At 44.7% G+C, this 144,179-nt stretch overlaps 3 protein-coding genes, 1 long non-coding RNA gene and 1 other non-coding gene across 5 annotated transcripts in view; 3 read left to right on the top strand and 2 right to left on the bottom strand.

Annotated features, from left to right (window-relative positions):
* The window catches only part of LOC125757673 (uncharacterized), a 5,482-nt gene extending 195 nt beyond the window's left edge, over positions 1-5,287 (top strand). The window contains exons 1-3 of the long non-coding RNA XR_007415424.1: positions 1-538; positions 2,866-2,963; positions 4,369-5,287. The exon at positions 1-538 is cut by the window's left edge and continues 195 nt beyond it. This is a non-coding gene — a long non-coding RNA (uncharacterized LOC125757673). The remainder of the gene's footprint in view (positions 539-2,865; positions 2,964-4,368) is intronic.
* Positions 5,288-34,090: 28,803 nt separating this feature from the next.
* On the top strand, positions 34,091-81,959 carry LOC119387461 (alpha-1-inhibitor 3-like). Its single transcript, XM_049413517.1, is given in 35 exon segments — positions 34,091-34,188; positions 35,366-35,529; positions 41,354-41,533; positions 42,522-42,577; positions 42,771-42,840; positions 43,644-43,757; positions 44,609-44,693; positions 50,991-50,997; positions 50,999-51,097; positions 51,709-51,939; positions 52,510-52,713; positions 53,673-53,888; positions 54,767-55,054; positions 55,700-55,849; positions 56,656-56,737; positions 57,215-57,306; positions 57,954-58,053; positions 58,295-58,339; positions 59,509-59,556; positions 62,394-62,426; positions 64,852-65,071; positions 66,001-66,229; positions 67,477-67,713; positions 68,955-69,006; positions 70,074-70,157; positions 70,704-70,880; positions 71,802-72,040; positions 73,384-73,615; positions 74,131-74,318; positions 76,939-77,151; positions 78,877-78,992; positions 79,173-79,260; positions 79,547-79,621; positions 80,443-80,545; positions 81,298-81,959. Coding segments are annotated over 35 exon segments (4,620 nt in total). The 5' UTR covers positions 34,091-34,129; the 3' UTR covers positions 81,342-81,959.
* Positions 81,960-83,064: 1,105 nt separating this feature from the next.
* On the bottom strand, positions 83,065-89,953 carry LOC119385127 (uncharacterized). Its single transcript, XM_037652659.2, has 5 exons — positions 89,681-89,953; positions 88,683-88,868; positions 86,467-86,603; positions 84,559-84,714; positions 83,065-83,242 (listed from the first exon to the last, which is right to left on the bottom strand). The coding sequence occupies exons 1-5, from the start codon at positions 89,924-89,926 to the stop codon at positions 83,140-83,142; spliced, it is 828 nt and encodes a 275-aa protein (XP_037508587.1). The 5' UTR covers positions 89,927-89,953; the 3' UTR covers positions 83,065-83,139.
* Positions 89,954-95,788: 5,835 nt separating this feature from the next.
* Positions 95,789-137,863, top strand: LOC119387460 (titin-like). The gene is made up of 22 exons (XM_049414178.1): positions 95,789-95,941; positions 98,576-98,806; positions 99,958-100,266; positions 103,544-103,710; positions 104,430-104,580; positions 111,371-111,525; positions 112,509-112,671; positions 114,502-114,789; positions 116,070-116,187; positions 117,377-117,549; positions 118,029-118,325; positions 118,872-119,002; positions 119,097-119,762; positions 120,041-121,171; positions 121,613-121,736; positions 123,043-123,169; positions 125,213-125,394; positions 127,039-127,107; positions 128,894-128,981; positions 133,198-133,280; positions 136,614-136,819; positions 137,462-137,863. Exons 2-21 carry the CDS (start codon positions 98,656-98,658, stop codon positions 136,763-136,765), a joined length of 4,725 nt encoding a protein of 1,574 aa, XP_049270135.1. The 5' UTR covers positions 95,789-95,941; positions 98,576-98,655; the 3' UTR covers positions 136,766-136,819; positions 137,462-137,863.
* A 3,451-nt stretch (positions 137,864-141,314) lies between these two features.
* On the bottom strand, positions 141,315-141,386 carry Trnap-ugg (transfer RNA proline (anticodon UGG)). Its single transcript has one exon. It is a non-coding gene; the product is annotated as a tRNA-Pro (tRNA).
* Positions 141,387-144,179: the final 2,793 nt, after the last annotated feature.

Genomic DNA, 144,179 nt, shown 5'->3' with positions numbered 1-144,179 from the left:
ACGCCGACGCCGCCGACACCGGAATTTCTGCGCAACGAGCTCCTTGACGCTCTCGCGTCAAAAAAAAAAGATATATAAACGCGACTTCCTTCAAGCGGCCGCTAAACGGGAGGGCTGTTACATGAGGCGCCGAGAGAGAAATACGATAGCGCAACTTTACGACGCATGTGCGAGCGAGGAAAGACAAATTAAAAAAAAACACACACACCGACGCGCACACCAGGAGAGGAGAAGCGCGCGTGCTACAGTCGAAGTCTCGCCGTCGCCCGTCGCTGCCTTCGCCATTTTCTTCCGTTGCCCGGTCATCGAAGTTTCCGAATCGCTCAGCTGTGTCGGCTGTGCGTGCCCGTGTCCTGTGTGTGCGCGACTGTGATCTCAACGCTGGACGTGAACGGCATTTAGCGACGGCAGTGCAACATCCCGTACTGTGAGCGTGTTCGCGTTGGTTTCATGATGGTCTGGAGACTCAAGCGAGCTTGCACCTTCGTGTATGCGTGTTCGGCCAGCACCTGGTTAGGCACAGTCGGAAATGCGAACGGTAAGTGGTGTTTCTGTGTTCTCAGTTTTGCGTCGCTCACGTGTGTAGTCCTGCACAGTGTGTCGCGTGGAAAGCACAATAAAAAGCAGAATGGAAAAGCATTACGCGCATATACGTGTGATGCCTGATGCGCGTTTAAAAGCTTTTGTGAAGGCACACGCTTCGCACGGCCTGTCTATCAAAGAGCGCGTACGCCTCAATGAAGACAATTTGTGCTATATAATTCTTTGCTTGCCATAAAGCCTGAGTGCGGCAGCGTGCTTTCAGAAAATATAAACAAGCGAGAGACCGCGGTTATCACTCCGTCATGTGTGCATTAAGGCTAGCTTTTGTTTTCATTTGGTGCAGTTGAAGTTGTCAGCCTCGGTTGTACGATGGTTGCGGTCAGGGGCGTAGCCAGAAATTTTTTTCGGAGGGGGTTCAACCATACTTTATGTATGTTCGTGCGTGCGTTTGTATGTGTGCGTGCCTATATACGCAAGCAAAACTGAAAAATTTCGGGGGGGGGGGGTTGAACCCCCCCAACCCCCCCTTGGCTACGCCCCTGGTTGCGGTGCTCGATTGCCGACCCGGAAGTCGCGGCTTCGATCTCGGCCGCGGCGGTAGCATTTCGGTGGAGGCGAAACGCTAAACGCCTGTGTACTCTGCGTTGTCAGTGCACGTTAAAGAAAAATAGATGGACGAAACTTCCGGAGCCCTTCGTTGCGCCCTTCACGTTTTTAGAAAAACGCCTATTTTCATAATTCACTTTCGGTAAAACACCCCCCTCCATCAGAATATCGCTCCCCCCCCCTTCCCCTGTGGCTACGGGCCTGGCTTACGCTATTCCAAAACTCCCTAATATTAGTAAGTGGGAATACTTTTCGATAACAATTTTGCATTGCGCACTTTGTTCGTCTTTAAGACAAAAAAAGAAACAGCATACCATAGGGTAATTACGTCATTAGGTTGGACTGGATCGAATAATTTATGCTGCAGAGATATGATTATGGCCATACTATGTGAAAGTTGTCTGCTAAGTGACAGCGTTTATGGTGAAGCACGCGCATTTTACGATATTGTCACTTAATTAGTGACAATTTCGTGACATTAGTGACATCTTGAACTCTCCTGGATTTCATGCGAATATTCTCATCGAGTTCAAGATGTGTGAGGTGTGCCAGGCTTATTCAGTCACATCAGTGCAAGTCAGCTCAATGCAATACTTATGGCAGAGGGACAATCATTTAAAAAATGTGACTCTCATAAGACTATTATGAAGCTTTGAAGCAAGGCTAAGCAGCCATTAAACATTATCACATTTTAAAAATCTAATGTTCAGCAAGGACAGAACACCTTTCGTCATTTCTTATGGTTTACTTCTGTAAGTCTTATGTAAGCTTCCTACCTTCATGCTTCTTGATGAATGTAAATATTGTGTTTAGTGCAGCACCAGAAGCAGTAGACAATGGCGCGCAGATCACCAGATGACTCTATCGCAAATTCTCAAAGGATGTGCTGTTGTGCACCTTCTCCGTGCTTTATCGTGCTTTGCTTGGAGCTCTTTCATTAGAATGATACACGGCAAACAACTTAATTTATCAGAAACTCAAATGCTGTGTTTTTGACGAAATTGTAAGTGTGGAGTGAACTTGAAACCGCAAGTACTTGCTTTCTAGTCTTGCACAGGCAGTGAAATTTGTGGTTGGCTGTTGTTGTAGGTTATGTTGGCTGTAGGTTGGCTGTAGGTTATGAATGTTTGTGCAGTTGGCAACACTACACTACTGAACTTGATGTGTATATATGTAAATGCTGCAAGACTTAAAATGAAGGAAGGAAAGAAAGAAATAGATGGGGAAGACAGGCAGGTTAGCCACTTCTTAAACTGGCTGGCCATGCTGTGCAAAGGAAGAGGGTACGAGGAATAAAGGATAATACAAAAGAAACTTTACAGAAAAAGAACAAAACAGGAGAGTATGGTGCCTCGTAAAGTCTGTCTCTAAGCTCACTTTTGCATAAGAAGCACAGCAGCACTTTCAATGCTAACATCAAACAGGAGCAGCAGTGAAACAGCTCTGGAATCTGTTTTCCCTGAGATAAAAAAAAAAAAAAAACGCTTTATCTACCTGCCAGTTTTGTATTATGTACTGAATTAGTTCTTGGTGTTCGAGTGCATTAGGATAATAAATTTAGAGTTAAAAGATTGTTAGATTGTTTCATGCATGGACGTCTAACTGAATTTATGCCGGTTATCTGAATTGGGTATTGGTGTGCTTTACAGCTGTTTAGTGCAGCATGAAATAGTGAGTCACTGCAAAAAATCTGTACATTTCTCTTTTTCTTTGCAGATGGTGCTCAAGATGGCATATGCAACGCTATGCAGCTGTGGACACCAGCAGCTTGATAAGAACTCTCGAAGCTCATCTGGATGCTTCACAGAACCTGGGTTGGTAGCAGCAATCTCGTTAGGACAGAGGGATCAAATAGAATCCATTTCTGAATTGTGCAATGCATCCCTGTGTTTAATGAAGCAAGTCATTGATACATTGGAAACATTGAGAGTATCACTATTTTGAGTCCAATTTCATGGTAGCTCTTATCTCAGTCATCCGATACAGTATACAGAATATGCACCTGCACTCTGTCACGCCTATAACACTATATTGAACTTATAGTGGAGTGCCTCGATAATAGACACCTGTGGCATGATAGTGACTGTACTGTGAGGGATTCATAGTGTTCCTGGCGAAATGGTCAGTACTTATGTAACGGCAGTGCTAAGAAAGACAAGGACAAGAAAGTGCACAGCACAAGCGCTTACTCACAACTGAAAGCTTTATTGCTTCAGCAGAAAATATATACCTAAAGTTGAACCTCGCCTATTACCCGCCAACTAGCTCGCATTCCCGTTTTGCTTCAAACGGTCAGTATTGTGATGCGTTACCTTAACAATGAAGTGGCATGTACATCGATATACATTGAAGCTCACCAGCGCATTGTTATTATGGTATTTAACTTTATTTTTGTATTCGGTAGTTGCAAAACCATTCACAAATTTGCGACACAAATGTTAGTCCTGTTGTGAGTCACAACAGGACTAACATAGGATGGGCTGCATGCGCCTTGTGATTTAAGTTATCACTGTTAGGAAAATTTTTACATTCATTTCCACTTGATAGTTATATTAATTGGTTGTCTAGTTTGTGTTGGCTAGGGGAGATTTAAGGTAATAGCAAGCAGTAAGCAGCATAGAAAATTTTCAGTGTGCACGCATTTCATAGTTGGCAGAAGCAGGATGGTGCAGTGCTTACAGGCAGGTGCTATGTGCACCGCTGGTTTAGTCCGAAGTGCTGTGAGAAAGACATCTAGATGCTGCTTTGGCATAAACAGAGTTTGATATTTAAATGTAAATTAAAAAATCGAGGCTGTCCACTGTGGCATGCCTCATAAGTACTATATATCTATATTTTGTCCCGTCTAGCGTAGGGAGAACTTGCACTAAGTTTTGAGGATAAATGAATTATTTTTGTACTAGGAGTTGCCTCCACAAAACAACAAGCAACACTGCACACTAGCTATTGTACCTTGTTCTCTTGCTAGGTGTATGAAAACATGGCAGAAAACATGGACAAGCAAATGAGCCTCGTCTTTATTATAATGCTGTGTCTTTCTAGATATTACAAGAATGAAAGTGTGCTGCACACTCATTGCACATCTCACAAGAAAATACTTGGCAGCTTCTTAATTTTGTATTTTTGTGTTTTTTCGGAAAAGTCGTAAGAGAAGTCAAGTGGGTATTTTGTATGGATGCAGGAAGCTTAATGGACTTCTTTGCTTGATATCTTTTTCAGGAAGACTGAACACTTTTGGCAAAGCAGCAACAGTTCTGGCCCATCTGTTTGTCTACAAGACGGTCTCTTCCGTGAACACTCCTGTGCCTTACAGTATACTATACTGATGACCTTGTACATCTCTCTGTATTTAGGATTGTCAGCACATGGACTGCTGCACTGTGTTATGCACGGTGCCGAGTCCAAACTTTCCAATAACAGTGTGCATTTGAAAATTTTACATGGTTTGAAAAGATGCTGAATGTTAACGCATTTAATTTACTGAGCATGGTTTTGACTGTTTTACAGCCATTATTTATTCCCTGTTCAATTTTTATTCAACCTCATGGCATGTCCAGTCCTTGGCTCTAATGTGCCAAGCCACCACCAGTATTGATGGGCAATTTTTAATTCAAAGCATGTTATTGCCCAACTCCGAGGTAACTTTCCTGTCACGGTATTCGGATTAATTTTCAATGTGGTACTTCTGCACGAGCCATAAATTGAGCTGTTGAAGGTGATGAAGAACCAATTTTCCGGTCGAATTGGATGGCACTAGCTGGCATGTAAATATTGTAAGCATTGGTCTACTACCTATGCATAATAATACGGGTGAATAGGGTTGCGAAATAATGCCATGTTCCCATGCTTAACCTTATAAATTTACATTATTTCTTAAAAATATGTGAATAAAGGCGACTGTGTTTACAAACCTTGGCAGGTGGATCTATGGTCAACACCACAGGTCTTTATACAAAAAATTGAACTGCACAATCATGTGTAACATGTTTTCATGCCTGAGGGCAAACTAATGCAATATACAAGAAAAATGGTACACCACCATGCCTAAGTGTTGCAAGCCTTTATTACTTATCGAGTTGCCTTCATGTGTAAGCAGACACCAAGTTCTCTGTGCATCAGGGGCATAGGCAGAAATTTTTTTCCGGGGGGGGGGGGGGGGGGGGGGGGGGTCGTCTCCTTGATTTGAAGTGGGAGCCGGGCAGGCAGATGTGTTCAGTTGTCATTTCGGGCTCTGTATGCCATAGCAAAAAAAAATTTCGAGGGGGGGGGGGGCGAGGGAGGCCCGGTGTGCCCCCCTGGCTACGCCACTGCAGTGCATGCCATTTCATTGGATTGTACTTGCATACTGGCATATCGAAGTGTATGTGTCTTGCTTTGTGATGAATTTTCGAACTATACTTTCATAATATTTTACTGCTGTGAATTAGTGCTCAGGTTGCATTGTGTATGTTGTTTCATCTGTTCACTAATGAGCATAGGATCTGTGGTAGATGAAAATGTATAATTTACATTGACATTGTGAATGTTATTGTTTTGATTCTAATAAAGTGCTACAACCAGCATTTATTGTATCATTTGAAGTTTTAAGAATTTGTAATGCATTCAAACAAAAAAGTCCTTGTACATGTAAAAGAAATTGTTCAGGCTCTGATATATAGGTCGTGGTTCTCAGCCATGGATGTTTTGGAGACCCCTTGTGGACTGGTGGAAGTGATGAGGGACCCCTTGCAGTGAGAAGTAAGGAGGGGGGGGGGGGTGAGGGCTTATAAATTAGCACAACATGCAGCGTGAAATAGGTGCCTTGCGTTTCTCCGTGGCAAAGAACGGTCAAACTAAAGTGCCACGCCAATTCAATCTCAACAGCTTGTCACTAAGTTGTGCGATCTGCCGCCACATTTCAGCTGTTTCTCACTACGCTTTCTCTTCAAATATGCAAGCCTGGAAAAGCACATGTGGTAGAAAATTGCAGTAAAAGCTTTACAGCCATTACATGGAAAGCATAAGTCAGCTCCGCCGCAATGCATAACCGTTATGCGGTGAAGCAAAACAAAAAATAGTGGGGGCCGCTGTCATTGGACATATTGTTTCTTCAAAAAAGGCGTATTTTCTTTTTGTTCGAAGATGCGTTTCGTGGACCCCCAGAAATGGCTTCGCTGACCCCCCCCCCCTCCCTTCTTGAGAACCACTGCATGCTACACATAATGCTTGCATTGCTAGATGGGTTTAACCGATGATTCTTGCAAAACATCGTGCAAATAAGCGACAGGCAGTAAACGGAAACAGATCAACTGTGATCGAACATTTATGGGTTGATCATTTATCAATGGTCGCATAATTTGTAGATTTGAAATCAACTACAGGTACACGAGGTAGTAGGAGTGCACATGGCACCCACTTTTTTCAGTTTTTATTTATCTGCTGCACTCATGTTCGTGCTATGTGTAATCATGAATCACGAAAAAGTCAAGTTGTGTCGTGCTGTGACAAAAATATCCTAATTAAAATGACACCTTATTTTCTGAACAGCTGTTTCACTGAGGCATACAATAATGCCTTTTTTTTTTTAATAGGTACTGCACAATCTCTTCAGGAGTAGTGCCAACTACACGCGGACGTTCGCAATACAGAGGCGCAACAGTATTATCTTTTATTTATTTTAAGGGAGACATGTCACTCGCGAATTAATGGACATCGTGCTTAACCTTGGTGGACGCCTTCGACATACATTTTAACGGCGGCGTGATACGGAAGAGTAAAGGTTACTTAGTAAAAGGTAGCCAGTCTCCGGGTATAAAAGCAATTAAATACTGACTATGACTAATTCAGAAGCACTGTATGTCGCGCTTCAGCGCGCGTAAGTGCTCATCACGCAAATATTCGTCTAACTGCTCAGAGGTGCCGCTGACCCTGCGTGCAGATCGCAACAGCACCTACACGCGCAATAAATGCACATGCTTGTATAGGTGCACGCTAAAATACCCTTGGAACTCTGACATCGACGTATGTAACAAAAATATGCGACATATGATGGTCTTCGAACAGCTGAGAACGCACTGCCGACACTTGCAGCTCGCGGCAAAAATAACCAAAACTGCTCCAACAGCACACGCTCGTAGAATACACATACGTGAGTTTCGTTATCTAAAGGTACTTTTCAGGCCGGTATGAGCAAATTTTTGGGCGAGCGAGACATCCACGATGTATGGTGAACACACAAAAAACACACGTTTATCATTTCTCTTGCGGCACGACAAACGACGAACAGAAGTCGGAGCTGAAGGTGCTAACGGTGGCCTTCGTGAGTTCATGGCGCCGCGCTAACTATTTACGAACCGAATCCACGCGCAAACACACGCCGGTGATGCAAAAAAAGAAGCAGCAAGCTCCGTCCTCGCGTTGCAAACCACTTTGTAAATATATAAGGCCGTGAAAAGTCAACCAAGCATTCGGTGGCTCTGTGGCGTAGTGATTAGAGTGTCTGCTTGCGGTGCTTGTGGTCATGAGTTCGATTCCTGTGTCGTGTGCGATTTGTATGTGTTGTCATATGTGCGTGTTTACATTGATGTCCATTTTCTAATTACCCCTAGAGATAATCATTACAGAAGTTATTCCGTGAAACGCTGTTAGAGTGCCAAAATTTTTCTTTTTCTCAGCCGCTTTGTGTGCCGTAGCTGCCGCCACGTCAAGTTGCGCCAGCTATGGAGGATAAAAACAACTAACCGACACATAATGTATGACCTTCGAGATTCCGGGATTGTCACTCGCTAAGCCTACATCGTTGATTATTTGAGTATGGCTCTCGAAAACGGTGCCGAATCGACACGAATACCTTGCTGTCGAAGCTTAAGGACGTGAACCTAAAGCAAATAAAAGCATCGGTTCGGCGATAACGACCGACAGAGCGTGCGACGGCCACTTGATAGATTCGAGGTGGGCGGCTATCGCTTTCGGCGGCGCGGCCATGTTTACCGGGCGTGCGTATGCGCAGTTCACACCCGGTATTCCGGTGCAGAGCATTTTGCGTATTGCGGTGTGCCGGACAGACTAAAATCCTCTAATGTATGCGTTTCGGTTGCGAGCGCTCTACGTGTTTTGGTTGCGTGAATGTGTGCGCGTATGAATGTGCCATTTTCTGTGCTCGATTAATTTTATTTCAAAGCTGTTTCAACGTGATAGCTTTACTCCCTCGGAGGAGTGCTTTCACTCTATCGCAGACGGAGTACTGTACTCCATGAGGAGGCGTTGAATCACTCCCTGTCTAGAGGGAGTTGTTTCACCCCAGAAAAGGGAGTGCCCAGCGGGACAAGCCAAAACTCTCATAAAGGGAGTGCCCCGACGCCCTTTGTTTTAAGAGTGTAGTCAATTCATCGTTACCTGCATTAAGACAATGCTTTATACGCTTCCTGGAAATACTACTAATCTTCTATTCATTTTGTCCGCCGGAGTTTTCTAAACGAATACTTCATTCTAAGTGCACGAACTGTTTACTTATAATCGAACCCGGGACCTCGATCTAAACAGAGCAACTCCCCAGCTACCGGGTTACCACGACGGGATTTTAGAATGTGTCTCTGGTCCACTTTGGAACGATGGTTAATCTCACTGCCTGCACTGATAGCGTAGTTCAAACTCAGCTTGAACAGGCTGACCACGCATCTGTTTGACTTCCTCTGAAAGCCCTTACGTATATGACGCGGTGCTTCGAACGACAGCGAGCACGTCTTTCTCGCGCGAGTTGGGAAAAGCCGACATTACGGACCATAGTATAAAAGCGAACCTTTAGAAGGCGCGTGCCATTCAGAGCACGCTCGCCATAAGGGTACCCCTGCCGGGGTTTGAATATATTATTCTATAACTGCTATGCAGCTCACATCGCGATCTTGTGCTTTCCGAGGCGTTAAGTGCGCAGTATATAGACGGCCTTGTAACGTGCGGTATGCATAATGCATGCGTGTATGTTATATATATACGTCGTAGCCTGGCAGTCGGGTTTCGAGTGTAAATCACAGCTCTATATGGGAGGTGTAATGTCCGTCGGAGACAACCACATTACTGGAACCTGACAGGGGTAATGCACGGTTGCCGGGATTTTCTTGCTTGTTCTGTTTTCTACAGATATATCTGAGCAGTGGCGAAAAACGAGGAATAAAGTGTAGGGCCAGAAGTTTTAGAAAAGGAATGACGGCTGGCCCCGATGACAGGCATACAAATGGTGCAGGAAAGTGCTACCGCATGTTGTAGCTACGCATTGTTATATGCAGTGCACCAAGCGCGTGCGCCTTGACCGGGGATATCTTGTCAGCATAGGCGTTGCGCGCTGTAAGTGTATAACCAGCGTTCTCGTGTAGTCATCGGGAATACGAATATCGTGCGTGCCAACACGTGCGTGCATGAGCACCACTCGCTCTTTCCTACACAAGTCGAAACATGCAAAACTTTATTTTGCTGCTGTATAGAGCTATAAAGGCACCTTCGTATATGGTTTCAAGACTTTATGTCTGTATTATTCAGGTGTCGTTTGCATACACACAAAAAAAAGCAAGAAAAGAAAGGTGGGAATATGTGCGTCATCATATCACTAACAAACCTGAATTTTTGAAGCAACGCGTAACTTATCTAAAGCGAAGTTTTCTTTCTGATAACGACGAAATTATTGCGTATAGGCTCCCAGAAACAGCATTTTTTGCATGGTAACTTTCCTCAGGTTGTTGTATGCTATCATTGTTGCGCACTGTTACCGGCAAAAAAAGGATTACTCAGAAGAATGAATTCCGTCTTCGCGTCGCCTGACCAAAACAATGAAACGCACGGCGTGACAGAAAAGAAAACGTGGCTTACTGGCCATTTTCTCACTGACAAAGGTCGCCCGAATGATCAACAGACAACCAAGAGAGACAAAAAGGGGAAAAGAAAAAAAACAAGAAAAGGAAATATTGCGAATTCGAAGCCTATTTTAATTAACAAGAGCGCGAAGGAGAAACACTATCGTCCTTGCGACGGAACTTGCGCAACTGGAATTTCCGCGTTAACCCACGTGAAAGCTCATCTGCATGTACTACGTCTGGCCTGTGCTTGCATGGTGGGACACATGCATGAACGCGGAAGCACGACGCCTGTTTGTGCTGTTCGATTACATAAAAGCAAACCTCACGTTTTTCTTTTTTCGTTTCTTTCTCCCTCTCTCTCTTTCGTGCTCTCATCTGGCTGCTCTAAATTGTCGTCTAAACCAACAAACGCTTTACCCTGAATTTGCCTCAGATATAGGTTCATATATCTGAATCTACTTCCATCCACAAAAAGAGGGCGAAGTTGGGAGGAAAATCAAGGATAACACTTTTCTCCAGACGACCGCATTTCTGTATATTTACCATGTGTCCCACGCAACCTGTGCAAAAAAATGTTAAAATATGTCAGTGCTACGCAGCTTGGGGCAAATCCGACTTTTTTGTAGTTAGTTTCATTGCGTAATTAGTTTGCATTAACAAATGAACTTAATAATATAGTTAGAGCAAGAATGTCAGTGAGAAATTTGTAGGCCACTCTGAGAAACTCCCGATCAAGCTGATAGAGAAAAGCTTTTGAGAGGCCTTGCGCGCCCTACCACGCCGGTGTGTATAGTGGGGAATCTGAGTATTGGAGTCCTTCAGGTGTAGTGCAATGGTATACATGGATGACCCATAATGATTTTTTCTGTTATTTCTTACATCTACTAAGTATCTGTTGTACATTATGTTACTTTACTCCCTTATTAATGCTTGACTTTTCATTTTCTTCTTCGAACGACTCTCTTTTCAATAGGCATCGCGAATTGTGCGCATAGTGGTTACATGTATGTATATTACAATATTATGTGGGGTTTAACGTCCCAAATCCACGATATGATTATGAGGGATGCCGTAGTGGAGGGCTCCGGAAATTTCGACCACCTGGGATTCTTTAATAACGTGCACCTAAGTCTAAGTACACGGGCCTTAAACATTTCGCCTCCATCGGAAATGCAGACGCCGCGGCCGGGATTCGATCCCGCGACCTTCGGGGATGTATATTCCAATCTACGTGTCTAATTACTTGTCTACCTTTATCAATTTACTTTTCGATCGTGTGCAGGTGATAACCAAACTTTACACGATTTCCAACTTTCGCTCCCGCAATCGCTTATGTGTTTACTGCGTAATTCTTCGTGCCCACCTACTAATGAGTCATTTTCGCGGCTTACATTAGCGCCATGAACAAAATTTTTCATACTTTCATTCTCATCTCGTTTGACGTCCTGTCTCGGCCTCGTGCACATCATTTTGAAGGAAGGTGCGCCTGTATGCACACCGTGTACCTTATCACACGGTAAACCCTTGCTAACTATAACTCAACTCTCCGCCGTTCCACGCTCAAATATTTGCGAATATGACAGTGAACCGTAAGAAGAAGATGGAACGCGTAGACATTCCTCTTAATGTTTCCAGGAGAAGTGCAGTTTCCGGAAAGAAATTTTCGGCGATGATTGCGAGACTCACAAAAGAAGGACCCACTCACGACTACGCCAAAGAGAAATTCTTCGTCTAGCGCGCGAGTAAATATTATTTCCGCGCTAGGAAGTAAAAGTGGCTGTTCCGTCTGCTTGGCCTCCCGTTGCCGGCAAGTGGCGCAAACACTTGTTCTGTTTGCTCAACATTCCTAACGTCGTCCTTTCTGCCTCTGCGTTCCTTTGTGTTTTCGCGTCCGCATTGATTGACTAGACTCTCGGTATTTTCGCTCCCGTAGTACTTGTTCTGGACGCGCTCTTTTGTCTTTGCATCGTGCTAGCACAACATTGGGCTTGAGCGTTCCAACGCTCTACTTCTCGGCATACTGGCGCCTGGTGTTGCGTGTACGCGCGAAGGAGCTGAAAGTCGTTATATCGCGCAGCTCTTATCTGCGAAAGGACAGTCCACATTAAAGAAGTAATCGTAGTTTAGGAATAACCGATCGTTGCGGTAAACTCGAGACTTGTGTTTTCCGATATTGCTTTTCGTTTACCTCGTCAGATAAAGATAACTCTTAAATTTGCTAGTAACGCCTTTTCGTTGCCATCAACCTCTACGTCAGACTACTAGTGAATAAGCGCCGCCATAATTCCCTGCGTTAAGCGTAATGAGAATAAACAAGAGACATAGCATGTTGGATTAAACGAATGATTTCGAATGAAAGCATGAAATGAAGTATAGATCTTTGTTACGCAATCGTATTCTCGGTAAAAATCATTTCTTTACGAAACTCTTAAACATTGTCGTACAGTGAACGCGCGAACTTTAGGGAAACAAAATTATTACTTGAGACAGAAAGCTACCGATCGGCTGTTCTTAATCTCTAATCATACATTTAACTCTGTCCTTTCTACAGGTCCTGAGCAAGTTCCCTGGAGCACGTGTAAGACTGGCTTGCGCAGAGTTACAGTAGCAGGAAGGTAAGACACGCTGGTTTCCTGCTCACTGCTTTCGTTCTAGTTCACCATGTAATTGGTACATGGAAATTGCCTACATCTAACTTGTGTGCCGCCGCGCTGGCTCAGTGGTTACGGTGCTGGGCTGCTGAACCGAACGATGCGGGTTCGATCTCGGCCGCGGCGGTCGCACTTGGACGGAGGCGAAATGCTTGAGGCCCGTGTACTGTGCCGTATCAGAGCATGTTAGAGAACCCCAGGTGGTCGAAGTTATCCGGGGCCTTCCGCTGCACTCCTAATTAGGTCCTACTTAAAGTGCTAGATGTAGCCAGGAAACCGGACATTTTTCCTCTGTTTTCTTGGACGTAGCCAGCAGTTAATCAGGACCTGGTCAAGAGTATACGACGTTAAACCATATAAACCAATCAACCAAATGTGATTTGTAAAAATAGTGCAACCGACAGACAATTAAGCCAAGGAAAGCATAAGCGGCATTGTTTTTTTTTAAATTATAGTGTACTTACGGCGTAAACTGAAATGAATTAAAGAGGACGAAAAAAGCCCCTTCAGTCGGTCGGGTCCGAAACCACAACCTCGGCCTGTCACAAACATGTTTTTCAAGTCTGTTGCATTTTGTAAAGAAATAATTTTAATACTCAGTTGGCATACTTTCAGAGCTGTCGCATACATTGCTTCGAATCGAACTACATGCCCACGCCCTCTCCCCATTCTCTTTTAGAATCTCAATTCTTTTCTATTGATATCTTTCTCACGATGCAGCTCCCGTTTTGTAGCGCACAAGTGTTCCTGAAGTTTCTGAGGCAATTTATCGCTACCATTTCAAACCTGCAAGCTTTGTCATCTGCCATTCGGATCTCACTGAATCTTCCCGAAAACGTTGCAACGTAAAAAGTGAAAACTTTCTCACTTTGTATTCTTCCTGAAACTCTCCGTTTCGCACGATGAAAAAAAAAAAAAAACACCGTGCCAGCGCGTGCAGGTGGCGGATTATAGTTTCTGTTCTTTCCATCTGAGCCAATTTGTGCAGGTATGCGGAGGCAAAGTTGGCTATAAATCACTGACAATCGGCAGCTGGTATCGGGAGTGAAAGCGCCTTTACCAATTAGCTCTTTTTCTTCGCCCCTTTTAATTTCGCGCTTCCCTTCCAGGAAATCTTTCTTTCTTCTTTTTAGTTCCCATCCGAATTCCAGCTTTCATTTTTCCCCCAATAAAATGTTATTGGCTTTCTCCCGTGCTCGCTCCGTCTCCTCTTCGCGCCTAATTCCCCGGGAGATTGTTCCTCATTTTTGAAGATTAACGATAAGTGGATTATGGGATTCTCCCTTTTTTTGGTATTACGATCCAGGGCCGGCCGTATTCACAAAAATATGCTATGCGAAATATTTTACTAAAAGAATGCTTGAAACCGGCCCTCATACTGGAGATATCATTATCGAAGTCATCGGACCAATCGCAAAAATCGCTTACGCTGGAAAAGCTTTGCTAATTAGACCCAGATCCGTCCCTCTCCAGCTCATGGCCTGGAATCTGCTCCTAATCATCACTATACTGAATCGTCATCACTATTATTATTATTATTATTATTATTATTATTATTATTATTATTATTATTATTATTATTATTATTATTATTATTATTATTTACTAACATCTTTAAAACTCGGAAGACAGTGCATATGGGATGAGGCGTGGATATACGCGAAATGTGAAAAGAAAGAAATGCAAGCCTAAAGGGTATCAAGTACTACTAGCACGCACTATTCACGTAATTCGAAGGCACAAACCATTTTGTCGCACAAACCAACAGACGTTAATAAAATGAGCATGATTAGAAATAACGCTGTTCTCCAACTACATTATCGAGAGCCTGGAAAGAGTTGTATTATTTGCCTGATATACGACAGGGTACTAACACTAAGAGCTTTTATTGTAGGGCATCGTGTAATGCAACTCGGAATATCATAAAGAAAGAAAAAAAGCGCCTATCAGCCAACCGGCCTTCTTCCGTGATACTTTGATCGGTGCTTACGTCGTAGTTTTTCCGGACAGCTGCAGGCTTTACTTTACAAAGGACACGAGCACAGACAGAGACTCGTCGGCTGCTTTGCAGGACGAGCGTCTGGAACTGTGTTCATCGACTTTTAGGGCGACACACGGCTGCATACACGTGATCCTCCTATGCCGCGCAGTTAATTAGGACACGCGCGCTCGTTGGTGAGATTACAGCTATGAATTAAACAACAACACTCGCCCGACGCACTTCCCTTCTGCGTCGGTCGTTAAGCTTTAATGCGCGAGAAAGCCCCGCATGGCACACCTCCTAGCTTCCTAAAATTACTGCAGCCGATGTGACAAAGCCTCGACGCTGCTTCATGCGGGAACTCATACATACTTCCTGGCGCATTGGATCGCGTTAGAACCGATATACACGCAGTTTGCTCGCCTCGTTTCTCGTTGGCGACGAGGGGCGAATATATGCATGCGCCAGGAACTATCCATTCCGCGCGCGCCTACGCGCCGCACAGAGCTCGCATGCTGGCGTTTGCAAACGAGACACTACAGCCAGCACGCACGTATAACGTATACAAAATTGACAGCGTGTATTTGAAGCAGGATAGTTTATTAGGCTCGTAATGAAGTGTTTACAAGCTATGTCACATCTTTACGGTGTTCACGCTGATTATAAATTAGCGGATACACTGATAGCGTCTGCTGACCCAAAGGTCACGGAATTGAATCCCGGCCACGGCGACCGCATTTTCGATAGAGGCGAAAATGCTTGAGGCCCATGAACTTAGATTTAGGTGCACGTTAAAGAACCTCATGTGGTCGAAATTTGCGGAGCCTTCCACTACGGCGTCCCTCATATCACGTCGTGGTTTTTTGGGACGTAAAACTCCAGCAATTATTATAGATAGAGTCCGCTTCTTCTTCTTCTTCTTCTTCTACTTCTTCTTCTTCAAAACATCATCTCGTCGTTAGTACAGTGGCCAGTATCCATGCATGCCTCTCCCGCGATTCTCTGATCCCCAAAACCAATGGCACCGCGTTCCAGAGAACTCTAACTGCGATTTAGCAAAAAAAAGACTTCGACGTTAGACTTCGGCGCTCACTTCAGTGTCATTCTTCTCATTTGTAGTCTTGAAAGTTAGTTAACCTGGCAGCAAAACCGAGACTAACGGTATAGTGACCTTCCTGTTCACTGTTTCCAACCGAAGCTCACGACTTAAGAACTTCTGGATTAATAGCTTCGATGATGTTGGTTTTGGGATGGCATCCTCTAGGGCGTGTTCCAGTCTCTGCGAAAATTCTCCAGCAGTCTTGGTCTTCCCTGCTTGTTCTGTCTAATATGCAAGTTATGAAGCGCGTGACAGGCCACTCAAGTTTTTATTGCCTCATCACTGCGCGTTCAACGGTTTCTTTACCACTTTTTATTCGGCGGCTTCCCATTTGTGTTCTCAATCCAAAACAGAAACCGGGAGCGAAAGCCATCGTTAAAAACGTTATTGCATTCTCAACTTCCAATAACGTACTTTAAAAGGGTGTAAACTTGAGCTTGTTGGCTTGGCTTCATAGCAGGGAACAGCGCAGATACACGGGACAAGAGAGGTTGACAGGACTAGGACTGTCCCGAGTAGCACTTGGTGTCCCGAGTAGCACAGCCCCCATCCTTATATTTCGTCCCACTGAACAAACATAGTACAGTTTGTGTGTCATGCAGGTACACGTTTATACACGCACATAACGATTTAGGCATAGGTGTATTGCTAAATCTGAGCAAACTTAATGTAAATTTAAGTGCAACAATGTCAAAAACAACTTCAGCAGAGGTAAAGAGCAAACGCGACCGCAGCGGCGCCTCAAAAAGTGGCAAGACATTTAATTGAACTGAATACTCCAGAAACTATAGCGAGCGTACCGTGAATAAGCGAAACGCTAAAGACGTAGAGTGTGTCGCTACTGCGGAAGCCTTTTTATGGCACGCAGTGACGGCAGATCCTGTGGAATATACGTGTTCGGTGAAGGTAGCGGAACTTCAAAAAACGCGGATCCTCTGAGACTGCCTCTGATGACGAAGGATAATTGGACAACCTGCTTTGAAGTCGGTAGAGCCGAACACTGACTTCGTGCAAAGGACGGAAAGTGTCTTTCGTTCATTAGTTAAGCAAAAGTCTTTTCTGTACTGCGTGCCGCTTTTGAAGTGCAGAGTGACAGAATGAGCTCCTTGTGATCACAAGTCCTTCAGCATTTTTGTTGTACAGGCCTTTGAACACATCCGCCTATGCGTAAGGCTTTGTCGTTATAAGTGGCACGATGAACTAGGTCTAAACATTTCCTTCCGACTAGCACAACGAGAACATCATGAAAAATATGCCGTATTTTGGGGAACGTTGCTCATATAATACGAATAATTAAGATCAAAGTGAAGTGTGTCGCATCTGTGGAGTAGTATAAGGTCGATTCGAGCTGTATATATGCGTGAGCTCTCCAGCATTTTTAAAAGTATTCGCCCTTCGTTTAAAAAAAACATAGCAACATATAGAAACGGTAGAGCAGCGTTTCTGGGACGGGCGCTAGACAAAGTCCCGAGTTTTATTCTTCCGGATTCAGATATGTTATGTAGTGGCGAAGCAAACCCGTGGGTTCACGTACAGGCTTAAAAATATGCAGGACTGACAGCCAACAGAGGAAAGCAAGCGTGACCTATTTCTTGGACGGGCTTCTTATTTTTGTATGTGTGTTCTGTCATGGGGTCCAAGCACCCTTATTTAGTTTGTTCTTTTTTTCTCTGGCAAAATGTCAAAGGAAATGTCAGCTCGCATTTGCATTTACATATCCTCGTACTGGTTGAGAACGACTGCATGCAAACACCTATTTTGCATATCCTAGCAAAATGTGTCTCCGTGTGCATGAGAGTAAAGAAAAAGGGAAAGAAAGAAAAAGAGAGACAGAAGGAGAGGAGGTAAAGCATGGTCAGAGACTCGCACTGTCTGCTGGAGGCCTACTTTTGATCAGCGCATAACGTAGCTAAGTCTTACTAATGAGTGCATTCGCTTTTAAATGCATAAGACGACTTTTTCTCCATGTTATCACTGTGTTATAATGACTGCGCGAACCTCCTTCAATAGTAGAGACCAAAAAGCGTTTCCAATGCTTCGTGAAATGTGAATTTCGCAAGCGCTGCTGTTGTTTATGCGAAGTCAAGTTTGTACATAGAGCCTCGTTAACCAGAATTGGCTTCTTTTCGCTGCAACGTCATATTTGGTTGATAATGTCATTGAGACAAAGTGTATGACACAAATGTGTATATGATGCACTAGAAATTTTCATAACATGTCGTCACTGCTCAATGGGTCTTCTTAGTTTCTCTACCCTTTCCTTCTCTCCACAATCTACGTACACGTAAAGGCACGTATACCGGTACACGTATACCGCACCAAAATCTCCACCACATAGTTTGCCACTTTAACGTTGCTTTCGAGCCTGCGGTTGCCTTTTCCAAATATCTCCGTAGCAGCTATATCAATTCAGTGTTGTCGCTAATGATGACTCTGACTCAATAAAGAAAAAAAAAAAAACTGCAGATGCCGAGAAAGCTTCTGACCAGATTCAACTTAACAGCCAGGCTCATAGTGTTCGTGAAGCATATCTATCTCCATATTTCTGTCTTTCAATTAAACGTACGCACGAAAACGCTCGTTCGCGCCGGCTACCTTCCTGCTCAGTCGTACAGTAATATGAAGAACACAGGAAACACCAAAATTATGGAAATACAGAAGCACTCGTAAACATCCTGATTTCCGCAATCTCAATTGCGGGAGTTCCTGAGCAGGAATATTTACGAGTGTGGCACCTGACGGTTTCACCAGCACGTTTAATTTGAAAGGCCATGGTTAAGCCGGATAATTGGAGATTTCCACGAAAGTAAGAGTTAACACGTAAGAGCAGAGCGTGAAGCATATTCCGCAAGTAACAGCCACACAGCTCGCGCCGCGTCCGCGGCCTTCAGTGAGAACGGAAGCTATCGGTTTCAGTAATCGATCGTTGCCTTAATGGGGCCATAAATTGATGCAGAGATATCGTCCACTTCAAAGAAAGGATCACGTTTTTTTTTTTGCTTTTGTTTTACTGAAGGCGAAGCCCGCCGGCTTTCATTTACAGCACCCGCGTAGATCCGCCGAGAAGTGTAGAAAGAATTTTTTTTTACTCCTGTCTCGGAAGCTTTCTTATAAACGGGCCCATTATCGCAATTATTTTCAGTGCACACTTTAACCCATTTAATACAGTCTGATTTCTGCAGATGACTTCTGTAACAACATCTGAGTTGCGTAGCACCCTGAAACAGTCAATCGATTTTAAGGCTTAGGACATAAAAAGGTCTCATATGTCACTCCATGAAATAATAAAAACCAGCAGGTTGAGGTTGTGTCAAACTGAAGAAACGAGCCTTCAAAATTCTCTTCCTTCATTCTATGAAATAATGCATTTTGCCGAGTGAAATATTCTATCCCTTTTGAAGGTGCATAAAAATGATACTGTCTACTTCCTGATATCCCATGTGCAAAGTACGAATAAAAGCTTAACTAATGACGCCTAGTCAAAATCTGGTCGAGCTGTCAGCTTCTATGAAGCGCTGTATTAACAAAATTTTCGCCGATGGAAAGGAAAAGTTCAGGGTGCTGCTAACGGCACAGATGTTGAAACAGAGAACTTTACCGAATGTTCGAACGTTCTCAGTTAGCTTCGCTAAAGTTTCGCTGAAGTGGCTGTGTATATAGATGATTGGGTGTAAGCTATTGCATTCCTGATATGTAAGACTTCGCGTGATGTTGCAAATGAATATCAGATATTGAAAAATAAAGATTATTTTCGAGAGCTAACAGCTGTTCTTGTAAAATTTATTGATAAGGCATTGCGAGAACTATAACTTTCACACAAACGTCATTTTTCCTCTGTCATTGCTTTTTTAAAATTAAATATCGCATCTCCGTTTCTGTAAAAAAACACGTGCATGAAAGCAGTCCAAGCCGTGACAAACACGCTAAAGCACAGCTGCGTTGTCGAAATTGCTGAAAACAGAGAGAGTATAACGAGCAAATGCAATTCATTTGTCCTCCAAGTGGATTAATTGAAACAATGGGTCGTTTTGCGTATTTCGGCGTGGGGATCTCTTCAGCGATAAGATCGCCAAGTAACGCCTAGAATGAAGTGTCAGCCTTGAAGAGTGAAATAAATATTCAGAAAAGCGAGACATGCAGAGAAAGAAGCGGTACAATAATCTACTGAACACATAAAAGAAAGCCCAAAATGAAAATAAATGCAAAGAACACATACAAACAGAAATGTTGAACGTTGTGTTGTGGGACATGGCCCGTTCGTAAACGACGTTAAAGTGCTTTACTCTCGTAAAATGCTGGCTCCTTAAATGAAATACTCATACTGAAAGACGCGACCTCGTTCATGTTTTTCCTAAACAAGTTATAGACGGCACTTCGTCGGCGACAAACTCATATATGTTTATTCGCATAGAAAGGCCGCTTCTGTGAGGTACTCGCCTCCAGGGTGCGAGCCGAGAGCTTTTAATTTTGCGCATCTCGAAGGGCACGGCACAATATCCGGGCTTGACGACGTCGTGACGTTGTAGAAGCCTCGCGCTATGCGGCACACTCCTTCGCGTCACTCCTTTGCCGTATCGTTGTAATGGCCTGTGATGAGCCCCTTCGTCCTTTCTGCTTGCACTGTTCTTTGTTTCGTTTTGCGAACTTCGCGCGTAGACGCTACTTCGAGTTCTTTAAACGACCTCTGCACTCAGGCTGATTCTTTTCCTTTTTTTCCTTCCTCATCGCAGAGGAAAATCACTCGTGTTAGGATGTAATATGCGGCTGAGATGTACAGATACGGTTATTATCTTGCGGAAGCCACTGAAGACCGTACTCAATTTCAGCCGAAATTCGAAAACGTTCAACCCCCCCTCCCCCAATCCCTTTCTTACTCCTTTCTTATTTTCTTTTCTTCGTAAACACGACCTTCTAGAGGGCCAATATGACAGCTGTTCTGAATTGGGAAGCGATGGAGAACATGTGTCGTGCTCTAGAGCTTTCTTTTCTTATCTTTTTTTTTCTTTCGTGCATGCGTGTGGTTTAAGCGGGAATTTTAAGCGTTCTAGATACAATAAGAGCTCTTGGTTACGTTAGCGGGTGGGTTCAAGTGCTATTCGCGTTTAAATATACCCGGAACTAGATTTATAAAATAACGAAACGGATGTTTGAGAGCGCAGGAAGGAAAGTTGAATAAAAAAATAAATAAATAAAATAAGCCAATAAGAAAGGAGAGAGAGAGAGAGGAAACAGTGCGAGATGCACGCGCATCACATGGGCATTTATTCTGCTTGCTCAAAGCAGGAAAGACCATTTAAGTGGATTCTTCAGTGCCGAGCACAAGCAATAACGGAATGAAGGAAGACGCATAGAGCGCGGTGTTCGAGTGTCGTTCGGACGGACGGGCACCGTGGTGAATCGGCAGTCCGGACATTTTTAGAAAGGAAATAAAAGAAGAAGAAAGAAAGAAGAAGAAGAGGACATTAGTGTCCTAGGGGAGACGACTTAGGCGCTTGTTCCTTTGTGTGCTTCTTTTATACCACTCTTCTTTCTCCATCGGGTATTTTCGTGGTTTCGAAAAAGGCCGTTTTCACGGAGGACACAGCGGCCGGCGGTCATCGGGAACAATGAAAAAAAAAAAAGGTTGGCCGAAAAAGAAAATGACTAAAGATGCAAAAGGAAAAAAAAGAAAAAAAAAGAGAAGGAATTGATCGAATAGAAGGTGGGCTGTTTCATATGTCGTCTAGATTTTCGTTGTTTACATCGAAAAAGCAAGGACCCGGCCGAGTGCTTCGCGGCTCCTTTCTTTCGTTGCTTCATTTTTATCCTCAGATGTCCGGGCAGGTGCCGCAATCAATTCCATTGGCCACAAAGCGAGTTTCGCCGGCGTTAGCTAAATGGAGATTGGTCGAACTGGCTTAGGTCTCGACCACTCGCGAGGGACAGAATGTGAGCGTAGTTCGTTGGTTGGTGCATGCCTTAATGTGACGAGTTTTTGCGAAAACCGATGCTATCTGACGGAAGCGAGAAAAGCAGCTTGGGCTTATCGGTACGCAAGTGGAATAGCACAGACTGAGACTAGGACGGGGTGAGAAAGGCAGGCAGAGAGCTTGAGAAATGAGGTGATCTCATGGCTTACAATAGTGCGAACTTAGGCGTGTTGGTGAAGCGTTATGAATCAAACAGCGCACGTATACAACCAGGACACACAAATGCAGCGCTTTCGTGTTGCCTTTCTGTGTCCTGGTCGTATACGTGCGCTGTTTGGCTCACAATGTTCTTATGGCCCCCTATTCACAAGAAACCTCGTAGGATGTAAACGTTCTTAAGAGGACATTTTAGCCAATTCACGTGCTAGATTAGTGAAGGCAGCTGGTCAATTGAAAGAAAAAGAAACAAAAAAAACGCTGGATCCTTAATTCTCTTCTCTGATACTTATTTGGGCTTCAGGAACACCGAGCTGTGAGAATGCGGCGTTGCTTACATGTACCGACAGCTATTACCTGCCCCCCGCATTCTTTTTCAATCGTGGAGATACTCGACGTTATCCAGTTTCGTCAATGATTTTAGGTATTGTTCGCATAGATTTATGGAATGTGAAATGTTAGCAGCGCCACAGAAAAGAACACAGATCACAAGTATAAGACGACACGGCCCGTGCGGTCTGTCTTTTCTTAGTGCTGCTAACATATGCGATTACTCAAGCCAGCTAGACCAGATTTCTGCTGCAGCAGATGAGCTTTAAGGAATGTTGTGTAAGAGTATTATTTAATGAAACAGTGTTGCAGACTATTGAACACAAATGATACACACGGACCAGATTCTAAAATGCGGCGCAGGATGTCACTGTTCCGGTGGACGATGTGAAATTCCTGGAGAATGAAAGGAACGCGAGAGTAGGATAAGTTCTGGAGTGTCGTGTCAATATTTTTCATCCTACAGCATAAGCTTGTGCAGTGCAACCCCGTCATCATACTACGCATACGTGAGATATACATATAGTTCCCGATTTTGGTTACTGCGCAGGCGTCCCATGCATGAATTGCCTCGATGAAAGGCGCGCGATAGTCCCGTGATTAGTTTCCAACGAAATCGGCAAATAAATATCAAACAACTTGTCATTGCTCTCGCATATAGTTACATCAACCCAGGAATGCTTAGTGGCTATACGGCCCTGCGTCGCTGAGGTCGATGACTCGATCCCAGTCGCAGCGGATGAATTTTGATGGGGTCTAAATGCAGAAACGCTAATGTGCCTGGGAAGAATCCTAGGTCCCCTACCAGGACGTGGCTGATAACCAGGTCGTAGTTTTGGCGTCTAAAATCCCAAAATAAAACTAGCGAAGTGTTCACTACAAGAGTGTTAACATATACCACGGCTTTTCCGCACTAAGGGGGACCAGAAAGACCACGCCTCCTCACAAAAAGGAAACAACAAAATCATAACGTATGGATGCAACAGCTTCTTCTGAGAAAATCCTCGTTGTCGCTCCCCTCCGTAAAAAAGCACAGCGCTTTTTTTTTCTTCTTTCGTATAAGCGCTTCAAGTGCGTTCTTGCGTGAGGCCGAAGAAGCTGACCAGTATTTTTCGTCATCCGTGAACAATTGTATTTCAGCGACGCTCACACGAACCGACAGCGCATTGTCCGTGAGTGCCGTTTTATAACGGCGCCTTTGCCGGGAGTCGTTGCCTTATAGACGAAGCAGAAAATAAAAAGGAAAAAATCAATGGAAATAACTTGACCGGTGCTTCTTGCAGCGGCCGCAAGCGATCAAGGTTCTGGTGACTTATCATTCGGGCCCCACGCTTGCTGTAGAGAGAGGACGCTACGCAGAAAACACATGCTTTGCCGGGGCCTGGGTATTTGTCCCCACGCTTTCGTGTCGTCATCTCTGCAACCACTGCATTCTTCGAGTCTCAAAAAAAAAAGAAAAAAAAAAGGCAAGAAGAAGGACACAGCCGCGGGACAGACGTAGTTACTCGAAATCCGATCCTGTCCAGTGATTTTGTCCTGCACTCTGACTCGAGATTGGCGAGCTTGAAAAGACAAAAAAGAAAAGAAAGAAACACTGCCGGGACCCTACAGCGTTTCGTACGCCTCGCTTCTTTCACTTCGGTCGAAATTGAACCGATGCTCTGGGATTACATCCTGTTCTGGTAGGTCGTGTTCCTATTGGCAAGACCCTGGTTTATACGGCCGCTTTTCTTTCATTTGTACCATTTTACTTCGTTATATCAGCCGGTCACGCTTTGGAGACAACAAATCAGCTTCGACATTGGCTGCGCGCTCAGTTTTCTCCCTATTCGGGTGGTTTCGGCTTGTTCCGCAACGAAAATCTTTTTTTTTTCCCGCCACTTTGAGTCGAAAGGGGGCAGATTGGAAACTACGGAGCACGCTAGCGGTCACGTGGTATTCGCAGTTTCGCGTACACAACGCTGAGCATAGTTCCTTAACCTACAGGCTTGCGGATAACATCAATTGTCCTATACGCTCCTTTTCGTACTAACAAGGCTGTGGAAGCTTCGAAAGTAGTACCTTAGTTAGAAGTCCTTCATGGGGGTTTTGCAATGTAGTTTTCTTATCTACGACTACGGATAACAAGTTCATGTATCACAACTTCAACTCGTGCGCGTAAGGTTGCATCAAATCATCCGTAATATTTCTGCACATTTGTGCTTCGAGTACACGACATGCTATGTCTTGGTCGCCAGCACAAATGACGCGCAGCGAGGCCACTCGCTTCAAATGCCTACCACACAGTCTGGTTCAGTTGGTAAATACAGGGTGTCCATAAATGTTTACCCTGACAACAAAACAATGCTATATACAAAACTATGACGCCAGTCATTGTACTAAACGACAGATTTCGCGCGATAATCCTATCAGACATAATTTTACTTGAAATGTAAGGCGTGCCCATTGGACTTTCATATCCGCGCACTATTGCGGGGCCGCCAATGCAAAGCAGTCAAAATAATATGTATAGAACGCGCAGCATTGTATATTTTGCATGAAATGGTGTCTATACAGAGACGCGCCGAGAAAGTTGCTAGCAAATGTTACATGCACTCATTCTTACGAGCGACATGAAGTCCACGATAAACATTCCGACGCTGCGTTGATTAAAAGAAAGCGGGGAAGGAACAAATATTGTTCGCATTTAATAACCGTTTACCACCCGCCCTACTTCGCCTTGGCCACACAAAGCGCAGCTTACAGGCTTACAATTTTCCCGTCTCGAATATCGTAAGTGCACCTGTCGTCGCTCCTGAAGCGTTTAGTAATCCGTCGTGCTACCCGAGAAGAAAATCGCGAAGTAATTTTACGAAGTAATTTTACGAGCCTGTATTCCGGAATCCGTATGTGTATACTGCAAGGAACGGCGCCGATGAAAACTAGCGGTTCAAAAGCCTATATAGAAAGACCGCGACAACTTTTTTTCTGCCGGCATTTCGACGGAAGTTTTTCGCGTTTACCTTCTCCTTGTAACACGTTGTATTCAGAAAAAATGAAAGTTTGAGACAAAGGGAGCGTTTCTGCGAATTAAACGCCGCAATTTTCGCTGCCACTCCCTGAAACTTTCGTCTTACACCTATTTCCAATTCTGCGCTGCTCCTGAGAAGGTGCTTGTGGCGTCGACACTCGTGCCGAAAAGCATCGGGCTATGTCCTGCATGCGGGCCTCTTTGCGACACGTGGTGCGACTGCACAGAACGAACGTCGTCCCGAGAGCCTTCGCACCTTAACTCGGGAATGGATTGCGTGCCGCCGTTTTTTTTCCACGATTGTCCCTCCCATTCCGTTTTATACTTTTTTCCCACACTTTCTTTTCCAACGACACGCATTATCCCGGCGTCGCTCTTAAAGGTGATGGCTGCGAGCGTAACCTAGTTTTTGCATCGTGCGCTGTTCCCTTCCATGTACGCGCGCAGCTGGCCTTCAGCTAGGGCGAGAGTGCGCAGGTGCTTACATATTATTTCAAACGAAGGAGGAATTCGCGCTTTAGCAAAAACGAGCGCCTTCTTTCTTGGCCTGCGGCGCTTGCCTCAAGGTAGCAGGCAACTTTTCTCGTAAACAGAGCTTCCCCCAAATGCTCGGAAAGTTTTGCGTTAACAGCATTCTCCGAAGATGTATCATTTTTTGAACGTTTGCTTTCCGTCTGTTTACACCTCCCAAACATCGTTTCGCGCGCGCGTGAAGCTTCCAAGGTATGCTAAAAAGAAACGATCAAATTTACTGACGTACGAACTTCGGGGCCTCCTCAGGTAAACGCCGCGTAAGTTTTCTTGGAAAGGAAAAGTGAAATGGCTTTAGATTTTTAGTTGCGTTGCGCAAGGCGGGACCCTATAGTAACAACAAAAAGAAAGTTTAAGCCTTGGAAGGAAGCTTTGCGTGCTCGTTCATCGATGGCCTCGAAGCGTACGCCCTTTAATTTCCCTAGCGACTTTAAGTATAAATGATGAGCGTTAGTATAAGCAAAGTCATTTACTTGATGTCCGGATCGAATAAAGAAGGAGTTGGAGGCACAAAACGGCTCTTGTTTGGTGACTAAGTTTAACGACGGTAGCGCTTATTATTTTCAGTCATTTGCGAGTATGGTGCTGTGTATACTGGTGTATAGTGACGCCCATAAATGAGCGTCAGATAACTTCCGGTTCAATGGTCCGTTATCTTCAGCCGCACTCGTTCGCTAGAGCTCGTCGACACTTCGAGATTCGAGAACCGCAGTGTAACGGCCGCCATTTCCTTTTTTCGGTTCGCCCCGGCTGTCGCGAGCATTCGCACGTTCCGATTGTGCTTGCGTAATTAATTATTGCCGCTGACGTCCTAGCGCGCGCTTCTGGCCGCGCCGCGCCGCAGCTCTAATTAAAATCAAATTCGCCGCGCCATTGTTAGGAGAGCGACCACGAAATTAAAAATCGCGTCCGCTTCATTGTCGCGATGAACGTGTACTCGACACAGGGACGGAGAGTCGCAAAACGAAAGCAAGGAATGATATAAACAATTGTTTCATCTCGTTCTGTCTTTCGCGGACGAAAAAAAGGAACCTGCGGGTTATACGAAAGTAAGTAAACATATAGGCTGTATACATTGAAATCGCAGCAGTAAAGTGCGCTCTTTTTCTGCGTTCAGATTTAGGGGGCGTATCTCTCGGGGATCCCCAAATAACAATGGGACTCCTTCTGAATGAACATCGGCCAAGAGACAATGCGTGCGGACGACGAGGTTGAAAAGAAATGGTGCGAGAGATTGCAGCCTACTTGCTCGTCGAGATGAAAGAAAGATGGAAGAATTGGAACGTAACAAAAATAAAAGGTGACCGTAAATGCGTGCGAAGTAGAAAATACATCCACGGGTTTTCTCATCGCGTCAAAAAGGTGGCATCACGTCATGACGTTGACATTGTTTTCACGGCAAAAAACAAGGTGGGAGCCATTTGTCCAAAGTTGCAGAGGCGCATGTGCAGCAAGGAAGATCACAGAACGGCGACCTGCACCGTTAGGCACGGTATGCGGTTCGTTTCGTGCACTCTTAACGTTGTGTACTGCATTCCTTTTTCGTGCGGACGTAAATATATAGGCCAGACGGGCAGTTGTTTGAACATCAGGCTCAGAGAACATTTCAGCTCTCTAAAAGTTTCGCCATACTCGCATCTCGCGATGCACTGTCGGCAGTGCGGGTGTGAACCACTTTTGTCTGACACGGCGGTGATGTACCGGAACCGGAACAAGCTGTCCAGAGAGATCGTAGAAGCGTTTTTAATTGTCAAGAGCGATTCTGTATGTGCTAGCCAGGCTTCACTGAGCCTACTTCCGTGTGAGATAGCTTTTCTTTCGGCCAACCTGGCTGCTACCCTTGCCGCGTAACAGGAACATTCTATTCTGAGCATGCGTGTTTTATTGTGATGTTTTCGAGTGTATCAGTGTTTGACTGCGCGGTTTTGCGCGTTTTAGTATTGTTATCATTTTAGGTATAAGAGATGATCAAGGTGAGTCGGCGTCATGACATTCACAGCAGTATCAGTTGTTCTCTCCATGGTGATTATGTGGTGGTGTGATTTAAGATAAATAGGCGAGGATTCAGGAAATAAACTTTAGTTTGAAGTTGGCGCTTGTCCTGTGCACTTATTCTTCGCTTGTGTCCGTGTCCCTTTGCGCTACCTGCCTTAACATGAGTTCCCACAAACTAGCCCAGTTATCCGTTCTCGTAGAAAATGGCGTCGGGTTTTGAGCCGACGGCTTCTGAGAATAACACAATATATGGCCACGCGCACACTAATCCCCATCCTTTCTGAAACTGTTTGCTGGCAACCTGAATGAAAGATTCACGAGGAAAAAAAAATGTTTTAATCACGAGTCTAAAATTTAGCTCTTAGTTACCGCACGAACGTGGTACTCCATATTAAACCTGGCATTTAACAAACGCTGCGTCAGGGACTTCTTAAAGATAACTTCTGTACGTAAGAAAATTATTGCGCTCAACAAAACTGCTACGAACGCGCAAAAGAACGCAAAAGTATAATTACATTGGAAGCCGTCGAGAAACGTCGCGTTAGGAAGCACTTAAGCTATATTTTTATTTATCTGCAGTAATCGTTGCCCACATAGTGCATTCCGGGGTCCTTCGAAAGCAATTGCAACGCCACGCATCGCCTCTTGCAATTGCGATACTTGCGTACACGATGCGACACTCGCCGAACATGAAAACAAATTCTCGTTTATATGAAACATGTGTATTCAAGCACTTGTATATAGCTGTTCAACTTCATTTAGGTGCTTATAGTGTTAGGTTGAGAGCAAGATGTTATGACGTTATATGGAGTTGTACGGAGCATGATTAGCTGTAAACGCATTAGCAGCTGGTGGCTCTCGATGCACACCAACGGGCACTGTCAAATTTCATTCACGTGCTGTGCACGGGTTCTGCAATGAGAAGACAGAGACGACGAACGGTCGTCTAAAAAAATTTCACAGTTGACAATGTACTTACCTTCGGTGCTTCGGCTCTTGGCTTCAGCCACAGGAACGCTTTTGATGCAGTTTGCAGTTAAGCTTCACGAAACAAAACGAACACTTTAAATTACTACTTGTATAAGTATTCTTATAATAGCAATGACTTAATTAAAAAATAGTCGGGCTTCTTTTCCCTATTATTCTAAATCATAGTCGCAATAATGATTAAAGTGTCTGATCTGAATGTTTGAAAAAACAATTATTGCACTCCTTCCTCTTTACGTATGTTTTTCTTTTTTTTTTCGGTTATCGATATTCAATACTCGAAATAACTAAAAAAAATCATACAATCAATTCTTGGCCAATCCCCCAGAGTGGGTATGAGCCATAGCAGATGATACAACAACAACACTTTCGTTCGGCATGGACTACGCATATTCGTAGCGATACATATCCTTCGCCCGCTTTGACGGGCATCGTCCATCGCTGTCATGTAAGTGTATTTGCAGCCTTATTTTGAGAGTATATTGAGCAAGACGTCCTAAACTAGTTAAGGACGCAAACGCATCTGCCTCACGAGCATGCGCTTCGAGTACTGAGCATTTGACGTACAGGTGGAAATGCACGAAGAAGCTAAAAAAAAAAAAACGAGTTGAAGTTGCGTTTGACGCGTTCTAACGCAGCGGTTGCTCCGTTACCGAAGTTGCGCAATGACTCGATCTATCACGGTACATCTCCTAGCTCACTTCAAAACGAGCCGCGTGCTTTGCATAGCAGAAGGGCTCCTCTACAGCGATACGCCTGCATGGCGGTTATTGTAACGGAAGTGTAATATGTAAGCGACAAATGTGGACACGGAGAAAAAAAAGTGAAACAAGAAAGACGGTGCTCGGCGGCGTCAAAGGGGGTCAGGATAGTTAGACCTGCGCATATGCATGGAGAAGACGTAAGGAAAAAAAAAATCTTTCAAACTGAGAAAGCTCGCGCGGTGAGGGGGGGGGGAGGAGGTAAGGCATGGGTGCGGCGCTTTGCGATAACTTCGAAACTAGACCTCCTCCATAACGATGATCGAGAAAGGCATGGCTGATGGCGACTTTGATTTAGATTGCACCGACAAGTGTCGCTAAGTGCGCTAGAAGTCATCTACTGCAGCTCAAAAGCCGGAACCCTATGTCGCATCTCTGTAGGCACAGAAAAAAAGACACGCTCTTTAACCTTTCGCATCGATTAACTTACCTTTGCAGCATACGCTTTCCTACACTCCACTTCGCAGTTTCCATAGCAGCAAAGACGCCCTGGTGTATTTATCCATATACATATATCGTTCACTTTGGTGCAGTTGCCCACGCTTCGTTGGTGTAATGTATGCGCGTTCGCTCATGCACGCCTGCGAAAAGCCAACGTGTTATGCTCCCCGCGGGCTTCCGAGAGGACCGAGCGCCGTGGAGCAGAGTCCTCGCGCCTGAACGCACTTAGCGCGCATGCTAGCGCATGCAGTTATAGGGGAAAGCTTATACTTGTCACGTCTACGAGACAGGTAGAAATATGCATCTCGTTTACTCTTTAGCTTCTGTTTGTTCCTTCGGTTATACGTCTAGATTACCTCGCGAAACCCCGCGTAATTGCGCTGGGGGTCGCGAGAATAGCGCGAGAACGCACGCTGAGACCAAGCGAGCGATCACCCAACACGCTACCGTGAATCTCCGGCTAATTTGGTTTGTTATGCAGCGCTCTGCTTGCTGCTTGCTTGCTCCAGCGCAAGTCGTGACTGCGCCTATAGGTGCGCGTAGACGACGGCACTGCGGCAGCAGAAACGACCCACCTGAAGATCACACACACACATATATATATATATATATATATATATATATATATATATATATATATATATATATATATATATATATCAGCATTGGGGCATTGCAGGCAAGAGAAGTGATATTCGACGTTTCTGCAACATTTGCTCGAAATAGCGGTAAAGCAGGAATGCTTTGTGAAGAACCGCTGATGCGTACATCAGAAAAAAACAGATTAATATGCTGCACTGTTTATCATATTCAAAACAGACATCCTTATTGCGCCAATGATAGTCTTTTTTTTTATTTCGCCTCTACGCTTTCGCTTGCATCTCTTTCACAGTTCTCTTGTCGGATTTGGTTAACTCGAGTCGCATGTAGTTATTCAACGGTAGCCAGAATCTTCGCTTTCTCATTTTTGGCATGGGCTGAATGCTACGCTAGATCAGTGTTCCAAGTTTGTAGGTATAGTGAGCGTTGAAACGAGCAAATGCTCCTACCCACTCAGTCAGCCATGTAAGTTCTCCTCATCGTCCTAATGTGCAAAGCTGTTCTTATTTTCTACCGTCATAAATATTAGCAACTAATGAAATCGGTAATATTTTGCAGACAGAGCATGGTACTTCTGGAATACCAATAATGTCGACGGCACGTGAGCACTAAATGTAGTTGCCGATCCGGGCTACGGTTCTTCCGTCATATCCCGGTTCAGCACCTGTCGATCCTAGGCCTTGCGATTAGGACAGCCCCATTCAAAGAAGAAAAAATAAGAAGAGAAAGCTGTCGGATGGAGCTGTCTCTGCGAACAAGCAACAAGCAAACAAATCGTCGAGCGCTCAAGAACGGCAACTCGCGTGTCTCCGCAACTTTGGTGATATCGATAGTATATATATATTTTTTCCTTCCTACCTGTTTCCGGGCTTCCGGCCTCCGCTGTAGCTCACCTCATGCATACATGAACGAAAATTCCTCTCCCTTGGCCGCCCCTTCTTTTTCTGCACTGCAGTGCGGTCTCTCCTTCCGAATGGCTGATGGGCGAGTTAGGCGTCCATCGCATCGCCACAGGCGGGAGCGGAAATGTTGCAGGATCGCCACGAAAGGACGTGCATAATTAAGGGCATGGTCGCCCCCCCCCCCTTTACTCTAACACACCGGTTCTTTCCTTTTCTCGCTACGCTCTTCTTTTTTCCTATAGGCCTGCCAATGGATAGCACCGGCGTAGCGCCTTCTATATATACACAGGAAGTGCGCACACCCCGTGCACAGCTGCGCCAAATCGCGCGAATGCGCGAATCGTTAGAAAGCCGCTTCCCCGTGGGACGCAGGTCGACGCTGCCAAACTAGTTAGTCGGTTTGTTTTGCGCGCAAACGTCTATACTTTCGATTGTACTAGCTGGGTGGGCTTCTATTGAAAACACAGTTTCTATGGCGCTAGGACGACGCGATTAAATAACGATCCTATTCTGTGTGTAAATTAAAGGAAAGTGATTACGCGAGCATCGATAAACATTGGGCCGAATCCGCAATGCTTTTCGTGTCGTAACTGTTCTTTGCCATTGGCCTGCTAGCTTGACGAATGTGTCCGGCATTAGGATTGACTTAAATGTTATGTTACGAACACTGTTAGCCTAAGCCGTTTATGTGTGTACGGGCCAAGGAGAGAAAACCTCCGCAACAGAAAAAAAAAGAAAAAAAAAGTCACAAGGTTTCTTATGCATTCGCCTAAGACGACTCGAAGGCAAAGGCCATGTTCTTCTTTCTTCGTTTTCTTTTTTTTTTCTCAGTTGGTTGTACTGATAGAGGACGCTAAGAGGACGCTTATAGTTTATCTCAGAAACCTAAGACACTGGTATTTTCCGAGAAAACTTTTCGTCCGGAAGTTGTATCGCCTGCAGGAAGCAAAAATTAGATCAATACATGTTAACGTCCATGCCCGCCTCAGTATAATATGCACTGGAATTCAAGTTTAGCGTCAAGGGCATTCCGGTTCCGGTCCTGTCAGTTATTGTATTGGCATAACCGAAAAATCTATAAGAGCTAGGTGACCTTTCCCATGTTTTTTTTTTCCTTCAACGTATACTACGTCGCGTCACGATGCGTTCACGCAAACAACACGTCCAGCCTTTGTCACGGGAGCACGGGTGAGCAATCTAATCGGGCACACGGCTACACAAAACAAGGTGGTCCACTAATGACCTGTTCAGGGGACACGTGTGAAAGGCGGCTCGTTAAGACGGCCACCCTTCGCGCCATTGCTTCTTTGTTTTGTTTTGTGTGCCTTTACGCTCTCACATAGGCTTGATAATGTAATCACGCCATGCGCGCCTATGGGGCGAAGTCTGGGAACAGGATACAGAGCGGACAATACAAGCCGCTTCCAATCGTCTTCGGAGAAAAAAAGCCGATACACACGACGAAGAACAACGCCGGCGGTACTTCCCGGTCCCTTTGTTTTTCTCACGGCTGGTTTCCCCTTCTGTCTAGACGACACAAAGGCGACGCCTACAGCCCATGCCTTAGCAACAGTCTCCGCCCATTGCTTTCCAGGCTTTTTACAAGACGCTTTGTCGGCCGCGTTCGATGCGGAAATTTGATTTGTCGCCAAGGTGCCTGGCAACCGCATCTATACACGTGGCAAGAGAACGTTGTGAATTGGATTTAGAGGTCTGCTGGCCACCGCTGGTGTGAAGTAGTGTCCTTATGCTATTTGTAGCGTTCTTCTTATTATTTATGTTTATCTACGATTACTCTCATTTCGTACTGTGCCGCCCATGAGTTCCTCACTGAAAGTCATGTGGTCAGACATCCAGGGAAAATCAATATAGGCCTGTCGTTTTCTGGCCTCCCGCATACCAAGAATTTTCCACTAGCATTTCCCTTGTGTGCAAACTGAGGCACTGATTTTTTTTCTTGGTGTTAATACCGCCCCAAAATTGTAAATGGAAGCCATCAGAGCATGCCATACTCTACATATTGACTGGGAAGTAAGCGCCTTAACTTCGCCTGTTATCAGAAAATCTAAAGCTAAGAAAACCGCGTGTGGGCAAAGCACATGGACTGCGTCGGTAGAAGGGGTTCAATGACCAATACTATGTTGCTTACCGCGATTGATTGCGGCATTCGTAGTACTACGTGAAGTCTATCTTAACTCAGAGCATCCCGTTAAATTTGTAGCGGCGTTCAATAGAAGGATAATAATGGAAAGGCAAGTGGTTTAATCAGGATGAGCCCAGTTGAATACCCCACACTGACGATGAGAATAACCGGAGGGAAAGATCAGGATATTGAGAGAAGGAAATGTTGGCGGCACGCACGTCCACAGATAAACAAGATTTGATCATGCAATCTATGACACGAGGATATATATAAGTTAGGGAACCTCAAAAATACATATGGAACGCTAACTTGTGTGTCCCCCAACCACGAACACTTCAGCTCAAAAGCGTATACAAGCATATCACATCACGGACACCGCTGTTTCCGGGTCTTTTGTTTCCCTAATGGTTGCCAAGTTTGCTTCTGGTGCTTTTCAGCGTGTATAAAGACATACCAGCATAGAAAGCACGCGCTTCTGTGCGTACTGCTTACTGGAAGAGTGACTTTGTAATGTAACCGCGCTAAGCAAAGCCGTAACTAGTGTTGTTCTTCATATTCGCAGGTGACGGCAACCACGTGGCTTACATCTAAAGCCAACAATGCATTGGGGTGCAGTCGTCTTAGTCCTCGGTGCGGTTGCATCGCAGCTTGCTGATGGGTAAGAAATATTACTGACTTGAACTGATCTGCTATAAACCATTACTTGATACTTGTGTCTATTGAATGATATTCGTCAGCTTGAAGAGCGAAATCGGGCGGCTTTAGATGATGCACGATAAGCATTGCTAGGCTCATTTAAGTCGTATGGAATCTCTAGCTTCATAGTACAGAAGTAAGAACTATCAAGAGCTGATCCTACATTAAGAGCACTTGCGTACAATACGAGAGAGTAGACATGCCTGTACACCTCGCACCTAATCGAAAAATCTCGCCAACTGCAGCCCTTTCGTGTGATTTATATTGTTAAAGTTTGTTGTTAGAGGAGGGGATCAAATAGCAGGCTTTTATTTTCGATGCTTTTAGGAACAACTAAGAAACGGATACCGCCAATTCGATAGTGTACATGCGTGAATGCGCGTGTGTGTTTGGTACCACATGTTGAACATTTCAGGGTGTAGGTGGACGCAGTGCACATTCTTGTCCAGGCGCTCGCGTAAATTACATTTATATTAAAATGGTAGGAACATCCTTTATGTTAAACGCTTTTATGTGAACGCACCCACAAGAAAGAAAAACAAACAAAAAGCAATGGAAATTATTTTTATTGCACCATGTGTTATGAGTGGCATATACACATGAATATTCTAGTGAATTGGAGCTAATTACGCGAAAGCAACTGACGTATAGAAATTAGCAGGCCATTAAATCAACATCTGAAAATAAGAAGCCTTTCGAACGCATCTGTGCAACCCAATGTTGCTAAAAGTACCCAGGACAGCGCGTAAGGAGTTGTCACGCTTCTACTTTATATCTACGTGATATACACTCATTATTATGTGACAGAACGTTTAGAACGTTTATGGCAGAGACGCACATGTGGAGCGGTTGCCGTCCCAGCCTGGTAGGCTAGCCACGCGCCCGTATAAAACACGATTACCAAGAAATAAGGTAATATCTGCAAAATTACGATGTCCTTTCTTTCTATTGCTTACTGTGCCTTTAGGAAATGTTCGTTCAGACTCGAATAGCAAATTTACACCCGAAACTGCGTTCTGTAATTGTAGAAACTGTCTACGAAAATAAATCGTTGTTGATCGCTATACCGCACCTGCCTAACTTTCACGATCTGGCTACCACAACATTTTTTTAAGTTTTAATTTTTTTTTCTTGCACAGCGGGTATATCTTCACGGCACCGAAAATACTGCGTAGCGAAACGGACGCTCTGTTCCGGCTAACGCTGACCGACGTCAAAGAAGACGGCAAGGTGACGGTCCGGCTCCTCAAGTACAATAACGACAGCGTCGTCTTGGCGGAACAAGAGTACGACATCAAGAACGGTACGTTCGATTGCCCTTTCGGTCACACTCCTCGGCAATCTCCGTCTCTTAGTTGCCAGCCCAATCTCTTTTACGTTCATCGTGAACGTTCACGTCTAAAAGTTTGCACCTCCCTGAGAAAAAAAAAAAAAAAGGTGCAGGACGCTAATGCGTGTGAAAACCAATTTGTAAGAAAGTTCATTATTCGCTTTATGTACTGTGAATGCGGACGTGGTTTTTCACCGACAGACACGCTGGGCAGAGACTGTTCACGCGCTGCACAGCCCTTGAATCTCCAAACACAGTTGTTACCTTTCCATAATTAGCCTCTTACCTTACCATAATGCACAGGTTTCTGCGCGTCATTAATAACCGCGTCTCTAGCTAACCTGAGGCTTTGCGTCGCGCAAAATAACTGTTTGTCAAGTGGTTTTTTTTTTTTCGACTGCTACACAGCGTTGTGTCCAGGCGAGCGCAACGTAGAGGCGTCAGCGTTATCTTCTTACTTAAGTTACCAGAATTCCTCCGAGAGAAGCTCTCGCTTTCACCGCAGAATGTCGCCTACAGATTCACCAGTCTGAATGCACCTGTTTATTCTCGCTCGGAAGGTGCGAACAAAATCGCGATGGTTCCAGCGTTATGGCAATCAGTAGGCTGTTCCCTGCCTCAGTGGCGAGGTATGTACTTACCCTGTTTACGTTAAACCAACGACCACCACTCCCTACACCAAAATGGTAAGGACATGAAACCCGCTCCATTACGCGAAACATCAAACAGCCGACACAAACGAACAAACAGACAACTCAGCGAGAACGGTGATAAGAAAGGTGGCGGAATTTTTCGCGTCACGACAGTTCGCCGCCTCGGCACTCCCAGAAAAGTTCGCTTCGCTTCACTTCCTGTTTATCGAGACGCTTGCTCGGAAGTGGTTCTACTTTTCGGAACGCAACGACGAACTCGAGTGCCGTCTTTGTGTCACGCCCCAGCGTCTTCCATTCCTCTTCAGGCATCTCCTGCAATTCCTTTACTTCGAGGAGCTTAAGATGGTCTGTATGACGCCGCCTAACGCCTCTTGGGCGCACTGCAAAGCGCGTAGATGATAGGATTAAAACAGGGTGCGTTTTTTTTTTTTCCTTTGCTCTTCATCTGTCGATATCTGGCCGAACTACAGTGGCCTTTCAACCAGGTCTCAAAGTTCTGTTCTCCTTCACTCCACCTACCCCCCCCCCTTCCCTTCTTCTTTCCTTCCTAGCGTTTTTTTCTAAATAATTGGAAGAGTGAACAAAGAGGACGGAAGAGTAGCGCTGAGCGTGAAGCCAGTGTGCCGACGAAACTGTGGTTATCGCTCCCTTCGCACAGTGGGCTCTTGTTCAATACGTCATTTTCGCAATAACTCGAACGCTTTGGGATCTGTAACACAAAGCAACTTTCAACGCTGCGCTGATAAACACTCCGCCGCGGCGAAACGCGTCGTGCATGACCCGTCGACAACACGACGCAGCAAAATATACCACAAAGAAAAGCGTCCTGCCCGTGTTCGAACAATGGTAGAAGGGTGCTGTTGAATATCTGTCTAGCCCGTTATATGTAATAGCATGCGCGTTTTTTTTTTCTTTTTTTTTCTTTTTTGTACAGCATGGCTGCTATGCCCGCCGCTAGTCCGGTTCGCGATGTAAACAAAACAATTATCATCATCATGCTAGCGCGGCCACGTCAAGCCACATTAAGCATAGCTGTGCCTAGTTAAGAGAAGTTAATCATAGCCACGCCTATTTAAGCTTAGTTGTACATGGTTATATTTAATGAGATAAGTATAAATAAGCTAAGTAAGTGACGACTTAATTTGTTCTAATTAAGCCGAGCTGAGATTCTGGTGTGCCCAGTCATGCCGAGCTCGGCAAGATGAGCGAGCTAAGCCTAAATTAGACTAATTATTGCTGAGCCAGGTTAGTGCTAGCTAGGCTAATGAGCTAATTAAGCCTAGGTTGACTTGGAATACAAGCCAATCGAGACCGAGCCTCGCATATGCAAACTAGGCCGAGTAAGCTAATTAGCCTAATTGTGCTAATTAAACTATAGTTACAACTAGGTTTACTTGGGATGCACGCTAACCAATTAAAAGCCTCGAATATGCAAATTAGGTAAATTAAGCTATATATCTCTACTAGGCTAATTATTATTGTTAAGGTAATTAAGCTACGTGGTGCTGCGATTGCCAAGCGATTCCCAATCGAACCCGATCGATACCTAGCCAATACTCGTGATTTACAATATGATCGCGTGAACGCGTGTTGCATCGGCGAGTGAATGCACGTGTGCCTAGTCAAGCCAGGATTAGCCGAGTGTCAACCAGCTCTCTTCTGCCCCAACCTTGCGCGACTGAGTGCAAGCTGCGCAATTTTTTTTTTCTTCAGGGTAAATGAAAACGTATCGTGTGGCGCTTTCTCGGTTGATGTAGCTATTTTTATAGCGTGCAATGAATCGTCCAAATGCCCTCAAGCTCGGATTTTACTAACGGCTGCTTGAAAATCAATTACGCCTTCGTTGTAACATTCGCGCGTTCGGTGCAGCATGGTCGCTGCTACGAAATTAATCAGAGCGTCTTAGTATTGCCTGATAGTTTAAAAAGCACCAGGGCTCGAGCTCACAAAAACGTCTTACGCTAGAATTGTCCCTGGGGAAACAATTTTAGCCAGCCCCAATGCTGAAGAAGTATTTCGCAAAGTAACCAGCCAATGGTTAAAAAGCACTTACAAACGAAAGGCTTTTTGCATGCAGCCACTGTACCACAAACTGTATAAGCGAGGAGGTCGCCATAATAAATAGGCCTGAATACAAATTTCAAACGGTGCTTACAAGATGCATATAAGAACACTATTGCTACCATTTCCATTGAATCACTGACTGCTGATTATTTAGAGGCGCGGACTGTCCAGGGAACGAATTCTTAATTTTTTTTATATAGTTGGTGATCTTTTTGTTGGTCGTCAGCCTTGGCTGACGCTATGTCCAGCATCTGGATTCAGCATACGGCTTCAGGATTCGGATGCTTTTACGAGCTATTGTTTTCGCAATAAGTTCTGGAAGATGCGGGCTCAGTATTTCTGCATTCTAAATTGCTAGCAGTGTGCTGTTCAGGCAACTGGAATGAGTCAGCGCTCACTTTTGCGACTTATATATATTATTACCAGTCATTTGTTTTTTCCATTACAAAAAAAAAGAAAAAAAAAGAAGAAGACGGCTGACAATCTTTGTGTGACATTAACCAGGAAACGAACTCAGCTTTACAAATGATATCTGCAGCCGTGAAGATATACACTCAGATGTGTTACAATGATTTTCTTACCCCATGTCAAAGAAAATTTGTTCTAAAGTCGTACGCATGATGAGCGAGATATGTATCAATGCGGCGCATTTTTTTTACAGCCGTGATTGCTTTGTGTGAACTGTAGTTCAAAAATTACGGTATATCTTATACGATCATCCTCTATATCATATCTACATAATTATTTTTGTAGGAATATGCACATTTTTAGTCATTATATTTTTACACGTCCTGCAGCTGTTTATATTATATGTAGGTAGTATTTATTCCACAAGATTGTAATTGTTATACCTAGCTTATTGCTTCACCCAATACGCAGTAGTAAGTTCGGGCTTAACTTGGCCGACCTGCCTTTCTCCTCCGTATAAAAGCGTGCCTCCCTTTGAACCTAGGATTTCTTTGAACAGAGAGACGGCTCGTGCGTGCTGGTGCGCATAATGTGACGTGTCGTTCGTAATATATTCGAAAATGTTTAGTGTTACAGGCTTAGTGTTAAAGCAGGATCTCGACCAGCGGGACGCTGCGCGAAAAATTTGGAGATAGCAGACATGATTAGTCGGATGGGAAGAAAAACGTATCACATAAAATTTTACACTTTATACAACGGCGATAAAAGCGTCAGCCCGTGCAGAACAGGCTGACGCTTTTTGAAACTCGTTCCCATGTGACCTCGCCTACGTCTCAATTACGCGACAAAAAAAAAAAAAACGTGACCGTACGTATATCAAGCGCCTTATAACATCAGCGTTCAGACTTAATAAAACGATGATCCCTAAGTGAAACTGGCGAGTAAATTTATACACGGTTTAAGATGCAGCTAGAACAACAAAAGGGGAGACCGTGAGAGATAGGAGGAAGTCGCCGGGGCTTTCGTTCTACAGGGCCTCGCGTGGGCGATATTTCACTTACAGCGTAAATTATGGCTGACGCGAGGCAGCCCGCGTAGCTGTATTATTCTTAGACGTTCGAGATTTCTTTTTTTTAAGCAGATTTAATCTGGCTCGTCGGGATGCACATAATCTCCGAGGAACTTGAGGCTTAGCGCTCATTTTAGCCGGACTTTGGACGATATTAAAAATGCAGCCTTAGTAATGAAGAAAAGCCACGAAAATAAAAAGGCTTCCTGTCGAGGCGTGCACCAATACGCAAATAAATTTGATAACGAGTAATAAGGTATTCATACGGCAGCTTCTTTCTTACGTGTGCGTGTATGTATATGCTCGTCTTTTAAGAGCTCGTTCGTTCGCTAGCTCGTCAGACGCTTCGCTCTATCTTAGCGTTGGCGAGGTTAGGCTACAAGAATTGTTGGTATGATAATAAATATTTCATCACGTATTCATCTCGGCACACTTTATCTCCACAACACCTCTTTTTTTCATCACCGACTGTTTAGGATCATTTTTCGTGGGTGGGGTAGTGTCAACGTTGAAACGCACGCTTTAATTCCTGTTTTTATCATAACACGTTTGATGATATTTTAAGTTGGTGTTTATACCAATCGCCTTGAAGCCTGCTTTGGGGAAGTGTTTACTATGCGCGTGTCAATCTCACGTTAAGCCGTCATTAGTCCGTCGGTATTGTCCGGATAACCTCACGTTTTGACCGCAGGGCTAGAGTGTACTAGAACAGGGGAGTGCCCGGAACGAGCTTCGAAAAGTGAAGCCCAAACAGGGTCAATCCGCTTGCGGCGCTGCGATCGGTAGTCTGCAATGTGTCGTCGTTTAAGAGTTGCGCGTGGCTCCGCCGAAGTGGTGCAGGGGCAGAATGCCCGCTTCCCACTCAAAAGGCCCGGGTTCGAATCACAGCTGTAGATGGTGGGTTTTATTCTTAGTGTCACCTTTTATAGGTGTATTGGTTTTCCTTTGTTTCTTAAAACTAGCTTCAGTTGCTACGCTTGGTTAAAAAAGTAACGCAAAATGTGAAGTATACAATAGAATAAATTTGACAGTGAGCGCAGTTATTTTCAGCGCCACCGCCCGGGATTGAACAAAAACGTAAAGTATGGCCTCCGAGATTTCCGCGAATATGAGACTCGAAACGAGATTTCACATTTTACGTTACTTATTGTAGCAATACGTAGCAACAGAAGCTAGCTTTAAGAAACAAAGGAAAACCAACACAGCTATTACTGACATGCTCAACTCTCCGATGTTTTTACCCATGCAATAGCAAAATCCCAACGTAATCGAATGTATAATATTTAAAATCACGAATGATCTATGCCAACGGTAAGCTGACGGGCCAAGTCACCTATCAGATGTATTCTCTGTCTGTTAACGCCTTAAACGTGGCTTCACTTTCCTTAAAACGCTATTTGTGCAAACGCCTCCAACCATGGCTTATCAATGGCACGCTTTTCTTCGTCGACGTCAGAAGGTCACGAATGGAGAACACGACAGAGCAATGTTCGTGTCACGAAAGTGTATCGATTTACGAATCAAGAAACGTCCGCATGCAGGACATGGTCTCAAACACTCAGACCTTGTTGAATGTTGAACCGCCGAACCTTGTTGCGTGCAGGTGAAAGTGCCTTTCTACCGTTCCGAGTGCCGGAGCATCTCGACAGTCAAGCCAAGATTGAAGTGAACGGCACTTTCGGAAGCTATGTCTTTGGCGACCGGAAGGAGATTGACTTCCAGAAGTCCAAGAACACCATTCTTGTCCAGTCGGACAAGGCTCTGTACAAGCCAGGACAGAAAGGTATTAGCCATGTTTTCTTTCTCTGCGTCTACTTGTTATCAACGCCTGCATTTTTTGAAGAGATTGCCATGGTAACTCTATGCATACTGAAGCCTTTGCGTTCACAGGATACGTCCTGTTAAAAGACACAATTAAATAAACGCAACAGGCAATGAGGTCAAGGAAGGTATAGGAGACATTAACTGTTGTACTTAACTGTAGTGTAGTAATTATGGCTTAAACTGGAATGAATTAAACTTAATTAGATTCAATTGATGTCATAGCTAATACTATATAGTTAAAGACAACGATTAATGCCCCCTACTCTTTCCTTGGCCTAACTGCCTGTTGGATTTATTTCAGTGTGTCTATCAAAGAAACGAGCCCTTCGGAAAAAAAAAATCCCGTTCCTTCAATCGTCCCAAGAAAAGCGCACGTAAGAGTTAAATAATAAAAACTAATATAATTACCATTCAATCAGCATAATTACTCTTCTATCGGTAAACCGATAGAAGTATGTGATGTTCTTGCATGTCGATTGGTATCAACGTTGCGCTCCGGCATACGCAGCTAAAGTGCTTCCACGTAAATACAAAAACAGTAGCGCAACTACAATTTTCCTAATAAATTTATGCATGAGAAAAGTAAAGCTTATGCCATCTTGAGGTACTAGATTGCAAGTTTTGTGAGTTTATGTCCGCCATGTTCTTCGATTTTTTTTTTATCCTTCAATATTCTGACGAGAAACTTGCGAAATGTATACTATCTTTGTTTCGTAGGCTGTTCATGGGTGGACGGATTTAGTTCCCTCGCATAGCAGGTTTCTTCGATACTTTACGGAATGGCGCGTATTTTCTAAGTGTAGGCATTGCTGACAAAATTTATTACGTAGTTGTGCGCGCAGAGCACGGGCGCAGAGACTGATTAATTTTGGGCTGTCCTGCATGACTAAGACGGAAGAAAAATAAAAAGGCAACGACATGATTTAACGACGCAACTTTCCTTTCAGTTCAATTCCGTGTTCTGCCTATCAATAACGAGCTGAAGCCTGTCAAGGATGTCAAGGTAAGCGCTAGCATACTATTATTACTTACCTACCCCGATATGAAAAGTCTGCTTTTATGTGATGGTTTTTTTTCCCTCTCTCGTTCATATTGCACGACTTAATATTAAAATATTCGTATCTAAGCTCACGGTTGGGGGAAAATAAAAAAACAAAAACATTAAATTGTGTATGCTACATTGCGTCTTCCTTTAGGCTACCATCTACGTCACAAGCCCTAGCGACGTTCGGATAGCTCAGTGGAACGATGTCTCTTTTGAAAAAGGTAAGCGATAATCACGTCAATATTCTAGAATTTTGCGGTAGAGTTGACAAGGTAGAGGCCCTAGAATATTCTGTTGACATGAGAGTTCGTGCGGCAGGAACCTCACCAAAAGAAAAAGAGGAATCTCGGACACTAACGAAACTGTACATACAATAACCGTCTGATGACTCATAGTTCAACGGAGTGCAACCAAAGCATACGATGATCTTCATGAAGACTATAGAAAACATATGTTTCAAGTACAGTTTTGATCAAAGTCGTGAAGTGGTATTTTCCACCTGATCAGCACAATTCTTGTGATTTCCCTTTTTTTACTTCGCAGCACTAGTAAAATTATTTCTCCATTTGTTTGCTGTAAAATCTCTGTCAGTATCAAGATGGTCCTTATAATTAACCAGCGACACAATGTCACCGTCCTTACGAATGCAATTTTTCATTGCGCTCATCGAACTCGGTTTTATTTGTGATTTTGTTTCTCGAATTCTCTTTGTGTGATTTTCAATCTCTGGTTTCACAGAAAATACATTTCGTGTTTCGGTTAAGGTTAAGGAGTGTTGGCATAGAAGTTGGATAGGGCAACAATTCGATGGTTCACACAGGAAACATTCACGCACAACAGAGCGCTCTGTTGTGTGTGAGTATTTCCTGTGTGTCCCGTCGAAGTGTTGCGTTACCCACCTGCAGTCGTGTTTCGGTTCTTCTTGTTCAAGCCTCGTTTGTTACGGTACTATTGCTGAAAACTACTGGTCATAATGCCAGTTGGAGCCGATTCAAATACGCGCATTTCTTTCTATGCATTGCAGGCATCGTGCAGCGGGATTTCCAGCTCACAGAAGAACCCGAATTGGGTCTGTGGCAGATTGTCGTCGAACTTCCCACTCAGACTGTGAGGCAGCACTTCGAGGTTAACGAGTACGGTGAGTCTTGAGTCAATGCTGCTCAATTACACAGCACGTCACCAACACATGTGTACCTTTCAATGGTCATACGAGTATTTGACCTATTTACGCGTTTTATAGGCGCGCCAGCATTCGAGATAAAGTCGACGCTCTATGCACCTTCACAGCGCTTCTATCCGCCATTAAGTATTTTTATTAACACTAAACTGCTTTATCCCGGGCTCCATCAGTGATTTACGGGCGTCACGGAAGTTACGTCACGGAAATGACCTCAATAAAGGGAGCACGCAGGTTTCCTCGCATCTTTTCGAGATGTTTCTCAATTCGCTTACAGTGTGCACACCGCTTCCCGCTTTAGCCTAGCTAGGCAACGCCGCTTTGAGGAACACTAAAGAAATAATTATTTTTGTCAAATGAAGTTACAATTTCATACTACCGAAAGCACGACTCTTAGCTCAAGAAGACGCCTTGGTAAGCGAGAAAATGCACATAAAAAATATAGGTGGCGACGCCACCTTGCAGTTCCTGCACCAGCTCGCCGTGATGTCACAGATTTTGACGGCGACATCGGAGCATTGGACGATAGGCGAAGACGCGAAGAAGGTTCTCCTCATGTAGGTTCCAACAGAGAGCATTGGATCTGCTGCCATTTTTGCGATAGACAGCGTGATAATTTAAGCACCCGTATTTCTTAGCGCACAACCAATCTGCTACTGCTTCAATGAAGACACGTTTGAGAATCGTGTTATGACCGATTTCTACGAAAGAGAGATCAAACATTCATTTTTTTTAATTCTTGGTGGGTTTGTGAGTTGCTGATCAAAGAATAAAGAAAAAGAGCTACTCTCAGATATTGCATTTTATTTCAGTGTTGCCGAAATTCGAGGTCACCATAAAGCCGCCATCCTACGTTCTTGCTGATGCCAAGGAAATCACGTGGAAGATTTGCGCACAGTAAGTCACTTTATTATGTCCTTCCCTTTGCATTCGCAATGCAGAAAGTTTTGTGGAGGAGTAGCAGTGTTATTACTCATTTCTCCGTCATTTAAAGTAATGTGTTTAAAAGGATTGCGTGAGTTGATAATTGACTATACTTAAAGCGTATAATCACCAAGCAGCCCTTGTTCTCGTTCAGTAGCACTTGGGGGGGGGGGGGGGGCAGTAAAGTGTTCAGTCGTTAGCTAACGCCTTGGCATGCTGCATTCTTCACCGCCTACAACGACGGGGTGGTCAAACACATTCGCATATAACACAGTGAGCGTGACCTGTAACATTATTAGTTAGTAAAGTCACTTCGTCATGAATGGTGCGCCAACTGCAACGTTAAATAAAAGCACACAAGGATGCTGCAACTTACTGTGGCGATTACTCAAAAATATATTGTTTCCTTTTACAAGTTCTGCTTTGCAAATGATTGACTACCACCGACGTTGTACAGTCGAAGGCGAAAGTGTGCTCAGCTTTAACTACTTGCAGTCACGTAACACTGTTGAATCGATATGACCGCCACTAGGGCTACCTCGAGGCACCATCACTCATTCTTTACAAACAACTCTCCCAGTCATTCAGTAGACTTGCACGATGGCTAAAATAGGCAGCGCAAAGTTTGTACATAAGAGTCCGCGCAGCCTTTTTATCATTAAATTCGTTCTAAAAGGCAAAACTGCGGTCAAGTGCGACTACCAATGTGGCAATCTGGGCATACTGGTAATGATTTTTTTTAAAGAAATGTAGAAGCTTAAAGAGAACACGGAAGAAAAAAGGCATATATATATATATATATATATATATATATATATATATATATATATATATATATATATATATATATATATATATATATATATATATATATATGTATATATATATATACAGGGCTGGGCAAAGATACTTTGAAATTGTATCGCGATACGATACAAGATACTCAGGCAAGAAGTATTGGAGATACAGATACAAGATACTGCCGCAAAAATTGTATCCGATACGATACTTGGCAATTGTATCTTAAGATACTTCGATACATTCTCAAATTTGTTATTATAGATCCATATAATGTAGCAGCAAACGCCTATGCACGAAAATGTCTTTACTGTGACCTATTTTGTTTCACTTGAATGAAATGTCTGTTAGTATCTCAAACGTTTTGCCCTTCTTTCTCAAAGCATTAGTTTTGGAAGGAAACATTAGTTTCCTTCCAAAATAACTTATCGGGGTTTGTTTTAGCTTCCTCACAGGACAACACTTTGTACACTTCGCTGACAGCGGTACTTGCTTTGCACAGCTTGCCGACCATCTAGCAGGTTGCCATATAAAATAATAACTTCAAAAGAAGCCTTCGCACGACGGGGCAAATACCGGTGAGGACTTTTTCCATATCTGTAAAAGACAGCTTGCACAATACCGTATATCCGGACAGGTGTACAGCAGCAACGACGCTGGTAGCGACATTTTTCTTTCTTTTTTTTGTGGGGGGGGGGGGGGGGGGGTTGACGCATGGTGTATACTAGGGGTTTGAGACCTTTCGCTAGCGGCCCGGCCCGCACACATGACTGTCTTCGTCTCATTTGTTTTTATTTTATAAATAAGTATGTTCATGAGCTGCACAGGCATGACTGGTCTCAAGCATTCCTTTTGTCAGGAACATGTGATCACTATGTACTAAAACATAACCGTGGAACAAAAACTCTATATTTGAGAATCAGCGTCCAGATATCAGTCATTCTGTACATCGGTATCGATGTTTCTCGAGTCCTGACTCCAAATACCCTTCAGAAATGACCTATATATAAGATATGGGGAAGGCTTCCTTTCAAACGTCATTTTGTTCAAACTCTCTCCCACCATCTTCACTGTCTCGGCCCTTGCAACTAAATTTCGCGACTGCGGCCCGCTGGCTATAAGCTCAGATTGAGACCCCTGGTGTATATGTAGATGACATAAAACTGCAATGAATTTTCATATTTTACTTATCTGCCGGCGTAAAGGATTCTTTGTTGATATACTCACTAACGTGCAATCTTTTAGTAATTTTTCTTCAACGAGAGAACATGTGCAACACAGAAACGTCTCAGACGTACAAAGCGTCTCAGGACACCGCCGCTATTCGCGCTATTGCCACTTGTAGCTCCCATTACGTGGCGATTAGTAATGCGAAAAATATTTAAGAAAGCCTAGAACAGGAAAACAAATATAAGTTAAATAGAGAGGTGGTTGGGTATATCAAACATTCACATTGAATGAGTACAGAAACAGGATACAGACGGCGCCCTTAATAGCTATGAGCATGATGTATTGTCAACTTACCTGTTGGGACAATAGAAAGTTCAGTGCCTATTGAAAATTGCCTGAAACGGCTCGTTGGGACGCTCATGAGGAAAACAGAGCAATCAGTGAAATAAAGTTTCTCGAATCTCCTTCCTAACATCTTTAAGATGACTCCTAATGATTTCCATTATTATAATGCAAACTCAAGTTCGCTTTTTCCTAAGCGGTAAGCAGAATGTTTTGTACTGTTTAATCAAGGTACGCCCAGATAATTATATATTTGTTTTCAAAATCGCCCTGTCAACGTGTAAATGTGTAAACAGTAGTGAATATAAAGTAGACAGAAGAATAAAGCAGAGATCTTATTTTGAGAGCGCGTTACAAAAGACATACTGCAGTGTCCAGACCAGAAAAACAGCGCAGAGACTAAGGTAATGTAAGGGATGCAAATGACAGCTAACAAAGCGCTTGTGCTAATAATCAAATTATGATTTCATAAATTCTTTGAATAAATGTAGCAGGATGTGAAAAATACGGTACGCCAAGATATTTTCTGTTAGGTAAACGTTTGCTCTTTTAGATCTAACATCAGTACCAGTGGTGCTAACGTTGTTACACTTTTATTTGCATATAAGTTGCTTCATGGCATGCAAGTCAAACTTACATCCACGAGATCCTTCAAATCGTTGATATGTAAAACACACGCGACGCAGAGGAACCCCATTTTTGCACGCATCACATTTAGTTACGGAGTAAGGACGCAAGACGCGAGAGAATCTTCAATAACGACACTGTAGCAACATCAGAATTTGCGCGATACACGCGGCGCAGGACAGTGGCTAAGAGCAAGTGTCGCGGCATTGGCGTAACTAAAAAGAAAAGAAATCGAGCAAACAAAAAGTACGTGGGCTGGGCGTAGACATCCGCGCTTGTCTTCCTCATCTTCTGCCCTCACTGGGATACTCTGGCGGAAAAATAAAATTGCGTCACTGCCCCAAGACTCATTCAGATGGCTTAGTGGTACCTGTACCAGCTTGAGAAGCGGAGCTTGGCCAGCGATTATTGTTTCGCACGGTTGTGTAGCGATAGAAGTATCTTGTATCTTAAGATACACGATACATTATCGAATGTATCGGAAATACAAATACAGATACTCGTTTTTCGAGAAGTATCGCGATACAGATACAAGATACACATACAGTATCTAAGATAGTATCTAAGATACATGTATCTTCGATACTGCCCAGCACTGTATATATATATATATATATATATATATATATATATATATATATATATATATATATATATATATACACGCACACAGGTATCTCCTTTGATGTGTGCCTTTTGCTCTCTTTGCGAGTTTTCTTCGCGCCTTTCCCGTTCTTAAAAAAAGGACGCCTAGGTAATTTCGATAAACGCACAACGCCTTTGTTATATAAACAATGACAAAAAAGTTGTAATGCGAACAGCTGGCAAGTCCATAAGTTGTGAGGCTTTTCAATGTAATGGTATTCGACTGATTATAATTATATCGTCGTGTCACTCGAAGCCAGTGGCCTAACCAGAAAACTTTCTTTCTGCGGGGAAGGATAGAGAGAGAGAGAGGGGGGGGGGGGAGGAGCGTTTGATTCGTCGACAGGAGGTCATTGACCGCCTGTGAGTCACGTAGGTCACTGACTCACGTGTTTCATGCCAGATATTGCTGGTAAAAAACTTCAAGGTGTGGGATGCGGGGGAGGAAAGAGGGGGGGGGGGGAGGAGGCCCGTGTCTGGCGGCGTGGCCACCCCTACTTGCGCCCCGGCACGCTCGCAGAAAGACTTATGTGAAGTTCTCAATGATCTGACTCTTTCAGAGTTTAATGAGGTCGCTTTGTGTTTGATTTGGCTGACTTCGAAACATTTCGATGGCACTGCGCATTTGACGGAGCGCGTTGTGTCATTGAATAACCATCCAATGCAATTCAGACGGACAGTCATTGCGGCGTGCCATCGCCATCTCACGAGGGAAAATGTCGGCGCACAAAGCAGAGCTCATTAATGTTCCACATAGATGGCGCTGGCTGTGTCGCGTTCATTTTTGACGGTGAGATGGATTCAGATATTGCAAGGCACCGATTCTTTGAATCACCTGTATGAGAAAAGGCTCAATGCAGCAGTCACTACAGCATTATTTTAGCTAGTGAATCAATACGCAGCTGTACCACACTATCCTATACATTTAAAGCTCACGTTGCAAGCAGTGGAATTCCTGTTCGGGGATTTAGAAGCACATGTCGAAATAATTCACACGCTAACATGGAAATCCGCAATATGTATTGCGTGAATTTCCCCGCAGAAGCGAGGATTTTCAACATTTGCGTTCATTTTTTTCTTAAGATTCGTTAAAATAATCAGAGCAATAACGCAGCAGTTATTTCAGAAATTAAGCTCAGTTACACTATTAGGCTACGGCAACTTCACATTTCATTTCCTACGCGGATGTACCGGTACCCGACGTTGCACAATCCACGTTGCTCGACCAACCTGCAACGTGGAGTAACATCGGCATAAATTGCGCGTTCTACAACTCGCAAGCCTATCCGTTACTCTGACTTACGAATACGCATCCCTTGTATAAAGACGAAATACTGAAATCGAGGCGGCGAGGAACGTAGGAACTCTGAAAAAAATGCGCAGCCGCAAGTAAGCATAAGAGAAAGAGGACTCACGGTAGGTTGAACATGCAAATTATTGCGGGATACGCGCAATGCGCACAGACAATAAGTATTCGTACAGAGAAAGCGCTTGTAGCGTGGCCGCCCACGAATTGCATTCGCTTCGCTCGCGACGGCATTCAATTTCTATGCAAATTCTGGCACAACACGGTCCCTCCTGCAAGACTCAATGGCGAACCGCTGCGGTCGTAAAGAGTGAAAATTGTCATAGGAACAGGCGAGCTACAGGCGTAAGCAGCCGTGTAACCGCACGGCAGCCTCTGTGATATTATTTTTCAGCCTTCAATTGAAAAAAAAAAAGTAACGCTGGTTATGTTGCTGGCTTCTCTGCATTCTCATAATGCGAAATATTATATTTCACAATCTACATACGCCTGTTCTTATAGTTTAATAATGTATGCGAATCTCACCGTCCAACGGTATTTTGTTCGGCTGGAAGGCTATTAAAAAAGAAAGCCATCAACATATTTCATTTTATTGCCATCTAAAGCGGAAAATTGTCCTTATATGGCCACGTTATGGTGACGTCGTCACAGCTGCAATTTTTCTGAACGCTTGATACTTTGCTTTATCCAAAGAGGATCGATGCCTTTACTGAAACTGAGGCTATGTGTTTAGCAAAAATAAATGAAACTTCTGCCCAGGAGAGGACCTGGACATATCTGCGATGTAACTTAGTGTGACGTTGATGCTTTGGAAGCTTCTGTGAAGAGCGAGGATATATATATAATATATATATATATATATATATATATATATATATATATATATATATATATATATATATATATATATTGCGTGTTAGGCACAGGTCATCGTACGATGAACAGCTACATTGTTATTTTCTGCGAACACTAGCACTCTTACTCTGGGAGTTTACAATATTTGTACAGTGGGCTGAAGTTCATAGCCGTTAATGAGCCAGCCACAGAAGCCTTCAGCACAAATGTGTGCTCCATGTTGTTTCAGTGTAAACAAGCTTTACCGCAATGCACGTCTGTGTAACGGCGAAGTGAATTGCGCAAATTTAGTTTCGTGCTGAAGCGTACTAAAATTCCCTAATTCGATTATTACAGAAATGAAATGTATTAATAGAACATAATACGCACTCCGCTAAAACAAACTCTTGTACAGTCAAACACTTTTGTGCTATGGGGGAAGCACACTGAAATTGGCAAGGGCGAAACCTCGCGCGTACAATGTTATTGCGTTCATCAATTAGGCATTTTTTTTAATTATTTACGCTTGTGTGAAAATTATCTCGCAGCTACACATTTCGGCCAGCCTGTCGATGGAACCCTGACGGTGAATGTGACGTACGAGCGCTACAGCTGGGAGAAGGATGACTACCCTAAGATCAACCACACGGGACCTGTAAGTTGCTTGGATGCTTTTGCGCATGTCGTGTAGAAACAGTGAGTTAGACAAAGTATGAGGTCTGAGTAGATTCTACACTACGTCATGTTAATACACGACCAAGTCGCTGTTTGACAGTGTTATAGTCATGGAGTCTGCGCGCGGCTGCTCGACAGTGCATAAATCGTATTCCAGATCACTGTGTAGTAGTCAATGTCATATCCAAAGTTCGTTTGATGACACGTGCGCACATATACGCGTTGCAATCAGTGGCACAACATATATCCTTAGTAGCCAAATTCTATAGATAACACATGATAAGTTGATCCCATAATTCTTGCATAGGTTAATATGTCGAATAAGCACGGAAATCTAAACTCGTGATCATTCTGTACAGATGAGGTGAATCAAACGTTCTGGTTGCCATGGTGCCACAGTTCCCAATAACGATCATCAAGGCGAAATTTTAATGTGGATTGCGTACTATAAACGAGCGTTCTTACGCATTGAGGCACTTTATGATTGCGCCTGATTGCAAACGGTGTCATACTTTGCAAAAATGATCACACGATCTTTTCCTAACTGCGATGTCCCGTCCTTTGCACTTTATTATCTGCAACGTGACGCAGATCAACGGCTGCTACGACATGGTTGTTAACACGACCCTGCTTCGGTTCAACGAGAACTACGAGATCTACAAGCGCATCTCGCTCGTGGCGCAAGTGAACGAGACCGGCACTGGTGTGACGATGAACAAGACAAACTTCATCAGCCGCAGCTTCAACCCGCTCGAGCTCAACTTCTTGGATGGAGAGCACGGAAAGAATTACTTCAAGCCTACCATGCCTTTCTACGGCAGGGTGAGAATACAACTCAGCGAACTTGCCTAAAAGTGTACTTGTAGGCAGGATGTCCTGAGACATAATGCTTACTGAGGTTAAATTCCTAAACATATATAAACATGAAAGCCATGCGTACTATAGCCTCTTCACTACGTAGCGAACTTCTTTAGTTGCAGATCGCCTCAATCAAATTTTTTTGTTGGCGCAAACGCATTTCCCTTCTAGCATAAGCTGAGCAAGTAATTCAGTTTTGTACAAATTTCCTTGTCAAGAGTTGCTGTGCGTAGGTGCACATGCTTCCAGTGTTGAAAAGTAGATGAGTAATAACTCGATTTTGAAATTATATGCTAAATCGAGGCGCACCTCCAAAGAAACGAAGCAATCGAATAACTTTGTGGTAGTAAATACTTTCCATCTGTCGCAAACAAAAAATAAATTCTGAGGTTTTACCTGCCAAATCTGCTACATAACTATGAGGCACCCCACATTAGGTGACCCCGGATTAATTTTGGTCAACTGGTTTTTTTTAACATGCTCATGCATATAGGTGCGTTGACCTTTTATGTATTTCAATGTCTCTCTTCACAGCTTCTGGTGAAGAAGCCCGACGGTGTTCCTGTGGGCGGAGAGCTCGTGCAGCTCTGCTTGCTGTCGCAGTCCGAGGAGATTAAGCCGCGTTGGTGGCGTACCGATCGCCGCCTCAGCTGCAAGAACTACACTTCGGACGAGTCCGGTATCATCAAGTTCACCATCCCGCCGCTCAAGACTAGCGTGGTCACTATCAGCGTTGAGGTGGGTTGCGAATATCTGATCTACCTTTTCTCTGTTTATATCTTAGCACAGAGATTTTCGTAAGCCATACGCGTATATTTGACGTCAGAAAAAAATGCCTAGCTCCACATCTGCATCGTGATGACACTCGTACGTTCTGCTGAGGCCCTGCAACAGATACGATAAAGGCCTTTACTTCAACACCATGTGTTGAAGTAAAGAAGTAAAATGAAGTAAAACCAAACTGTTTTACTTACATAGAACGTTTCGATATGTATAGAGGTTTACATTAATGACTTTCTTTATAATCAGTCTTGTATGATCAGTATGCTAGCAAGAGAATAGAATATAATAAGAGTGAACTTTGTCCTGCGGACAAAAAGTCTATGCCATGAGTAGTATGCTAGTCATGGCATAAATTGCATTACGCTTTTGCAAGCTGTGGTCGGCCGATACTCGCGTTATCATATAACAGATCTCAAAGAACTCGTTGGGAGACCACACTAAGTGCAAATTAAAATGAATTATCGTCGACTAAAGTATAGAGCGAACAGCCGGTTGAGGTTCACGGGGACTGCTTGGCTAGCTGGCAGACCATCTTAAAATGGTTTATAGCGCACATAGACAGGTACAGAGGGACAGAGGGATGAAAAAAAAAAAAAATCAGCGCTGTATCATTTTTTTTTCTTTGCTCTGCGCCTGTCCGTGTGCGCCGAAAGCCCTTTTAAACCGATTGAGACCTCCCGAATCCAGATAGTTATCACTAGTTACCAACTTGTATTTCGATGTTCCTCTACGTTACTTGCTGACTATAGTTTATTTTCCGGCAATTTACATTGTGTAACCGCTTCTTTCGGCCGACGTACAACGGCGGGTGGCCTACGTGCCCCCGGCGCACTCGGGAATTTCGTGTCACCTCATTATTCTTCGTAATGCCCGCGTAACACCTCTCACCAGCGCCTTCGATTCCATCGTTTCAGGCAGTGGCAATGAACTACGAGACCGTGAAGTACGACACGTACGGCGTGAAGATCAACCAGCCCAAGAGCACGCTCTACCTCCAAGCCTGGTACTCGGCGAGCAACAATTTCATCCAGGTCGAGCCGTCGAAGGGCCCCATTCCGTGCGCGGGAAAACACTCGATGCGTCTGCGATACACGGGAGAGCCCGATACACAGAAGCAGTTCCACTTCCAGGTGAAGGCAATAGACTTACTTCTTTTTTTTTTTTTAGAAAGGTAGAGCGCGAGACCAATTCGCGCTACGTGCTCGCTTCGTTCTCCAAGAACTCTCTGCTAGAGAAGTCGTGACTTTTGAGAAAAAGGAAAGAAATACGAAGAAGTGTGGGTCCTCGTCGGCGGCACGTCTTCGTCGGAAATTAATGTTTTTCTTGGATCTTGAGCTAGAGCGCTCAAACGCGAGAACTCCGATATCGGAGACCAGCGTTCTTGCCTTTCTTTGTATCTATAATTTATTTCTCTCTTCTTTCTTTCTCGTTTCTTTCGTCGTTGCTGTCTTTCACTCTGTCTTCTTATTTGTTTCTTTATGCTCTTGCTACGACACTCTATGTGTTCGTTTCATGTGAATGTTTCTTCGTTTGAAAAAGGCTAGCCGTCAATACGGCGTCTCTTACTCTGCTGTGTCGGCGATATTCGTGCTAGAGTTCACACCCTTCGTTTCGCGAAATGTTCAGTGTTTACATTATCCTGGTATTGACGCCTTCGGATTGTGTCGATTCGGGCTGTGATGAAAGGCCATGGTGCAGAGCGCGAAGCGTTTCTCGGTGCTTGGAGTTATTGTGTCATGGTTAACTTCGAATGTTACGGTTCTTTGTGTATCTTACAGTGATCTCACTATTACATTGTATCCGTCAAGGGTAGAACGCGTAAGATTAACAAGGTCAGAACGGTCTTGTGTATGGAAATGTTGCCGCAGTCGTAAATGTTCTTCAAGCTTTGAGGGGCATAGACGGTTCTGAGGAGTAACACGTATCCTCTTTATGTGGCAGAATTATTTGCATATCGAAGTGTACAGTTGGTTCTTGAAATCAGACAAAAACTGTTTCTCGTTGGCAGGTCATGGCTCGCGGCAAGATACTGAAGGACAAGGTCGTGGATGTTGCCTTCAAGCCCGACGAAGCGGTCCCCGTTGACGCCAGCTTCTTGGTGGAGGAAGACCTGAACGAGACGCTTCCGAGCAATATGGCCGAGGGCTCGGTGTCGACGGGCAGCTTCGAGTTTGAGCTCGAACCGGACTACAGCTACGTGCCCCGAGTTAAAGTCTTGGCCTTCTACGTTCGCCCCGATGGCGAGGTCATCGCGGACTCCGAGCAGTTCGAAGTGGAAAAGTGCCTCCAGAACAACGTTAGTTTATTGCTTTCTTATGTGCGTGATTTCCCGCGAGTGGTAGTCACAGTACCGAATGTGGCACTTACAGCAAGTTGGAATTAGCGAAAGCAAGTTTCGTTTTGAAAGTAAAATAATTGGCGCGAGAAAATGTTGCGTTTTAATATCAATATGTTTAGTTGCTCAAGCAACATGAACTTGGGCATTCTTAAGAGAACTTATGGAATTCCCATTACCTGTCTGTAGTTTCGTCGTGTCATCCATTTTATCTTATCGTTCTTGTTTTGATAGAGAAAAATACCCATTGTCAAAATATTGTCTCTAACAACATCTCTTGTTCAACATCTTGTCATCGCGTTCATATTTGTCATTCGTGTGAACAGCAACGTATCTTTTATTTCACCATTTAGAACTTATCATCCAATTATACTACTGTTCATGGAGTTATTTCCTTATCAAAAAGTGTTTAGACTGTCTATAGACTGTCTCAATACATTTTTGTAAGGGTTAACGCCCTAAATATTTCAGTCTTTCTTGATCCGAAATATAGGCAGCCTTCCGCGTGCGATTATATATTTTCATAAAATGTTAACGGCCACAGAATAAGTTCAAGTGCCCACCTATACCATTTTACGGTGTGTATCGTTTTTTTTTTCTCGGCAGGTGACAATGAGATTCGGTTCAGAAGTAGTCCAACCAGCGACTTCCGCTGCCATCCACCTTAACGGCTCTCCTCGCTCGTATTGCGGTGTGGGCGTCGTGGACAAGAGTGTTCACCTTTTGAAGCAGGACAATCAGCTGACGAAGGACAAAGTGAGTAATCACGGTTCACTCGATTATCTTTCCTTTCTCGCTTCGCAGTGTTAATGAGGTTCTTTATTGCAGTAAGCAACAGCGAAACAATACTTTCATCTCATCGGTCTGCGAGAACGCGAACAGCATTCGACGCTAGTAGAAAAGCATATCGACACCTTATAGGAATAAGCACTAGCTTGTGGCTGGCGCATCATCTTGCTAATTATCCACTCAAACCAACATAGCTGCGCTCATAATTAAGTCCAGCGGTAATTGCTATAAGCAGGAAACTAGACTCTCTCGTCAAGTTTCCTAGTTGTAGCTAGCACTTCACCCAAGACATCATTAAAGGTGTAACTAACCTTATAGAAATAAGTCACTGCCAATAACTTTGGCCTTTCACATCCCTCATTATCTGTAATATGAGTTGTGCTTGTATGTGGTTTGTTTTGATAATACCTTTAAGATTCGTGCCTAGTTAACTTTCTCAAAAGGAATAAAGAAGAAGGGAGGCGCATGTTGCAACAAGTGCAGTGACCCTCTTACGCAGGCGTTTTATTCTGACTGTGTTTGCAAAGTATACGAACGCTTGTCTGAGGCTCTTGATATGGCGCGTTATAAGTAAATATCTCGACGTAAATCACACCAAATTCCATGAGGTCTGATGTATTATCATAGCACCATCTTCTTTTCGGCACGTATAGGACAGTAATGTAATACGAACTTTTCCCAATGTGTTCTGTTAACGTCTCACACTCTCGCACAGTGCGTGGTGGTGCGTATACTAGTGATCTTTCGTTTTCTTTTTTTTGCACATGGCGTAGGTATACGACATCCTGAAGCGTTTGGACATCACCCGATACACGTGGCCGAAGCAGGCGTCCTACGACTATTGCCGAAAGCAACGTGAGTGTTGATGCTTGACAACTTATTATTTTTTTTGCGGATTTTGCAGTATTAAATTAGTATAATGTTAAGTCGTGCTTCGCTGGAACAGGGAGTGTCGCCAGCTCCAGCGATAACCCCCGTTCAAGACTTTTTCAGAAATAGGTAAAATGCTTTAGAGCCAAGGTAAGAGGAAAACTAATTTAACTTTTTTTATAAACTCAGGCGGAGAAACTAATTGTCGCAAGAAACACTTGGAACATTTCGTCACGCGCATAATCAGCTGGAACACTAATTACCACCAGTGTGTTCGCATCAAGGTCGGCACGTTGTTTTAACACGAGAACCTTAATCTAATTATGAATTTATGAGGCATTACCTAACCCGCAGTTAAACACTCTCTTATTTGACGGGACGATTAAGATACGATAGGAAATTGCCTTAAAAACGAGGAGTTGTTTCATTACATTCTCTTTCTCTGTTGTTTTTGCTATTCAGTGGCGAAGAACCCTCAGCAGTACAAGCGGAACATCTGGAACGGTCCTAGGTCCTCGAATGTTGAATACGTCGATTCCATCACAGCTTTTGACGTAAGTCTGATTAGTACGATTGTGCAGTTGTAACACATGAGAGGAAGAGCTAAAACTGTGCCACGTTTACCGCTTCTGCAGGAACATGAGGTTGATACCCGCGCGTTTCTGCGTGGAACTAGTGTCGAGTATTATTAAGGCAGAAGCCTTAGCTGCCTCTTCAAACGGCCAAAGGGACCGTCGGCGTCGTCGGCGTCAACACCAATGATTCAAAAAGACATGTGATTACGCCGCCCCATGACGTCACCATGACGTCACAGGTCGCCAAAATTTGTGACGTCATGATGTTATCATGACGTCACTGCGATGTCACATAACGTGACTCCACATGATGAAGTCATCACATGACATCGCCGCTTGGTCAAAGGTGGGCCGATCCCGGAGGCAGGGCAAAACCACGTGAGGTGCAGGAAACCTTCCAATGCCTCCGATCACGGAGGCAGTGCAAAACCCGATTGGGTGCAGAAAGCTTTCGGGATGGGGTATCAATACAATCTACAGAGAGGAACATACAATCGACCTTCGAGTCGTCTTAGGCAAATGCATAAAGGACCGTGTCATTATATTATTTACCTATATGGCGTACGAAGGTTATTTGCGTGCCTTATAGCGTTCGATCTTTTTATGTCGTTTTCACTGCGTTTCAGGAATCCGGAGTGATTGTCATGTCGGATCTGACACTGGAAACGAGGCCTTGCAGGAAGAACATCTACGACAGACCACCATACGCCCTAGCGGCGCCAGCGAGTAGGTCCCTTTTCGATTTTTTCCCCGCTACACGCTAGCACGCTTTTTCTTCCCCTGAGGTCGCAGCACGTGACAACCGATTTCCCTTTCTTGCATTTCTTATAATTTTACTTTCTCGGCTACCTTACAGCCGTTTCCCGATCTTCGGTTACTGACAACTCTTATTTTTGTTCTCTTTTTTTTTTATTTCTGCACGTCTTCTAACCCCTTCCACCTCCTCTCCTGGTGTTGGCTCATTTAGTGCGGGTCTCCTTCCACTCCTACGAAGTTGCATATTCTCATCAGGGTTAGTAGCTGAACTTTACTTTTTCTCTGTGTCATTTGGCTATTGTCTTATCAGAAGGTTGAACATGCTTGGAACAGCAAGAGTTCACATAAGTTGCAACTCCATGGCGCCTGTCAGTAGTAGGGCAGGCACAACTACCGATGTGGTCGTAATTCTGCCACTGTTATTTTACTGACGGACTTTTTGTTGTTTCAAGCCGGTCGTTCACCTCAAGCTTACGTTTCTGTGGCTCCTTTCTGTTCTTTTGTCTGTCCCTGTCAACTACTCTGCAGCCAATCTTTGTCGCACAACTGCTTTGTCTCCTGGTTGCTTCAACAGCTCTTCAACAATGCGAAGCACGACAACGCACAGACAGAACGAGCGCTTGTGCGTGCCCTGTTCTCCGAGCGCTGTGTGCTTCGCTCCGTTGAATAGAATGTGCAGCAAACCACATCAACCTGGCCAGCTACAAATCATTTTTAACCTCTTCTCATCAGCTCCACGGTAGCGTCTAAATGCTCCATTTTTTTTCTTGAATAATTATTTTTGTTTTGGTTTTGTTTGTGATAGCGTTCGCTCAAATTTCGACCAAACACCTAGACGCGTTTAATTCCAGCAGTAAGGTATGACTATAATAATGAGTCACTGCCAATTATTGCCAGAACCTATAACACCTTTTTTTTTGTATTTTTCTAAAAACTAGGCATGCCGTGCCGTTTAAGTATGAAATGCTTAGGTGTGCACTTGACCTAGCCTGAGGTTGCCTATCGATAAATTGTGCTTAAAATGTTTTCAGAGCAGTCATATGTCCTGGAAGCACACGCGCAAGGTAATATAAAAAGAAAGATATGCATTCCTTAATAACAATTTGAACACACACGTGGTAGAAGACCGCACGGGTTCTTGTCTGATTATACACTGTCACACTGTTCAATTCATCGTCTCTAGGCAAATAATTGGGATTACGTACGGCAGGAATGTTCTAAAACAGCGTGTGCATGACACGAAGCAATCGGGAGAAGCAAAGGCGGTTGCTGAAGCGCATGGCATGTAAAAGCTACAGCTACATGCAAGCTATTGCTTGAATAGAAAATAGTGGACGCTGCTGCTAGACGGATGAAGTTAGCGGCCTCTAGAGCTTAGGCTCTATAATTGTAGCAGAACTGTGAATCGTAGCCACTTTTCTATAGGTGTCGAGGATGCCGAGGAGTACGACGACGAGCAGCTAGAACTAGCAGGTGAGGACTGATGGCAGGTCAATGACCTTACAGCTGAACATCTGCATCAGAACGTTACAGAAGTGTGAAATTTCACAGTATTAGATTTGAACCTGACATACTGGAAAAGGGGTTGAAATTAAGCTCTGTGCCATGTTCAATACTTTTATACTGTTTTTAAAAGTTGGAATACTGCAAAAGTAGTGCCTAGAGGGATCGTGTGTGATGGGACAGCGCTTGATTATTGTCAGTTGAACAAAGTGCGAAAGTTCACTTTGACAGGATATGGCGTGCACACAAACACGGACACTAGAAGAAAGACGGAAACAACACAGGCGCTGACTCGCAACTACGATTTATTAGAAACGAAAGTTTACACATATATGCCACATTTGTAACCGTAGTTGCGAGTCAGCGCCTGTGTTGTTTCCATCTTTCTTCAAGTGCCCCGGTTTGTGTGCGCGCCATATCCTGCCAAAATGAACAAGTACCAACTAGCCCAATTATCCGCGCTACTGAGGAAATTCAGCATGATAACGTTGTCTCTACCACAGCTTAGAACATTTTAGAGCGAGCAACTCAAACAGGCGTAGTGTAAACGACTTAACAAAATATTTAAGTGCACAAAGTTTTCATTGAATTTGGCGAACTATACCGTCATGTGCATCTAAGCATTTCACACTTAATTCTAAGTTTTTTCTTTGTTTTTTTTTTTTTGAGAACTGACCTTTGAATTTGAACGATCAAAACTTCCTAATTTATTTGGCCATCAATTTTACCTCCTATAAATCTGGTATTGACCTAATTTTTTAATTCCTATTGCAAGATTGAGGTGCGCGCTGTGGACGGACACGCAAAGAGTTGATAGCTCGGTATCTATTTTGTTCTGTATATCGAAAGGTAAAAGCGCAGATGCCGATGGTGACGAAGAGAGGCACATAGCAGACAAACGTACTGCTGACTTTCAACAAAATTTTTATTTTGCTTGTGCACAGCTATATATAGTGAACATTTGACGAAAAATAATCAGAACGCGCCTGCGCACAGGCTCCTCTCAAGTCGCTGTCGCCTTGGCGCTTTTATAACAAGAGAAATCATCGAGGCAGCTGTCATATCACGATCGGGTCAGAATTGCATTAGCTCGATGGCCTTATGTGAAAAAGAAGCGACCTTCCTTGATAAAGGGCCAGCGCGATAGCGACTTGAAGCGAATCTGTGTGCAAATGCGTTCGTGTTTTTTTTTTTTTTTTTTCTGTCGAGTGTTCAGTATATAGTTGTGCACAAGCAAAATAGAAATTTTGTTGACAGCCAGCGTGTCACAAATTAGCGGGTTATAAAGCGCGCGCGAGGCCGCTTTCAAACTGCTACGAGACAGAACGGCGCGAACCGCTCGCCAAGAAGCGCGAAAAGACGAAAAAACAAGCATCAAAAGACGCCGGCGCGCCGCATCCTCCTCACCCAATCGAGCCAGGCGCAGACGACGCGATCAAACGCCCGGCAAATCCTGGATGTTTCTAGAAGGAAGGGGGGACGCATCCGCGAGCGATGCCGCCGCGATTCGAACCTACGAGAAAGCTCTCGCCCTTTCCCCAGGCTTAGCTGTACTGCACGCAGAAGAAACATCCCGACGCTTCTAGAACCCGGGGGAGAAGGGATAAAAGCGTGCAATCAATGGTAGTGAAGTCAGTGAGCGATAATAATAATAATATCTGGGGTTTAACGTCCCAAAACCACCGTATGATTATGAGAGACGCCGTAGAGGAGGACTCCGGAAATTTCGACCACCTGGGGTTCTTTAACGTGCACCTAAATCTAAGTACACGGGCCTCAAACATTTTCGCCTCCACCGAAAATGCAGCCGCCGCGGCCGGGATTCGATCCCGCGACCTTCGGGTCAGCAGTCGAGTGCCATAACCACTAGACCACCGTGGCGGGGCAAGTCAGTGAGCGTGTCAGTCGGCCCGGTGATGGTGAAGTTACGCTAAGTGTGGCTCCGTTAGCCCAAGAAGACGTGTTTATGATGGTGTGTGGTCAGTCGCCCGTCGATCTGGAAGAATCCGATGACGACACCGTGTGAGCCGCGACAAGTCACGACGACGGTTGAGCTACGACGATCAACGCTGGAGCTGGCGTGAGTGTTTCCTTGAAGAGAAGCATTCGATTGCCGTCCAAGTATTGTGGACTGGATACGCCATTATCTATTCAGGACTGTAACTGTCGTTGAATAGTTGTAATGCATGCGATTGCATTCGTAGCGTGTGATCTGTTTGTTTAGCTCCCGTTGTGTAAACACCATCTGAGTTATATTGTGAAGTTGTAACTGGTACCAGCCGAGTGTGCACGTGTTTGTGTTATTTGTATTGCCTTAACTGAGAATATATTTCGTTTCGTTTGTGTTGTCGACTCTCGGCTCTGACTCGGTCTTTGGACCACAACCGGCGTTCGCTGGCTCACCAAAGGACCAACTTTAAATTGTCCGCGCTTTCGTGGTGCGTTTTCGGAGGGCCGTGACGCCAGCCCTTAGAATCCGCCCGGTGATTGCCGTCCCCATTAACGGGATCAGTGACACAGCGCTACGCTTGTCTACATGTGTCTATCGTCGTCACCATCGGTATCTGCGCTTTTACCCTTCGATATGCTGAACCAACAAGCTCAATTGGGCCCTCAGTTACATGTACTTTTAGAGAATTCTAACATGCTGCGTAAAAATAAAAGCTGGAGAGGCAGCTTATTTTTATCCACAGCGACGAATACTAGCGTGCAAATTTATTTCCCATGATACGCTAAGAGCATTCCGTAAAGATTTTCAGTAAACAACGCATTCTCCAACTTTCTTTTCCCTCTGCAATGAACGCCAGCAGTCCTGCGGAGTGGCGGAGGCCGCCAGAGAGGTGACAAAAAATTGACCTTGCCAAACGCTAAAAAAAAAAAAAAAAACTAGCACCTGCTGAGCTTTGCTTAGCTTACGGAAGAGCGGCAGCAAGAGGCTTCGCTTAACACGCGTACCATATTGCAGAACACTCAATTTGAAACATTATGAACAATGGAATTGCGTGTAGGTTTTTTGAGTACCCGTAGAACCATTTCTAAAAAAATAGAGAGAAATGCATACGCAAGTACAGACGCAGGTATAAAGTTAAGATAAGCCTAATTTAATAATAAGCAAGCATTACGCCGCGTCGAAGCTGTGATCGCTAAAGATTAAGCAAACATTCACAGTACCTCTTTCTTTTTCAAGCAACGACGGCAAGCCCTACCCAGGCTCTAACGACCCCAGGTGAAACATTTGAATTTAATAAACAGGCCGAGAACGGTGGTGGTGGGTTTTTTTTGTTCCGTGCTAGTCAAACACTTGCATTAACGTCTGTAAACTTTAAAAGCTAACTCAGAGAAACGAAAACTTAACACCGACATTAGCTCTTGTCTTTTCTTTCTTGCTTTTTCCTTCGCACGTGGCAACCACATCTAGTCCCGACAGCCGTCCCATTCAGAGCTACGCAGAAAGGTGAATGAACACACGCACATACTATACCATACATTATCGCCCGCATACAATGTGGGCTTGCCTGCTGTTTGCACTGCTAGCCTTGCCTAACAACCGGTATGGAGGGTTCTCGTCTAGTGTTTCGAGGGCGGTATGCCGGGGTCTCTCGCCACGCACGCGCAGTTCGTGCTGCACTTAAGGGCGGGCGGCTGTGTAGGCAGCGGCGACGCATCCATTCGTCGCGCCATCTTTGCTGACCTTTCCTCCCCTGTCCTCAGGTGGCTGGCTCCTCATGTCCCCGGCTCCCGCAGCTAACACGCAAGAATTAGAGTGGATACACAAGTTTGTTGGAGTGCTGCGCGACGCTCAGACTCATTCGGGGAGGTGCCGTAAGAATGGCATAGTGAGAAATACATTAATGACAATGTAGTGAGAAAGTAATCATAACACACGTGTATTTCCATAGCAGTTTTGCATCAGTACCCTCCTCACCGACAGAGTACCAACCACATGACCAAAATCGCCTTGAAGTCAAAATGGAAACAGCATAAACAAAAGAAAGAGATAGCGCATAAACTACAGAATCATCGTAAGTAAAAAGGTCAGTAGCAAGTGAGCCTGCAATAGGTGTAAAAACAAGGGCATGCTAAACTGTAACAAAAGTAAATGCACGTCATCAGAGAGAAAACAAAAGAAGGTTCCAGTAAATCATCGACGAAGGCGCATAATGTCCTTACAAGAATGTGACCGAATTGTCGAAGTCAGCGTTGAGCCAACAAGGGGGAAAGAATTGAGAGCACTATGCACTCTACTATGGGAGAGCAGTAAGCCGTCTCTTAATAATTTACTAAAAAATGCAATGCACAAATGTGTGGCTATCGTGTGGCCAGCATAACTTAAGCAGACTAAAATAGCTAGGATGAAGTTTACGAATCAAGTTTACTGAATGTAAATAGGTCTAAATACTCTGATATGCAGCTTCATTAAATAGCTTCGCCAATGTTTACAATGAATTCAACATTTTCACCAGCCTTTCCTGGAGCATCTATGTTCAGTAACCTAAACTCAAGACAAGACCTGGTGTTGTAATTTACATCTCTTTTTACCGTCCTCCACTTATCTTGTATTGAGAATTCGTCTTCGCTGACATCGGGTGACATCGACGCTTGTCAGTATCTTAAGCGTCCGTGAAATAGCGTAATTAATCGCACAGATCACTTTAAAGGAGTGATAATTTACTCCACCATTAGAATGTAATACCAGCCCCCCTGGTAGAAGCACTGGTCAGAAGTTCTCCACAAAGAACACGACCGTGCAAAAGGAGCGCTACGGAAACAAACAATAAAAAGATAACTTGAAGGGCAGTACAATTTACGGCAAATACACTGCTCTTGCTGGACATGCGCCTTGAATGCCCATGAAAAAAAAAACACAACATAAGCTGCGTATGTTCGTCTTGAAACAACTAGCTAACTGCTAAAAGGTAACTGAACACATAATCTAAAGACGTCGTCGTATAGTAAGGACCATTTATTCCGTTTTGACTGTTTCCTGGTGAGGCGCTTCTCAGCACCGCGCTGTTAAGATTCTAATGTACGCAATAGTGCTTCTTCCCGAGTTACTTACAGGCATGTAATGCCTATGTATAATGCACAGAGAAACAGCACCTCCTCGAGTGCCTGTCTGGGCGTCGCGCGGCCATTGGCTGGCTGTGCTGACTGGGCTCTTTTGTTTTTTTTTTTGTTTCCTACCCCTTCCGTTTCTTCCGTTTTCTCTCTCTGTCTGTCCTTGGTCAAAATGGTGGCTGCGTGCACTCGTTGCCCGTTGCGTAGTGCCCGGGCCTAGGCCGCTCGCATTTGCGGCACGTCCTGGGCCACCGCCTCCACCCGGGGCCGCCTTTTCCAATCGCGTTGTAGGTGGCTTGCCCGGAGTTCCCGTCGCCCTGGACTCGGTGGCACAGAGCGCTCCGTCGGTCAACATCCCGGCCAAGTCGGCAGTCGAGGTGCGCACCTATTTCCCCGAGACTTGGCTCTGGGATCTCAAGGAACTCGAGTGAGTCTCTTGCTTTATATATATATATATATATATATATATATATATATATATATATATATATATATATATATATATATATATATATATATATATATATATATATATATATATATATATATATATGCTATAACCTATCTTCTAGTTGCCTTCTTTTGCACATAAGCCTATATTTTCTGGCAATCTTACACGCCTGACGAAAGGACACTCTAAAGTCGTTTAGGTGAGGGGACATCCTCCAGAAATGCGTTCATGCGCAGTGACACGCTACAAAGGAGCACCTCCTTCCCAGCAAAGTTCCTTTGCGTGAAAGCAGATCCCGCATCTAATTTTAGAGCGGAAAGTTTTTCTCTCGCACAGCGTGCACAACTCAGGAAGCCTTGAACGAAGGCTTCCTAGGTGCCGCCATAAGCACCCTTCCCCTTGCGCTGTTGTAGATATGAGTGACCCCCTAAAACTGCACTGCCGAGGCAACGACGTCACCCTTTGTAGCCCCGTGCAACAAGCTAGCAATGCTGTAATACAATTAGTCGAACGGTGAAGATTTCCTTTAGCTATACTAAAAAGCCCGCATCACGTCACTAGCACCACCCTGTAGAATTACGGCAGTGTCACTTGCTTTGTCGCTTTTGGAGTGGTAATGTGGTCCAATGGAGTATGCACAATGGGCGCCGTCAACAAAATTGCCAACAAACCTCTTAGTTTATCAAAATGTTTCCTCTCTTACTGCTTCAAGTAGTACTTTTTTTTACCCCGGCATTCATCTGAGGAACAACGTAAAGAACTTAATGCGATGCCGTGTGTCATCGGCGCTACTTCTTTCTGCAAAGGGTAGTTCAGAGCGACAAAAGGTGTTTACTGCAAAGTACCTTGCCCGTTTGTCAGGGATATTACGCTGTTTCTTTGAAACATGATATGCTTGTTTCCAGCGAACACGGTGAGCTGAGCTTCAAGGAGAAGATTCCGCACACCATCACCGAGTGGGTGGGAAGCACCGTGTGCATCAACTCGGAGGACGGTATCGGCGTCTCGGACCCGGCGAAGATCAAGGCGTTCCAGCCTTTCTTCGCATCCTTTAACCTGCCTTATTCGGTGGTGCGCGGAGAGCTCGTGCCCGTCAAGGTGTCCGTGTTCAACTATCTCGAAAAGTGCCTGCCGGTGAGTGTGCAGATAGCACGTATTGCATTTCCAGAGCCACCTCCACAACTTAATACCGAAAACCGTTATTTATCTATCTGTACGCACTGCCAAATATACTTTCAACCCCTCCACCCCCTTCATTACCAGCGTTGCATGTATGCATCACCCTTCATTGATCGCATAGCTTAATGAAGGCTTTCCTGGATGTCGTTGTGCAATTTATACTTTCACAGGAGCTTTATGGAAGTCATCAAGCTCATTAAACTTTTCTAGCCTATCAAAAGAAGTTTCACAAGCCGATAATCAACCCTCAAGAAAAAGAGAATGTCATGTGTACTCCGATATGTTATACGGGTACCCTATAGCGTACAACTATTCCGCCCTGTTTCTATTCCGTTGTGCTGGACGTCAAATTTACGTCACCGCCAAAGCAAGCATGGGCGGGAACAAGCAACGTTTACTCGAGATTCACCTTAAATAACTTCAGTATTGACACAGGCTTGCAGCAAATAGTACTAGACATATTCGACACAGGAAAAGGTTCCCTAGTACTTCGGTACGCAAATATGAAAATGGTGCTAGCACCAAACTGGTACTTAAATGGACACTAAAGAGAAAAAATAAATTGGTTGGTTTAGATCAATAAATTGTGCTCTGAGAACTCTAATGTCGTTAATTTCGCCATCATAGATTTGTTAATAGAGGAGAAAATCAAGTTCAAAGTTTCATTTTTAAATATCGCGCCGAAATCTCCCCGCGTGACGTCACGGATTTCAAAGTGTATTTATCGTATTTTATCGCCATTGGCACAACAAAATTACCCCAAACTTGGTATGTTAAGTCTATGGCCCCCTCAGAGGACAAATGTACTTCGTTTTCATCGGTTGGGAACTACAGACGTAGTCCCTAGTAGGCGCCGTCAAAACATGTGACGTCACGGCGAATGGCGCGGAAACTTCAAGGTGGCGTCGCCACCCATCTTTTGTTTTTGTGCGTTTTCTCGCTTACTAAGCGTCTTCTCGCAACAAGCGTGGTGTTTTTGGTATCGTGAAAGAGTACTTCACTAATACGAGAAAAATCGTTTTGCTCTTTAGTGTCCCTTTAAACTTAGTCTGCACGTGCTACTGCTAAACCTACTCCCTGGAAATCAAAATGCGCTCTAACCAGATATGTATACACGAAAGAAACGTGTTTATCAATGTTGGGATGGCATGCCGATAGCTACTTCGTAGCCTCAGTCGCTGTTTCTTTTGTCTGTTTGGTAGGTCGACCTGAAGTTGTCCGAGTCCGCGGACTACCATATCGAGGGCGAGTCGGAAACGACGCTTTGCGTGTGCGGCAGCAAGAGCCAGGTTCACAAGTTCCAGATCAGACCACAGACCATCGGAGAGGTGAACTTGACTGTGTCGGCGGCCGGATCGCAGAGCGACACCGCCTGCGGAGAGCAGCCCACGGAGAAAGTGGTGGCCAGGGATGCCGTCACGAGGCCGCTCATCATTGAGGTAAGTGTCGGTATCTTCGTGTTCTGGGTACACGTTGCCGAAGCCCCACAGAGTAATTGTAGAGAGCGAAGCGCGTATTAAAATAAGCACAGACTATCAGTATAATAATCGTCAAGACAGCAAAATCATCATAAGACAAATTATACGCGAAGTAGGTGTATTTTGAAACTAGTTCTTTGTCGACTTCTTGTTTATTTCCACTTATTATTAATGCTGCGTCTCGCAGTTTAAATTAAATTCTTATGAGTTATTCCTTGTGGCTGCATCTGGCATGAATGTTTCGTTTCTGTTGTATAATACTACAGTGGACCGACTTAATATATTTATCTAGAAATAAAAAAAACCCACAAAATTGACGCGTTGCCCAGAAGCAGGTACATATAGTATACCTTAAAAAACATTTAGTGGAGTTAAACTGGAGGAACTGACTGAACTTTCGCGGCAGAATAACGATGTTTATAAGTCATATGAATATCCTCAGTATAGTATGCGAGCTTACGTCAGTTATTACTACGGCCACGATATTGTTTGCTTCTATTTTTCTTTCTTTTTTTTTTCGAGGAAGCCGACGGCACGCGATCGGCGGCACTGCTGTAGGTTAACATTTGGTGTGTGTGTAAAAAGCAGCCCAATAGCTACACTCTGCTACATAGGCTTGTTGAATCTCTCTTTCACGGTTTCGTCTTGCAGATATGAAATTTCATTATTACTACTGCTAAACTTCTGCAATATGGCCGCGAGTTTCCAATAAAGCCGAAATACGTGTCTAAAGGTTAACTAGAGCTGTGCCTAAAATTTTTCAGGTGATCAGCCTGAACTCCGTTTTTGCTAAAGTAACGTTGCAATAATGCTGTCCATATATTGGTAAGTGCCGAGGTTCGACGTAAAAAAAATGATGGGGATGACTCATACGGATATGAACTCTGTGGCGTTTTTAACGTATGGTTTCCCACTTTGCATGAAGTTATATACAGAATCACGGTCATTCCGGCGGACTAACTAGCATAACGGCCTAGAGCGTTATAAATACATTTTCAATACCACTAGCAAATGATGCACGTCGTGCATGTGCTGTATCTATTTACTTACGTACGCATATTATTAAGGAGACCGTGAGAGTGACGAAGAGAGCAAGAAATGCTTTTGTCTTATGTCTTAAGATGATGTCATTGCTATGTTTATCACTCGTGTTGTAATAAATATTCAGGATAGTCAAGAAACACTTTTTCTTTCTTCTGCAGGCTGAAGGTTTTGAGAAGGAAGAGACCCAGAGCGTGTTCGTATGCCCTAAAGGTAAGGCTTAGCTTCTTTTTTCTTCTTTTCTTACTGATACGCTAAGTACTGCAACATTCTTAATAAATGTGCTGAATGTGTAAGACTTACGAGGATATCTCCCCTCAAATGTCTATAAAAAATGGAATGTTATGTGCCCTGTATTAATGACGTAATTCGCTATCAGTTGCTGCCATTACAAAGCAGTTTTTGGCTTTCCACTCTTGTGAAGCGTGCGCGTTTCATTTATTCCTGCCTAATGGCAGACGACGTTGATGACGGAGGCGCTCGACAAGGATCGGTCAGTAAGCTTAAGCAGAAGCGTGGGCAGAAAATTTTTGTGGGGTGTTCAACCATGCTTTATGCATGTTCATGTGTGTGTTTATAAGTGTGCGTATATAGTATATATATATGCACAGGCAAAATTAAAAAAAAATTGCGGGGTTGAACACCCCAAGGCCCCTCCCCCATCCTTTACTATACGCCAGTGAACGCAAGGCAGCTAGCCCATCCTGACAGCCGTTGAGCTCAGAATCCTTGTTTGTTGCTTTGCATCGCCTCTCTGGCCATGCATTTATTGTAATGCAACTTCCCATTATTACAGCTTTAGGCTACCACACTGGCGCAGCAACGCTCATGGAGAAGAACTGTATTTGTTTTAACGCATGACGTCTCGAGATATTAGGCCGGCAGATTTTGAGTTTATCAATACATAATATTATCATCCAAAACTGGCAGGCATTACGCCATGAAGTTTGCGGCTGCATTTTTTTTTCTCTAACAAGTCTACAGATATGCAAACCGCGTGAGGGAGAGGGCCTGTTTTACGGGTTGCCTGCTGCGAGTACGTTGCAGTGTTTGGCTTATTCACTTATGAATCATACGCTCACCGACTAATAAGCATATTTGGTATGTTTATAAAACGTTGTAAGACCGTCTGCGTCCTTAATCTTGGTTGCAAGAGGGCGCGTGTAAAAAAAGGAAGTAATAGCATTCACGACGCACTAGCCTTATCCAAACTGCGATCTACTTTTGTTCAGATGCCGTAGATGAATATTTCAAGGAAGAGTTTGACTTGGTCATTCCAGAAGACCCAGCGAAGAACGAGTTTGACTTGGTCCTTCCTGAAGACTTGGTGGAGGGATCCGCCCGCGCTTACGTTTCCGTAACAGGTAAGATAATTATGTAGATGTCGGGTGTTGAATGCTGTCACTGTGAATCTTCACAAATCTTAAGTTTAAAGAAATGCTAGCAAATAAAATCTTGTAGAAATGGAAAGAACTGCCCGATGTAGCGCCTAATAAACTTGCTTCACACATAACACGTCTTTTTTTCTACGCCATTAAAAATGCCTGCGGAACATGCAAAAGAGAATACGCGTAACTATCATTTGTATGTCGCGATCGCAATTGACTCAGGCTTGGCGCGCATTGTTGAAGGCTGATAATAACGCAGCGCAATAGCCGCGTTACCATGAACGGACAGTTGATTGACGTGTGAAATTCCCAGCGACGAGCTTCACCTGCTACAATGTGCATTGCACTGTTGATACTTTGTGAGTATCGACCGAAACCTGTTCGGCAACATTTACAAACTCCCAAATTGTTTTCTATTCTAAGTTACAGTTCTCCGAACGAAGTATACGTTACGCATACGTTAAAAAGCAAAATATCCGCCCAAATTGTTCAATTCTTGCTACCTCCTTTTCATATCGTCAGGAGATATTATGGGCCCCGCAATCAAGAACCTCGACTCGCTGGTGCAAGTGCCCACGGGATGTGGAGAGCAGAACATGGTCAAGTTCACGCCCAACGTCTACGTGCTCGACTACCTGAAGGCTACAGGAAAGGACCAAAAAGAAATCGAAAGGAAAGCAGTGAACAACCTCAAAACAGGTAATAAGACCAATTTAACCTTCTGTATGCTACCATTACGTGAGGGGTGTGTCTTTAGCGTAGAGCTGAGCTAATGTCTTCACAAAATAAAATCTACTGTCCTCAGTACAACCAAGTAGACCCACGCGCTAATGCGCTACTTAGTGGATGTCCATGTTTCAGCCTCATTGACTATAGACAGGTCGCAAATTCGACGCTATCCATGGAATTCGCGGCCAAAGTTGATCATCCCTGATTAAGGGGCAGTGCTCAGGGCACATATTGTACGTGCCTTACCTCATGCATTTATACGCATGTACAGAAATGTTTTGTGTCCCATAGCAGAAAGAAAATTCGGGAGGGGCACGTGTTTGGTTTGCCACCCCCTGGCTACTCCATTGCCTGTAGCTGTCCCATTTCCTTACTCAGCGCAACAATATAATTCGGCAGTTCATGCATGTTATTGATATGGTTACTGAGACAGGCTGGTGCCTTTGTTGGCCCCGGCTACACCTTTCCCGTGAATGCGAAACAAAAGGCTCAAAGATGACTGAAAAAAAAAGAAGAAAAGCACGGCAGATAGACAAAAAACATTTTTCAAGATCCGTACACCTGCATATGAAGGCAATAAAAAGAGACAAGCAGTTGTGTAAACAGGATGAAGCGCATAAAAGAGTCTGGAAATCCACGTATAAGTTTTGCGCAGATGTCTACATAACGAAAAATATTAGCGACACGTAACGAAATCATTCGGGACTCAATTATAATGCACAATATATACGGCAAGAAAAATTATATAGTTCGTACTATTTCTAGCTAATATTTTGTACGTGGTTTCCCACATTGCTTCGTAATGGAGGTTCTGGATTACATTAGCCGAATGCGGATTGCAGCCGACACCACGTACCTGCTCCCCGATGAACGAGTGTTCTCCGTCTGCAGGTTATCAGCGCCAGCAGAAATACAAGCACTATGACGGTTCGTACAGCGCCTTCGGAAACAGCGACTCATCAGGCAGCATGTTCCTCACGGCGTTCGTCGTGAAGTCATTCAAGCAGGCCGAGAAGTACGTCCCAATTGACGCCGGAAACCTGAACGAGAGCATTAAGTGGATCATAACTAAGCAGAAGACCAACGGCTGCTTCCAGAACGTCGGCACTGTTCTCAGCTCCGGTCTGAAGGTAAGATATTTTTGCATGTTCTGTGACATTGTTTGTATACAAAGAAAATGCAGTGTGCTGGTAGGCTAAATTAGGCTGGCTGTCTCCGAAGAATGTTTTTGTTTTCTGCGAGCAGCAACCGTCGTGATAGAGGCGTTGCTCTTCCGTCGATACATAAACAAGTGACACCTCCTCTTGTTCACACCGCAGCTTCTCTCTCGCGTACATGGCTTAACCAAGCAGCTAGGCCCGGCAACATCTGTTTCGGCATACGTCTAAAAACAGTTGGCCACGCACAGATTCATAAACTATACGACTCTTTCTGCTTACGAAGCAGAGCCAAGCCTGCCAAGTGACTGATCCTCCCTATTCACTTTAGTTTTGTTGTATTTGATTCTGTATTCCTTGCTGCTTTTATTCTGAACATACACTCGTTTATTGGTTTTAGACAGCGGTCGTAGTTAGCAGCTTCCATGGGGAAATAGCCAAGCACCAAGTGAAGACGACTGAAAAGAGGACGCGTGAAAGTGTAGCAGCAACCACTGAAGAACTTGAAACGAGTAGGTAGCAACTTGTTATTGCAAAACGGACGCCTTTGAGACGGTAAATATTGGTAGTGGTGAAAACATGCTTAGCTCAGACTATGAATCGTTAAGCAACAGTTGGGCTAGGTTTGTGTCAGCGTGTTGCTTCAGTCGAGAAAATTGCAATGTTAAAACGTGAGACCATAGCGAAGGGGCGCATAAACCTCACTGTAGACGACATCGGCATTATGGTTGTCGTGTTTTCTTGGTCTTCCATTTCCCACTACCACTAAGATACATATAAAAATGAATAACACATAGGCTGAACCAACGACGTCAAGAAACTAAATTAACACCCCCAAAAGAAAGGCGTTAAAATTCCTTGTCTTTAAAGCTTTCTCTCGAGCGTTTTGTTTAGACTTACGTGAACGTCCTGACAATTTTTGTATAGCGATATCTGCTAAATTCCTGACGTTGCTAAAGCATACACTGCGAGTCACATCGATACTTATTAAGTTATAGACGGATGCGCTTTACTGTCCGAAACATCCAGAGGGAAAGGTGAGAATTTTCGGTATGTTCACTCAACGACGTCAACGCTGAGGACGCCTGTTTAATTTTTTTTTCGGGCGTAAACGTAAGAAGCGGGTAGACCTGTGAGAAAAAAGGGAGCGAAAGTGCAAATTTGATCAAAATTTGTAAGAATTGTCAGATTACTGAGCAGGGTCAGTTGGGTCAGTCGGTTGTGCATGCATCCCGCCATGACATGTCATGTCATCTCCGTAAGAGCTGCACTTGTTTTCTTTTATTCTAACGCTTTTCCCACCACTTCCGGCACAGGGCAAGGTGAACTCTACTGCACCGGGTGCACTCACGGCATACGTGCTGGCTGCCCTGTTGGAAGGAGGCCTCGCTGACGCCCAGGTCGTAGAGTCTGCGCTCCGCTGCATCAGCGCCCAACGTGATCCGAGCGCCCATAACCTGGCGCTGTCTGCCTACGCCGCTGCACTGGCCGGACACGAGTCGGCCAAGGATTACCTCGAGAAGCTCGAATCTATTGCGGTTCACAAGGGTGAGTTTCTTCTCAAGGATTTTGTTTGTGATAAACAACAATGGGAAAGGCGGGTCTTTCACAAGGTGTTGGTTTCTTATTTTTAACTTTCGATTAATCGCATGAGCTTGGTATGGCATTTTATGCGGTGGCGCAAGTAAGAATTGCCTTTTCCCACAATTGACACATCATCCTCTTTTCACCTGATCAAAATCATTAGACATAATATGACATAATGCATGGAACCTCTCGGAACGGTTGTATGCTTAACTTAAACTGCGCACACAGTTAACTGTCCCGCAGGCTGTGTCCATGACATAGAATATATACCGAAAAATGTATTCCAACATTAGTAGAATTCTTTTTATAAATGTATTACCGTAAGTATGTTTTACATGTATCTTCTATTAATGTTGCAGCTTCCCGAAATAATCTACGTTTTGTTGAACTACTTGCGTGAATGCTACGTGTGATTCTGTAGCAGGTCTTTATTGCCGTGACGTACAATCCTGCATCATGCGTGTTTCGTCATGCAGGTGGCCTTACGTACTGGAGCAACGCCGGCAAGAAGGGACCTTCAGCGTCGGCCGACGTGGAGACGGCAGCTTACGCGGTGCTCGCATACCTCAAGCTGAACCCTGAGGAGAACCTCAGTAAGGCGCAGCCGATCGTCCGCTGGATGGCAACCAAGAGAAACAGCCGCGGAGGCTTCCCGTCTACGCAGGTACATATCCCACCTGTCGTCTCCTGCACATGGACGCCCTTAGTCTGCTCTACCATCGATTTCCTTCGTTTTTCGCAAAAACTGCAGAAAACGTGAAAGCGCGATGGTTGATAGCGGTCTGCTCGCTAACTTGAACTGCACGTTCTTTGAAAGGCTATACACTGTCTGCGCGAATATACAGGGGGTTTCAGCTAACTAGCGTCAAGTATTAAAAGAAAAAAATGCGCTACACATGTCGAATTGCCCCAGTATTATTCCGAGCTATATGAAGCAAGTCGTGACATCTTTTCTAATCCGCCAAGCTAGGTAATTACCAAGTATTGCTTAATTAACCTTTAAAATACTAACTCTAGCGATAAATCTTCAATACAAAAGTTATAGCGCTTGTACAGAAACTTCGGATTATTCATTCTGTGTTAAGATAACTGCCAATCTACTATGCTGAGTAATTAACAAACGGTGCTTAATTAATTTTTCAGAGTATTAACTCCAGCGAAAAATCCTCAATACAAAATTTGTAGCGCTTGTTCCGCAACGCAGGTTGATTTCATCTATGCTAAGATAACTGCCCTGTTTAATTGTTTTTCCAGCCTTTCTTTAAAGTACGCGAAAATTAAAAATGTATATATTGGGTGCAAGTTAGCTGAAACACCCTGTATATACAGCTCGTGGAATACACGGCAAGAGCATTTCTGCGCACATATGTCGGCGGCAAAAACACGCTTTGCAACATCAATTTTAAGGACAAGAGAGACACTCTCTGGCGAGCAACATCTACATTTGGCATCACTTCGAGCTATATATACCTTTGGCTACATTGATTGAAGTGCGCGAAAGGCAGGCGCCTGCGGTCTTTCCAGCAAAGTACAGTGCGCCTTCAAAAGATGTGCTCTTGTTAGCATTTCGATACGTAGCGTTGCGATATCGCGGAGTCTTGCCGTTTCGCGTTCAATCAGAGAGAGTGCTGCGGTTCTGGGAGCGACTATCGACGACCATGCTGCACGCCATTGGAGCTACAGTGCCTCAACTAGATGCCTGGCGCCTACAGTATTTTTTTTTCGCAATCTTACAAACGAGGTGAACAATTCGCTGGCTGCGTCGTAGACCATGTATTCTAATATCGTTTGGCGTTGCGTAACCTTCGCAAATATAATTATTCACGATGGGATAGGCTCTCGTGGTCTCACGTTATAAACACTATTCCTATTGGCTTTTTGAAGAAAAAATTGTTGCTGTTTGCTATACATTCTCTTCATTGGCAAGGAAACCGATTTCATACGGAAAATCAGCGCGTGTGTGCATCGTCTTCCCTGTAGTTCCTCCTTATATTGCATTTAGTTTGTTTGTTACAGAAGCGTGATTGGATCCCAATATTCGATACGTGATGAAATCCCACTAAATACATGCTGAATGGTCGCATTAGGCTAAAAGCTACGTACGTAGCTTTTGGAGGTAGCTTTTGGAGCAATATGACCGTCCAGCACGTATACTGGTAAATAAAATTGATTTGATTTGATTTTGTAACAGTGTCGTTTCCACAGACCACTAATGTCACGAATAGGAATAGTGTTTATAATATAACATGAGACCATCAGACCCTATTCCATGCCGCTTCACGTTAGCTGCTCCTAATCCAATTTAACCGCAATAAGAACATAGAACCTTTCACTGTCTTCTCTGGTCATGTATGACGTCTCTTTTATTCATATGTTAACGGCGATAGCGTTAAAGAGCTCGTTTCGCAGCAATTCCGGCGTCAGTGTCGTTGGTTGTGAGGAAAAAGTCAGCGTTGTCTGTGAGCGAAAATTCGAGATAGATGCAAATAAAGAAATAAAAACTCTTCAGTTCGAGTTGGAATCAAACCCAGGACCTCTGCGTGGCAAGCAGGCGTTCTACCGCAAAGCCACGCCCGTTCTCGAAATTGATTCGAAAAAAAGAACACTATATGAGTGTTATGCAGTGCGAAGAGTGTCATGAACACGTGCAATATTGCGTGGCAGAAGCGTGGAACCGCACCGGGCGTCAAACCATGTGAATTGCGCAACGACTGATTGGTTTAAAGGCCCATCAATTACAAAGAACACCGGCAGAATTATCATCAACAACAGCGTAAACAACGTGTGCAGCTGCGCAGCTACGCGTGTTGCCTTACGGACCCGTAGTGTGTACCTCGCCAACTTGCAAAGAAAGAATTATGTTGTAATGTGCACTTCGCGACCGTGCTAGGCAGTAGGAATTCTAGGATAGTTTGAAAGGACCGATTTACAGACGCACAGACGTCTCTTTCCTTGTGGCACGGTTTAGGTGTCCACCGATTGAGGAGGTTACGCGAACAGGGTCGGATTACGCTATAGCGTTCCACCCCTGAAGGCGAAGCACAAGCGTCCTCCAGGTTTTCTTGTTCTTATTTTTTTTTTACTGTGGCCGGCGTTGTGTTTTTCTTCGTGATGTTATTCTCCGACCAGATGGGATTGCGTCCAACCCTTGACTTCATGCGATAAATTTGTTACGTTCGCAGTTAACTACACGTGATACCGCGTGCTCGTTGCCCGCTTTATATATGCGCAGCGTGTGAATTCGAGCAAAATGCTGCAGCATGGAAACTTATTGAACATTTCAGGACACAGTGCTCGGCCTTCAGGCTCTCTCTGCATTCGCCACTTTTGTCAGCAAGGATCCCGTGGACATCACAGTTAAAGTCGACGGCAACGAGGTTAGCGAGTCTTACAACCTGAAGGAAGACACTAAGCTGGTCGTACAAGAGAAGAAGGTCGTGAATCTGCCCAACAAGCTAACCTCAGAAGCATCAGGTCCCGGATGCGCTTTGGTGTCGGTGAGTCGGATTACCCCCTTTTTAGTGTTACGTAGCCGTTTCTAAGGCACATTAAAGTACGTTCTCAAATCACAACAATGTGGCTTGTTTGTAGACAGATTTCTTTATATTATTTGAGAGAATGGTTGAGCGCAATCATGGCTATTATACGTTCTGCGAGGTTCTCTAGCATGCAAAAATAAGTCTATCAATAAAGCTTGACTTGGTAAAGGCACGCAATGTATGCGGAGAAAGTAATAACTGTTTTGACAAGAGTTTATTGTAAGAGTGTTCTTGTATATTTTAAAGTTACAATATAAATCCTGTTTGTCAGATTTACGCGTTTATTCTTTAATCCCGCCGCGTTGGTGTCAAAACATTATCGCCTCACTACTGGTACCTGTGATCTCATCCAAACATATGTGTAGGGTCCAGGCCCGTAGCCAGCAATTTTTTTCGGGGGGGGGGGGGGCACTTGCTGAAAACCTTGACTATTTAAAAAAAACACCTATTTTCATAATTTATTTTTGGTAAAAACACCTACTTCACCAAAATTTCGGGGGGAGGGCGGGGGGCCTGGGCCCCTAGCCCCTCCCCCCTCCCCGGCTATGGGCCTGGTAGGGTTTGTAGATAAATGTTAACTGTCACTGACGTTCAGCATGCAAATCCGCTGACTGATGCTTCATAATCAGAAACACGTTTCGCCTAAACCGTATTAGCGTAGCGAAAAACTAACAGAACTTGTGATGACAGTATAGCAGTGATAATTAGTTCGATTTCACGTGCCAAAACCATTATATAATTATGAGGCGTGCCATAGTGTAGGGCTTCAGGTAATTCCAACAACGTAAGGTTCAGTAATTTTCACTGAGGTCGCACAGTACACGGCCCTTTAGCATTTCCTCTCTATCGAAATGCGGCGGCCACGGCCGGGTTCGAATCAGGCAGTGTAGCAGCAGTTGTATCGCCACTGAGACTCAAACTGGAGTGTTATTGCAGTTCTAGATTATACCGAGCTTAATCAAGCTACGCCATTTTATTGCGACAAAATTTGTACGGATGCTGGAAGCATGCACGGCTGACGCGCGCAGAGAAAATGTGTTTTACGTGGCAGAAAGCGCGTTTGGACGCAAAAACCATCAAGCGAAGTCGTTAGACCGTCTAAACTATACGCTCAATCGCCTCGATGGCGGCGAAAATGCCGTGTTCGGACTTCCGTAGCTGGTATGACTTTCGTATACGAATGCACGCCAAGCATTCCATCGCTCTCGCTGAGCTTCAGTGTACATGCATTTGTTTGAGTAGTAAACGTGAAGCTAACATTACCTAACATTGCACTGGGCGCTCACTCCGGTTGTTTCCCGTTCATCTACCGTTCCCGTGTGCCACCGAAATGCCATTAAACGGGTTGTTTGCCATTCACCCGCGTGCACCACCGAAATGCTAGACCTGCAATGTCACTTGCAGCACATCTCATCACGCCAGTGGTGTGAGATGCCTGGTAGCTACCAGAACGCTGCTCATTGTTCCCAGAAGCAGTTACATGGCTAATTGCGTCGTACCAACACTTCGCCCCTTCGTGTAATTAGGACATGGCCCCAGGAATTCAAGCGCGACGCTATACGCTTTGCTATCGCTGTCAATGCTTCGCCTGACGGCTGAAACTGTTTTTTTTTTACCCAATTTAAAGGCTGGATTAGCTTACCGTTGTATAACACACTTTTTTTTTACTTGTCCTAATTCCAGACCACATTGAAGTACAACGTTCACACGGCACCCAAGAGCGAAGGCTTTGAACTCACGGCCACTCCGTCCCAAGAAGCAACTGACTGCAACGACCACAAGCTCAATATTTGCATCAGGTATGCATATTTCCTACGCTTACATGAACGTTTCAGCTAAATAATGGGCGTGAATTTGTTCACGTTGCATATTTCGAATTCTCGTTTTCTGAATTATTTTCTTTTTTGCGCTCAGTGAAACGGAAGAGTTTAGAAGCTTGCCACATTTACTTGATGGACCTATTTTTATAATTTCGCCAGGTACGACGGCGAGCAGCCCTCTAACATGGCAGTGCTGGAGCTCAAGCTTGTGTCCGGCTACATCCCTGACGAGGACCACATCTTCAGCGTACGTACTTGCACTTTTCTAATGTACTTTGAATATTCACCTGCACGTGAGCTTAGCGAATCCATGAGCTGGACCGTGCTTGCAGTTATACCTTTATACGTTCACCAATGTTCAGCAGCGTTTGCCTGGAAAATACTGACAGTAATAGACGTGGCAAACGCATGAAACGCACTGGTAGAAGAGTCGGGAAGGGGTGGGGTTAGCGTATATATCACCACTCTTTAAGAAACAGTACTATTCTTACTGAGCTATGACATGAGTTTATGTGGTACTGTTTTCTCTGCAGCTATACCGTGAGAAAGACGTCAAGCTGAAGAGGCACGAAGTTGAGAAGAACCAAGTCAACTTCTACTTTGAGGAGGTAAGGCCACCGGCTTTTAAGTAAGAGTGCGTACTTCAATAAAGCATTTGCACAGCGAGTGTACAGTGCAGGAGTTCATTTTAGATTAACTCCTTCAGTAATGTAAGAATATCGCGAACATTTGGGGCCGATTTCACAAAATTCTTCCTTCGTAAGTGATGTCCGCCATTTGATGGCTGCCTTCGATAATGATACGCCAAACGTTAGAGTTAGTCGAAATTCAATATTGCGCACAATTATAGCGTAAGTGTTGTTTTCGTAAACTTGGGCCCTATTCACTACTGCGCTCAACGACAAGAAAGAAAAGGAACAAACAAATTGTAAGGTCGTGTGAAACTAAAAGGCAACGAATCTGTTGCACACAATTAAAAAAAAAAAAGAAGGTCGGAATAGGTCTTCTTGGCACGAGAACAATGTTTATGTCTATGTTTGCACCATTTATAACGAAGCCAGTCATAGCGATGGTATACAAATTCACAATGGGAGATATTTCGATGTCGATAGCTTTCTGGTGCCGAACTCACAAAGGTTCCAGTTTGTGAATGCCGTTTACCGTTCACCAGCTGTCTTCGCTAAGAATATCTCCAATATCCCCACTATCAAAACATTTATCTTGCGATCGATTCTAGCGCAAGATCTGTTTGTGAATATAGGTCCCAGTTTTCTCATATACTATTGGCTACACAAGAAGGATTACTGCACATCAGGACTATCCGTAATGTAGCTTTCACCGCCTTCAGTCACGAATGGATGTACTTCAAAAATCGAGCCCTTACCTGCAAATGAATCTTTTCTGAGAGGTGGCACTTGTTTTGTTTCAGATAACGTCAGAAAACAAATGTTTCGACGTTCGCCTTCACCGCGAGTTCGCCATTGAAGACGCGAAGCCCGCCACAGTTAAGGTCTACGACTATTATGAGCAAGGTAAGTGCACTCAACCGAATGTAACAAGTATTGCTGCACATATCATATGCCTCATGTAGTCTATGGTGCATGATGCTTTCTTTTAGCTCGTCCTTCATCGTTCGTCGTAGTTTTTCGAGTCTAAAAAAAGTTTATCTTATGATCCTAATTCGATGTCACATCACGCGTGTCTTGGTTATTTCTCATGTGTAAATGAAGATTTGCGAATGTAGTAAAGTATCATACATTCTTATAAAGCGTAATTACCGTATTTGTTGCGATACAGAGCGATAAAAAGCATTTCAGCACTCCACACATAGGGCTTACTAAAAACCATAGATGTTATGAAGGCAGTAACAATACTAAGCTGCTCGTGCAAGCTCAATAGCAGCGACCTGTGTTACACACTAAGAAAAAAAGAGTATGTGTGACTCCTTTCGGGTAGTCCTGACTTGCAACGTACATGACTCTCTTTAAAGAGGTACGTTAACTCTCTTGTGGGCCACACGACTCTTAGAAGAGAGTATATAGACTCCCTGAGAGAGTAGACGTGCCTTTTTTTTTCTTAGAGTGTATAACTGCCTATTTCTATGTCAGTTAGCTTTCATACAAGGTAAAGAGGCTCACTCTGCAAATGGCACGCCATTTGCATCTGCATTCCGTGTCTACGGAAGCACAACTAAGCATTGTAACAAGCGCTACGAATGGCGAAATGTACAACTTTTGTCAAATTACATTAACACGGTATTGACATTGACACTTTTTTCTTACAGAAAACAGCAACTCGGTGCCCTACTCCCTCGTGGCGTCCTGCTAGTAAACATCACTCATCATTTTTTTTTCGATTTCTATTTTTCTTTTACTCGCGCCTTTTTGTTCAAACGAACGCGACAATGACAATACGAGTCACAAACACAACATTAAGTCAAACGCGCATTTACCTTCTCGCACCTATATATTTTATTTTTTTGTCGTCACCAGAATCATGCTTTTCCGCTTTGTCTATAGTGTTCACCACCAAAGGCTTTTTTATACCGGTCACACATTTTGAAGAACGAATGTACGAGTACTTACTTATACGTGCCATGTTGCGAAGCAAGACGATAAAAAAAAAAGAAATAATGGCTTCCACCGCGCGCACCACGAAGCAAGTCAACGGGCAACGCGATATTTAATTCTCATCCCCGAGTAAAGGGTGGAGTACTTAAAGGATGCGCCGCTACAGTGTGCGTGTGTATGTGTGTGCGTGAAACAAAGTCGTGCATTTGTGACGTCGCCATGTTGAGTTTTCTCCGTAGAGCGTTTTAGCGAGCCGAGTGGAAGAGTAGCTTTATATATTTTGTACTTGCGAGGACGATGAGCACGTTGTCATCTGCGAGACTTCACTGTTACAAATAGTGTCACGAAGAGCAAATAAAGCTAAATTTTTTCACAACCTGCGTCGTTTATTTTTGTCCGCACGCAAACGCCTGTATACCAAGTCGAGCCTTTCACACAAGCGCTCGTATTTGACGCTGTCTTGTAAGCTAGATGCCTATCGTTAGCATTCCTTTGGGACAAGAGGTCGTCCCCTCGTTACACTTTTAATCAGGTCCCGCTTAAAGAGCTGGATATAGCCACGAAACCGGACATTTTTTGTCTCGTTTCCTGGATATAGCCAGCATTTAACTAGGACCTGATTAAGAGTGTAGTAGCTTATATCTAATGAGGATGGTGTCAGCCGCAATAAGAAGCCATGCAAGGTAAATGGTAAGCAAACGTTAAGGTGTACATTGAAATGCATGATAACCTTAAAAGATACGCGAGTGAGCAGCAGTATCGTTGAAATCTGGAAGATGCGTAAAACGATTATAAAGTAGTTGCTATTCGTAATACCAACAAACTAAAGAGCAGATATATGGTGCACTTATGAAACCGGGGACGGTGCACATGCATGCCAACAAAGGAAATGACCTGAGGTAACGGTTCTGTGTATGATGGGCGCATCTAAGCTACTTAGTCTTCCATGTAGATTCGACAAGCGCCTAGCCCGAAGTTCGAATATGCGTTACTCTTCATTACCTATCATTTAGTGTGACGTGACCGAGGAGGTTGACGTGTCGTAGGGTCGTCAGAGCATGCTCTCTACGCGTTCGTCACCTATCATCTGCGTTCCCGCTGCAGTCTGACGTATCACGTATACGCATGCTTTCGACAAAAATGTGTAACTTGCAAGACAACAACCTGACGATTTGATAAAAGCGCCTAAAGCGAAATTCAAGAGATTTTAGTTTTATTGGCAGAACAGAGGTCGAGCCAACACACCCTGCATCTTGATGTACCTGCTTCGATTTTTCAATGGCCCCTCGTTTTCCGCCGATTATTTCTGCATCCTAAAAAAAGTGGCTAAATAGCGCACTTTCTATAGTGTAACGCATATCTAACATACACTGTTCTGTCTATATTCAAGGCTTCATATATATATTCGACGTACGCTATGCACAATATTATGCCGTGTGACAACAGAGAAAATTTCAATACAAACGACGGCACGATCCGCAGTCAGAGTTCGTTTATCATGCTTAATGCTTTAACGTGTAAAAAGTTCATCGATGGAGTCGGATGTAGCAGGAGTGCTAAGCCTGCAGACATGCTTCCCGACAGGCCTCTTCGGTGTGGAACCGATTAGATCCCGTCAGGCACTTCGGTTCCGAGTGGTCTGTCTGGACGCAGGTGAGTCTGTAGTAAGGAATGATAGCATTACAAGCGTTATAATGTAAATGGTATGTTGTGTGCACATGTCTTTCATAGCTCCTCTCAAATTCTCGATGCTCGATACCGAAGATCATGTTGTATAAATTGTTCTATTACATTATACGAGAGTAGCAGGTAACGAGGTGAAGATGCGGTCACTGACCTAGTCAGGGTGAAAACACAGAGACGTTTCGGGACCCGTACGGGTTCCTTGATCACACGCATCCTTGACTGTGATCACGGAACACGTACAAGTCCCGAAACGTCTCTGCGTTTTCACCTTGACTTGGTCAGTGACCGCATCTTCATCCTCATCATGTTACCTGACCAGACGAACTTTCGTCTAACTCTTGACTACAGTAGAAGGTAATCAGGCGCACCGGTGAATGACAACGACACAGAATTGGCGAAGTGGCTCGCCTGTCGCGAATACACGACAAAAACGAGGCATCTTGAAAAGATGCGTTGCCATCAATGGACGACAAAAACGAGGCATCTTGAAAAGACGCGTTGCCATCAATGGACTGTGTAAGAACTCACTTTTTCAGGAGAAACGGACTGTGTCGGCAAGACAACAGTCCTCGTTGATGCACAAGCTGCTACAAAAGTATATCTGTTAAAAAATACTGTTATTATAACATGGCGGAACGGTTCCCGTTGAACATCAGTTAGATATTGGAATGTCTTCATCACTGGCAATTTGTTGGAAAGTACTGCTCATCGAGGTGAACTAAAGCTACTCAATCTAGTTCAATTTATCCAAATCTGCATGTTCGTAGTTTCTTCCTTGCCAGAAATGAACGAACTGAAAAACACTATTCTCACACGGTGACGCAAGGCGTTACACAAGGTGCAGCTTTACGCAAGTCAGCCTATGTAATGAAAAATATCGCGAAGAGAGAGAGGTGAAAGCATTTATTGTAAAAAAAAAAGAAGCTGGGGGCCAAAGCATGACCCAACTACATAAACGGTGTCCCTAGTCCGGGACACCGCATGACGAGGTCCCGTCTCGCGCCCCTCTCATCAGAGTCCGTTGAGACTCCAGCGAGGAGCAGTTGAGGAGTGCAGTCTCCCATGCCTCTCGTGAAGAGGTAGAAGAAGGGGGCAGGTGGGGATTTTTTTTGTACATGCCCATACCAAATGGAAGATATGACACATCTCCCCACAGTGTGGGCCCGCCCATCTGTGTGCGGATCGAAATGTTGCATAATTGCAGGACAGAGTAGAGTACCTGTCTGCAGGCGCCTTAAAGTTCGCTCCTCCGCCTTACTCAGCCCCTTTGCGGGAGCCAATGTCCATACCTTTTCTTGTGTGGCCGGGCCAGCACCGGGTATACCATATGGAGCGCCGTGCACACGTGTTGCACGGGGGTCTCGCTACAGGACGGATGTCGAGCAACGGGCTTGCCCGCCACGCACAGGTTGTGGCAGTCTTCTTCGCGCTCGAACAGTGCCAATCTGTACACGAAGAAAAGATGGTCATAAGGTGGTAGAGCAATAGCACTCATTTGCCAGCACAACGATTGGATGGCATATATGCGAACAATTCATGCGCTACGAACCTCCTTGCGAATTAACATTAAGATTCTGGTTTTAAAATTTGTTAGCTTTTTTTGCTAAAATCCGCTCAAAGTATAAACTAATGATCTAGCGCACAAGCCGTGATCGCAGAGTCTGTGTCGCCTCAGTGTTTGAAGGTCTCTTCTGATTGTGATGATCTCAATTTGAATACCTTCTCAGACTAAAGCGCTGCTCTATACCCCGTGCGTTAAAAAGAAATGATACACGAAGAGGGAAATGCAGAGTTAATCGGAGCGCGAAAACTGAATTTCCGTTAGCACTTGTTAGCTTACTTTCTAGCTACAAACCACCAATATAGAGGGTAAGGGTCTAATCAGCGATCATCTAGCTGATGTTGGCATAGTAGATTACTAAAACACTTCTTTCTAAGCAAAGTTCACAATGTAATAACAGTACGTCGAAAATATGGCTAAAACCCCAATCCGGAGATGTATGCTTTTTATTTTAGTATTTACTACTGATGAACGGAAACGTAACCTTTACTGCACATTATTAATCTGTTGTCCCCCTTTTTTTTTTAGCCGGCGCTATCGGCATTAAGATTTATGTGACGATAATTATTTTCTTTGACGTAATTTATGCACGCACTAGAACGCTAGAATAAAAACTCGATGCGTATTTAATGTATAACTCTGACCTAAGCATAGGTCGGCAAAAATTGTGGAGCTCACTCAGACTCACTCATGCAATATATTTTGCCCTTAGGGCTCACTCGGACTCAGACTCACCAAACTTTTCCTCATCCGGACTCACTCGGACTCAGACTCACTATAATTTTTCTCAACCGGACTCACTCGGACTCAGACTCACCAATATTTTATTGACTCGAACTCACTCAGACTCAGACTCACGGCTCGATCTGAGTCTGAGTGAGTCTGAGTGAGTCGACTCGTGAGTCCGTTAGCATTAAATTATTCTTTTTCTACCGTAATGTCAATGCTCTTTAACGCCAATATCTCGCATAATCGGTGCGCTACTTAGCACCTTTTGATCTCGTACCTTCAGATACGAGTTATCTGAGTTTGCAGTTCAGTAAGGACCTTTTTATTGGAAGTCATGACTCACATGAGATAGTTTTATCAGTAACTTCCCGTGAAAAAGTTTGCGAGGGGAGGTCAAGGCACCTCCTCCCCTCTCCCTCCTCAAATCACGCCTCTGATCAATAAATATTGAGCTGACGTATGAACGGTAGCGCGTAGAAGTATGCGGGAGTATACACGTCAGCTGACATAGGGCTGATAGTAATGCTAAAATTGAGTAGATAGTACCATAGGTCGGCAAAAATTGTGGAGCTCACTCAGACTCACTCATGCAATATATTTTGCCCTTAGGGCTCACTCGGACTCAGACTCACCAAAATTTTCCTCACCCGGACTCACTCAGACTCAGACTCACGTCTCGATATGAGTCTGAGTGAGTCTGAGTGAGTCGACTCATGAGTGAGTTTGCCGACCTATGGACCTAAGTGACAGTTAATACATAGTAATCCTGCGGCATAGCTTAGCCGATCTCTATGAATCGTTAACGCGTTGAAAATAAGCGACTGCGCCAGAGAAAACCGCGTTCTGTTGTTTAAGTGTGCCAGTCTTTATGTCAATACGCCACATAGCACGCGAGGTTTCCTCATACCTGGGCGAGACACAGTTGGAATTTGGGAACTTCCACAAGTGACATTTTCCGCGCTTCAGGTACCACCACCGCCGCGCGATATCCTCTGGTGCGCAGCTCCGGTACTGCGGTTCGGCCAGGCACCTTTGTTCTGCTACCTGAATGAGAAATACACCCTATAACTTTCTGCGATATTGTTTCAGGTTCAAGGCTTTGTTGTCCCATTAATATATTCGGGGAACGGGCCGTTTAGACATTTAGTATAGGAAGTTCCATGGTTCAATAACCGTATGATACTTCATGCCATAAAGAAAAATAACCGGAAGCATCACTTAAGATAATACGTTTATAAGGGGGTACTTGTACACCGACATGGCTTAATAAACGCAAGTTCACAGTGCCCTCGTGCCGGTATAGAAAGAGCGAAAAACAACGGATACATCAAATAATAGGGATTTGAAGTAAATCGAAACCAGTTCAGTCGATGTAGCGTATCTATAACGCCTATAATACCAGTGTTTCTCAAATTTTGAAAAACGCGGTAGAAAAAGTTAGCTTTGTTTGCCGTATTTTGTTATTTATTTCAGGCATAATAAAATTTCAGCTCGCAGAAAACCTTGTTCTGCCATAATTAAATAGCCAGTTAGCTGGAATAAGCAGCGATAAACGCAAAAAAATCAATGTTTTTAAAAAGTTGAGAAATTAGGAGTTCTGTAAGGACTGTTTCTCTAATTGATGACTGAGCACCGATCAACAAAAATAACGCCAGCGTGTCATGAACATTATATTTACGTAGCGGAAGCGTTAGATATGTGGCGTTAAGCACGACAGCGAAACACAGCCTGTACTAGCTGTGCTGTAAAACAAGATAAGTTCGTACTAAAATAGAGCAGAAATGTGTAGGGTATGGTACAAAGTGAAAGTAACGTAATGCAGTTTTTAGTATACATTTCTTTTTCCAAAACTCTACACATTGCTTGGTAACATCTTTAACAGTTATTTTATTGTATCTGCTGATAGAACGCGAAATTACAACATATGCTGCGTAAGAGACCTGCGGAATAAGCTTGGCGAGAAAAAAAAGGCCCCTGTCGCCTGGGGGCGCCGGAGAGGCTGAAAAGGAGCACGAAGGTCATGCTTGCGTCATGCAACTTCTCAGTGATTAAAATAAAACTTAGCCACTTGCAGGGAACGCAGTATAAATATGCCCTGAACGGTAGTGAGCAGTAACCGCGAAGTACAACGTAACGTAATGTGGACGTATTAGCAATGTTTTACGAAATAAGAATGCGCAGCATAGTCAAGTCGTCACTTGTTCGAATATTCGAATTCGCCCGCATATTCCCCTATTTAACCGCATATTCGCCCGTGGTCTAATATTCGGGAAAATCCGAATGCGCGTTTTTCGAATCGAATACGCTTCAAATAAGAACATATGCGATTCGTATTCGAAATTTCGAAATTCGCGCACTCCCACTGAAAAGCTAATTCGACAAAGAGGAAGGAATAAACGGTTTCTTAATTCTCATGAGGATGACGCATAGCTTTTATAAATAAACGGCTGCACTGAAAGAAGAGCAATGCTGTGCCTACGACGTCGTGCAGGAAACGCGGGAAGTTGCTGCACGGCGCGACGAAGGTGCTGCCAATGGCGGCGAAACACGAAAGTTCTCTGGCCCTTGCAGTAGGGATGCTGGCACAAGAGTGGGAACCGCGATGCGGCATGGCCTGGGTTACTGGACCCCCAATGACTTCGGCCCGACCACTGACACTGGCCGAGTGGATACTTGTGTAACTTTGCCCTTAGTGGTGCATATAACCACTTCCGGTGTCGGCGTACTCCGTAGTGCATATAACATTGTTCATCAGTGATAGTGGCTTATCAATTGTCTTCATTCATTAATAAGGAATATTTTTAAAATCCGGCAGGCATTTCCGATTTCGCAGATCGCTACAGCAACTTACTACGAAAATTACTGGAAGGTAACGTGGCGCACTCGTAAGCGAACCAAAACGTGCGTAGAGAAAGTTCCCGCGTTTCCGGCACGATTCAGTAGAGTGCATACCTATGTATGCACTCTACTATGGGAGAGCAGTAAGCTGCTTCTGAATGCTTGATGCAGCGAAGAAGAACCAGGAGTCGAACGCGGAGCATTGTTCTTTCAGTGCAGCAGCTTATTTATAAAAGCTATGCGTCAGCCTTGTAAGAAAGAAAGCAACCGTGGCTATGTCCCTACCTGGTCCATGCAAGCGAGCCTGCAGTCTCGAAAAGACTTGAACCGGTTCTGACCAGCCAGGCAGGAGGGAGGCAGTTGCCGGGCTTTGGAACGGCACTTTTGCTTCTCGATGTCGAAGAAGAATTCGTGGCGGTTCTCGTATGTGCAGGCGCCGAACCGGGCCTGCTCCGTGCAGGGGCCACGTGACTGCAGAAGAAAAAGTGATGGTTTTTTAGATAACGCCCCCCACCACCAACGCCTAAAACTTTCTGCGCCTCTAGCGGTGCTGCACTACCATAGGATCGGCCTACCTTGCACCAAGCGACGGTTTCATGCGATGGCATCAGATGACGTCACAATGACGTCATCTGATGAACATGCCGCCGTTAATGAGGTCATTGATGACATTTCGCTCTGAGCATCACTTGATGGTAACATTTATGTTCACACCACCCCCTGTCGTCGACGCTAGATACCCGATTTTTTTCTGATGAGAAATATAAGGCTTTCACCTTTGAAATGTTAACGTAAACAATGATAGATACATTAGGCAGCCAGTCATTTCATAGAACGTGTCGTACTTTATTCTCACGACCTCAGTATCTCATTTTAATTAAGGCACGAGGTTCTTCCTTTACGAGTCAAATTCAATTAAGAGCCAAATACGCAAGCCTAAAGATGAATTTTTTTCTTAATTCACACAACTGTCGGTTACATCGCCTGCTCTTTTTGGGACATTTATGTCCTGCTGCGATTAAACAAGGTTGTCCTGGGGTGATATATACTAGCTGACAAGACATTTTTGTTCCCCCCCGATACTAGTTTTAGGCGACAAAAAAGACAAATGCATTCCGGGAAGCAACCATTCAGCTATAATTTCTTTTTCTAATGGCGAGAATCGCGGTTGTTGCTGTGCAATACATTGCATTACATTACAAAATAAAACAAGCTGTGCTACTCCCGCTAGCGTCCTGGCGTCAGAAAAAAAAGAAAAAGAAAGAAGAAATAAAACTGCTCACCTCATTATGAACGACAATCTGGGGTGCATCCATCATTTCCGTTGCATTGTCGGCCATGCTGCCGTCACTGCTCGATTCAGCTTCCTTGGCTTCGGTGGTGGAAATGCGCTTGGACGATGCCGAACGCCGGCTTCTGGCTGGCAGCGGGGTACTACGCACCGCCGGCTGCAACTTCACGCTGCCCCTGTCCCGGTTTACTTCATCGTCAACCACATCGATCAGGGTGCCCACCGGGCGATCCTGCATGCGAGTGAGCGTGCCACTATGATGTCGTAGAATTACAACAGCGTTTGGAACATTGCAGCAACGCTACCACCTAACCCTGAAAAGGGCAGCCCGAGTGGGCCAGTCTGAGCTTTTAAAGACGCGAGAGCTTACTTAGGGAGTCTTTCTGTCCTACAAAAATAAGCGGAAAATGCCACCCATCCTGTGCGCTTTTCCTTGCATTATCTCACCACGCTTGGTACTTCGCGCTCAGGAACGGCGCACGCGCTATCAGCGTGACATTGCATTCTTGATAGGAAAGTTGCGAACGCCGAGTTTTCAGGAAAGGAAACTGGAGCAAGCTGGGTGGCTATTGTTGGAGGACAGAAGACACCCTAAATATACGCCCTCTTTTTTTTTAGGAGGAGAAACGACGAGCCAATAGAGCACTCGTAATGGCTTGGCATCACGTCATCACAAGGCTCTGATTTAATTGTATCGCAGCTAAATAGGCTTTGTTAATTACAGACAAGCCCAATGTATCGTAAGAACATGGGAATATTTGTGTGCAGAGCAAATTGCTGGCACCGACCGCAGAAAATGATCCCTGCCATATCCACTCCTGGCAAGGTGCGGCTTCGATGCTCCCGTTGATTAGTGAGAACCGGCTCATAGGGGCCCTGCAATACCTTTTCAGCGGTCAGAAAACACTGGCGATCGGTAGTCGAGGCTCCCGAGAACACGCGAGCCAAACATTCTAGTGCAGCACGCGGCCTGTAATTTAAAATGAATTCTCAAAGTCAGCTAGAAATCGTTCGCTCTCTTTTCTACAAATGACATATACCAAAATGGCCGCGCCATACGCCTAAATTCACGGCCATTGGCTGATTCGAGCGTCATGGGCTCAACAGTTACCGTGGCCGCCGAGGGAGGCCGCACGTGCCCGTGCGCACGCTCGCGATCACACTGAAAGTAAGCCGCACGTTCTAAGAAAAAAAAAAAGAGGAAAAGTGCTCAAGGTGATGACGCGCGTTGACGTAACTTCTTTCCCCCGTGCCGTCCCTCCCTGCTTAGCTTCCTAGGCGCTTATCACGATGGGACAAGAGAGAGAGCAATTACCGCGTGCGACAATCTCTAACTCCGCATGTACTTGAATTCTAAAAAAAAATTTTGGTCGATTCCTGAGGTAATAAACTCCTTTATATCATGTAATTCAATGGTTACTTGGAAAAGTGCTGCAGGGCCCCTTCAATCTAGTGTTTAAGAATCGAAGCCAAAAGTCTGAGAAACTGCATTTCGGGTTAATGTGCATTTTACTCCAACACACGTGTTTTAAGACTATCGAGCAGACAGTTCGGATGCGCTTACCTGCCTACGCGAAGATGGCATCGTGACCACATACAGCGCCACAGTCATTACGGTGAGGACTAAAAGCAAACAGATGATCTTGAGAGAGCCCGGTGGTATCGCGGAGGCGTCAGCTGTCGCGGGAACCTCATTTGGCGCGGCGGAACAGGTGCCTTTCTTCACAGGAGTCGAGCTGATGTGCGCCGAAGACATTGCGCGATTCTCGGGACCCTGTACTTCTCGATGCAAGCAACGGCTCGGTGTATCGAATGCGAACGCGCTGCCTGAGATGCACGAGCACCGATATTGCTGGAACAAGCTCGCCGAACGTGAGCAACAGCACCTCGAGCGTGATTCTTTTTCTTCGCCTAAGGTCAAAATGTCTGCGAGAAAAAGACGTGCATTCTCTATTGTTAGAGAAATTCGAGAGATCCCACTCGCATGCGGGACTTGATGTTAAGTGGTGCAAACGCTGTTTGATGTTTGTGCAAAAGATAAAGAAAATCTTATGCAAGCGTAACACTAATCACAACAGTGTTTGTATCAGTCGACGTGAACTGATTATAATTTTCCGCAAATGTAACGATAATCAAGCAGCTGCAAACCAATGATCATTCAGACGTCACGCGATTAAGCAACCGGTGATGAATTGCTTAATTCAGAGATGAAAAGTGCAGTCGGAGATGGTAGAAGTTGAGACACACCAGTGAGTTCAGGAAGTTTACAACCGTAGGCTACGGTCGCTCTTCCAAGCTTAAAGGGGTCATGAACCACTTTTCCAAGTAATGATCTAATGACCTCAGTATCGGAGTTTACTGCCTCCCGAATCGATTGCCGCAAAAATTTCTCGAATCCGTCAAGAATGAGCGGATTTACGGGGGTTTGGCGCACGTTCTCAGTGCTTTCTCTCTTTTCTCGTGCCGACGAGCGCACTGGAAGCTACATAGGGAGGGATGGCACGGGGGAAAGAAGTTACGTCAGTCAGCGCGCGTCATGAAACGCGATCGCTCTCCCGCTGTAATTCGCGTACGCGAGTGCGGCTACCATGTACTGAGGAGTGCGGCGCCGGCAAGTGGCGGCACCCCGTGGCAAGAAGCGCATCTGATCCGAACGCCGCTCACGATTTACGTCGGCTATCGGCCAATAAGCATGCTATGTCTCTTGCGACGTAAACTGGCAGATCCGCGACGTCAACGTGCAGACGCCCCCGCCCAACGACGAGAGTGAGAACCGGCCTCTGTTTGAAAAGAGGGTGCCTGGGGAAACAGCAACTTCGCGCTCCGCTTGTAGCCTTTACGCGGCGCGCACGACTGTAATATTTGGCAGAGCAGTTCATAGCCGTGTCAGCTTTCCACAGGATGTGTTTTTTCAGCAAGCCCAAGGTGTGCTTCATGACTCCTTTAAGGGCAGCTGAGAAGCCTTGAGGGGAGGTCTTCAAATTGCATGTTTTTTAATAAAATGCACCGGTAGAGACAATCACCAAGTGGTGTCTATTCCCAATAGATGAAGAAGACGAAAGAAGCAGACGGCGTCATCATCGTCAGCATCACTATCACCCTTCGGTAAAACTACAGGAAGAATTCATATTTCTCAGATTTCGCGGGATTTTTCAATAAAGTTTTGCTTCTATCCATATACATATAAAGAATTCTTGGCCAATCTCCCAGTGTGGGTAGAAGCCATATGTGAATGAACATCATCATCGTCATCATCATTGTCATCATGACGTGCATTCTCTATTGTTAGAGAAATTCGAGAGATCCCACAAGAACACGAACAAGACACGAAATCATGCTCGGCGAGTGGACGGTATTCCTAGTGTCCGAAGACCTCGAGGGCATCGTGCCGTCGTTCACTCGTCGTGGTGCCATCGGCATGACGCTGTTCTGCTTCCTCTTCATTACCGGGGCACTGTTCGAAGTGCGTCGCGTCTCGTCGGAACTCGACGCCATGAATCAGCGACAGCAAGCAGAAGCCATTGCGGCGCTTGCCGGGAAAAACGCCTCCCAGAAGACGCCCTCTTTGCTCGTTGCTGCTCCTGCCGACGGCGGCTCTTTGGAGAAGATCATCGGTGGGCGCACACGCGGTTTCCTGGAGCCTGCGGACGTGGCCGAGCGCGCCGAGGAGTACGTCGGACAGGCCGCCTCTAACACGGCAGCATCGACGTTCGTTCGGGGCTCGTAGGGAGCACGTGACAAAATAGTGCTTCTGTGCAAACGCCGACTGTGCGTATGTAGGCACGTCACTGCATTGAGCACTTCTCCCTTAGTGTTCTATTTTTTTTTTATTCGCTTTCTTAGAACTGATGTATAGATGCGAATTCATTTGCAAGACGAGATAAATCATTAAAGAATACTCTAGTGGACTGTTCAGATGGCTTCTCTCTAAACCTAGGTAGCAAAAGCTATTTCGTACACGTGGTTCGACTAAGAAAGGGAAAATAGACAACCACCCGTTTGTTCGGGGCTCGTACGGACGTCGCCACTGTATAGTCATTGCCGCTTTCTTTATGAAGGAGAACTTGTCATTGGAGCGTGAGCATTGAGGATGATGAAGATAGCCGGTGCATTTTATCATGCAGTGGAAATATGGTGCTTGTAGCGTGGTCCAACGGGTAGGCGAAATCTGTAGGGACGTTTTAGAAATTTAGTTCCGATGACAGTGTAGCCTGTCGTGCTCCAAGTGTATTTATGGTGTAGTTAATTTTAAAACTGTCTTTTTATTTATGCTATTTTGCTTTTTATACTCTGTGTTTACGAGCTAGCTAGCCAAATAGCGATATTTCTTTAGTTTAGCGAGTTCTCAGGTTATGAGCTCAGTATTCCGACATTATTTCTTGTGATAACAAGTCTGTTGTTAACGTGAACTATCGGAGTTTGCTGCGCAGTTGAATACAAGATGCATAATTACCAAAACCTGCCGAGGTAGCTAAGCGGTTAAGAGGTGGTGCGCTGCTGAGCTCGAGGACACGGGTGAGATTCACGGCTACGGCGACCGCATCTCGATGGGTATATCTTAAACTCTGGTTCGTTGCGGCCTTACACGTACCCGCCGAAAACATCAGACTGTCTCACATTTCAGTTCGAGATATGCGAAGTCTCTTCTCTCAATTCCGACAATGATGTCTCATTACTCGCTGTGGCGATAATCAGCTCTTGCTAACGGCAACAGTACTGAACGTAGTCATCAAGCTTCACTTCGATGGCCCGAAATTGGCACGCAGGACATAATCTGTCACGCTTTCAAATATGGTAAGAGACATAATGCAGCGCTAAAACACAATCACTAAGAAGAGAAACATAAGACGACGGGACAGGCGCCTGTCCCGTCGTCTTGTGTTCCTCTTCTTAGTGATTGTGTTTTAGCGCTGCATTATGTCTCTTAGCAAGGACCAACTCGCCCAACAACACGTTCTTCTGCAGTATATTTCAAATATGGATGTAGCTTGAGCGGTTTGAAATACACGATTCTGGAGTGCCTGTCGCTCTCACGCCGCCCTTTATACCAATATTCGTTTGCTATATTCCTCGCAAAGCTGTAAGCACTCGAGCGCCTATAAAAGGTGTAAAGTAATATAAATGCTTCTTGTATCCAAATACACAACGCTGTGGCATTGAGTTTAAGACCATCATTGGCGGTAAGCATGCCCATATGATGGCTATACTCTAATAAATAAAAGTCATTTGACTCTTTATTGCCACGTGTATAACTCTCCCATATATAAACGTCTTTAAAGAGAGACCTTAACTTCCTGCTAAAAGTTCGTGGGATGGACGACTCTCCCAAAGAGAGTTAACCTTTAAAGAAGGTTATATATGCGAGAAAGTCATACGTGACAAAAGAGAGCCAAGGGACTTCCTTTTAAAGAGTCCTTGGAGTTTTTTAAAGAGTGTAGTCTCCTTATCTCTGTCCTTGTTGTTTAGATAGTTCTTTTCCCGAAAAAAAAAAAAAACCTCTTTAACGGTTCGGATGTAATCGTATGTCATTTCCCGGATTTAGTTAAATTCTAGTTTGGTGCTGCGTTCCCTGGCCACGTTTTGCCTAAATTCTAGAAATTTCCGCGTAACATCGCCCATCTTCATACTGTCTGCCTATAGGGAAACCACGAAGAGGCCTTGACTTTGGCCACAGCCTCGTCCTCACGTCGATGCACTCGCGTTAAAGGCCTCTCTCAAGCTATACGCGTCGACGCCGTTCCATTCAGCCGGAAGGCTGTACGCGACCGAGCGAGAGCGAAGTACAATGCTAAGAGCCAGTGGCGAACAGCTTGTCGCGACCCGGAATGGGGTCGAGGACGGACTCTGGCCGGCGCCCAAAATATATCCTTGCTCCCGGAGGAGCGATGCTTCCTAGCAGACTTCCCCCCTCTCCCCCCCCCCCCCCCCCCCTCGCCCCTCACGACTTGTCGACTCGGCGTTGGCGTCGACGAGCAGCATCCAAGCTGCGCGGGATCCAAGCCTGGTTGCCTCCGGGCCCTCGCCGCGTCTTCTCTCAGAATCCGAGACCCCGGCTCGTTTTCTAAAATAGAAACCTCTCCCCGAGCCCGCGAAAGGGTGTCATCACGTGACCGTTACGTTGCTCGCGTTTCGGATCCCACGTGACTCGAGGCGTCACAGTCCACGCCCCAAACACATGGTTCGTCCCCGACTCGGACGGGGGGGAATTGTTTCTTTTTTTTATGTGACCCGGAGACGCCGGCTCAACCGCGGGGTAAGTCACCTTTTGCTCTGCATCCTTTTCCTACTGGACAACACTTCTGGGCAACATTTTTTTTTTTGTGCGATATATACCAGTAGCTAACAAATACGAGAGACATCCTTGACAATTCTTCGCAGCGCGCCGAAAAAGCCGCATGCTGTTGTGGCCACGCTAGGTGGTTAAGACAGCTATTCCTCACGGAGGCGGCCACATAGGTGAACTTCTACATAATTTAACCCGACACTACATTGCGATTAACACGCGACGTGGTAGGCAGCCGAAATTTCAACACAATCATCGGTTTGTGGCAGCCTTAATATTAAAATTCTATATAATTTCCAAAAAGACTGAATCAACATGTGCGACCGAGTGGAACCCGTAATTCTATGCCAGTTTAACCTCCGTACGCCGTCATGGTACACAGTTAGAGAGCTTCTTGCACGTACCTCTAATTCCTATAACTTGTCAAGCAAAGAAAAAATGAAAATGAAAACGTCTACGCCAACTGGTTTCCTGTTTCCTGGCTGGCGCTCCGGATGTAGTATGCGTGCGCTGCTGCCTGACAGCCAAATTTGAACGTCATGATCATGAGCGCCTTTCTAAATAAAAAAAAAAACGAAAAAATGTATTTGTTGACGTTGATACGTTACATTGTTATTTCCAAGTGTCTTCTGAAAGTACCAAATGTCAAGCGATGCGGAACGCTTGAGATACAAACGAGTGGGGGCACGGTTCTCGGAGCACTATCCCGGAAGTCGCGTCGTCCTATTTGATTCTAGGTCGTCTCCACCGGAACTTCAGGAGAAAAATATTCGTTCTCAAGCCCTCTCATGCTCCGCTTTGTATGTTTGTGTGCGCGCTTAAGGCAACGAGGTATTTTAGAAAACGTGCTTTCCAAATTGGCAACCTTTCTTTAAATATTTATTTTCTTGTCCTTCCCTTTTCTTCTTTTTATGCTGTAGCTTTCGTTTTTTTTTTTTAGCATGATAAATGGTGGATCGATTTCTTCGAATGCTATAAAAAATGTTCAATGAAGTTTAACCTTTCATTTCTAGCGCTACGAGTTATTATGAAAAAAGAAAGAGATGCGAGAGGAACGTTCACACTGCACTATATTCTGAGTCTAATTACTGGTGAACACATCTAAATACTCTTGAAAACCGAGGTGTGCTGTAACAGAATTGGGTCCATCCTTTTCAACGTGAGCTTTTAAATTGAATGAAAGCTTACGACGTCGAATCGGCGAGGTTAGATTAGGAAGGTAGAGTATATGTCCTGTAGTGGATACTGGATCCAAGGGCTTAACCACAGTTAATGATCTTTATGGAGATGGCCATGCGAATGAAAGGAGGTGGATTTTCGAGAAGGTTTCTCATACGGCGTATAATGTGGGAGGATGTTGCCGATCTCCGGAAAAGTGGACTCAGTGAAAAATGCAATACGGGGCAAATAAAGAACGTGCTAAACCATCACAAACTAACACCGATGTTACCACACGCGACATAGTCGAAGACTCCGTGCTAATCTGGAACACTTTTAAACCATTCTATAACGAGCACTCTAAGCAGATTCAGAAGAATTTCTGCATTGAGCCGCTTAACAGCGACGCGGCAGTCATTGGCGGAGACGAAAAACGTGACCTCGTGTTCAGAAGAACGCGACAACTACTGGGCGGTGGTGTCGGGCAGTTTCGCATTTCAAACAACGCGACGGGATGAGCATATTCAGAGAAAGGATTTATCGCTTTCATATTTTGCGTTTCATCGTTTGTAGAAACAGCAATTGCATACTCAAGGCGGAATCGTAATCTATAAGAGCCGCTTTTCCTTTCATTTTTTTTTCAGTGCTGTTTTCCTGATGTGATTAGATTAGCGACAATGCCCGAGCATTGCAGCACTGAAGCCATTAATTTAACCGTGCTTCAAGCACTGCTGAAGTAAGTGTGTCAGAGGCTCTTGCGCGTTTTATTTCTTACGTGTACTATGCAGCTTTTAAATAGCGCTTACCTTCAATTCCGCCGGCACTCTGCCCTGGGTAAATGAGTTCTCTTTTTTTTTTACTTTATGTCTTTTTTTTTCTTGGGAGGAGGGACCTTCATTTGTTACATACATGTGTGTTTAGCCAAAGCTCACCAAAACAATCCTTCCTGCCTTTGTTTTTGTTTAGTTTTTTGCTGTGCATTTAATTAGGCTGCGTTACTTTTAAGATAGTCCTCTTAAGATAGGGTGAAGGGCTAAGTTTTTCGTTGTGTGTATCGTCCTACAGAGAGGTGACAAATTTCGTTGCATGAAAGGTGTTTCACAATATGCACATGCAAGGTATTTGACATTGTTCCCGTGTTTCTTTACTACGATTTCTTTCCTAACCAAAGCATCTCGCCATTTACATTCCTTTCGCAATGAAATACTAGCATAAAATGGTATCACATTAGCTGAACCTACAGCTCGATTTGCGCATAATTTTACATCAGAAGAGAATGCACGCTAAATGTTGAAAGCCGCCGTTAATCTGCCAGATGTGAAATGTATTCGTGTTCTGTATGTCCTAAAGCACGGCAGAGGCACTTCTATACATGTTTCTAAACACCTTTTCCACTATCCGGTCATTCGGCTCACGTGAATTGTTGTGTCCTTTATATTCCTATAGGACCATTGTAGAGAAGTGAGTAGATACGATGCGAGGAGCAACGACATCGGAGTGCTAATGCGGCTTCCGGTGGCTGCTGGATGGGCATCTGGGCTTCGAGGGCACGACACGACAATATGCAACTGACAAAGAACGGTCCCGTCGACGTGTCCTCCTCCGACGGGAGCATAGAAGACGAGAAATCAGACATGGCGGACCATTCCGAACCGTCATCGTCGGCCGACTTGCACGGTACGGTGAAAAATAGAAGGCATAAAAGCAAGTTCTCTTCTCGGTTGGATTGTGCTTGACACTGACGATTAACAAATGCATGGCGGCAGGTATGGTAGATATCAGTGTCGATTTAAGGCTTCCGAGAGCAGCAGTTGCACGCGCGACGTGAAAACTCGGGGGCTATGACAGATATTTATTGACACGAGCACCCAGTGACATTCTAACTCTTGTTTCTCTTCCAAGCACTTCCGGTCGAGCACTTCCAGTTCTGAGAATATTCAGAAAAAAAATCTTCTAAAAAGCAGAAATAGATGATCTTGATTCAAGTTAAAACTTATATTGGATACATATGATATCGGAGCGTAGCTTTACTTAAGGTGAGGACCAATTAACTGTCAGGATAATTAATTAAAGTTAACTGATATCGGAGCGTAGCTTTACTTAAGGTGAGGACCAATTAACTGTCAGGATAATTAATTAAAGTTAACTGATTGAGTTCACTGAAAGAGTGTAGGCAGCCGGGATCATTGCGGCACCTAGCGGAGCAGGTCAGAACTGCGCGCTTCTTTCTGCGTGGCCTCTGAGATCCCCTCCGGCAACACGCGAAGCACAAGTTTCACCCAAGGAATACCCCAAGGGCACACGAACGCCGACGTGCGATTGCCACTACCAGACACCTAAGTCAATGATTAGGGACACCTGCAGATTTTCTTTTTCTTCTTCGGATCGGCGATTCATTTAATGCGGATCTCCATTTATTGCGTCGTAGCGTAAGCAACAATTCATTTTGCTTAAGAGAACTGTGAAACGTATTTTGAACGTATGGTATCCAGAACAGCAGGTCATCTTTCTAGTTACGCACTCGGAGAAACAGGTGTTGCCCTCAGAAAAAGAAATATCGCTTGACATAATTTTGCGCTGAAGGCGTACACCGCTGCAAAGATGAACTAAGTTACTGCACGATAAAGCCGGCTGATAATGACGCGATAATTTTTAGGTATATCTCATGACTACTCATCTGCACAATGTTCCTCGTTGCCTTACGTTGTCGCTGTAAAAATTGCTGCATTGTTATTTGTAATAAGACGTTCAGCGGAGCGTCAAAATAAGTTGCTTTACGCATACGTTTTTTGTTTTGTTTCTTTTTTTTTTCGCTACGATTCCTGCAGACTCTGGGATAACAGACACCGACGACGAACCATGGGGTATCAACGTGATACCGCCGGATACCGTAACACTACACTGGGGACCACCGGCACGGGGCGTAATACGGGCCCTGTCGTACATCGTCGAGAAGCGGGACCCTTCCGACCAAGATTGGGTGCCTGTCGTCATTCTGGACGCCGATATTACCAGCTACGTCATCCGCGATCTGGACTTGCGTTCAGAGCACTGGTTTCGAGTGTTGGCCAGGAGTTCCATGGGTCTCACCACCGTCCTCGAGACGGATCGACCTGTGCAGCTGCGTGAAGATGAGCGTAAGTAATGAGATATTGCTGGGGGTGGGATAATTGTGGTGGGCCAGTGTATGGTTAGCAATTTTAGTTGAACTCTTACCTGCGACTTTTGTGTGATAAAATTTGAAATTTCCAAACATTTTTCTTCCCTTCATCTGGGCTTCTAGGTGCCTCGAAAAACAAAGATTTTAAACTCCAGGTACAAAGAACATTTGTAGCTGTAACAAGCTACGCTCACATTATTCTAACGCAGAAATTATTTACTAGCAAAAAGAGGTTAGGAATAAAAATATCTATAAGCATTCTATAAAGCAACATAGACTGAATTCAAGATATGCAGGACCACTGGGTCAGTGGCGAATAATGACAGCGTTTCTGCTATCCTCTACTCCAGAGGTCCCTGCTGGTTGTCTATGGGAACAATGAAAACATCTTAAGTGCCTCCGGCGTGTTATCAAATTGCATCAAACTTTAGGAGATATTCTGTCAATGATATGTGAAGCAGAATATGCTTCACATGGAGAAGTAGGAGGAGTTATTTATTAACCTTAATTAAAGTACACCAAGTGCCATTTTGAACATTACACAACAAAAAATAAACAACCCCCGTTTGTACAGAACGTAGCGGGCCAGGTAAACCATGCGGCCGAGCTGCAATGTATAACATATCTGCGAACTACCTAGCGCTTCTGCTTGCGGAACCTTTGGCGGTATGGAAGCTTGTGGTGTAGATTCTTTACACCGGCATAGCCTTTACCTGCCGGCTGCCATGTTTGGTGACGTAACAGCTCTGGCCATTGTGCGCTATATAATTAATGTTTTCCTCGTATGTTTAGAATGCCCACGTCTGCTTCAGGAACCGCTCAAAGAGTAACTGTTTCGCACATCACTGTAAGCAGTAAAAAAAGGAGGATGACATCAAACTTTGGTTAAAGTTGCACAGGTAGTGTTAGCATACTTTACCTTTTGTGTTTTTTCTTTTCTATACAGCGGTTCTAATGGTGGAAACTTACCGGCTGAAGGCGAAGAATATATATATATATATATATATATATATATATATATATATATATATATATATATATATATATATATATATATATTCCAAGATTGTCCGGCTATATATATGACGTTTGTTCTTTCTCTTCGTGCAATTCTCGTATTCTCGTATAGCTTCATATAGACAAATTTATGACGGTGATGTGTCTGTTGTAACACGCAACTGTATTTGCAACAGCATTTTTTTTTAATTGGGCGCCTTGGTGCGGGCGCGCAGAAAATACCCGTCTTCGACCCATACACTCCGATGACGATTGTTAGTTATGACCGCGTAATCCTAGTGGCCAGCACTTATCAGAGAAGTTGGCAATGGTTTTATGGCTACTTGCAACGTAAGTAAAACATGTTCATGGAAGCAATCACCTGTTTTCTAAGGAGGAGACCGGTACTCAATCTGGCGCTCGGCAATGTAGACATTCATCTCGGGAAGATGGCCCTCCTCTCTGCTCTCTTTTATATTTCACTCCCCTTTTTCCTGCCCCTACAATTGTCACCAATCGATTTATTTTAAGACTTGAATAGATCTAGCTTGTTAGGCGACTCCTTGTCGCCAATTAGTGAACAACAGCAGCAGCAGCAACAACAACAACAACAACAACAATAATAATAATAATAATAATAATAATAATAATAATAATAATAATAATAATAATAATAATAATAATAATAATAATAATAATAATACCGTAAAACTGCAAGGCACCTAACGACAGCAGCGACTACCGTCTTTATTTTCATCGATTTATTTTTTTACTCAGCACACACGTCTGGTGAACAGGGCAACGCACACTAGCGCCCTCCATTGGCAGCGATTCTCCCTGAATGTCAACGACCCTGCTCTTAAAGGGGTACTGACACGAATATTTTCAGTTGTCGTTTTTTTGCGCCAAATGAAAGGTTAAGCCCTCAAGTACCTAGAAAAGGTAGCGCTAAGCGCGAGTGCGCCCCGAAAAAGTAATTAGAGTATGTTTTTAAAAGCTAGTTTCGGTTTCTACTGTACCCTGACGTCAGAACACGGTATGAGCTTTTCGTCACGTGCTCGCACAATATGGAGTGACGTTTCCACGCACGAGCAGCCATTTTGGAAGTTTTGATGACGTACAAGCGGCCATCTTGGAAGTTTCGGTACCTAACGTCATCACAACAAGCCAAACTGCTGCGTGAAGTCACCAGAATTTGTACTGTAGCCTGACGTCAAGCTAGTGTCGATGTCAGTAGGTGCGCCATGGAAAAATTGACTTTAATATCAAATTAAAATATCTTATCAGCATTTGCTGAGCTTCACACTTGCTCAGAGCCATCTCTGCATAGAGGAGATATGTATGGCAGAGTAAACTCGCCTTTGAAAAAAGGTGTCAGTACCCCTTTAAAGACCGCCAGCGGTGCGTTACAATCTTGGAGGCCACGCAGCGACAGCCACTCGGAAAAGCCTCTTTCACATTGACATGGTGCTGCCATCGCGCGGAAACAACGCGAAACCACAACGCACGGTCCGCGGGATATTCAAACTTTATCCGTCTCTGTTCGGGACTGTGTGTTTCTATAATAATGCTCACTTGCGAGCGCAATAAGTGGCTTTCAGTAAGTGCTCTTAAGCTATACAGTAAACATAATTATACAGTAAACGAATAATTTTATCTCCACTTCCCGCAGCTATTACAATTCAATAGCTCGTCCGAAAAATGACATGAGCGCTTGGCTACACAATGAAAACTGTAGTTGGGAAAAGGTTTCCTTAATAAAAAAAGAAGGAAGAAAGCCGGACATCTGGCGTCCCTATGTTACAGGCACGTAAGGTCATTTTATTTCAACTTCTATTGGAAGAACGCTTCTCTATCATTTGATCTGTCGTTCATCGGCGGGTGTTATTAGCTGTATAATGAATGCCAAAAGAAGATGTAACAAGAAAGTAACGTCTAAACTTCTACTTTAGCTTTTGACAGTCGGCAGCACCATAGAAAAACCAGGCATTGAATCTGGGAACTCCGCTGCGTCTTGCTGCCAAAGGCATCCCATACATAGTCCCTGAAGGGATCACGTTTACTTTGCACACGTCAGTAAAATTAGTGAGGAAATCGCACTCTAAAGAAATGGGAAAAAGGAAAAAGAATTATGTAGATGTAAAAAAAAAAGTTGATAAACACTGGCGGTATTGCGTATTTTTGACGCAGTCATTTGAGTAGTTGCCTGCAACAGAAATGACGCGACAGAAATGTAATCTCACCTCGCACACTTCCAGCGTTAGCAGCCGAGCGACCCGATCCGCCTTCGACTCCTCTGCTCGTGGTCGTAACGGGACCATTCTCCATGGACGTCAAATGGACGGCGCCCCTGTATGACGGAGGCCGTCCGGTTCTGGGGTACGTGGTTGCTGTGAAGGAGCCGAGAAGGACACTTTGGATGGAGGTAAAAAGTCCCTACATTGCTAGCCACACTCTGGCATGCTATTTCTAACAGAGCTGCTTGGACACCGATCGTAAGCAGTTACTTCTGGCGAGAGCGAGATGATGAGACTCGTCGGCAGAAGAGCTGCTCACGATGTTTGCATCAAACCTGTGTAAATGCAGCGAGTAATGAACTTTCTCGCGTAACACAACCGGAATTGAGACTAGGAGGGACAGCAACGAGTATGTTCTCATAGAACAAATACTAAGATGTGAAGGAACTTGGAGGCAACCGTCTACTGCAACATAATCTTAAGGAGCCCAACTACTATGTTTATCACTATCAAATGTGGCGTCCACATACAAACTCCGAGGTCCCCATAAAAATGCAAGTGCTTCGCCCTTCAATGAGGTGTAAGTTGCTGCAGTCTGCAGAGAAGCAGTCAACACAAATATCTCTAAAAAGGGTGTTCGTTTCTGTAATTCCTACCGAAGGTGATGTTAAGCTCTTCCATTGTCTGACAGTAAAGCCAGCACTTCATCGTTATAACCAGCCAGCAACTTCTCACTGTTTTGACAATGACTACTTCAGTTATAACGTTATTCTTGTAGTTCGCTCCAACGCACTACAATAAATGGGCCGACATCCTCGGCAAGCCTAAAACAGTTTCTCCATGTATGTGTTCTATATATACAGTTCTAACGAACATCAGCCAAAGCAAAAAAACACGCATTTCGCAGGTCAGTCAAGTGAACGCCCCAACTTTGAAGACTCAGATCCAGGACTTGGAGGAAGGTCACGAGTACTTGGTTCGTATCTACGCCTGGAACGAGGTTGGCGTGAGCGAGCCCCTCGAAACTCCTGAGGGCACCAAGATTGTCCGGCCACCAGGTGAGCGATCTTATTAAAGCCTTAGATACCTCATCAAAAGCGAAGAGTGCCCGTCAGCGGTGGCGGCGTTGGCGGGTGCAACAACTCGTCATGTTATGACGTCACTATATGACGTCATCATGACATCCCAGGTCGCCAAAATATGTGAGATATTGTATGCAATCGACTGAGAAGAAAACGAAGAAGATGGCCTTCATGTTCGAGTCGCCTTAGGCAAATGAATAAGGGACCGTGCAACGTTTTTTGAAGCAGGAAGGCGATTAAGAAAATGTGCTTGGATCATATTACAGTGTGAAAGAAGCACAGAATTTATTTACACGAAATGTCGGGTGTTCAGTATGCATCCACTCTCCGGCGGGTGCGCTTCCTGTGTGTTCTCGCAAGGATGACCAGCAACACGTATTCAATATCAGCTGCACTCACGAATGGTAATACAAATCTTCTGAATGACCTCACCATATTCTCGTAAAGAGCTGCCACCATTTTTTTGGATGCTCTGTTATGATTGTGCTACGAAGTTCAGCTATAGTTTCCCAGTTAGTATCGAAAAAATGACCTGCATTCTATTAGGCCAGCGATGCCCCTGCAGGATGCCCGCAACCTGGAGCTTGAGTTTCAAGACAAAAATCTGTACATCGTGTCGGCATTTGCAAGTGTTGATATGCCTGTGTGTTTGTATCTACTTAGTTGCACGTGAGCGTAGACGCCATGAAGAAACATATTTCTTCGTATTCTTGTGGCATTCGTAATATTACTTTCAACATACAGTTCATTAAACAGACTGTCAACTGCAAAATAGCATCATGACAACGCTTTTTCACCCACGATATGCTCTTGTATTGATAGAAGAGCAGCACGTACTTGTACTGCCAACAGTGTCTAACAAGAAAATTACTTGTGGCATAAAAACACAAAATATTCCGTGCAGCTCTTCGATACAGATTAAATCTCTAAAATCATGATGCTATTCGAAGTTGGTAGTTACGGCTGTTGTCTTCATTTTTGCAGGAGAAAATGCTAATCTTGGCTTTAGGCAGTAGTAGTTCGCTGCCGTATTCCTAATATGTAAAATGAATCGCACGTCAGCCAAGCCGCGTGCGCTCAGCGTCGTCCTCGTCTCTTATGTTGTTCCTAGAACGCGACCGCACATCTTTACCTCTCCGGCTGTCCCAGATTTCATCTTCAGGTGCGCTTAATAACACCATACAGCATGTCCGTTTAGCACGAGCTTTCCTGGCACGCAGCCATGCTTTGCCAGATGGTGTTACAGACAGCACGGCGCGCAGGTAGAGGTGTTCCCGACCGCTTCAATTTATTCGGGGCAACATGATTCATCCAGAATGTTCTCTTTTTTTATGCCTCTTTAGAACCTCTGCAAAAAGAAAAAAAAGTTGATAACTAGAACTGTAGAGGAGTCTACACACGGTGACGCGCTCCAACAACATCTTGAGATGCGGGCCAAGAATGCCTCTGTTATTTTGACGTGTGACGGAGAGCTCCTCTCAGACCGATGACGTGACCGTGTTACGCCGCCGTTGCCCTGAATGAGTCATCAACGCCTCGATATATAGGCCGCTCGCGACATAGGACTGTTTACATTCGCTTCGGGAATATGTACTCGTGTGCCCTGAGCAGGCGTGTGCGCTCGCTTTCTCGTTGTGCTGCGTTAGCATGTGGAAATACATAAAGTATAAAACGCTGTACGTAAAAACCTGGGCTCATGATGTGAAAGCCCAGCTAAAGGTAGCATACTATGCAACGCAAGCCCGAAAAGCAGCATTGTGGCAAAGGCTGAATACTGTAACATATTATGCTTTTCTCTTCCTATTCCTTGTGTGTGACGGTTAAGAAAACGCGCAGGCATAAAATATAGCTCAAATACTTGTTGCATGTTCATTTATCCCATTAAGGTTGAAGTACAGTGACGTTATGTTTACGTTAGTACAAATATTGCATAGCTATCGCCACGGAACTCGTGATCATTGCTCAAACACCGGTGGCTCCTTCGGTAAAGAGCTAAGTTATGCATTTGTCTTGAGATATGAGCCTTACTACCGATAGAAGGAATCTATTACCTTTGATTCAAACATAACACGGAAACGTCTCACCATTTTGTAATGCCAGTATAGGCTATATAACGATAAGTTTGACACGTCAGTAACCGCGCACCTCTGTAAGCGCAAGCTAGCCGCACAAGAAATTGAGCTGCCGACACCCTCTTGATATTAATCACCATAAGAAGCCCAGTGAGCTGCAACAACTGCGCTGCACTTCACAAAATCGGCAGCTTTCTACAAGGATCATTCATACAGACCCATATTCTGATGCACTAACGATTCAGCATGTTCAACAACCAGGTAACGACTCCAATCCCTTCAATAACTTTTATGCATTAGAAATTCTCCCTTTTTCTTACCTATGTTAGTGCAGTTAAGCTGTTTGCAGAAGTAAATGATGTGAGGTAGACGATGTCATTGCAGGAACAATAGGTATGTAAGCCCATGTATAGTAGCAAAACATGTCTTAATTCCGCAGTTCGTGTGAAGTGAGCAGCGAAATGCAAAACTGCATTAGTAAGCCCAAGATACCTGTGGATGTATCAGCGAGGCAACTGGCTTTTACGTACAGTATGGAAGATATGAATGACCATACCTAAGCGACAATGAATTCACTTCTTGTTCGTGCTTCTAAAAGATTTCCGAACAATAGAGGCTATTGTTTTCGTTGGAAGTAACACATTGATTCACGATGCCCAGTACATAAGTATACTTGCCGAGACAGCCTCTGGTAATCATAGAGGTTGCGATAAGAGACGAAAAAGGAACATCGAATCACTGTTGGTTTCGCATCAGTCTCGCTAGATTTCGCAGACAACACCGCCGCGCACAGACTGAGCTTCGGTGCTCGCTGACCCGAAACAGCCATAGGCCCTCGGCGTACAGACAACGCCTCTCGAGCAAGCAACGCACGAGCGAGACGCGCCGACTCAGCGCGATCTAAATGAGTTGAGAACGCGCTCTCCCGGGCTCGCCGCGACAGTGCGACAAGAACACCGTCTCGGCCAAACCCTCGCTGTTGGCTCGCTGTGGGCGATCCTGCGATGGCGGGGAAGGGAGGTGGAAAACACTGACTGCAAAGCGCGAAGCTGTCTCAGACCCCCGCGTTAAGGCCCCGGCCCGTTTTCCCCCTGAATCAGGGTTTATTTCTGGAGCGCCGGAGAGTCGACACATCTCTCTCTTCCTCTCTTTCCCACCGTCGGCCGCCACAGCCTCGCTCTACCTGGCCTTTCCCCTCGCGGCCATACGCTTTCTCCAAAGTCTTCTTCTCTGTTGCGAGCCACATATCCCTGCCCTCGGTTGGAGCCGGATAGATAGTTGCGCCGGGAACACCGTGTTCGTGTTGTGTTTGCTCTCCGTTCTTCGCGGAAAGTGTGTGTGTGCGTATGGTCGACGTCTTCGGAGTTTCCTGAGGCACACGTTTCAACGGCGCGCAAAGGCGAGCACGGTGTTCGGACTACTGTCGACTCGAGCACAAAAGCAGGAGGCTTACGCGGTTGAGAGCAGTGTCTCGTCGTAGACCCCGGCATCCAGGTTCCCTTCGCATCGAAGACCGCAAGAGCCCCCTACCTAGACCTTGTGAGCAGAAAACCGTGTCGCTTCTTCGCAACATCATCCCCCTCCCAGTTTTTCTTTGCCGGCGCCTTCGCATGCAGCGTCACCGCACCGGGAAGCAAAAGAAATGCCTGCACGACCCGGCAGCTTTGTGTTTTTTTGTCTTGTTCGCGAGAGTGCTCTGCTTCAGTTGCCTCCGCACATTTTGAGACGGTTTTAGCTTTGGGCTGAAGTGGTGCACCACTGTAGCAAAAAAAGAAAGAGCCAATAAGAAAAGTAAAGGCAGGTGTCAAGCTTGAGTCGCCTACCTCAGCAACTCGAAGAAAGGCAGCTTGACGGCGTTTGTATCTTTAATTACTTCGAGTGGCGAGCGGTCCGCAGCGAAGGTCAGTGCGTTTCGTGTTGCAGGCCGAGGCCTATTTCCAAGCGTCGATTGCGAGAGGCCAGAAAGCTTTTAAGTATTACTGTACTCGGTTCAGGATGCAAACCAGCCACCAGTGGTAGTGAGGTGCCGTTTGAACATTAAAAACATTCGCGGGCGCCCAGTGTGCAACTACAAATAACTGTTTAATTAACGTCCAAGGGTTCCATCATGTGGAATTAGAAGGGGAACAGCGAAAACGAAAACGCTGTGTTTTTGTTTGCTATAGAAACGGTTGTTCATGCCCGAGTGAAACTTGAGAGGTCAGAGATATTCCTAGAGGAATCGAATAAACAGAAAAGAAAAGAGCGTGAGACAAAGCACAGTGCGAAGAAATGCATTGAGAAATTAAACATAAATGTTTTGTGGTCGAGCTGCTTTTAATGATCAACGCACAAATTCTGTTTCGAGCAGCGACGTAGCTCATGCGAAAGGGGTCAGTAAGAGTAGGGCCATTAAAGTTTCCGGGACTCCGAAAATTCAGCGTACCGCTTTTACGACTTTCGCCCCGCGTTCTGCAAAGTCATTACCAACAAAGTTAGACTGGGAGGCACAACGACAACGCACGGAAAGGCAGGACTTTGTTTCACGGCTTGTGCGGCGCATTAAAACTACGCTTGAAAAAGTAGGTAAAAAAATGTTTCGTCGTTCCTATAATTCCATTTAGCGGAATTCTAGTTTGCATTGAAATAACTAAGAACACGGGCACCAACGGGCTTTCAGAAATAAAGCATTGCGGAGAGTTCTCTAGTAGAGTAGTCTATTCGCACGAAGCAAATTTATCGCACTGAAATAGGTTATGTATTGCAGAGTGACCAAAACCGCTTGCTGATTTTTTATATATATTCACGTTTGCAACGATTGCTCGTCCGTGCGGAAAAATTTCCTTCACCCAAACCAATGTGAAAGGACATGAATCATGTTGGTAATGTTTTTTTTGTTTTATTTTTATCGTAGCTTCTCGTGCATATCTAGGTCAGTTTAAAACATGAAAACTACGATTCTCTTTTTTCTTAACGAAAAACGTGCTGCAGGCATATTAGTCAACGTGCACACGTAAATTTAATGACCAAATATTGTAATTCAGAGTACCCTAAATGCCATCAATATGACGCTATTACCTAGATAGGGGAAGGCGGGATTCAAAGGTGAGATGGGTTTAAACTTACATTATTTCTACAATACTAGATGACGTTGAGCTCACTTGTTTATTCTTACATCATATTGCTTCTGTGAGACCCAAGGAGCAAAATTGTTTGAAACATAATAAACTGAAACCTACCGATGGACTTAACGAAACATCAGAAGGAAACTTTTAATAAACGACTCTTTTTATGCAACAGTGAAAAATGAAATTTAAAAAAATAGTACCGCTTGGCAGATAGAAAATATAAAATAAGCATACCACATATTACCGGTTTTGGAAAGTCTGCAGAAGGTCTGCATGCAAGCATTTGACCATTTTACATAAAAGAGTGTGGTCGACGCCTCAGCAAGGCGTAACGTGCACAAGTAAATGAAATATGCGATGCATTATTGTGTTGCGAGCAAGCACGTAAACCTTGACGAAGCATATACTTAGTTATTTTCATGCAGGATATTATCTTTGCTCACAGACACATTTCGAAACTTGAGAAATAATAATAATAATAATAATATCTGGGGTTTAACGTCCCAAAACCACCATATGATTATGAGAGACGCCGTAGTGGAGGGCTCCGGAAAGTTCGACCACCTGGGGTTCTTTAACGTGCACCTAAATCTAGGTACACGGGCCTCAGACATTTTCGCCACCATCGAAAATGCAGCCGCCACGGCCGGGATTTGATCCCGCGACCTTCGGGTCAGCAGTCGAGCGCCATAACCACTAGACCACCGTGGCGGGGGGAAACTTGAGAAATAAGGAAGGTAACTGTTTAAAACTCTTGTTCATAAAAGATGGTATATAGTATTTCGTTTGCTATAGTGCTTGCGTTCGATAAACGATTTTCGTATTTCATACTTCGTGGTGTTTCGCGTTGCGTTCGGTCTTTTCGAAGGGATAACATAGTAGAGTTGTCGCTAAGGTGTTTGTGTTTTTTGTAATGTTCCGCCAACTAAACCAGGCTACAGAGCCAGCATCAATAAGTTAATCAACAAACAGCCATCCCCTACGATTTCGTCACAGTAGGCAGGTTTTCTTTAGTCACCAGGAATGATCAAGAATGTCACGAACATTTTTTAGAGCAAGTGCTGCTTTACGTTGCCCCGGTATACCCGGAACAAAAAAAGTCGCGTACAATGGCGTCACATGAAGGCTGGTGATATAATAATTTCTGAGGTTATACGCACCATAGCCACAGCATGACTATGAGGCTCGCCCTAGTGGTGGACTCCGGGTTAATTTCGACAACCTGGAGTTCTTTAACGTGCACCTAAATCTAAGCACACGGGTGTTCTTTGCATTTTGCCTCCATTTAAATGCGGCCGCCGTGGCTGGGAATCGAACCCACGCCCTCGAGCTTAGCCATGGAGGCTGACGTAACTTACAAATAGGTGTACAAATAGAAGTAGCAGAACCAGTATCAAAGTTTATGCACCTAAAAACGTGGCCCAGTTCGTTTGTTGGTTAGGTCCTGGCGGGACGGTCAAGCCACTAGGAGGGATCGGCAGTGAATAATGCGGTAATGCAGGCACTATCCGATGACCCTCAACTTCGAGCTCTTCGCCTTCATTCGTCTGTTCGGTTTCCTCACTGTGAGAATATCAATATGTGCAGGAGTGGTTGTGCCCCCATCGGCTCCCGTGGGACCACTGGTGATCGAAGAAGTCACCGAGAACTCCGTTCGGCTATCGTGGAAGCCGCCCCTCAACGCCGGCGGGGACGCCGTCGCAAATTACATCGTCGAATATCGAGATGTGTCTGCTGCTGAGGTAAGAAGCTTCCACATTGTTATACCGCTTGCTTTGGTTCGCAACAGTTTACTTACGTGTTCTGACTCAAAAGCTGACTATTTCGCACTTGTTTATGTGACTTAACTTTTAACATTTGGTGCGTTTAATTATTTATGAGCGTTGGCTCGAAGTTTAGGCGTGTTTTATATATCTTTTTCTCTACCTGTGGGCTTCACTAGATGAATTTTTATGTAAGAGAGAGTAACTGGCACCCACTGAAAGTCCGAAGATACCCCATGTATACATCGTATAGTAAAGAATGAGCATCAGTCATATGTTACAGTGGCCGAATTATTTGCAAGGCTATCAAGCGAGTCGAAGCAAGACTATGCATTACTCGTATACGTGCACACACTGTCAAATTTATAAAGTTTTCTTTCTGTTCTAAAAACTCCTGCTGCGACAGGTTTGCTACCCTCGCAAATCACGTCTGCACTATAGCACCTAACTGGCATTCCTTCTTTAATATATGAGACCTTAATATGGCGTCACAATAAAATAAGACAGGCGTGCAAGCACGGACACAAGATCAGGACAATCAAGACAAGAGAAGAGATCAAGACAACACGAACGCTTTGTAATCTTGTGCTGTCTTGATGTGTCCTTCTTTGCACAGACACACGATAAGGGATCAAGACCATACAAGCCAGCACAAGACAACGCGGCATTTATGTTGTCCTGTTCTCTTCTCTTGTGTTCTTGTCTGCACCCCTACCTTCTTTTATCATGAATCCTTACCAACTAGCTCAACTTTCTGTCCTTCAAAGCTTAATATGGCACTTTCCTCTCAGGAAGAGCACATCGATTCGCAACATTATTCAATATGTAGTTCTGAAAGGAACTCCTACGGCTCAGTGGCGTGGAATGCCTTGCGCTCAGCTCAGCCAAGTATAGCCTATAGCTTGGCTTCGTCCCCAGAATGATTGCGTGAAGATGCTCGTTTTCTACCTCCGCCGGCGCAGATTGCCAAGTTCTCTCTGAGGACGCCCGACGCCCGAACCCGTTTCACCGTCGAGGATCTCAAGTGTCGCCACTTCTACGTATTTCGAGTCAGCGCCGAGAACCAAGCCGGCGTCGGCGACGCGCTCGTAGACAAGAAGCCCGTCCGAGTACAGGCAGCGCCAAGTGAGTTTGGCGCACACTATATACTGTACATTACTGAGTATAACAGGCTGTGCAGTATTGTAAATATATAGAAGCGATTGATGGTGACGATATATTGGCTGGTAAAAAATTTCAGAGTTCAATTCCCGTGGCCATCCTGAGAGCCTCGTGAAAAAATTGTGCCTAAGTCCCAATATTGTTGAATGTATGAATTTCTGTTATGTGCATGTGCTGACTGACAAGTCCTTTTCAAGCAGTAGCCACATGACATACTACTGTAATATTCTGGGTAGAAACAGTGTTGGGAAATGTCAATTTTCAGTTTCGCGAAAAATGTCGCATGTGGCACGGATTCAGTTCATCGCCAGTTGTAGAGCAATATCTCAGCATCGACTTTTTTTTCAACATTTCTAAAGATATTGGACAAAAATACAAAGCTGTTACCTTTTTCTTTTTATGTCTGTCTGCCTAGTGTAAATGGCTTTGGTTTGAGCAGTCACCAACTTCAGTTTATGGTGTCATACTGGTCTTCTAGATGTGTTTCACTCATTAGGTGTACATATATAATGAAAGCGACGTGGCGTGATTTGACACACCTGCGAGACGAAACTGCGCTGCTGAAGAAACCGCTTCTTTATCTTTAAAGCAATGTTCGTTCCAGTATTGTTAGCTTTCTGATCGATCAGATGAGATGCGTCTCTTGCCATGTTTTTCAAAACACTGTTCGTGTATTGATGCATTACTGTTGTTTGGATGCATTCATGTATAAAAATTGGCCGCGTATCTGCGTGCTTCGCTGCAAATGTCGTCTAAAGACGATAGAAGAGGCGCTGCGTGAGATATGGACGCCATCTGGCAATACGTCGGGAAACATGAGTGCTGTGTTGCGGGCTGGTAGTCCCGGCGCAGCAGCAGGCGAAGACCGGCGGTGACCAACGTGACCAGCGGGGACGCCAGCCAGCCCGAACACGCGGTTTGGCGCGAAGCGCTGAAGCAGAAGAAACGTCCGCACTCAACGAGTACTCTCCACACACTCTTTTATTTACACGTCACCTGGCTAAAACAGGAATGCCAGAACGGCGCCCCATGGCATTCGTACAGTGTAATACAGAACCGAAACCGAAACTCAACAATGAGATCGTGCAGAGCAGTTTGTTCTAGTAACGTTGGTGCAGAGGGCACGGACGAAGGCAAGTTTCAGCGCAGTAGCATTTTCAGCGCAGCTTGAGAAACTAGGGTCTTTAGAATTACGTATGTATGCATTTTCTATTAAAAGTACACACCACCTAATACTTATTTAGTGATGCTGCGCCTGAGATATGCATGATATTTACTTTTTGATCGACAACGTTCACAAGTATGAACAGCCGTATCAGTTCAAGATGGCTGGCCCTTGGGCAAGTGGTTCAACTTTGGCCGAGTGGCTGAATCGAGTGACGTGCCGACAAACAGAAAGACAGACAGACAGACCAAAATTTCTCCATTTAAGTATCCCAAGAAAGACTATCGTCTTTAAAAAACGTTGATTGTCGTCTGCTAAATACTTTAGAGGCAGGGGCCTTTGTCAAGCCGCTATAATAACGGATCCCCTGTCCTAGCATTTATGTTTTAACGATGAATTATAAAATAATAGAATGGAGTGAAATGGATTGAGGCTAACAGCGCGTATTCTTGACAAGAGAGCACACGCACAAAGCACTCGCGGTTGCGCAGATGCGACTGCCTTTAAACAATGTAGAGACAGATTACAAGCCTTTCAGTAGAGAGCTACTCGGATGATGCGCAGACCTAATCGAAGGTTCTCGTTATTTCGCAGTATGTGCTTACAACTGCTTGCACGTGATAACGCAGAGAAGCCTCCTGCTCCTGATCCGCCCGTGGTTGTCGTGCACCCGACCATGCCGGACGCGTGCATCGTGACATGGGCGCCCCCGTGCGACGGGGTGACCCTGTACGTGCTCGAGCGCTGTGACCTGGTGGGCGACGTGTGGATCGTCGTGAGCCAGCAGAGAGAGGCCGAGTTCGTGGCGCAGAACCTGGTGCCCGGCATCGAGTACTCGTTCCGCGTCAGCGCAGAGAATGAGTGCGGCATGGGCAAGTGGTCCAAGCCGTCCGAGCCCATTGTCATCACCAGGAAAGGTGAACACAGCAAGGCGCTTCGAGTTGTTGTCCAACGCGTCGATATAAATGCAAAGAGAATGGCTTCAGTTCTTATAGACTGTTTTATGTAAGCAGTTGTATGCCACCTCCTGTGCTTTTTACGCTACTGTTCTCTGTCAGTAGCAGCTGACTTCATGGTACTGAATTCGATTATTAGCAATGAAAATGACTATGGGGATGGGCTCCCTGTTTTTCGCGTTCTTTTCACTAGTAGGCACTGTACTACACGAAACTAAGAAATTGCTTGTGTAACAGCCAAATAAGCCCACGATTTCAAAACCAAACCCATGATCTGAAGATAAATCTTTTACAGAGCAGGTACATTTCGGTGGTATATATACTCTGCGATATTTAATATCAGGAGATATGTCACACGTTGTCGAAATAACGATGCATGCTATTATTTTTTTTTTCGAGCAGTCAAGTGTCTGACGCCTTTTTCAGACGACCTGAGTGTGTTTCACCCTAGTTCACTCTTGTTCTCCTATGTGTCTCTACCCCTGAGCTTCTCCACATTGGTCTGCGGTGAAGGGCAGTTCTATTCGCGTAGATTACGCGTGCTGTCCATTAGAAATGTACAGCGCAATGTCGGTTGTCATAACTTTTGCCCACGTGTTGAAAGAAAGTACACATTTATCAGCTGTTTTGTGCGCAGTAAATACAGGCAGGATAGCTTCGGAGTATTTGAGTGCGTTGTCGTTGCTTGTAATTTACACCATTTGTCTTAAATACAGTGTTCAAGCCTGTATTGCGCTCCTTTTTCTTTATTTTTTTCTTTGGAGGGTGGTACGAAGACGAATGTCATCGTTTAAAGGGGCAGCTATTAAGAACACAATTCTCACATTAATCCACTATTCATATTGCATTACTGCATGACATCACAGCTCCATTCAATAAATATTTCACAGCTTCTTTCAACTCGTTTACGGTTACATGACTCAATGCCGAGCAAAGGAACCTTCTGCGTTCTCGAATAGATTCTAAAACCTTCGTTGCCAGCGCATCTTTTGTGCTTGCATAAGTTTTTGTCAGATCCTATGTTCCGACACAACATCGACAAGGTGTCGGCTCCCAATACCATTTTCTTTGATTTTTGGCACACAGGCAAGGTGCGTGTGTTTGCTGCAAGAGTGAGAGATTATAGCGTGTCTTATCGATTGCTATATAGCGGAAGAAAGTAGCAAAACAGAAAAAAAGTTCTATATAATCACTGACAGTTAATTTTGCTGAGACGAAGATTTCGTTTACTTCCATTTCAGTTGCATCGATGACAGCGCCGGAGTTTACCAAGTTACTCTCCGACGTCAATGTTCTCGTTGACAATGACGCCTGCTTCACCTGCCAGTTTACAGGAAAGCCTACACCAGAGATCACATGGTAACAGGTTCTTTAATAATTCCAGTCTTATCTTATCAACAAGTTACAAGGGATCAGGATCAGCATACCACGAAAAAAATGAATGTTTTACGTCTAAGCTCGTACTCTTACAGAGTTTCAGTAGTATTCCAGGTTTTTAATCAACATTGAAAACATGTTCAACCAAATGTTTCACGGTCTCGTGTAATTACCGTGTGAGGTTAGCACATAGGAAATACGTTTAGTGCGAAAGAACTCGGTTATTGCGCTTATGTTAGCAAACAGATTGAAATACTTTTATTAAGCAATTCAGCCAATCACTGATATGAAGAAAGTGGTAAACTATTTAAACCTCATTTCTCTTCTGACAAAATTATTACTTACACATCTAGATTTTTCTACAAGTTCATGTCACATTCTAACAGTGAATGACTTCAGTTTTTTATTGAACTCCCATGTATGCAGCTTCGATGCTCCGGCTACGTATTGGATAAACTTTTAGGCTAAGTATTGATTTCCGAAGGCCGCAGTTTGTGAAGGTATATGCGTAATCTATACCCTGACGAAGAGACTCTTGTTACTGCTTTGAAAGAAGCGCTTGTGTTGTTTGTTCCTTAGGCTTCGTCCCGTTTTGTCGCTGTTTTCAGCGCTGTAACATGTACCAACAGGCCCTTCAAGACACACTTCTGATATTCTTGTTCTTGACACAAGCTATTCACACAATACAATTAAGCTTTAGTTTATGATCTGCAACGCCTCCACTGCGCCACCAACTTTTTCAATTAACAACCGGCCCAATGATACTTTACCTTATCATATGTATACCACAGACAGGGTAGTGCGTACGAAATATGACGCTAACTGAAATTGACCAGGGCCACTCAAGCCCCAAGTTAAAATCTACGTGACAATTAAGTTGAGAAATGCAGTTCAAATAAAAGTTCTCGTCTTTACTCCATATAGTTATGGTCCTCCATAAGTTCTCGTCTTTACTCCACTGGATGAAAAGCTTGTTGAATATCCGAGGTGTTGGTGTCAGTCGCTGGTGCGGGCTGAACCATTGCGCTTTAGCTGGCACTGCACTACGACCCTTGCTACATTTTAAAGCTCTCCAGCTTTCGGTGGGCCAAAAATAGCAATGAAATGCCCAGACGACTGCATTGATGCCGTGACCACATATCCTTCTTTTTTTTTTTTCTTTCATAAAAAGGTACAAGGGCGGTCAAGAATTATTCGAGTCGCCACGTGCGGACATCGACACTTCCCTGGCCAGCTCGACATTGACTCTCAAACAAGTTCGTCTCGAAGACAAGGGCAAGATTGAATGCCAGGCCCTCAACAACGCCGGTTTGAAAACGACGTCAGCAAAGCTGACGGTTCTAGGTAATAGTCACGTTCGATTCCCGCCAACCTGCGTCGAGAGTCCCAGAAGTATATATGTGTAGGAATTTGCTATGACTATCATTTCCATAATTTATCCGCCTTTGTTAAACATTTCAGATGAGTTCTTTTTTCGCTTAAACTGGAATGCAAAACTCAGTGCCCGCTTTAACTTAAGATTCCCGGAACACACTTGGGCTGCAAAGAAAACAGAGGGAAGCGTTGTTTCTACTTATACCGCTGCGCTTTCTTACCCCTTCTTCTTTCCGTTACTTTACTCACACAGTGTTAAGTTGATGTATGACTTTGTCACACCGGGGATTTCATCCTTAGCATACTGTTTCCTCACCTTTTTATAATCGGCATATTACGTTTGTTGCAACTCCATGTCACCGGTATTTCAGAACCTGAGTACCCGTGGTGTTCGTGATGGCTACTTGCTTTACAGGCATGGCCCCTTGTCGATTTTTTCTTCCCCACAGCACCACCGAAGTTGATCAGCTCCCCGGCCTACAAGGATGGCCTCATGTTCGATTCCGGAGAGACGTTGCGAGTCAAGCTGTCCTACACCGGCCACCCACCTCCTACGTTCGTGTGGAAGCGAAATGACCAGCCTTTGACTTTTGAAGACCCTAACTGCTCGGTGACCGTCGACAGCGAAGATCAGACAATACTGTTCAAAATAGTGGACGCTGATTGCAACCATCGGGGCACTTACTCGCTGGAAGCCACCAACGAGCACGGTAGCGACGTGTTTTCTGTCGACATCATGATAACAGGTGTGTTACTCGTTACTTCGTGTGAGCTTTCTATGACCACTGTCTCAGTTATCTAGGTGCACGGAATCTTCGATCTGCAGTACGTTTTACATGGCGTTACATTAACATTAAGCGCGTAACAGCTCAATAATGATCCGTATCACTCAACCTGTACGATTTCTGGTGATGATTTCGAGCGCTGCCAGTCAGCCAGATAGACTGCGCGTACTACAGCTATAAGCACTGTCTAATTCTCTCATTGGACGCTTAATTGAACGAATAGAATAATTCATGGCAAGGTGAGAAAAACTTAAATTTGTGCCGCTGCTGAGCTTAACTGCCATACTAAAAATCCAGGAGGAGGATGTGCCAAGCCCTGTAGCGAAAATCAGTTTAAGAATAATTTAGTAAAAGTGAATATGGAATACGGTCGCGTAGTATTGGTTTCCCATTCATTTCCGAGCTTCTGATCTGAACATGCTTTCGGATTTTGTATGTTTGTCTAATATTTACTTTTATGTTCACAGCAACTTGCCCATATATAAAAACTTCTACCTTATACTACAGGTGAACCAGACCCTCCCAGTTTGCCGCCCGAAATCACTTCTGTGGACTGGACCTCATGCACGTTGGCCTGGAAGCCAACGGATAACGACGGTGGCAGTCCTGTCAGTAGCTACGTCGTCGAAAAGCGCCTCGTGAGCAAATATTTTTTGTCCGTGGGAATTCATTTGGGATCACATCTATGCAAAAGGAACGAATATTAATTACATTCCCCGCCTTTTTTTACAGATGGACAATGAGCTTTGGCTAAAAGCGACAACAACCCATCACGAACATTGTACTGTATATGGGCTAGAAGAAGGCGCCAAGTACGCATTTAGGCTGCGAGCGGTCACTGTTTACGGCACAAGCAAGCCAGGCCCCAGCACAGAGCCCGTCAGCCTGCCACGACTAGACTCTAGAGGCGACACGCTAGCCACAGAAGTAGAATCAACAGAACAAACAGAAGCTATCGCAACGGAGCAGGAGTTGGGTTCCATAGAAGAAGACGTTACACTCACTGTCACCAAGTATGACAGCGATGACCAGCGTTCTTCGCTTGACGTTGACGAATTCCTCAACGAAGACGCCGCCGTTTCTGAGGTGGTGTCTCAGGTTACAGCTCCACTCGCGCCTAGTGAACTTAGTGACTACGAAACCCTCGTGCCAAGCTCCACAGTCAAGGTAGAATCTGTCGAAGTGTCCGAGATCGACAACGACACACTGGCGAAACGTGCCAGTCTCGAAACCAGCGACGTCGCTGTGTGCAAGGCTGTTCCGATTGAGGAGGCCGTTGTCGCAGCAACCGAGGAAGAGCCATTACTGGAAGCGCCATTGTTGCCTGAACCTAAGAGGCCGTCACGGTTCGCATTAGAGAACATTCGTACGAAGTTATTCCTATGCAGCGGACGACGTTTTTGACCTCTCCCTCGAAGAACCAAGGTACGAACAGGCTACGCATGGATACATTCCTCTCACCGTTAGCTGTACAGTCACTGTCTTAACATGGCAGAATGCTGACGATACACTCGCTGTCAAGAGGCGCGCGGACACCGAGCAGCCTCCTGGCATTCACCTCGTGCCTCACACATTTCACCTTGTCGTCTTTTCACCTCCACTACTTCTCGACCAAACCCAGGAAGTGTCAGCACCGCACCCTCCGGAAGGAATCGCAGTCAGAGTGGTCACTCTAGGCTCAGTGGAACATGTACAGGAACCTGCTTCCCGAGTCATCTTTTCTCATCATCGACGTTTCGGAACCACTTCTCGTTCTCGCGCCTCCCCTAGAACTCGAGTCGACCAGCATGTTCGTGGACCCCGAGAGGACACTGCCCATAGTGTGCCGTTTCACTCTCAGCGAGCGACTTCCACTCGCAATCAACTACATCATCGACACCTTGCTGACCGAGTCGAACCTCCGCAGGCTTCAGCAACCGTCTCGCGCATGCTGTTCGGTAGAATACATAGAAACTGTGCCCAGTCCCATGGCGATCATAACGACAGTCAAGCCGAACGAACCAGTTCCAAGAATTGTCACGCCGCAGGCGTCGCCTGAGCTACTGCTAGAGCACCCGATTTACGAAAAGCGGCGCGAACTGCTCTCTGCTTCGCCAGCCGACTCTGGAGTGGATACAAGCTTCGGCTACCAGCGACCAATACTTAGGAGTACGAAGCCGCAAGCAGGCGAATACTATGGAGAGTTTTACATGCACGACGCGCTGTACTATAAGAAGGCTGCACGAGTGAAGGAGTTCGACGTACGTACGAGAAGGTCATATTCCCGAAGGATCACGTCGCTCTCCAGGAGCATCGAACACGACTACAGCGTCAAGAAGACAAACATCGACAGGCTAGAAAGCCGAATTTCGTCGGAAATGTCCAGCTTGGAGCGAGATCTGGAACTCCTGCGATCGATGCAGAGCATGCTTCGACGAGAGCTTAAGACTAGAGAGCGACCTTCCGGAGACCAGAACGGTGGCAAGGAAAGCACCAGCGGCCGAAAGGCCGACGGTACATCGGATTCATCGGCGACGTCGCGCGTCAGACCATACCCGGAGTCAGGATCACGAGGCTACATGTCCAGGCGACTGTCGAGAAGCGACTCGTCCGATTCCGAGGAACCGCAGCCCGTAAAGCTGCGTGCAAAGCCGCAACCTAAGGGCGAGGCGCCTCGCTTCGTGACTCGCCTCGATAACCGCATTGCGCCCAGTGGCTACCGAATCAAGCTCCACTGCACCGTGGTCGGCGATCCAATGCCACAGGTGACGTGGCTGAAGAACGGCATCAAGGTGACGCCCGACAGCAGGCACATGGAGATTACTCTAGTAAGTATAAATCAGACTAAAGTTTTTTTTTTCTGCCTTAAAATGTAAACAACATTGCTCCCTCGGACACCTGGCGATCTTATTCGCGTCTCGCGTATGTCGCAGTACCATACAGTTCGTACGTGGCTTTATGTCCAGTGCCTTCTGGTCTACAAGATGTGAGTTATCCCTGCTTATCTGCAAGCATGAAAAGCTGAATCGAATACGACATGCGCGAAATGACGCTGTCGCAATGAACGAATGAGCGTGTTTCTAAGTTATTGCCGTTTGGTTCAACAAATCTGCCGATGACGTTTCTTCATTTTAATGCATCTCGATTGATCATATGCAAGAACACGGGGAAGTAGTGGTAATGCAGAAAAAGAGATGTGCGTGCCTGCATTCATTTATTGCACACTCCTGTGTAAGAGTTGGTTCCTTTATTCCTTTCCTACAATCTAGACAGACTTCGGGATGTGCAGCCTTGAGATCTACAACGTGAAGCCGGACGACACTGCTGAATACACGTGTTACGCCGTCAATGCCTACGGAGATGCTACCACTAGTGCCTATCTCCGAATCACAGGTAAGCAGCCACGAAAAGCGCGCCTCGACGCGTGTCGTGCAGGTAGATGAAATTAGCGAAATCGTAGAACGATATCACTGATCAATCAACTTTTGTGCCAACAGTGTTCTGCAACACGAAAGTTGCGAGGCTACTAATTTACTGCTTTTCTTTGCTGATTTTTGTTGGAATAGCTGCGTGTGCAGCCGTTCAACTTCACAATGCATTCTTTGTCGACATTGCTCTGAAAAATTTAGCTCGAATGCAAGAATAATTTTACTATGCTTTATTGTCTCGTTAGCTTGTTTCTAAATTTGTTTTATACTTTATTACTTAAGGATTTTTATTTTTGTATTCTGGTATATGTAATAGAATATTGAATAAGGACTGGTTTGGGCTTACGGATTCGCAAAAGCGAGTAATCAGACAGCACTGAGAGAGTTCTTCCTTTATTTTCGTGTTCTTAAATTAATTAACGTAATGACTGATTTCTGAAAGTCTTACAATGTTAGCGATGGACACAAGATTTTGCCGGCTTTTTCGCAGCGTCGAATCGGCAAACGAATTAACGATAACATTTAGTCACGTGGAACGTTTCGTCTATGAGCATTTCGCAACGAAACACGAGATAGTAGCTAACAACAACAACAACAACAACAACAACAACAACAACAACAACAACAACAACAACAACAACAACATATATAATATTTTCCGCAGCCCCGCTTATACAACATATATAAAAAAGAACCTTCTAAAGTGTTAATCGCTCTTTCACCTGCAGAGCACAGACATTTTCAACAGGTGAGTGACGATAAGCGAAAAAAATAAAAACGAAAATTTTATGCGGAGGCTTCGCGTTGAGGTTGCGCTTACCGCATCTGTGACCACTCTCTGGGCGCAACATTACCGCGGCCCATACGGTACATCGTGCCCATTTTGTCAAGCGTCAATGCGCGATGTGACCGCCGCACACTTGTTGTGGACTTTTACAGGCCTGCAATTAAGCCGTCTTCGCCAGCCCCGCGCAGCAGGCTTCAGGCCTGGCCGACCGCCCGACCCCGACCGCTGGATTCACTAGACCTTACCACCGTTCATTTTTAGACTGGTATACACGAAGCAAATTTGCATGTGTATTTTTGATACCGCGAGTTACTATTACTAAGGGCAGACTATCGAAATACATTAAAAAAACGAAATTTTCTCTCTACATTGCAATAACAAACGAAAATCGCGAAACGCGACAAACGCACAAGCGCAAACTAACAACGAAGTAGTCTTACAATCAGTCTGAGCCTTTCACGCAATTTCCTTTTTTTTTTTTCAGGCGAAAGGGACGAGACGCCCGAGGAGCCTAGATTCGAGTCGTGCGCCCCCGACCTGAGCGTAAGACCTGGCGGGAAGGCTGTCTTCTCTTGGAGGGCGACCGGGTCCCCAACGCCCACGCTCAAAGTGTAAGCGCAGCAGCCCTTATTTCGGCGTAACCATCCCAGCACACACACGCCTATACGGGAAAATAAAAAAAAGAACCCGAAGTAAGTTCCCCGGGCGCAATCAGCCCACGCGTGAAGCTACGAGGCGATAGTGTAAACAGGGTAAACTGCTGTCAGAAACGAGCAAGCTGGCTGGCCGTCAACTGAAGCGCAAGGAGTATATTTAATGAGACGAGCCGCCTAATTGCCTTTCGAGAATTTGTAAACTTCGCTCTTAATTCTCTCAGCTTCTTTTCTCGCCAGCAAGAGTTCTTCTGGTCCTTAATTAAATGGCTGCCCTTTATTCATTTGTTTTTTAACAGGATGCGACTATCTTGCAACAGGCTTAAGAAAATGTTGCAACAGGTCTCTGAAAGATTAAATCGGGATCCTATTATTTTATTTTTCTAACGGCCATTAGACGAAGAGCCTTGCTGCAGGTTAACGTCAGCTTGGAACAACGGCTATCTTATTGTCTCAATCACTGGCTCCCTATCAGTGCTTAACCTTTATAACACGCTAGGATCAGTCTAGGCGGCTGTACTGTGGGTTAAATATACTTTAATACCGCCGAGCGTAGCTTGAGACGATTACTGCTTGAAAAATATGAATTCTTTTTGGCACGATGGTATGTCTTGAGAAATCGTGAAGAAAAATATAAAAATCATAATAACTCTGCTACAAGGCAAAACAGAAGGCGAAAAAAGCGGGAACGAGAGGGAATGACACTCATTATTTGTGTCGTTCATTCTTGTCCCACTTTTTTTTTTCATCGTGTGCTTGCTTTGCAATGCATCACCAACACGTCCAAGCTTCAGTCTTTAAGTGAGTTCACATCGTGCAGAAAATCCGGTAAAGCTCTGTAATGGCGGTAGATTCACTCTTTGTGCTCACGTCAGTACACTGCGTAGACCATGACCGCCCAATCAAGCGCTCCCGTATAGCTCTTTCGCTTAGGCACGTCAACAGCCAATGGTATTCAGGGTCCACACAGTTGAGGTAGGTTACGTCGCCTTTGATGAAGCCCAGTAATCACCAGGCTAATGCCAGGCAACAACTCCGCCGCATTGTTTATACTTTGTGGCTTTGAAATCTCCACATATACGGATGAACCTTGTAGGAACACCTGCTCTGTTTAACTCGTCCGGTGCATCGTTTTACCGATATGGAAACACGGCATAAAGTTGCGTCTTGGTTTATTTCTCACTTGTAATAACGCTTTCCGCATCGCGCCGCAGTACGAATCAAACTGTGTACTTCCCGGCGTGTTTAATGACGCTCGCTGATTAACGCAAGCAGTATGCTGTCATTTTGTCTCATTTTCGTCGCATTTTCTTAAATACGCCAATATGGAGATCAGGGCCTCCAAAAGGCCGATTACAACTGAGGGCGCTTAACCCTTTCTCCTTTCATTTTCACGTAGCTGTTGGGGGCCACGACATCGCGATGTCGCAACAACGGCGCGCTAAGGGGAGTACTGCTCTGGAGACCTGCGCCATCTCTTGCGTGTGCAGCTGCCACGCAGAATATTTACGCGCCCGCACCCTATGCACCCTAGAAAACAAATGAAATATGTAAACGTCAATATTATCTCACGAGGAGCGCAGAAAAGTCGTTATCAAAGCTACAAATACGAGAAAGGCCTTGAAGATCCTTTTATACCTACCACTTTTTTTTTCCTCCTTCGCGCTCGCAATAACTGCGATGCGTACCCATATTGAAACTCCACTTACCTGTATACGCTTGGTTCCTTACAGCTCGCTTTTTTTTCCTTAACAGGGATCTTCAAATACCCATTTGGTCTTATCTGGTTGTCTTTTTGCTTATGAGTTTCTTTCTGCACACTATATAAGAAGCTGGTTGCCTGCATATGGCGTGTAGTATAAAAAAGCGATTGTTAAAGGCTGCGTTTTCGGCAATCTTGTGTGCGTGGGCGCGTTGCGCTTTTAAGCTCAGTTTGATGGATGCGAAACCTTCATGTTGCTCGAACACCTTGTTTCCCGTTTTCCACTGGCTCCGATGTAGAATGAAGGACTCGAGGCCCCTGCGCACCAACCTGACGACGGACGTGATCATCTCAAAAGACGGCGTGTGCCGTGTCTGCATTGCCAAGGTCACCCCTGAGGACGCTGGAGTTTTCACTTGCACCGCGGAGAACGACTCCGGAACGGCTGTTTCCACCAGCATCCTAAGGATCGCTGGCCAAGGTATGCGCTGCAAAATACGCATTCACACAACTTTAAGCTTGCAGCGCGTGCAGACTTCTAAAGAGTCGTATTGTTCTTATTTCAAGAGCTTTAATACGAATTGAAGGGAATTTTTATTTAAGTGTTGTTGCAAAGGAAGATGCCGGGTCTAAATGCTGAAAGGCGTGACAAAGGCCTTAGCTCCCTTGTACTTTAGGACATAATAGTTAACTGCACGAACAAAATATTGTAAGCACTCTTAACAAACTTCATCGTCCTTACTTGTATGTGACCATCATGATCTCTTCCTTTCGTTTGAGCCTGGTCAGTACCTGCGGAATAAACGCGGGTCTGCTGGCGTTGTCTGGTCCGGTCGTCTTTCTTTCGTCTTGCAGTGATGGAGGTGCGGGGTATCGATACCCGTACCTCTAGCACGAAGCCTCAAAATGTATCGCATCAAATCTCGTAAGCCAGCGATGCCGACATCTGCATGCCCGAAGAGCGAGCCCACATTCGTTCCTTCTAACGGACAAGCTAGCTGCAATGGCCAGCAGCTGACTGCACACACCAGCACAACTTCGCTTTCGCTTTTCTTTCTGCGCAGTACAGCAGCCACTTCTAGTAATTCACTAAAGTTATTTATCGTGCACCTGCTCTACACCGGCGTATAATATTACGTTGTAAAAAGTGTGCTGTTCATTACTGTCGTAATCATGGGAACGCGTATATAGACAGCTTGCAAAGGTACGTATGCAATTCTGTGGACAGGGAATGCAGGGAAAGGAAATGAGAGTGGGGGAAGGGGGGGGGGGGGGGGGGAGGGGGAGTGATGAACATATAAGGCTCCCAAGCTTATCCCAAACGATTTCATATAGGGCTTTCCTGCAATTGCTCGTTAGGAACGTGACTGATTGCCATATATTAAGGCCAGGTTGCATCAATCGATTGGGAGGAGAGACAAACGCGAACTGCGCGGTATGTGCGGAAACATTAGGAAACAAATAAAAGGAGACCACATGATTTACATAGCAGGATAGTGCCGCCAGCCGGTTCTCTTCGTTGTGTCGACTCCGTATCAGACAGCATATGCTACCGTTCAGGCACCATTCCCGGGTGTAGTTGCGTGGATCTTTCACAAACAGCAAAATATAGCGCCCAGCACTCGTTAGCTGCTGTTATTGCCAGTAATTGAAAGAGACTACCGCCCTGCATCCAGTGCTGATCCACCAAATAATTATTCACCGTTCGTCGACTCCTGCGAAATTATTCTTGTGGCTGCGATTATAAGCCCTGCATAAAATGTTAAATATAGTCGCTTCAGCGAATTTTAGATGTGTTTCTTTTTTTATAACCACCACCATTGCCACTGTTAGTTGGATTCATGCACCAGCGCAATACATTCACCGATGCGCGCTCCCTAGGTTAGCAAGTTCTGTTATTGTTTTCTTTTTTTATTGGAGGATAATTCTAAGCAACTTTGTTTCACAAACTAAACCACCGTGTCGTTTAGCAGGTGAAGCTTCAAATTTGACAAAGTACAACCAGCGCTATCCCTGTAGCCTTTTCCGCCATAAAAAGATTGTCTGAGGTCATATAATTTTGCGCTCGAATATCATAACAATGGGAAGTAACCAAGGGTTTCATTTTCAACTCCCTTGCTTGCAGAGGATAGCAGTGAAGAATTCCAAGAGGAGAGACGCCGCCTCGAAGAAATGCATATGCAAGACAAACGACGTAAGTTCATCGTTGGGGTTTAACGCGCCCTTACACGTTTTCATTTCCAGCCGCACCTGCTTTACTATGCGCGTAAGTTAGCTATAACTAACTGACCGCTACGCGGATTATATGTACAGGGATAATATTCTAACGGCCGGCTTATACTTACAAATTAATAGAGTACGGCAACAAGAGACTAAACGGACACTAGTCCAAACTTTACGGAATGCTATTAAACTTTCCTCAACCAACACCTTATTCAATATTTGCACACCTCCTAGAATATTAACGTATGCAAATACACATGCGTACGCATGAATGTGTACAGTGCACCGTGTTGCAGGTTAGTGTGCTCGGTTGTTTGAAGCTGTTTAGGACGCGTATACATAATGAGACAGGAGAACACCGTGATATTCTGGCACGTTATATCCGTCCCGAATTAGTTTTTGGTTTGTAAATTAAAGCCCGGTGGTATAACGTCAATGGTAATAACGAGAAAACAACTAAAGAACGCTGACTTACAAGAATTTCTTAATCAGAAAAGCGACAGAAATATGTAGACCGTGTATCACTGCTGCTACAAAGCAGGGGCCGAAAGGAACACTGTAAGTGACAAAATACGCGAAGCCTAGTGAGCGAGAAATATGATTCAGCCATGAAGTTGTTTGGGCTGGTTTTCTCTCTTTTTTCTTTTTCATTGTTTAATTCAAGTTATAAATACAACATCAACAGCAAAAACACTGCTCGGTCTATAGCCGACGGCTCGTAAATGCCCACTACGCATGTTATAAATGCGGCAGCCGTACATTTGTATTAATATTGATGAACACACGTACTACATTAAAAAATCACATATAATTCATTGCGACTAAGGTAAGAATGTCTTTGATGTATCCCGAAAGAAAAACAAGAAAGCAATAATCCGCAATATGAATGTCCGGAGTCGGTTCATAGCTTTTGCTATAGTCCTCGTTCATGGAAGTAACTGTCAAGGCTGGGAATTCCCGGCTATCCCGATCCCTTTATCACGGCATGTTGAGAACGTATTGACAAGTACTGCTAAGCGCTGCGGCGAAGCGCTGCAAAAGCAAGAGGAAATATCGGAAAAGTGACAGTCACGTCATATGTATGCACAGCCTTTACTCTCAGTAACATCGCCAACATATATCGTGTGCACATTGCCCTGCCAACACCTGCCAAAGTGGAGGGTTCGCGTAACCATGCGAAAGAAGTTCGAGTAAGGCCAGCTTTGTTGTCAGGTGAAAAAGAAAATGAAAACGTTAGATTCTGCGTCTCAAAGACCTATGCTTTATGTCAGACTCGTGTCACGCGCGCGGCCAACATACTATTCAGGCCATCAGACCTTTCAATGTGTGCCTTCACTCGCGCGAAGTTAAGGTAAGGAAACAGGATCAGAAACCTTGCTAAAAGTTGACGTTTCGAGCGTTGTTGAAACATAAGGTGCACCGAAGAAATGTACAGTGCGTGAATGCTATTGTCAAGAGAGCCACGCACTCCTGTCGCTGTAAATGCCACTTTAAGAAGTACATATTAGAGATGTACTTGAACGGCGGTTCTGGCTTCAATACTCGACTTCGCGTTGATTGACAGGACTGAAGCAAGCGCTGGAGCAATGACAGATCTACATGACGTGTTTACAGATTGTACTCCCAGTACACACGGTTAAACCAACTGTGACAGCGCTATTCACGCGCTTCAGCCACTGATTAAACTACCTTAACCTTTCTTGTCACATTGCCTTTTATAATAGTTGTCACTCATCTGATGCACATTTCTTCTTCAGAGCCAGCAGCTGCCGTCGAGCGAGAATCGAAGCTTTCCAGGCCACAGTATGACCTGCCACCCGAAGAAGACAAGGAAGAATACTACAAGTAAGCTAACTGTATAAAAGCGTTTTTTTTTATATATATTCTCCTCTTAAAGTTGTATAGGAGTAATTTAAGCTAAAGGCTCCTTGAATGATCCTTGCCAGCCTCACCCTATAGTTTGAGTGACCTGAGAAGTGAGTACGTTGCACATTCTCTAATGTAACCAACATGATCAGCATCGTCAAATCCTTAAAGGGGCCCTGCAATACTTTTAGAAGCGAAGCTCCTTAGGGTGTGGGTCGTTCCCTCCTCTGTAGTAGTATGTATGTAGCCAGCTCTAGTTTAACGAATTGCTCACTAGATGGCGTTTCATGTATTTCTTAGAGTTGTTGTTTAAAGATGACAGATGGCGCTTGTATAATGCGAATGGCGCATGTCATTGGATGCCTGCGATCGTAAAAGGCGCTCGCTCTTGGCGCGCTTTCTCTTTCGCTCGGAGTCGCCGGATAGAGGCAGACAAGGCGCTCGCTCTTGGCGCGCTTTCTCTTTCGCTCGGGAGCGGACACTTTCCCTGCATTTCACCGATCACAAAGCGGTGATAATGAAGGGACCACGTAAACCAACAGTACAATAAAAGTTTGATGTTTAATATATACACGGTGTTTCACACGCTTTATATGATGTACTGGGCGAATTTCACGGAGGAGTTTCACGGTTTACCGATGAGTTCCTCCGGAGCTTCGCCCCACTCATCATCATTCACCCCGTGGATATGCTGTGATTTTTCAAGTAATCGTCGAATGGCTTCATTAAAAGAGCTGATTCCCTCACGAATCGACTGCCGCAAAAAGTTTTAGAATCCGTCAAGTTCGAGTGGAGTTACACGGATATGTCGCACGCTTCAAGGGCTTTCTATCTCCTTTCGTACCAGCAAGCGCGCTGAAAGCTAGGCAGAGAAGGGGCTTACAAGGGGGCAAGAAGATACGTCTCTTCGTAAGTGCGCGTCATGACCTTGGCCATTTTTTTTCTTCAAACGCGCGCCTTCCGTTCAGTGTGATCTCGAGCGCGAGTGCGGGCACGTGGCGGCATCCCGCGGCGGCCTCGGTAACTATGCAGCTCACGGTACTCAAATCAGTCAATGGCCCTGAACTTTGGATTTTTGTTTTATAGCATCCTTTGTCGAGAGAAGAGGGAAGGATTTCCAGTTGATTTTGAGAACTAATTGTGAATTCTAAGCCACGTGCTGCTCTATAATGTTTGGCTCACGTGTTCTCAGGAGCCTCGACACCGATCGGCAGCGTTTTCCGACCATGCCGAAAAAGTGTTGGAAAGCCCCTTTAAGGCCGAACCCCATACGCGCGTAAATCCACGTGACAGCGACGAGCGACGAAAGTGGCTGTCGCGTGACGGATCGCTTTGTCGATCTCTCAGTTTTTAGAAATCTAGAAACTGTCACTCGTCGCCCAGAAGTCGTATGACCGACTTTCCAACAGCAAGAAGCCGGAGTAGAATGTATGTCAGCTAAGTACTGCCGGTTGTACTGCCGATGCGAGCGCGTGAACGAACAGTTGACCAAGAGTTCGGTTGTTCGGTGGTTCGCGAACGCCGTTCTCGCTCCTTTGCGTCGCGCACTTTCGGCGCTTCGTGCATGCCGCGCTCCGAGGATCGTCCGAATTACCCGTTTGCGGCCATATACGACCGAATTAACGAGATTTTGAAGCCATTAAACAATGCTAATGCTTGCCGGGACCAGAGAACACGTCCGAATTACCTGATATTACGAATTAACGGGTGTCGAATTAACGAGCATTTACTGCATAATCGAAGACTTTCCGAAATATTTCATGTCGCTTTGTACAACAAAACATATTGCTTTACGTCATACACCGCAAGCGTCGCGCCACTTTCGGCAAAGGGTAACGGCTCTCATGCCAGCAAGACTGAAGATTCCTCGCCGAAGCCTCTGAAACCGTCGCCGTGAATGGGATTTGGTTTCGCAGTGACAGCTATAGCGACAGTGATCTACGTCGCGTCGCTCGTCGCCGTCGCGTGGATTTTTGCGCATATGGAGTTTGTGCTTTATTGTTCACAGTCGCACAACTGGCGCGTTTAAAGTGGAATTTCGGATATTACGATGTAACGAAATTTGTCTTTAAGTTTAAAGGCAAGGACTGTCAATCCTCACTGAGGTTATATAGGTTGAAAACGCTCGTGGGGTAGTTACAATTTGTTATGAACGCTGCTCTGCTTCCACTGATGGGCGTCTTCTTGACATATATTACATGGCAGCGCACCATCTTCGGACCGTTGCAAATAAGATCACACAAAATGCTGAATCCCCGCTGAATTTATGGCAGCGCCACGGTATAAATCGTCGGACATTATGAATATAGTATACGAGTCATAGGCTGACATGCCTTTGCTATGAACACTTGTGAAGTTTGTTGCCCTGACAGGTTTCCATCGCAAATTTATTCGTACATTCATTCCACAACTTTTCTATCTCTCTCTTTCTCTTTTCTCAGCTCGAAAGAAACGTTTAGTGTTCTAAAACATCGCCCGCCGCCTTCAAAACAAAAAATGAGTGACCGTCCAAGAATGTGCGCCTCCTTAAGTTTTGCATTAAACATCAGCTTACGCACTTTCTATGATTAAATAATTTTTGTCATAAGTACAATGGGCGCTTATTTGCATCTCACTGTCATGGACGAACTAAACCCCTGCTGAGAAGGAAGGCCTCTTAAAGTCAGTACTTTACATTCTGTACGTACATGGGCACATGGCATGCTGCTGCGTCTATATCTGTGTGAATATTCAGCAAATATGCGTTTCTTTTCATGATTTCCGGGCTTCTCAAAGTTCTCATGCAGGTGTCCTAGTTGTCTAATGACTCGGAGCCTAACTTCTCTAACAATGCTATAATACTCCTTTCTGAGATATCATCATCATCATCATCAGCCTGTCTACGCCCACTGCAGGGCAAAGGCCTCTCCCATGTTTCGCCAATCAACCCGGTCCTGTGCTTTCTGCTGCCACGTTATACCTGCAAACTTCTTAATCTCATCTACCCACCTAATTTTTTGTCTCCCCCTCACGCGTTTGCCATCCCTTGGAATCCAGTCAGTTACCCTTAATGACCACCGGTTATCCTGCCGACGTGCTACGTGGCCGGCCCATATCCATTTCTTCTTCTTAATTTCAACTATGATATCCTTAACCCCCGTTTGTTCCCTGACCCACTCTGCTCTCTTCCTGTCTCTTAAGGTTACACCTATCATTTTCCTTTCCATCGCTCGCTGTGTCGTCCTCAATTTAAGTTGAACCCTCTTTGTAAGTCTCCAGGTTTCTGCTCCGTAGGTAAGTACCGGTAAGATGCAGCTGTTATATACCTTCCTCTTGAGAGATAGTGGTATACTACCATTCATGATTTGATAGTGCTTGCCGAATGAGCCCCATCCCATCCTTATTCTTCTAGTTATTTCACTCTCATGGTTCGGCTCCGCGGTTACTACCTGTCCTAAGTAGACGTACTCCTTTACAACTTCCAGCGTCTCGCCACCTATCGCAAAGCGCTGTTCTCTGCCAAGATTGTTCCACATTACTTTAGTTTTATGCATATTAATTTTCAGACCTACTCTTCTACTTTCCGTATCCAGTTCAGTAATCATGAGCTGTAATTCGTCTCCCGCGTTACTCATCAATGCTATGTCATCAGCGAATCGCAGGTTACTGAGATACTCTCCATTAACTCTTATCCCTAATTCTTCCCATTCTAGGGCCCTGAAAACCTCCTGTAAACACGCGGTGAATAGCATTGGAGAGATCGTGTCTCCCTGTCGTACGCCCTTCTTTATTGGGATTCTGTCGCTTTCTTTATGAAGGACTATAGTGGCTGTGGATGCGCTGTAGATGTCTTCCATTATGTTTATATAGGCTTCGTCGATGCCCTGATTCCGCAGTGCTTGCATGACTGCTGATGTCTCCACCGAATCAAATGCCTTCTCGTAATCTATGAAGGCTATGTATAGGGGTTGGTTGTATTCCGCGCATTTCTCTATCACCTGATTGATAGTATGAATATGGTCTATTGTTGAGAAGCCTGTACGAAATCCTGCCTGGTCCCTTGGTTGATTAAACTCACGAGTGTTGTAAACTCACGAGATATCACGAGTGTTGTACGAAATACAGACGTGCTCTGCGTGACAGAAATGTTAAATTTGATGTTTGTAGAAAGCAGTTATAGAGGATGGTTCTCAACATCAGTCTCTCTTTTTCTCAGGCCGAGACGCCACTTCAAGACGTACGGAATGCTCGGTCTCAATTATTTAGAGGACGTCCCACGTACAACTCACGAACCATTTTGTAAGTATACATGCATATATACGTAAAACTTGCACTTCTAGACAGCACACGGCTTCTGTCAGATTTAGTACCTTTACTCTGTCGGTACTTCACTGAGAAACAACATCCAAGCTTGTTTCGCTTAATTTTTTTTTAATTAACCCCTGTCCCAAGGAGGTTTAAAAAAAACTTCTGGAGTGGAGGTCCCCTATACGCGCCCACGCGAGCGGGTGAAGCCTGGGAAACCGGTTGGCGGCCATTTTGCTCCGGGCAAGAGAGAGCGCAGCTTGAGCGTGGCCAGCGTAATTGTGAGCTTCCGCGGGGGCGTTTCAGCGTGAGAACTGGATAGTTAGTGTCACTTATTTGGCCGAATTTTTTTGTTGTCCTGCAGGATTGAAGAAGGCAGTTTTTTCCACCATAATACATGGGCTGAAGCGTGCCTGATAACACGTAGAATTCGCTTCCAGCATTCCCGAAATGAAGCACATGGAGGAGTTAATAAGTGGTACATAAAATTTTATTCACCCCCGGCTTTTACACAATTTCAAAAGAAAAAAGAAGAATATACAATGTGGTTTATACGTGAATCGATAAAGCAACAAACCCAAAATAACTTCAAAATGCATCATAATGCACACAATCACGAAACTAACCGTATGAAACACTCGTCCTTAAAAACTAAACACAGCAAAAGAAAAGATACAAAAGCAAACTAGTTAACCAGTTTGCTGCTGCTCTGGTTTACGCATAATGCAGACAATCACGAAACTAACCATATGAAACACGCACCCTTAAAAAGTAAACACAGCAAAAGAAGAGATACGAAAGCAGATTAATTGACTAGCTTGCTGCAGCTCTTGTTTACACTCGTCTATAATTTTTTTCAAAGTAACAGTCCTTAATTGTCAGCCGTGTTCTTACTCCGCTCTATGAGTTTTAAATGCGAGGCATTTCTTAGCGAACCTTTGGCACATTAAGCGTTTTTATCTACGAATCTATCTGCCTAGCCACCTACGCCGAGGTGCTCTCATGATCGCCTCCTTTACTTGGTGCAGACCAAAATCGGCATGGGAGGGTAAGAGGATTGGACGGATATGGCTGTCGTATCATGACATGAATAACGGGAAAATTCTGTCGCGTAGGTCGTCAAACCCTTTCCTCCAGACACGTGTGGCACATAGCCGTTTACCACTGGCCGTGGTGTACGGGTATGCGCCACATGTGATTGACAGTTTATATCTACCCAGGAACCGCGAGAACAGACATTGGTACTTTAAATGCGAGAGCGTTAAGAAAAACCGACATCGGCAGCGTTGACCCGACGAATGGAAAGAATAAATATTAAGATCACAGCAGGAATCTAACCCAAGCATTCTGCGTGGCAATCAAGTATTCTACCACAAAGGTACGTCGGGTATATAGACTGGTTCGGAAAAACAGCCTATGGAGGAGTTAATAAGTCTGTCTGTGTCGGGGGTGAATAAAATTTTATGTACCACTTATTAACTCCTCCATGTGCTTCTCCGTAATGTCTGTCTGTGCAACGTCAAGTGTGGTTGTGGTGCTGGCTATCTAATTTTGCAAGAAAGCAATGCACAGTACGTATGTACTCCTACGATACAGGCGTCATATCAGATTAACGTCTGCGGTTCCAGTGTTGCCTCCGCTTTTATAGTAGTGTAATAAACATTACATTTATATTCCTATGTTTCAGCACGCTATATTGAAGCATTGCTCGACCCAGAGGAATACATTAACGAAAGTTACGTATGATATCCACATGGTTGCACCATAATGTGCACTTAGTTTCGATAATACTGACGTGTGTGTTCTAACGTGAGTGCTGACGTTACGTTGCACCTCAAAGTTACCGTTTAAACGCCAGTGTTGACGTGCCTGGTAAGCCCACGATGTGCACACGGCTACTACACTTACAAAAACACGTTGATCCACCTCGTAACGCTTGGCTCAAAGCCATAAAATACAGCATAGCAGTACTCGCTGACTGCTTCGCATGAAACAGATTCCCACAACGCGTGGGATCTGCCGAATTTTCTTCCGGTTGATTTCTTTGAAATGTGGTGAAGCCTGATTTTACAGCGAAAGCTTTTATCAAATCACAACAGCTGTGGGATGGTTGTCCGCTGCCGCCGCCGGTGTCCGTAACTACTATCGTGCGAAATAAGAAAAATGAAATAAATAAAAATAAACAGGCTCATATGGGATTTAAACCCGGGTCCTCTCCATGGCAGTCGAGTATTCTACCACAGAGCCACGCTAGTGACTGGAACTCCTTTGCAAAAACATCCTTACAGGCGTCATGTCGGGCAAGGAATTGCGTTAAATGTGTAATATAGCGTGTCAGAAGAGTAAAATAACGACCAGGCGTCACATAATGCTAATTGCGCAACGAGTGACCGGATAGTTAATTGCTTCAAATCCATTACAAAAGGCTCAGCCATAATTCTTCATCCAGGAACCACAGGCAGCATCAACAAAGTTCACATAATGCCTTACAGATGTGTAGCGGCACCTCGCTTATCCGCAGAAAGACGAATAATGGCATAGTGATTGCTTCCGTACTTCACAAAAATTATGATTTGCGACGTAGTGGGTACCTTGAAAGTGTACTTGTATTAGTTTCACCAAGAGAGTTTAGAACGGGCTCTAGAAAGGCCGCTCTTCCAGTTTTCGCTGTGACTGTGCTGCGCGCAGGCCCGGCGTTTTTTATATACAGCTTGGTAATCTTCGACAAATTGTAAATGTGGTTATCGAGTAGATCGAAGTCCAACAAGTGAGACATCCACAACACTCGCTTGTCACCAAAGGAGCGGAGAAATTCGCCATCTGTGGAACTTCCGCACGGGCTCAAGCGACGACCGACACGTTTTCTACCCGGAGCAATATGGCGGTCGTCGGCTTCAGCGGCGGCTCGCCGCCTCCACTCCAGAAGTTTTTTTTTCAACCTCCTTGGTCTATTAGCACTAGTACTAATGCCGAGAAACGATAAAATTAGGAACATTATTATTAGACGAGCGTAATGTTTGATGCATGGCGATTCGAACAAGAAACGTCACTGAAGCCAACGTTACAGGACAAGTTGCCTGTCACAGAAGATAAGTCCTTTTGTCAGAAACGCTCGTTCCAGCGCCACTCCTCGCCCGTCCCCCATTAACTCTTTCAAGCCTTCATTTTCCTGCAAAATTTTGTCTCGTTTTGAAATGTAATGTGAGATATATGTTTTAATAACATTGATCAGGCAAGTGTTCAACGTTCTAACCTCGACGTAGTCGTAGTAAGCACCCGCACGCAGATACGTTCCGTGCATTTCACCTAATTCTTCCTGTACAACAGCCGTCCCTGGGCCTCCGTTGGATCCAGTTATCACGGAAACCGGACCGACGTCAGCAACACTCGTATGGACCAAGCCGATCTACAACGGGGGGCTCGCCCATCACTGGCTACCGCATCCAGTGCCGCGAGGTACCCTCCAAGCAGTGGCGTGACAAGGCGACGTCTCGAATATGCCTCTGCGACATATTCGGGCTGAAGCCACAGACGTGAGTTGACCATTTAGAGACAAGGTGCTCCCTTTCCAGTAACCATGATAAACATTACACAATCAGCAGGTGCAAGCATTCTGTTGGGTGAACTCTAGCGCCGTGTAGAATGTATTTTTATGTAAACATTAAATTGGGGTAGTTGGGCAGCAACAAGTTCTGTAGATATTTGTGGCCATGGTTCTGCTGTATTTCTGTACTATAAGAACCAAACAGTATTGAGGCATCTTTTTATATAAGAACTATTTCTTCGTAACTTCATGCAGCGAATCTGGAGGTATTGAACTCGCGGTACAATTACACTCGCTCTGTTTTTACCTAATTTAGTTCACCCATTTTTTATTTGTAAGTTCGAGAATTCTGAACATGTGACAAGCAAATACTCCTGCAACAGGTTTTGGCCGCCTTTTATATGTTCCATAGAAGATGTAGCTTCTACACATGGTGTTATGCCTGACTGAAAACAACAAACGAGCTAGAACCAGCTATAAGGGGATGTGTGTCAGAAGAAAGCACTGCTGGTCTGTCTACAAAAGGCTCGTCAGACTAGCCAAAACCGTTTGACTAGTGCAATGTTATGTGCAAGAGAACAGTGCACTCACGTTGCGCCGGCTTTTTTTTTTCTTTTTTTCTTTGCTGCAGAGAGTACGTGTTTCAAGTAAGCGCTGGAAACAAGAACGGCTGGGGACAGCCCACCATTGCAGTGCCTGAACTGAAGAACTGGCGATGGCGCCAGCAGTGATGAATCTGAGCAACGAGTGCTCGTCGAAGAAGAACTGTAACTACCTTCACCGACAGACCGCTGCGGCGCCGTGTAATGGTGGAGCTGATCTGTCCCGATTCTGCCTCGTTCTCGCTTTACTTTCAGATCGGCGGAATTGCGGACCGACCTGCGCGAATAATTACTGCCAGCAGTGTTGTTTTTCCCTTTCGTGTATCGCTTCCCACACTCCTCCATGCTCAAGTCGGCGACCGGCTCAGCGCTGATAAATAAAGGAGGGCAAAGTATGAAGCTTTGCTCCGTGTTGTGACGTGCGCATCTCAGGTGAAGACACGAAAGTGTTTTATTCCGGGGTCAACCACGGCTCCACTGACGCATTTCCGTCACGGATATGACGTTGTGAAATACACACTAACAGATGGCAAAGAAAGAAAAACTAAAAGAAAAGTTTCGTCGCCGGGAGTCGAGCCTACGACCCCTCGCTCCGCAGCGCGCGTAGCGAACCGACACGGCCACAGACGGCTCGTCATGTATGCTAAAGCCGCATTGAAGGGCCCGTTACCAGGTTTGGCGCTACAAACCAGGAAATCGCGGCGCGTAAGTCGTTCAGTGGCGACCATATCTGTAAAATATGCTACACGCCTGCGCGTTGCGAAAACGGTCAAAATTTCAATCACAGCACTGCACGCCCTCCCTCTCGAGGCAAGTGCGCTTGGAGAAAGAAAGGGCTTGCTCAACAGATCCATGCCTGCAAGACAAGCGCTCCTAGGAACTTCACGCTAACCAAGGCCCGTTTTCATTGAATGTAAAACCCGCAATGAGTGCTCCGCGTAGCGAAATGGAATAAAAAACAACAGAAGAAAAAGAAAAAAGGGGAAAGGAGGGGGTGGGGATGCTGGGGCAGTACGCGTCTCGTAAGCATGACACGTTCCCTCACTTCCTGCAGTTGGTAGCAGTAGAGAGTCAGTAGAGGATGCTAGCCGGGAAAAAGAGAGATGAGAGAAAGCCTCCCATTTACCAGCTCCCTAGATAGCAGTCGATCGCTTTCTAGAGGCAGATTTGAATTTTTTAAAGGAGTACTGACACGATTTTGAGACATCGCAAAAGGGGCATTTTCCGTTTCCTTGGTATGCAGTGTCAACGCTGTCCACACATCGGTGTCGAAGAACACGTATAAAATATTTTAATTTGACTTTGAAGTTTTTGTCGCTGAGCGTCTGCAAGCCAGCCCCGCTGCAATGGACATTATCCCGACGAGTCAAGACAGTTCCCCCGAGTTTGCGAGTTTTTGCGTCCTGCATGCAGCCTAAATCGCAGAAATCACTGTCAGGGCCACTGGACGACAGTTCACTCATCGTTGTTTATGTGCACCACGAGCAGATGACGGATTTGCCTCTAGTACGTCGCGAGTTTCTGCATCCCCGTGACGTCATACTGACATGAAACGTCACTGAGAAGCCGCCCCCTTGATATCGAAACCGAAAGTGTCATTTTAATGTAGCGGTAATTAAAATATATACGATGCATTCCCAGGCACCACAATACTCGCTTTAGGTTTCTCGACACCAGTATTTTTATTTAGAGCAACAATCGGAATTTTTTTTAAAATTCGTGTCAGTACTCCTTTAAGCGAAGCTTTTATAACTCACAGATTTCGGTGGCGCCGTCTTACTCGAAAAACCCGTCGCCGGTGAGCGCAAAGAAGTTCGGCCCTCAAAGGTGCTCCGGCCACGCGCGGATTTGTATCCGCCGTTTTCCGATAATCGATGCTCTCTCGATCGTGCGCTTATTGGCGATCAACCGTTTCTGGCATGGCAATCTGATCCTTTTATCGAGGTGACTCGTTATTATACCTTGCCACATTTCATTGTTGCCTGAATATGAACGCATGATCGTCGTTGCTGCAGGTGGCAACTGAAGGGTTGCTCTGCTAAGCACGTGGAAGAAGGTCCAGTTCCCGGCATGGATCAAGGAAACACCTAGGAAGGAGCATTGCGCAATTAGAAAGAAAGAAAGAAAGAAAGAAAGAAAGAAAGAAAGAAAGAAAGAAAGAAAGAAAGAAAGAAAGAAAGAAAGAAAGAAAGAAAGAAAGAAAGAAAGAAAGAAAGAAAGAAAAGTAATACGTCAGGCACGCACACGCCAAGCTTCGCTTGCCTCCCTTTTCCTGATCAAGGGCTCCTGAAGGTTTTTCCCATAAAGCGTGTCCTAGACAGCGCTATACAATATTTTATGTTTAATCAAAATTTCCGATAGGGCCCGATGAGGGCTCCTTTTGTGATAAACAAAAAGTAATCTTAGACTATACTGAGGAAAAACACGAAAAACAATTTTCATTATGTCACGTTCGTGGTAATAGGCTGACTGCTAAAGGGGGAAAGTAGGCCTAAACGTTCATATTGTGAATTTTCTGCTGCAACAACATGGACGGATGCCGCTTGCGGATGCAAGCTGAGGAAAACGGAGAGAGCTTCGCTTTTGCAGTAAAGTTCGCCTTCCGGAAGCGTGGTTGAACAGCGAGTTTGATTGTTCTTTTCATACTTGTCCAATAATGAACCGTTTTAAACTTTCTTTAGTTAAAACCCGGCTGAAGTATCGGCCACTCAAACTGCCGCGGCATTATTTGCGGGTGAAGTTTGGGAATCGATTAATATTTTTCACGTTTTTCAGACATTAATTTATTTAGTCTTTGTCATATCCGAACTTTAAAAGATTAATGCGCGTGATATAAATATTGAATAAGAAAGAACAGTGGAGAAATATGAAACAGGGGTGCCTCCGGCAGTTACCAGCTGTAGGGACTAGGAGTACCGGGGCTATAGCTTCGGGAACAAGATTCTAGGATCACGAAAAGTTTTAAATAAATAGCGCTCATTTTTACAAAGCTATAAACCACCACATTTTTTTTCTTTTTTGCAAGCAGCATGTAGATAAGAACGCTTTCACAACATTATTTGAGGTATTGCACGCTTACGAAGCATCGACATATCTGTTGTTCAAAATTCACGAGTAATTATTATTCTACTAACTATGAGAAGTCATTCCAGTGATCACAAGATTTTATAATGAAAGACTAACCGCCGCTATATCATTTCGCTAGAAGTGGGAAAGATAAAACTCTCGGATACCTCGGCTAAAGATCCCACATCAAAAATTGCTAGCAGAGTAAACTAATATATAACACCGCGGAAAAACAAGGATCAAGGAGAGTATTTAACAAGCGCTGACTTCCAACTGAAGTTCATTGAAGAAAAAAAACAAGAATATAAAGAGAGCGAGACGTAAAAAATAAATATAACAAAAAATATATAAAATTATAAGCAATGCAACTCACCTGGAGCTCACTAAAAGAGCACTCTTAAATGTTTGCATTAAGCCTAGTTCGGAATAAATAACGAGAATTTTTTCCCTTGTTTAATTCAGCCTTGACAGTAGGCAAACGTCCGTTGAAACAGTTCTTGCATGCCGTCAACAGAAGACATCACAGCTGAAGGCGACGAAGGCACTGCTGAGGTTTTTAAGAGAGACGAACTTGGACAAGCGGCTGTGACAAAAATGTCGCGTACCATGCAAGAGTGACCGACTGATTCTGTGTGTGCAGTGTCATGTGCTATCTTTCTATCTTTCTCTCTCTCTTTCCTCTCCATCTTTAATCTCCCCCACCCTGTCCCCATGTGTAGGGTAGCAAACCGGTTGTCCTATACTGGTTAACCTCCCTGCCTTTCCTTCTCTATCATTTCTTCTTCTCTTCCCACAAGGAAATAAAAAAAAAATGCGGGGCCCGTCCGGGATTTGAACCCGGGACCTCTCGCACCCAAAGCGAGAATCATACCCCTAGACCAACGGGCCGTTACGTTGAGCGCCCTCCCGGCGTAATGTGTAATGTTATCTACACCATCTGCTACGAGTACGGGAAGGACTGCAGGAATTTAAGATGATTCGTGTGCTAAGCACGCAGACTTTTCTGTATTATAGTTTATCTGTTAGAAACTCCGTTATAAGGACGGCGGGCAGATTGCCAGCCTATTCTTTTCTTTAGTTGATCCTTGTTTTATGTGTGTGCGCGCGTACAATTGGCGTAGCTCTGAGGAGGGGCTGTCGGGTAGAAACCTCCCCCCCCCCCCACTTTCTCCCTGGAAACAGTAAATTCCGCATGCATATATGTACACAAACACGTACAAACACTCGCACGAACCTACATAAAGTTTGATTGCGTGGCAAAATTCAGTTCCCTTGCGTCATATCCACGCTTCCAGCAGAGCTTAGCACTTCTGCGAACGAACATCATAGATCTCTTCAGGACGGTAGCAGCTGTGACGAAAGAACGTACCAGTGTATGTAGTGAAAATAGTACAAGCAAACGAGAGTGTTTAATTCACAATAGTTTATCCATGACTGTCCCGCATCAAGATGACGACGAAACTACAATTCCGCCCTTACAGTACTCGCTTTCCGATAACATTCACTTGGTTTTACTTGACTGCTACAGTGCCTGCATTGAAGTTTCACGCTGCGCCCCTTCTTTGAGATCTGTGTATAATGACCGAGTTTTGCAAACTTGACCTATACCACCTCGGATCGTGCCGCAGCAAAAGCGACGTGTACGACGTCGAGTCGCACTCGCCATCAGCCAGGCGGCTCGCGCAAAGGATTTCTGTCGACGCTTATCATTCCTTGTTCTTGTTTGCTTGGCGCCCAGATTTCGGGCACGTACGAGTTCACTGCGAGCAGCGGGATAAAAATGCGCATACCCGAGTGCTCTGTCTGTCCGTGCGCCCGTGCTTGAGGGCGGGAATGAGAATCTTTACTCGACCGAATCGGGGGCCAAGGTTGGGCGCGAGGTACATATATATATTTTTTTCTCGAAATGGCGGTGACGTTTTAAACACACTTTGCGAGAAGTGCGGTGTATGAGCGTCTCGGAGAAAAAAAAATTATGGGGCATTCGTTACATCAGAGGAGACGGTCGAGCGCGGGCGTGGCTGCGCGCTGAGCGATGATGCGGGAAACTGTTTCTGCATGCAGAAATTATCGAGCGTTTCGAAGCGTCACTGCGGTGATGCGGCGCGCTCATCGGTCACAATACACCTCAACGAAATAGCAGCGCCGTTGAGTATAACGTCGGGTTACTGCTGTTCAAGTGAAGTGGCGGTCTTATTTACTGTCAGAGAAAAAGTAACGTGGTCACTACTGCACTCTACAACACCGTCGTCCAGTCTTTGAGGTTAAAATATTGATAATTAATATCCCCATGTTATACCGTGCTACATAAACGTAACACATCATGGAGGAAGTTTAGAAATTTTAAGGTTATTTTTACAAAACATCTTACGAAGTGTATCGGCTAAACGATACTGATTCTGAGGAGCATGGCATAGAGCTGAATTTTCCTTCACTTTGTTTTAATTTCGTAAGCGTAGCAATGGAAGCTGTATGAATAACGTTCCACGGTCGCTGCATTGCGAGACAGAAGGTGCGAGCAGGCGCCGACGCAGAGACAGCATGACATTAGCAAATCACGTGTGTGTGTGTGTGTGTGTGTGTGTGTGTGTGCGCGTGCGTGCGTGCGTGCGTGCGTGCGCGCATGTACGTGCGTGTTTGTGCGTGTGTGTGTGTCATCTTCTCTCCGGGCTGTCGTTTACTACAATGTGGCGTCCCAAGAAAAAAAAACAAAAAAACTTACCGAAGCAGTCGTATTATATCGGCCTCGAACGGTGAATGTGAATGCACAGTGAATGTGAACGTGAACGAATAGTGAGTTCAAGTTTGTGCAGTGGCCTTTGTTGAGAAGTTTAAAAACAACCCTGCTAACAGTCCATGACTGCAGCAGATGGGGAGTTCCTTGAAAACGTCCTTAAAAATAACGAACGATATCTTTCAGCTAACCTAAGCAGAATATAACACTTTGCGAACAAAGCTCATCATTAGTGAGCTTCCTTTCCTTGTTATTGCAGTTAGTGGTAGATCGTTATACATAATGCAATAGAGGTTCATCCTTAAGGACTGAATCAGAGGTACATTATTCCAGGGCACCTATTGCATTCGGTCCAATGAAACCAAGCATCTGTTGACGGGCGATCTATCACAGCAGCAGATGCGCGAGCGAGCGAACAGAGACAACCGCTTCGACGATAGAGGCAGGATGTCAACCTGACTTTAAAAAGCCGCGGTGGCTAACTTTGTTTGCGAGGAGAAAGGAAAGAGCAAGATAGATGTTATGATGTGTGACCAGGTCTAAGCTGCAAGAGATAGAAAAGAAAAGCTCGTTAAAAACACAAAACACGAGAGTTTCCGCGTGAAAGTTTTTTTATTGATTGATTGATTGATTGATTGATTGATTGATTGATTGATTGATTGATTGATTGATTGATTGATTGATTGATTGATTGATTGATTGATTGATTGATTGATTGATTGATTGAAAGCAACTAGGGAAGTCGTAATGGAAATTGAACCGGCATTCTTTCAAGTGCACATAATTGTCAGTATTTCTAGAAGGAGGTGTGGCAAAATTGTCGATGAATATTTATACCGACGAGAGGAGCACAGGAGTGACAGGAAAGACGCTTTCAGTATGTCCATTTCAGTATGTCCATTCTTACGAGTGAACGCGGCCGCCACAGCCGGTAAAGTCGTGCAACC

Source organism: Rhipicephalus sanguineus, chromosome 3 (assembly GCF_013339695.2).
Source record: "Rhipicephalus sanguineus isolate Rsan-2018 chromosome 3, BIME_Rsan_1.4, whole genome shotgun sequence".
Lineage (NCBI taxonomy): Eukaryota > Metazoa > Arthropoda > Arachnida > Ixodida > Ixodidae > Rhipicephalus > Rhipicephalus sanguineus.
Note: the sequence above shows the minus strand (reverse complement) of the source record. Positions and strands in the feature narration are given on the sequence as shown.

What these genes read in the sequence shown, in the direction of transcription:
- LOC119385127 (XM_037652659.2), bottom strand. Translation starts at nt 89,926, where the DNA reads ATGCAGGATCGCCCGGTGGGCACCCTGATCGATGTGGTTGACGATGAA. An exon ending in GGCTCGCTTGCATGGACCAG is followed by an intron (nt 86,604 to 88,682) that starts GTAGGGACATAG and finishes TTTCTCATTCAG; the next exon opens with GTAGCAGAACAAAGGTGCCT. An exon ending in GCCCGGCCACACAAGAAAAG is followed by an intron (nt 83,243 to 84,558) that starts GTATGGACATTG and finishes TCCTTACTACAG; the next exon opens with ACTCACCTGCGTCCAGACAG.
- LOC119387460 (XM_049414178.1), top strand. Translation starts at nt 98,656, where the DNA reads ATGGGCATCTGGGCTTCGAGGGCACGACACGACAATATGCAACTGACA. An exon ending in GAGATGTGTCTGCTGCTGAG is followed by an intron (nt 111,526 to 112,508) that starts GTAAGAAGCTTC and finishes CCGCCGGCGCAG; the next exon opens with ATTGCCAAGTTCTCTCTGAG. An exon ending in AGCAAAGCTGACGGTTCTAG is followed by an intron (nt 117,550 to 118,028) that starts GTAATAGTCACG and finishes TCTTCCCCACAG; the next exon opens with CACCACCGAAGTTGATCAGC.